Source organism: Ahaetulla prasina, chromosome 2 (assembly GCF_028640845.1).
Source record: "Ahaetulla prasina isolate Xishuangbanna chromosome 2, ASM2864084v1, whole genome shotgun sequence".
Lineage (NCBI taxonomy): Eukaryota > Metazoa > Chordata > Lepidosauria > Squamata > Colubridae > Ahaetulla > Ahaetulla prasina.
Window position 1 is genome coordinate 99,766,291 of NC_080540.1, and position 131,120 is coordinate 99,897,410.

Below are 131,120 nucleotides of genomic sequence, written 5' to 3' on the forward strand. Positions count from 1 at the left end.
CCAGGAGGGTTGCACTTGGCTCCCCGGACTCTGTTTTTGCTGGCAGAGTGTTTGTTGCAGGACATCGAGCTGGCCACGCCCACCTTGGCTACGCCCACTAGTCCCCCCACAGTCAAACACAACCTTGATGTGGCCCTCAATGAAATCGAGTTTGACACCCCTGTGCTAGATGCTCTCCTCATAACCTCCAGTAACAATTTCAAAAGTTCAGTAGTACATTTCCTTTTGTATTGCTCAGCATTCATCATTGATTCTATGAGAGAAGCAGGAAAAGAAAAACCTTCCAAATCATTCTTCTACATACCACTTGTAATTTTTCAGCCTTTTCTCAATGCCTTCTGTTCCTAAAATGGATTCCTAAATTTAAAAATCCTGAAATGTTGCAAAGTTTCCTCATTGCACAGCTGCTGCAGCCCCTTTGCTTGGATGCCTTCGCCCATACCTTCTTGAGGATTACAATAAGGAAATATATAATCAAAAAAAATCATTCTTTAAATAATATTTTGACAATCTGCTATATCACTCATGCCTATGACATATCTGACATTATAGTTCATAACCAAGTAGTAATGTAATGCAATACTGATTCTAAAGCAGGGGTCCCCAACCTTTTGGATCTCAGGGACCACTTAATTCATAATTTTAAATCCCATGGACCACTAATACGATCTGCCTAAAGACCGACTGGGTGGGTGTGGCTAGGTGGGCATAGACAACTCAATGTCACTCATGCCGAGGGGTGCCTCACCGGCCTTTACTTGCCCCTCTCCTCCTAGCCACTCCTTGCCTGCCCACCCGGGCTCTTTAGGGTCCCAACAGGAAGCAGTTGTTGGAACTAAGCAGCCACCACGAGAAAGAATTGCCAAAACAGCTCAGTTCAAATTGTATCTGGCTAAGAAGGAGGCTCAGCAGAAGCACCTCACTGAGGACTAGGAGCATAGGCTTTCCAAGCAGAGGGAAGACCTGCGGGAGTGCAAGGCCAGGTAGTGGTGCCTGGAGGCTCAGCGGGCTGAGATGGTCAGCCAGTTCCAATCCATGAGGCAGTCCCATTGGAACACGGCCCTCCAGCTCTTCGCCACCAGAGGCACTTCCCTCCAGCCTTCGCCCAAAGCCCCGCACCAGGAGGCTGAAGCAGAACCCAGGTCAGAATTTCTTCCCCCTCGACCCGCACAAGGAGACCCCAAAGTGGGAGACTCTCTGCAGCAACACAAATATTCATTGCACATATCTGGCCCAGGGGCCGTAGTTTGAGGACCCCTGATTTAGTGCAATGTAAAAAATGCAAATATTTTTTCTGTGGACCACCAAAATTTTCTTGCGGACCACCAGTGGTCCACGGACCACCAGCTGTTCTAAAGTATGATCAGCTGAGTTCAGTAGAATTCCCTCTAGCTAAATCTAGTTAAAATTGGAGCTTAAATTCCCCCACCCCATTGAAAAAATTTGAAGTAATTTTTATTTGCATTTTTAAAACTTTTCTTGAAGAAAGCCAGATCATGTAGACTTTGACTAAAAACAAGAAAATAATGTCCTGCTTTTTTTCTCTTTTAAATGTTGAATGGAAATTATGTCAGAATTGGGATATATAAAATTCCTCTGAACTTTTTTTTACCAGAGAAGGGAAGTGATCTGAAGGTGAGCTACTTTAAATATGAAATCATTTGTTATAACAAAAGTACATGCTGGCATACATACATACATAGTAAGCACGACTCACATAAATGTGTCCAGTCATGGGTAAGTCAATGGATGTTGTTGAATAAAGCAGAAGCCAATTACAGGTAGTCCTCGACTTACAATCACAATTAAGCCCAAAATGTATGTTACTAAGTGAAACATTAGTTAAGTGAATTTTACCCCATTTTACATCTTTTCTTGCCACTGTTGTTAAGTGAATCATCGCAGTTGTTAAGTTAATAACACGGTTGTTAAGTGAATCTGGCTTCCCCGTTGATTTTGCTTGTCAGAAGGTTGCAAAAAGTTGATCACGTGACAGTGCAAAGGTCATAAATATGAACCAGTTTCCAAACATCTGAATTTTGAACATGTGACCAGGCTGCAACGGTTTTTAAGTGTGGGAAAAAAAAGGCAATTTTTTCAGTGCTGTTGTAACTTTGAACCACCACTCAAATAACTGCTGTAAGTTGATGACTACCTGAATTACTGGTATTTCTTTGCCACTTAGAACTGTTCAGGAATTGAATGGCAAAGCACAGTCGAAATCATTTGCTTGTACATTATTAAATATTTATTTGTACATTATAAATATTTGTACATTATTAAACATTTGCTAGACCAATTCTAGAATACAGCTCGCCAGTTTGGAACCCTCACCACATCTCTGACATCAATACAATTGAACGTGTCCAGAAATATTTTACAAGAAGAGTTCTCCATTCCTCTGAAAACAATAGAATACCTTATCCCACCAGACTTGAAATCCTGGGTTTAGAAAACTTGGAACTCCGTCACCTTCGACAAGACCTAAGCTTAACTCACAGAATCATCTATTGTAATGTCCTTCCTGTTAAAGACTACTTCAGCTTTAATTGCAATAATACTAGAGCAATTAATAGATTTAAACTTAATGTCAACCGCTTTAATCTAGATTGCAGAAAATATGACTTCTGTAACAGAATCATCAGTGCTTGGAATACTTTACCTGACTCTGTGGTCTCTTCCCATAATCCTAAAAGTTTTATCCAAAAACTTTCTACTATTGACCTCACCCCATTCCTAAGAGGACCATAAGGGGCGTGCATAAGCGCACAAACGTGCCTACCGTTCCTGTCCTATTGTTTTTTTTTTCTTTTCTCCTTCCTATATATATGCTTATACCTCCTTATATTTACCCATATATGTGTTTATTTACTATATAATCTTTTTGTATGATACCTACATATATTGTTGTGACAAAATAAATAAATAAATGAAATAAATAAATAAATATGGAGCATCTTCCATTGACTTAACCAAATTTGCACTCATTCCTTTGAGTGCAAACTTGAAACATTTCAAGTTTCAGCTAAGTACAAACTGTTTTGCAGATCTATTTATCAGGAATCCAAGTAATAAAAAGCATTCAGAAGTAGTTGCCAAAATGCCTCTGATTATTTTTATGAAAAACATTTTTCTTCTGTTCCTTCCGCATTGTGGGTTTTCAGATAATGGCATGAATCCTAGTAAAACAAAGCATACATTTTTATTTTTCTGAAAGGAACCTCCTCCTCCTCCTCCTCCTCCGCCATACAATTGGATTTTCTGTTTTGATTTTGGTAAAGAAGACTTTTTAGTTTTCACCTCCTCTCCCAAAGATAATTGTAAATAATTGGACATTGAGTTGGACATTAATTCAGCATATTTCAGCACTTATTTTAAAACACACATTACTGGCTCAATTTTGCCATCTCAACCAGCTCCATCCACTTTATCATCCATTCTTCCATTGAAGGTAATTTCAAATCTTTTCACAGGAAATGAAAGTGAGAAATATGCCACTTGTCTTCTGGTTCATCCTATACCACCACCAAGACAAAAATTAAGAAGAGGAAACTTCTCTTGATCTATACGAAATCTTGCTTCATTATTTGATGACCGCCAGTCAGATCCTGGCTCAAGCATAGAAATTTTTTCTGTCTCTATCTAGCTTACAATATTCATGTGATAACATGTAGTGTGTTGATTTTTATAGAGTTTACTTCTCATTAAATTTGCATAAAGCTTTTACGCTTTTTTGTAGGCTTTTTCAGAGCAATATCGTGCACAATATGTATATGTGTGCTGGACAGCTACACAATAAATGAATCAATGGAATCTAGTGTATTCAAAATAAATCAATTTTTTCCAGTGTGATATGCTCCAGATGTGTGGAAATTGTACCTTTTAGATTTCCAGAGTGTGGTCACGCTGGCTAGGATCCTTGGATCTTTGGCTGCGGCCTAAAAGATGTTGAAAAAGGTGGATTAAATTCCTGGAATTAGAAATTTCAGCCCTTCTAGAAGGTACTGTAACATCAGATTTTTATCTTAGAAAACTCTGGAACAAGCATCTGTATTGTCAAAACCATACTGGGATGATCAACCTTTCCATTTCCTGTCACTTCTGAATCCATTTTAAAAGGCACTAAGACCTAGATTGTTCGACTACTTCCTGACTGGATTCCTTTTTGAGGAACAGAAAGAGGGCTGAGAAAATACCTACAGACCCCTCACATCCTGGACATAAACTGTTTCAACTCCTCCCCTCAGGACACCTCTATAGGGCATTGCATGCCAAAACAACCAGACACAAGGACAGTTTTTCCCCCTTGCCATCACTCTGCTGAACAACTAATTCCCACAGCACTGTCTTACGCCTAAGGTTATTTACTCATGTAGTAGGGCTGTATTGCTATTATCCTTCCAAATTTTCCTATTATCTTCTCCTATTGGTATCTTAAATTATATCACTTTGTTGTTTGTTTCTTATGATTTATGATTGTAGCTTATGATTTATGAATTAACACTTTGTTGTTTGTATGTACCAGGGGTGAAATCCAGCAGGTTCTGACAGGTTCTGGAGAACCGGTAGTGGAAATTTTGAGTAGTTCAGAGAACCGGTAGCAAAAATTTTGAGCAGTTCGGAGAACTGGTAGAGGAAATTTTGAGTAGTTCGGAGAACCGGCAAATACCACCTCTGGCTGGTCCCAGAGTGGGGTGGGAATGGAGATTTTGCAATATCCTTCTCCTGCCATGCCCACCAAGCCACACCCACCAAGCCACACACCCACCAAGCCACGCCCCCAGAACCAGTAGTAAAAAAAAATTGGATTTCACCACTGGTATGTACACAGAGAGTTTATGCACCAGAGACAAATGCCTTGTGTGTCCAATTACACTTTGTCAAAAGGATATTCTATTTTGGATCTAAGGGTCCTGGTAGGGAAACCTGGTAGGGCTGAGTCCAAATGAGTCCAAATACTGCTGCTGTGAATGGAGCAATAACGTGACCTCCCTCCCCTCCACTGCTTAGAAGAAGAAAAATGGCTCAGAGCTGATGACTGCAAAAAACGAGGCAAACAATTTTAAGAGGTTCTATCTCTTCCCTGGATACCTTCCTTATGCTTGTGAACAATAGGGGTGTATATTCCCAGCCTTCTTTTTCTTAACCCCCTTCCCTCAAACATCTCTAATCTGCAAGCTGTTTTGGGAGCATTTTAGATATCCCCAAGAACGGTGTCCCTGGCTGCAGACACTTCTTTAATCCTGCAACAAGTCTGAGCATTTTTCTCCCTTCTTTTGGAAGCTAAAACATATGACGAACGGTTCCTGGAACTGGGTATGTCTAGTTTAATGAAAAGAAGGATTGGGGTGACATGATAGCAGTGTTCCAATATCTCAGGGGCTGCCACAAAGAAGAGGGAGTCAAGTTATTATCCAAAGCACCTGAGGGTAGAACAAGAAGCAATGGGTCAAAACTAATCAAGGAGAGAAGCAATTTAGAACTAAGGAGAAATTTCCTGACACTTAGAACAATTAATCAGTGGAACAACTTGTCTGCAGAAGTTGTGAATGCTCCAACACTGGAAGTTTTTAAGAAGAGATTAGATAACCATTTGTCTGAAGTGGTGTAGGGTTTCCTGCCTAAGCAGGGGGTTGGACTAGAAGACCTCCAAGGTCCCTTCCAACTCTGTTATTCTATTCTATTCTTCTGTTGACTTTAAACAGTATTTCTTTAACATACACAATGGCAAGTCCCCATTACAGCATGATTCGATCACCAAGATGTTGATCTCATGTTGAAAACAGGATTTGCAGCCCCCCGCCCAAGCAGTGTATATACTCAAGGAAAGCAAGGCTAGTTTTGAAGCAAGTAGCATTTTTTCATCTCCTTCATGTTATGCTTTAATGTACGGAAAAGAAGAAAACAGCACAAAAACACAAACAGGACAAAAAAGATATAAAAATTCCAAAACATATTAGGATACATATAATAATTCAATTACATTTTTCTATCTCATTAAACTTTAACCACATTAGATAATATTCATCAGTCTTTCCAATACAGTGGTAAAGAGCCAGTTCATAGATAGAAAGTAAACACATATCCAAAATTATGCGTTGAGAACACATACTGTTCAGGTTATAAGTCTGGGATGCCTCTATCTTTCTGACATTGAACAGTTTGCTGTTCTCCATATTGGATCAATTCACTCCATGTTGGATCAATTACTACCTCATAGAGTAGTAATGTTCCAAATTTCTGGAATGCCAAAAGCTACATTCCTATATTTAAACTGTAATGAACTTTGTAACAATTTAATGTTATGGATCTTATGGATTTCAAACCAATCTTATGGTTTTTGAACCAAGCCCATAATTATGGGTATTAAGTGTCCCCTTATCCATTTTACTCTTCCATCTGAATGAAGCTGATAAGCAACCTTCTGAAATGCTTGAGAAAAAAACATGAAAAATTAATAAAAACATTTTCATAATTTTATAATAAAATCGATTTCATTAATTCATCGTAAAATCACAATACATACTGTATCTTGATATGTTTAAAAACCCTTTGTTATTGAGGTTCTAACACAGGACAATCCCAGCTTGTTCTTTTAGAGTTCTTGAAAATAATTAAAATCCACCTTAGCTACAATTGCTTCAAAACAAAATAGCCTAAATATAGGATGATCTAATGTAAAGCCCATTTCAATAATGCTAATAATTTAGGAATATTATCAGGGGTGAAATGCTCCCGATTCGGACCGGGTCAGCCAATTTGGTAGCAATGGCGGCGGATGGTTCAGAGAACCAGTAGCAAAAATCCCTGCCCTCTCTGCCCATGCCCATCCAATGCCCAGTCGCCCGCTTCTCCGCTTGCTGCTTCTTTTAAAAAATGCTTTTAAAGATTAAAAAAAAGGCTCTGACAATCCCAGCTGAGCCGCACGATTGTCAGAGCCTTTTTTTACTTTTAAAAGCAGTTTTTTTACAACCTATTTGGCCTAATAGGTTGTAAAACAATGCTTTTAAAGTAAAAAAAAAAGATTGCGTGCCACAGCTGATCACACACGTGCCCTGCGCTGTTCTACTTACCCCATGCCTCCTTTTGGCGTGCACTGTGCGCATCTGTGCACATGTGTGCGTGCAGCGTGCATGCGCAGCCAGCAAACCAGTAGTAAACCGGTTCAGATTTCACCGCTGAATTTTATATATTGTTAATACATTTGGGCTTCCTGGTTTTGCCCAAAATCTGCAAAACCAAGGGGCGTTTTTAAACTGCCATTTCAGCAAAACTTAAATGCCTATGTCACAATGACTTATATGCCTACATAATCAGGCAACGTCGTTATGACTGCACTAAAAGAAGTAATATACATGGAGATTGTATTCGCATGCAGGCAAAATAGTTTCAGTGAACATACAAACTGCACATTATCATTCACCTCTTCCACCAGGATTGTAGCAATTTGCTATTATTCTTTCATTGAGAAATAAATTCTACCATTCTCCTAAATATAGTCACCTTTATTTGTCATGCTACCTTCCTGAAAGACTAAACTAGCAGGAGGCCTATGTTTCCTTTCACTATTGTGGCTCCTGTCCTGATAATTTGCCAATCTGATCTATTTGTGTCATGCTATGTCTAAGACAGCTGGAAAGGTGAGTTTATGCTCCTCTTGTCATGTGGATTCTTTTACCATACAATGAGCCTTCTCTTTATTTTTATGGCCCTTCGGACTTTCTCCACTCTCTAGTCTTTGTTTCCTGTGTAGCTATGTGAAGATATTATGTGGGCTGGTGAGCAGCCATACATGAAATGTAACCTCAGAGGCCAGAAAATTGCTTTCCTCTGATTAATATTAACTAATATTGTGTTAGAATATTGATACTGAGTTTTAGAAAGAGATTACTAAGATAGCCTGCACTCTGCACTGAGCTTGAAATAAGAGGACGGGGACTGTTTAAAAATGCACATCTTTCGTTCTTTTGCATACTCATTCCCAATCCTGCGTCTTCCACATTTATTAAACTAAAGTTTCAGTTTTCCTGGCAGGCCTTACCATTGGCCAGGTTGACTGCTCCGGATATTCTTCTGGTCATTCTTTCAAGAGGAGTTTTCTAAAATTAGTGGTCAGTGGACTAGAACTTACCAGTACATTGTCCAACTGAGGACAGATACCTTGTTTATTATGTCAGCACAAACATTTGTTTTTCCTGATAAACAAAACACTTGTTTACGTTTCTAACGTATCTCATCCTCCTGAAGAATCAACATTCTTAGGAGAGACTTACAAACAGCAGGAAGAAAATTGGGACAGGCTGTTCCCAGTAAGACCATTGGTTCATCTGCCCCAGTATGGCTTACACTGGCTAGGATGCACTGACTAAGGCATATTGGCTGGCTTCCCATTTTCCATTAAGCCACTTGCATATACTGTATCTATCAAAGCAATTGGTGGATTCCTCTGGCTTTGCTGCCCTTGCTCTTCAATGGATCATCAGCTGATCTGGCACAATAAGGCAGGTTTGACTTCAGGATTTGACCCATTGCCTCTCACAGTCTCTTGCCATCGCCCACTGTGATGGAGACTTAACCTCCCCAAATGGGTTTTGTAAGCAGGCATACTTTTGGCAAACACCAAGAAGATAGTAATTAATAGCCAGAGGCATAGTGTGTGAAATGTTTCAGATTCTTTTAAAAGGATCAATATTCTAGGGTTGCTATGTAAATATAACTTGATAAGGTCTTATTATGCAGACAGGAATGTAGCAAGCTTAAGCCTGATGCATCATTATACATTTCTCAACTGAATGAATATATATTCAGTGATGATTGTTTATGCTAAGGAGATCACGGGGTCTGTGAAAGACCTACTTTCTGGAAATGAAGTAAGATGATCCATGATAGTTTTGCCATTGACAATGATGGTTTATTTAAGCTATTGAAATAGACTGCCTGCCTGTGATTCACCATTCTCCTCCTTGTCCAGATATTTGCACCGAGGCAACCTCATATGTGCTGGCCCAGGTAAGGTTTGGCCACTTCAGAACATGTTGTTTAAGATTTGCTTTGCATCTGGACTAGCAGCCACTAGCAGGCTGAAAAACAGATAAATATTAAGTTATGTGCCTTTGCATGACTGTCTTCGTCTACCCATCCACCTATCTACACCAGCAGAAAACTATATTAAAATGCATTTTGCTGTCCTGACTGATGATTCCTATCCTGCCTGTATTGTGTTGGTTCCTAATTCTTGCCAATCATCAGACTCCCCAAAGGTTATGGGTGACAAAGCCAAAAGGATTTTATAAATCTTGAAGTTACTATTGGGCAAAATTGGAATAAGGAGCATGGATACAGCTAAGGACAATTAAAACCTATGTCACTTATGAGATGGGGGCAGGATTAAGACATGTTAGGGGGAACGAAGGAGAAAAAAATATGTGACTATAGCATATTTGCTCAGCGATTTGGCCCAACCTCTTTCTTGCCTCCCTACCACCTTGGGCAGCTTTATTTCTCTTGAGTAAAACACGTTCTTTGAATAAGAAAAACAAGTGACTGAAGAGCTGGGAGGAAGCAATTCTTCAATTCTTCAAAATATTTGAAGACAACTTGAAGACAAGCCGCAGTGGTGCCACTGGGCTAATGCCTAAGACCCCCATTAGAACAAGGAGCAGAAAGACTTAAAATTATGCCTCGATCTGAATATTATCAAATTGTATTTTTCAACATTGGGTGATGCCCATCACACACAAGGAGCAAGAAGGCTCATTAGTTAGAAGAGAAGAATGCACCAAACTTTCCTTGTGAGCTCATGGTCCCCTCTTAATTTTTTATTATTTTAAAATAAAGGTTTTTTTTTAATAATCCATGTATCTGGAGGGATGTGATTCTTTAATGGACTAAAATTAATTTTCTTCCCTAGACAGCAGAGGATACCCGTCTTCAGTGCTCAATCTGGGCTCAGCTGCATTCCAGTTTTATGTTTGTCAGAGAATCGCCTCCCTTAATCCGACTTATCCTGTATCTCCCGGCTGCCCTCCCGATTAGTAATGCATTATACTGGGGCAGACATTAAGAAAACATCCTCTTAATAAAGACAGATTGTCTACTTTGCATATGAATGAGAAAAAAGTAAATAAATTAAACATTAAGTATTAAACTCCAGAACCACATGTTCAGTTCTCCCATGATCAATTTTTTTTATTTCCTGTAAAATAGATCTTGAGGTTTTGTCCCTGAGCTTTTGCAGATGATAATTCAATTACAAGAGAAAGTGCAGCTACGGCTGGAAACATGCCCATCTTTATTTTATAGCAAGCATAATTGTTGTGGTGAATATGTATTTTACTAGAGCTCAAAGTGCATAGGACGAAAATCCAACTTCCTCTTTCCTTGGCAAGCATTTCTGTTGTTGCAATACAGTTAGCAAATTTTGTGTCCAAGATGGTGAAATTACTATAGCTGAATAGGCCCAAGTAATGGTTAATGAGTGCAGCAATAATTAGGCCAAAATAGATATTGTTCAACTTCAGTTCTCATTATGTCCAATTCAGCATAGCCAAATCGCCATGGGAGATGTACCCTAATTTCTGGAAGGTTATAACAAACTAGATCCAGGTCTAAATGCATTTAGAACATACCATCTACTTGCCCAGAAAAGCCCACAGTAAAGCAGAATTGACTCGACTAAGAAGCATCTATTCTTATTAATTCATGATCAGACATGGGGATCCTATGGCTCTTCAGTGTTTCGGTTTCCGACTTTATTTAATCCTGCCCAGAAGCTATGCTTACTGAGACTGGTATTAGACAGAGGTGCCCCAGTTCCATAATTCCACTGTAAAACAAAATGCAGAGTGTATTTGCTTGAATGAAGTATGAAACATCACAAAAATCCTATTAATACATTAGCTTAGAATGACACGAGTGACAATAATAGTTTTGTCCCTTGTTAAAGACTTTTAAATATAACTCCAAAGTGAGGGCACTCGTGTTTGTAATATTACTCTATCAGCAGTGAAATCCACTTACCTTCGCTACTGGTTCAGGAACAGGAGTGTGCTATGTGTGCGTGCCTCTTCTGCACATGTGCAGAGCCTTCTGCACATGCACAGAGGATCAAAACGGGACATAATGACATCCCAGCAAGTGGGTGAAGCCTCCCACCACTGGCGCTACCGGTTCGTGCGAGTCGGATAGATCCAGCCAGATTTCACCGCTGTACTCTATTAAACATACATATTTCAGCCTTCAGGATGACAAGATGATACAACTGGATATAAAAATGACATTTTCACAACCCGCATTTCATCATGGAAAGTTTTGCAGGGACAGGATTTCTGACCTGAACCTGCTCTGAAAATTTCTGATCCCAGTTAAGGGTGTACATGTTACTGGTCCAAAATCTGCCAATCCTTCTAAACTCGCAGCTCCTGCTTGAGGAGCAGATGGCAGCTATGGCTAGGAGGTCTTTGTATGGTTGTAGCATATAAACCAATTATACTTTTCTAGATTTGGAACCATACTCATAGTCACTTGTGTCTTGTCAACTTTCAGTTGGTCTGTTGTAATGCCCATGGGGCTGCCCTTGATTAGCATTCAGAATCTGCAATCTATCGAGAATGTCCAAGTTCAAGTTGCTACATATATTAATTGGTTTACTTGTGTAATATCACTGTGTTGATAGCTGCATTGGTTATTTGAACACTTATGAATATAATTCATATAATGTCATATTTTAAAACTTTTAAGGTTTCTGATGTGGGTATTTTGGGGACTGCCTTCTTCCTATGCCCTCTACCCCTCCAATGAAACTTTAATTTGGGGGGGCTTCCTTCAAGTTCTTACAGTTAGAGAATGTATTTAACCTCAGAGGCAGGTCTTCTCTATTGCTATCCTCGTTTTTGGAACAGTTTGTCCCTCTCCCTGGAGCTCAAGTGATCCCTCAGGCTTTTGGCATTCTGCAAGGCCATTAACACCAACCTGTTTCAGCAAGCTGGGATGGTTCCTCCTGAGAAGGAATATTTGTTGATTCTGAAAGTTTAAGGCACTGTGTTTTTTTGTTCTGCATTAATTGCCATTGTGGTTGGCAATGTTATCAGTTTCTGACCTTTTTAAATTCACCATTACAAGAACTGGGTGAGCCACTCAGAGTCACTTGTTGATTGAATATAAATCTAGTAAGCAAGCTAGCAAATAAATAAATAAAAAATTCACCTCCTTGTATTTTCACTTGCTTTGTTAAAGATTTTAAAGTCTATGGATGTATCCTTCTGCTACATGCCAGGGCGAATGCATCCTTCAGCAGCACCTTTTCCTAGACGTCTGCTCTCCATTGGGACATTGAATGAGAGATGCTCGATTTGCACTTCAACACATCTGGAGGACACAAAATTATGAAAGGTGGTGCTGTGTATTAGTGTCAGTTAAAATATGTGACAGGAAATAAAGAGAGACTATAAGCATGGATGTTATACCAGTTTAACTGGTGTAACTTCTGCCAAAGAGTCAAATGAAAATGTAAATCGGGATTTATCAGTCAATCTTCCAGGATAGTCTTGTCTCACAACCGATGTTGTGGGCTATTGAGCAGAGTACCCTTTAAGTTTACGTATGAAAACAACTGAGAATGATTGTGGACAATAAGAATTAACATACAAACAAACTGGGTTTTGATGATATTTTATTTTTTTACTACAAATATAAAGTCTTCTTACCAGTTGTAGAAAAATACAATAAAACAGATCTTTAGTTTCATTTAGGAACAAAGTTCAATATAAAAACAGTCAATAAATATTAAAGAAGCAATAAATAGCCATGATCAAGCAATGATCATGCATAGAGATCAAATACAGAGTTACAGCATATCAGCAGGTAAATTGGTTTAGTGTTCACACAAACCATAATTCAGCTTTCCTTAAGTACATTGGCTACAGAGCTCAGCCAATCAGGATGCATGATGATGCAACAAAGTTTTTTAAAGCTACATAATACAAACACACAATGTTGGTTTATATATTTCCTGACCAACCAGCTGGGCAATAACAATTTCCTAACAGTCTATCTTCAAGATTTCCAACTCCTTCTTCTTTAATAACAAAAAAACAAACAAAAGGAACTGTCACCTTTCCCTAGGCACATTTCAGGGGTGGCGGAAGAAATGACCAGAGCCAGGTTCCTGCAATCCATGTGCTATTCAGAAAACAGTGTTGATGAAGCTAGGAGGGAGAAGCTAGGAGGTTCAACTTCATTAAACATTTGGTAGCTAGAGATAAAAGCAAATTTGGTTTAAGTGAGTTAAAGTATCTGCTCATAGTTTGACATGGCTTCTTTTCTATTTAAAATATGGGAATATATAATGAATTGGAAACCATGGAACAGTTGGGGCGTGCGTGCATAGGTCGAATAAAATCTTAATTGGGTGTTGCCTCTAAAATAATACAGATGTCTATCAAATTCCAACCTCCCAGGTCATAATTACTCAATTGCACTTAAGAGGAAAAACAAGACTATTTCTGGGTATGAATTCATTTTTTACTAAAATATTTTTATTTAAACATGTAATCCACCGGTTGTACCAAAGCAACTTATAGAAACCAAAAGAACACAAAGGCATAATAACAAAGGAGAAGGAAAACACAACTCAGGTGAGAATGTGACCTAGCATTGCATATCAAGATTGAAAATACCTATAGAAAGGTCCTGCGGACTTGGAATAACATGAATGGTGAAAATATGTGGCTTATGATAAAAAGGTAAGTCAACCGAGGGAATAACCTGCAGGAATCAGTTACAAATTAACATAACTACAAGAGACAAACGAAGGATAAAGTAGATAACTGAAGCTTCAGACAACCATGGAGCATTGCGAGGGATTTCAGCTATTCCACCCAACTGTTGGAAGTCCAAGGTCATGTCAGACCCCAAGATCCAAGAAAGATATGTGGAGTTATTTCTGAGCAGTTTCCCTTACCTATAGAGAGAAATCTTGCCAAACTAAAGCAACTATATCACTACAGCTATATTCTGGAAATGGGTAGGAAAAAACCTCTTTAACTTTCTTCTGATTAAACTTTGCTTCCTGTTTGCCCTCTGGAATGCAGCCCCTCCCTCTTGGGAATCCAGACTACATTGCACTGCAGGCCAGGTCTATCCTTTCTCCTTGCTTCACTCTCCATTGTTGACTTACCAATTGTTTCTTGAGTGCAGGAATGCCAGCCCGTATGCAAGGCACCCTCAACTTAGGTTTTGGAGCTCTGCTTTCCATCTGGAGCCTTCTAAGTCTTCTTTATCAGTCCTCTGTGTCTTTTACTCTAGTCTAGTGACATCCCCAGCTCCAATGGCCTACAATATGTCACATGTCCCCTTCCCTCCAGCAGATAATCACCATCCTGTATGGCCATTTCAGGGTTTTAGAAAGAGCCTGGGTGGCACAGTTGTTAGAATGCAATATTGCAAGCAAACTTTGCCACAGTCTGGAGTTCGATCCTGGTAGGGCTCAAGGTTGATTCAGCCTTCCAGCCTTCTGAGGTCAGTAAAAGGAGGACCCATATTGTTGGGGGCAATATGCTGACATTGTAAACGGCCCAGGGACTACTGTAAGTCCAAGTAGTATTGCTATTGCTGTTATGCTGGGCTGCTATGTTCTTGGCTTCCTTTCTCTTTTCTTCCGCTTGATCTAACAAAGACTATGAAGTCCATGTTTTCCCCATCTTTACTGCCAGCATGTCTCTCTTTCACCCTTCCAGAGGAAACCTCTGCCCTTGGTAGGTGAAGTATATTCCTGTGGCCATTTGTACTGGAATTGTTTCCTTTCCTTAAAAAAAAACAACCTACATCACAACTTAGGCACCTCGGAACACCACCACAAACTTTTAATAAATGCATCTTTAATCAGTTCTTCATTGTCACACATTTTCTATGGACTCTCAGGTGAATGAAAGAATGAACAACATTCCTTTTATTTTTCATGGGGTAGCATTGAAGCGTGTCTTCTTTGCACAGACAAAATGGGCTCTTTATAAGAATTTGGAAGCCAGTGGCATGATTGCTAAGAGCTTCTATAAGCAACAAATCCTATTTCCTTCTTTGACAGGTATTACTGTAATAGATAAGCTGCAGATATAGTATAAAATAAATACAAAAGCTTTTGAGAGGGTTTCATATGACATTCTTATTGACAACCTATTAAAGTATGCTTTGGGTGGTACTACAATGAGATGGATCCATAACTGGCTATCTAACTCACAGATTCAGCACTGATGGCTTGAACTGAAAAGTACTAGGTGGGAGCTGTCTTTAAAAAGGTAAAGGTTCCCTGGCACATATGTGCTAGTCGTTCCCGACTCTAGTGGGCAATGCTCGTCTCTGTTTCAAAGCCGAAGAGCCAGCGCTGTCCAAAGACGTCTCCATGGTCACGTGGCCAGCATGACTAAACACCAAAGGCGCACGGAACACTGTTACCTTCCCAGCAAAGGTGGTCCCTGTTTTTCTACTTGCATTTTTCACGTGCTTTCGAACTGCTAGGTAGGCAGAAGATGGGACAAGTAACAGGAGCTCACCCCATTACGCGGCACTAGGGATTCGAACCGCTGAACTGCCAATCTTTAGACCAACAAGCTCAGTGTCTTAGCCACTGAGATACCACATCTTAGAACCTGCATTATTTAACATTTTTATTAATGAGTTGATATGATTCTTTAAAACTGGGAGGCCTGGACACAAAACTGGAAGAAGATTGGCTTACAATCAGAATGACCAAATGAGATTGCTGTCTAATCTAGATAGCTTGGTAGACTGAGCTGAGAGCAAATGGAGACTCTTCAACCAGGATAAATGTAAGGTATTATATTTAGGGGGAAAAAAACACCATACAGCATCCATACAAGATGGGAGATCCCTGGCTTGGAAATACTTCATCAGACAAGGATTTGGTGTGCTTGTTGTGAACAAACTGTACATGAGCTACTAGTATGAGTGACTTCACAGAAGGGTAAGTGTAGTTCTGCATTGCATTAGAAGAAGTTCTGCATCCAAGAAGTATGAAGTCTTTTTTCCTCTTCTCCTCTACATGAGTGAGATCATACAATTCTTGTATTATAGTTCTAGAAAGATATTGACAGATCAGAACATAGCAAGAGGAAAATGATCAAAGATATAGTGACTTCAGGAAGTCCTGGGGGGCGCAGTAGTTAGAATGCAGTACTGCAGGCTAATTCTGCTGACTGCTGACTTTCGGCAGTTTGATCCTGACCAGCTCAAGGTTGACTCACCCTTCCATTCTTCCCAGATCAATAAAATGAGGACCTAGATTGTTGGGGGCAGTGTGCTGACTCTATAAACTGCTTAGGGAGGGCTGTAAAGTACTGTGAAGCAGTATATAAATCTAAGCACTATTGCTATTGCTATTGCCCTATAACATGGGCATCAAGCTTGCTGCGTCACGTTGCCAACACATGATGTTTTTCCCCTTTGTGGAGTTGGGGTGGGCATGGCCTACATGTGACACATCTGGCCTGTGGGCCTCCAGTTTGACACCCCTGCCTGCTGTAATGTATTTGAATTTTAGGAGGGAAATTTGGGCGGGAAAATGCACATTGCTGATTGGCTGATGCCTCAGCCAAAATACTATTTAAAGAGGGGTTTTTGCCTGTTGGCTTTTGCTGGGATCACAATAAACCAAAGAGCTGTTGTCACTTGTATCGTCTCCTGCCTCTTCATTGCCCAAACATAACATTGGCGATGAAGGTGGGATCTTGAAGGCAGTGAGACTAGGAAAAGAGCTGAAGGAGCAACGTAATTTCAAACCCAGCCAGTATCAAGGGCGGATACATAGCGATGTCTAGCTATACGCCGCCAGCGCCATTCGACCCAGCCAAGGAGAAATGGGGGTCGTACATGGCTCGTTTCGAGTGTTTCCTCGAAGCTAACGAACTGCAAGGAGTATCGGATAATCGGAAGCGCGCTTACTTCCTGAGCCACTGTGGGCCAGAAGTCTTCGATACCGCCGAATCGCTGTCGGAACCAACGCCACTACAGACGACGCTACGAGCACACTACGCGCCGGTGCCATCGAAGTTTGTACAACGTTTTGAGTTGAGGCAAAGAGTTCAGCGAGAGGGCGAATTGATAAGCGTGTACATGGCCGCATTAAGGAAAACCGCAAACCACTGTGAGTATAGAGACTTGTAGGACTCTTTATTAGAACAACTCATTTGTGGGGTCAGGGACATCTGACTACAGAGGCGGCTGCTGTCGAAAAGCAACCTAACCCTGGCGATAGCCCTGGATGAGGCCAGGGCACACGAGATGTCCACCAAAGCGGCGGAAACCTTACAAAAGCCGAACACACCAAATGCCACAGCGAAAGCAACGCCAGTCCACAGCGAAGAAATCCAGGCTGAATCGGACGGTGAAGAAGAGGAAGAGGTTTTCCACACCGGGAGGCCGGAGAGATGCGACCAGGACGAGTGCGTGAGTTGCGGAGGCCAACACCAACGACAGAATTGCAGCTTCAAAGACGCAATTTGTCGGCGGTGTGAAAAGAAAGGACATATAGCTCAGGCCTGCCGAGCCTCTCAACCTTCCCACCCAAAATTCAAACTGGCCAATCAACAGGGCGCCAGATCCGTGAAGCGGCCAGGGATTGGTCAGTTCAAAAAAGGCACAAAGTTGAATCAGACCACTGTGAGAGTGGGCCATGCATCGACACGGCTAGAAAAGAAAATATTCACCAAGACATACATCGAAGGAGTGCAGTGTAAAATGGAGGTGGATACTGGATCGTCAATCACAATTATGTCTTGGGACACAATCGCAAGGGACCTGCCAGACGTCGCGAAATGCCAGCTGCAACCCCAAAAGCTGAGAGTGCAAGACTACCAGGGGAACCGAATCCCTGTTCGAGAAGTCACGTCCATCAGACAATTCAAGAAAACCCTGCCGATCACCATCGTAGATGGAAACCTGCCCAGTTTGCTAGGTCTGGACTGGTTCAGAGCCTTGGGCATGGAAGTAACCGGGGTTCACAGAAGCGGAGTCAACCTGAAGGACGAATTGTTGAGAGAATTCGAGGACGTTTTCCAAGACTGCCTAGGCAAGTACGTGGGGACCCCCATTTCATTCAATTTGGACCCCCAGGTGGCTCCCATTAGATTAAAAGCTAGGAGGGTCCCGTTTGCCCTCAAACCCAAGATTGACAGGGAACTAGACAAATTAGTAAGCCAGGGAATACTAGTCCCCTTCGACCATGCAAAATGGGAGACACCAATAGTGATCCCAGTCAAACCGGACGGATCAGTCTGGATTTGCACTGACTATAAGGCAACGCTTAACAAAGCATTGCAAAAGAGTGCTTACCCCATTCCCGTAGTGCAACATTTGTTGCACTCGGACAGGGACAGGTTTTTGCCAAACTCGATCTGGCTCAAGCCTACACTACCAACAATTACCAGTTGACGATGAAATGGCCGAAGCGCAGACGATTGTCACACATCGGGGCACTTTTAAATGCACTCGACTTCAGTTCGGAGTTAGTGTAGCCCCCGGGTTATTCCAAAACCTAATGGAACGACTCCTACAAGTTCTACCGGGAGTAGTTCCATATTTCGACGATGTACTGGTATCAGCAGAAAACTTGGAAGAATTAGGGGTCAAATTGCGGAAGGTTTTGGGCATTTTCAGGTCTGCGGGGCTTAAGGTTAAACTTAACAAATGCCAGATAGGAGTTGAATCTGTAGAATTCTTGGGTTACCGGATAGATAAGGAAGGCATCCACCCAACTGAGAGCAAAGTGCGAGCCATTAGAAAGGCTCCAACCCCAAAAAACAAAACAGAATTACAAGCATTTTTGGGGCTTGTAAACTTCTATGCGGTATTTTTAAAAAATAAGGCAACGGTAGCCGAACCGCTACATAAACTGCTAGCGAAAAAATCTGTTTGGACTTGGGGCAGGGTTGAGGCTAAGGCATTTGAAGGCGTTAAGAATCTCTTGTCCAGCGATAGCCTTCTAATTCAGTACAATGGGACGTTGCCACTAGTACTAGTTTGTGATGCATCACCCTACGGGGTAGGGGCTGTCCTCAGCCACAGGTTACCGAACGGTTCAGAAGCCCCTATCGCATATTTTTCCCGCACGATGTCCGCAGCAGAAAGGAACTATAGCCAACTAGACCTGGAAGCCCTGGGGTTAAAAAATTCCATGAGTACCTGTTTTGGCGGCAATTTGAAATAGTCACAGACCACAGACCTTTATTGGGACTCTTGGCGGGGGACTGTCCAACACCAGTTGCATTATCACCCAGGCTGACCCGTTGGACTATTTTCCTGGCAGCATATTTGTACAAACTGTCTCACCGACCAGGCAAGGATTTGGGACATGCGGACGCTTTAAGTAGATGCCCGTTGCCAGAGACTATTGAAGATCCGACCCCAGGGATGCCTGTCTTGTTAATTGACTCTTTGGACTCTGGCCCAGTCACATCTACGGAAGTGACTAGGGCATCTTACAAAGACATTGTCGTAAGGACTGTGATCGGTTGGGTGCAGAGGGGATGGCCCACTGCACCGGGGGATCGTTTCAAAGAATTTACAAAAAAGCGTTCGGAACTGTCGGTACAAGGGGATTGTCTGTTATGGAGGGATAGAGTGGTTATTCCGGAGAAATTACGAGGGCATGTGTTGGAACTATTGCATGTGGGCCACCCGGGGATTGTAAGGATGAAAAGCCTAGCGAGAAGTTACGTGTGGTGGCCACAAATGGATAAAGACATTAGCGACCGGGTAGGGAAATGCCAAGCATGTCAAGAATCAAGGCCACTACCCCCAACAGCCCCCATAAGGGATTGGGAGAAACCCCAGGGTCCTTGGTCCAGGATCCACATAGATTTTGCCGGGCCGTTCCATGGGCAGACCTTCTTAATTGTGGTAGATGCCTACTCGAAGTGGTTAGAAATTTTACTCATGAAAACCACAACAGCGGAAGCTGTAATCACAGTATTGAGACATCTATTTGTGACACACGGGTTGCCCGACACTCTAGTGTCCGATAATGGCCAACAATTCATGGCCACCCAGTTTGAGGGGTACTTGGCAGAAGAGGGCATCCGACATGTCCTCTCGGCGCCTTTCCACCCGGCGACGAACGGACTTGCAGAAGGCAGTGCCAAGGAATGCAGTGCCAAGGAAGCGCTATCTAGAATTAGCCCAGAAGATTGGCAATCCAAAATTAATACCTTCCTGTCAGTCCAACATAGAACGCCCTGTGTGACCACCGGCCGCAGCCCATCGGAGTTATTAATGGGTAGAAGACTCCGGTGCCCCCTAGATCGGTTAAACCCAACATATTCCCCTGATGGGTACCAAAGCACAAAGGGAAGAACCAGAACAATGACAACAGGTGACCCAGTATGGGCACATAACTATAGTGAGGGCCCAGCGTGACTTAAGGGAACAATTGTAGGAGTGATGGGCCCGAAGTCATACATAGTGGACATGGGGGATGGCCGAGTGTGGAGACGCCACATAGATCAATTACGAAAAAGAATACAAAACAATCCAGAAACCAAACAGCCAGACCCTGACTACCCAATATTTGAACCAACAGCTAACTCAACCCTGAGGCGATCGGAGGACTTAGCTGAGTCTGAAGAAGTCCAGCGACGCCAACCGGCTCCTCCAGAGGACAGCAGGGACAACTCTGCCAATAATCCAGGGCCGGATGGCCCAGAGGAGGAGCTGGGAGGAACAAATAGTCCCTCCGACCAGCTCGACTCACTCCCAGCGAATGAATTGCGCAGGTCAGAAAGAGTTAGGAGATGCCCTGTCTACCTGCGTGACTACGTGGAAAAATAACATGCAAATGTTATGCAAAAAACTATGTAAATATAGTACAATGTGTTCTGGGAGGGGAGGAGTGTAATGTATTTGAATTTTAGGAGGGAAATTTGGGTGGGAAAATGCACGTTGCTGATTGGCTGATGCCTCAGCCAAAATACTATTTAAAGAGGGGTTTTTGCCTGTTGGCTTTTGCTGGGATCACAATAAACCAAAGAGCTGTTGTCACTTGCATCATCTCCTGCCTCTTCATTGCCCGAACATAACACCTGCCCTATAAGGACAGGCTGAAGAAATGAAATTTAATCAAGAAAATAGAAGACTGAGGTGAAATATTATTCCAGTGTTCAGATACATACAAGGATGCATAATTTTCTATTGCCACAGAAACGAGGACCCAGAAATCATGGTCACAAATTGTAGCTACCTAGGTTTCATTTCAGAAAAAGACTCCAGGTGGTAAAAGTTGTGGAACAGCCTGCTTGTGGAAGTTGTCGGTTTGCCGTTTTGAACTGCCATAGTAAATGTGTCATGAGAACATAATTAATTTGTTCCAAACTGAACTGAATTCAAAGTTAGATCTGTTTTTATCTAAAGCATAGAAAGCATCAAGTAAAATAATATGTACAATACTTGTCTTATGGTGCATCTGCACTAACTGGTTAAATGGTCTTATGACTTGATTCTAAACCAGCTTAAGAAAATCCTTTCTTACTGACAGGATTGGCAACAGCTTGCAAGGTGTTCAGTCTGGATTGCAGACCATTATACTCCCATAGGATAATCTCCCTGCTGTGATGCCGCTCCTATTTTTCTTCTCCAGTAAAGTGACTGACAGTTCCTTCCTGTGGGTGGGTCACCTTGGAGAGTGGAATGGGGAGAGATAAATCTGCATGCACACAGGCAGACATAGATACGCAGACAATTCAATTTATATATACAAATTTAAGGCATTAAATGCACGTAGTGGTTTGCACAGCAACTACAAAAACCTTTACTTTTAAAAAATACTTTTCGGTATTTGTTTCTAATGGTCTTTTAAAAACTTATATTTTACATGACTGTTGCAAGTTTACAGTAAGTATACTGTATAAATCTGTCACTAAGTAACACGGTAATAAAATGAAACATCAGATGAATGCAACTTTCAATGTCAATTCGGGTTACGGTCATTAATTGAGTCACCTGCAGTCATTAAGCACAAAGTCAAGTGATTACAGGTTGCAAATTCCTGCTGGTTTCCTCATTGATCTTGCATGTCAGAAGCCGGAAAATGGTGATCAGATATCTGTGGAACACAGCGATCATTGTAAATGTGCACAGATTGCCAAGTATTCAAATTGTGATCACACGATCATGGAGATCTTATGGCACGGGTGTCAAACTCGATCGCGTCACGGGCCGCACCATGACGTATTGTGACTTTTTTGCTTTTGTGGAGCCATGGTGGGCATGGCCTGCACGTAATGTATCCAGCCCAGTTTGAAAGACCTGTATGGTGACCACAAGTTTAAGGACTGGTTGCAATTTATGTGAAATGGAGTTATTGTGTACCTATATTGTGGAAGAAGAAGAATGATCTTAGGGGTAGTTGATTGCACCCTTGATAACTTTTTATTTGTAGAACAAGGAAAATTGTAACCTAAAATGTTTTGGATTGCTGTGTAAAATTGTTTCATATCTAATCTGAGGTGACTAGTCCCAGATTTTAAAATAGAAACTGTATATCTCACCTTGACACAACTTTGTCTGGTTCGGTTCTGCAACCCAACAAGAAAGACACAGACTTCAGAGGATAATTAGAACTGCAGAAAAAATAATTGCTACCAACCTGCCTTCCATTGAGGACCTGTATACTGCACGAATCAAGAAGAGGGCCGTGAAAATATTTACAGATCCCTCACATCCAGGACATAAACTGTTTCAACTCCTACCCTCAAAACGACGCTATAGAGCACTGCACAACAGAACAACTAGACACAAGAACAGTTTTTTCTTGAAGGCCATCACTCTGCTAAACAAATAATTCCTTCAACACTGTCAAACTCTTTACTAAATCTGCACTACTATTAATCTTCTCATCGTTCCCATCACCAATCTCTTTCCACTTATGACTGTATGACTGTAACTTTGTTGCTGGCAATCCTTATGATTTATATTGATATATTGACCATCATTTGTGTTGTAAATGTTGTACCTTGATGAACGTATCTTTTCTTTTATGTACACTGAGAGCATATGCACCAAGACAAATTCCTTGTGTGTCCAATCACACTTGGCCAATAAAAAATTCTATTCTATTCTATTCTATTCTACTATTGTAATCACACAAATATTATTAAATGCACTATAAATTGTACAATAATAAAGAAAAATATCTGGACTGGAGAGGCCACAGAGAATTGCTGCCTATTATTATTATTAGTGCTTGGTATTCATTGGCGTTATCTAGCAGTGGTCCAGATTATGACAAGTCACATCCATTTAAATTTCAAACTACTTTATTATATTAATCAAGTCATTAATTACATTAATCAGAGAATATTGCTGGGCTAAATTGTTGTGTAATATTTCTGTGCCTGATCTTCGGACTTTTCACCGTGAGCTGAAAACGCACCTATTTATTCAAGCGGGACTGGCTTAAAAGTTTTATTAAATTTTAATTGGGGTTCTTTATATTTTAAGGTTTGTTAAATTGTTTTAAATTTCGGCCACCCTATAATATGTTTTGTTTTAATCTTGTTTTAATGTGTATATTGTGGATTTTTATGTGGCTGTACACCACCCTGAGTCCTTCGGGAGAAGGGCGGTATAAAAATCGAATAAAATAAATAAATAAATAAAATAAATTTCAAATATTTGTGTTTGAAAGCTTAAAATGCTTTCTTTTTGAAGAGATCAGAAATGCAAGTGAAGCTAAAGCTAATTCCCATGTCATACGTGCCCACTGTTTCAGATTTTATCTTCTGCACTTAAAAATGTAAAAAAATTTCCACAGAGCGGCAATAAGATATTGTGAAGTCTGGCTGGCCATATTACCAAACCACAGTTTTGGCTTTAAAATATTTTTGTTTTCATTTCAAAAGGTTATGAGATTCTATAGAAGTGCAGTACAGGCAATAAAGTGCTTTCCAGGTTTTGGACTATAATACCATCATCGCTTATCATTGTTTATGTCATGGGTCTCCAACCTTGGGAACTTTAAGTCTGGTGGACTTCAATTCCCAGAATTCTGGGATTCTGGGAGTTGAAGTCCACCAGGCTTAAAGTTCCCAAGGTTGGAGACCCCTGGTCTATGTTGACCCAGATAATGAAAGTAGGAGCCTGCAGAGTTGAAGTTTAGTCTTCTATATGTGAAAGATTTTTTTTTCCATAAATGATAGTTACATGATAAGCCGAGGAAATGATTTTGTTTGACTTTTCTTCATATTTCATGCCCTTTTCATCTGTGTATTTAAAACAAACAAATGCTTTCAAACAACATAATAAGTGGACAAAGAATATTAAGTAAAGTTATGCCATTAATGCTGTATTCCCTGCTCTGTGAATTTTCTTCTTTTTGTGCGTCCTTTCCAGCGTGAAATCTTTGTTGTTGGAAAACTATGCTGGGTCTGGGTTAGAACACAGTGAGCTTATCCACCAAGCTCGCAAAGCCAGTGCTATTTACGTGCTGTGCAGTGTTTTGACCTTCTGAATTGGTTTCCCATTTTAGGAAAGGAAAAGGCAGAGACGGAAAGAAAGAGACGGGCAGCTTTTTTTAACCCGCTCCACAAAATGACTCGATTCCCATCCATTACGCTTTTATTACTTGATCTGGGAACAAAATAGCACCTCAGTGGTTTAAGAGGATGTACCAGTGTGGACTCCCACAATTTATAAGATGAGACCGGAAGATCCTGATGATTTATAAACACTAAAGGAGTCTCTTTTTGTTGTTTATAATCCTTAATTCCATGGTTTTCCTTCTTTCAGTCATGTTTGTGTATTTTAGACCATGCTTTCATTTTGTCAGGACAACGTTGTGTGTGGTTCCCACACATGAGAAATGTTGTTGACTGGCTTGAGGCAGTTCCCTTATAGAAAGTCAGAAATGATAGAGATTTCTGACTGCACCACATCCTGACTGAATATGAATGTGGGTCATTTTTCCAGCACATGTATGACTGTAGCTGTAGCTGTCTTCTTTAAACTGATGCCCTCAAGATGTGTTGGGTTACAATTCCCTTTAATGTCGAGCAAGTCATGGCTATGCTGGTTAGGAATGATGGGAGATGAAGTCCCACACCAAGTGGGGAAGTTATGCATTCTTCCCAGGGGTGAAATCCAGCAGGTTCTGACAGGTTCTGGCAACGGAATTTTTGAGTAGTTCGGAGAACTGGCAAATAACACCTCTGGTTGGTTTCAGAGTGGGATGGGAATGGAGTTTTTGTAATATCCTTCCACCAGGAGTGGGGAGAGAATGAGGATTTTGCAGTATCCTTCCCCTGGAATGGGGTGGGAATCGAGATTTTGGAATATCCTTCCCCTTCTATGGCCACCAAGCCACACCACGCCCACCAAGCCACGCCTACAGAACCCGTAGTAAAAAAAATTGGATTTCACCACTGACTCTTCACCTAAAAATAGATCCATGGCATGAGGCTAACATACTCCTGTCTCTGAATCACATTTCTTTATATTTGTATCTCTCAGCTTAGTTACTGGACCTTTCAACAAAATATTTAATATCTGAAGAAGAGCAAGCATTTTCAGAAAAGATTTTAGGTTTAAAGTAAGCCTGTTGAGTTAAGCAAGTTTTAGTATCTAGTAAAATTTAAAGTCCTTTGATAAAAGGTTCAGTTATTTAAAAAGCACAGTTTTGCATATTCATCAAGTATCTGCAGCAATACTGCAATCATCAGAGATAGTAGCAAACTGTCTCATAGATGAGACATAGTAAAAACAAACAAACAAACAAGCAAACAAGACCCAGGAGCATCTATAGGGTGGCTCCAAAAAGTGAAGCTGGCAGCTGTGTCTGGATAACTGAAGTGGCCATTTTGACTTTTTTGACAACCCCCCCCCCAATCCTTGCAGACACCCTTGGATAGAAATAAAATGGCAAATGAGGTACAGAAAACTAGGTTTCAAGAACTGCAGTACGGGTGGAAGAAATGAAACAAATCTATCCCTCATGTCTGTCCAAGAAGACTCAAAAGGACATAAATTCAATCTAACCGGGACCACAGTTGTAACCCAGGTGAAGTCAAGGAGAGAAAGGGAATTCATGGAAGTCTGGTTTTCCACCAATAAATCAATAAAAAGACATATTGACATCGACCCAATCTACCCAACCACTTAGAACAAAAGAACAATACCAACTACGATCCCGAAGGCAGCATTTAAAGACCAACAAACAGCCACGCTGCGAACAAAGTTGTAACTTACAGATCACAAGAAATCAGACCATATCACATGCAGCTGATCAAATCAACCCAAAACCAGACCATGACATCATCAGAAGACATCCAAACAACAAAACCAGCACTAATTTACATCACATAGATGGTAATTAAAACCAAGGACTATTGATGCAGCAACTACAGCCAGCCAATTACACAACCTGAATCAGACCAGGATTCAGAAAGGTATTTAAAAGCCAGGGCTCCCCTAGGCAAGCACAATCCAAAGCGCACTGAAGATGTCTCCGCGAATGGGGATGAAACGGTTGCAACCGAACTCAAACCAACAATATAATTTAAAAACAGCTATAGCTGTTTCTATCGCCTCCTTTCATTCACCCATTATTTTGTACCTATTTCTGATTAATTGATCTGGAAGTATTTCATAACATAGAGTGGATCCCTCAATGCCAAATCTGCCTGTTTCTGCTGACAAAAAGCAACAGATAATTTGAACAAAGTGCAATCTTGTAAAAAGGATGTCAAGAAACTAAACTGTCACCAAGATCCTTCCATGATTGTTCTGATGTTCAAGAACTAAAGTTTAAAACTTCCAGGACTTTTAAATTTCTAGATTAAAACGTATTATGTGGCTCAAGGCTAAAATCAGGGATGTTATTGTCCATCCAAATAATCAACTCATTTGGGTTTTACTCACTATAACGGAGCTAAAGATGGTGTGTAAATTGAATTCTGTTACTTTTGTTTTGGTTAAAACCTAGGCAGATGGATTTTGGGTTGGTATCAATCATGCATTACCATCATGCATAAGACTTTGCCTTCAATGAAGTTCTGGGCCAGAAGACTTAATGAGAATATCTTGATTCAATCCATCCCCAGGCTTGGTGACAACAAAAGGCTCCCACTTGCTCCATGCCACTTTGCCCCAGTTCACAAATACCTTCTAAATGTTTCTTCTAGCCGCCTACCCTCTCAGAGCAGGAGGTCCCTAAATTTCCTAACTGAATGAGCAACTTTTTCTCAGAAGGCAATTTGTCCAATTACCAGCACATTTGCAACATGCAGAAGTCTAAAGACCCATTCATTTTTAGAAAGGCCACATTTCCTCTTGAAAGTCATTAGGCTGCTATTTCTTGTCCATTTCCTCTCGGGGCAGACGGGTTGGAGGAGTTCAAAGTTGCGCTTCCTAAGGAATGCACCGGATCTTGCTGTTGTCATGTTCCTATAATTGTTTGCATCTAGAGTCCTATTGGAAATGTACAGCTCCCAGCCAAAATCTATTTTTGAACAGAGAGGGACCACACTTTGTAGAAATCATCCTATACTGCTGCTCCAGCTCTCCCAATTTAGTATCCTCCCAATGCTCTGGACCAATATTGGAGAGATTGGAGAAGTCGAACAGTAACCACTTTCACATCGTTAGCACAATGCAAATAGAACAAGTTGATATTATACAGCTATGGTGTATTCTCTAATATTAGACAAGCAACAGCAATCCAGTGGGGGAGGCTACCAGGCAAGCAAAAGAATAGCTTTGATATGAGATCTCTTCTTCCCTCCAATCTTGAGAGGTGGAAAAAATTGCTATTACTCAATGCCATCCACTTAGACCCTTATCCCTTTTAAAGTTCATTAGAAATTGGTTGTTCCTTGTTAGAGTGTTTACTAAACCCCCCCCCCCAAATCTCTTGGAGCTCAAGTTTTTTGTTTGTTTATTTATTTATTGCATTTAGAAGTTGCCAAATCTTGCCAAGAGCACAGCAATTTACAGCAGTAAATGTACATAATAACAATATTGCAGGCTGGAGCAATACTGTCAATTATTTTCTACACCTCTATCATCTCTGATATTTGCAAATGTCCTGCTAGTTAAAAGAAAATGCCAAGAATGCAATTGTGTGGTCTCTGCAAGGATATTCTGTGGAATTAAAATGATGCAGAACTTCTCTCCCATGGATGGATGGATAACTCAGTTTGCCCATAGAAAAAGAAGAGGAAGGCTTTCCCATTTTCATAGAGATGGAGGCCAAAAGGGGTTGATTCAGCAGAGCATCAACACAGCTGGTGACTTAAAGGATCAAAGGCTCCAAAATTCCTCTAAAATGCTGTAAATAGGAACTATGGAAGTCCAAAAGTTCCCCTGGCCAGTTTCCTTTTATTGGAGGCTAGAAAGAGAGAATACAACTGCCATTTTGCCTCTTGCACAGTGAGGAGTGATAAAAGTTCTGGAAGGAACAGCAGTTCTGCAGTACAGAGATTCACCTACTAAATCGCCCACCTAGTCGTTCAACAAATTTACTTGGCAGATCCTGCAACAGGGCCTTTTTGGTAGTGGTATGTAATCCCCACGCCCAACAGATGCATGACTGAGTCCTTCTTGCTCCACGCCCACATTTTCTCTTTTTCTTTTCTTCCTGTTTTAAGAAGCGGCATAAAGGAATACGATGGAATGAGATGATTGATTCAGGGTAAGAGTTCCATTTAGATTAACTTGGGGATGGCCTAGATTTTTCTGTTTTGCAAAAATATATGCCTACCCCTGACTTTTGAAACATACGTGCACGTGCACCCCCCACCACATTGACTTTAGAAGAAGCATTTGCTATTTTACTCAGTGATTAGTACGTGTCTTCAGCTCTAGCTGTTACTTGAGAGTCTCTGAGTTAAATCTATAACATTTATGATTCCTCTGAGGCCGAAGGGCCTTGGCAAATCATTGGCTCGTTCAAGAGGTTATTATCTTTAGAAGTAAAGCAAAATCCAGAGAGAGTCGCTTTCTCTGACAGCTGTTTGGTTGATGCTTTTCGGAGATCTTTTTACTGGAGGTGACAGATATTGCTCTAGCATTGTCCGGGAGAAGTCATCATCCCCACCCGGCCAAAGGAATCCCTCATTGACATAACTCCCTGCATTAAGACTGCACCCTTTTTCTATTCTCTGCCATAATTCTGCCATTTGCTCTTTCTGTTATAAATTATTTATAGAGGAAATGCTGAGTCAGGCTGCTGAGGCTGTAAGTGGGGCCATGAAACTCAATCCATGCTAATTGAAAGCTTCCTGTGCTGCAGTTTTGCCCACACAGGCTATGCTTGAGTCTGGCTTGTCATGCAGTACCTGACACATTAGGGGTGGGCATGCAGAGGGAGTGAAAGCTTTGAGCGGCAAGAGGTCATCTCTGAAATCGCTCAATCGAGCTCATAATGGGATCAAGCCTAGAATGTCCATCCAATTTCAATAAAGCCAGGGAGGAAATACAGGCACTGGGAGAAGTTGTGGCAAAGGGAGGCTGTTTTTACATATGCCTACATTTAAATTTTACACTTTCTCCCTAACTCATTGAGCAAGGCCATGCCTACATGCAACATTAACATCTATAAATGCAGGAAAAAGCATCTGGAAGTAGCTAACTGAAATGACAATTTTGATTAAAACTGAAAAAGTGGTAACTTTTGAAAAGCCAAGTCACTTCCACACACAAAAGGGTTGTGTTGTTTTGTGGGTCAATGTCCAGAGGTGGGATTCAGTCGGTTCTATCTGGTTCGGGCAAACCAGTAGCAGCGAGTGCAGTAGGCCCCGCCCACCTGGCCAGATGTAATGCCGTCCTATTTAGCCACGTTTTCGAGGCCGGATGTATGCGTGGAAGGTGCGCACACTCACAAAGTGCATGCACGGAAGGCTGAACATACGCGGAAGGTGGCACGTCTGAGTGAAGTGTGCGCATGCATGCGCACGATCACATTTGCGAACCAGTTGGGAAGGAAGTGAATCCCACCTCTGTCAATGTCCTTGTGTGCCTGCAAAATCACCCAACGTTTGGTGATCTGAGTGGGCTGAGTTGATGGTTTTGAAGCAACACTATGGTGATAGGTTTGCAATGTTTTCTATAAAAAGCAAGGAATTCTTACCGTTTTTCTTAGATTATCCTGCCCTCTGTCCAATCAGGATTCCGTAGAACCTTGCTGCTGATTGGGGAACCTAGGAAGCAACGAATCTGTAGAAGGTGTAGCAGAACCTGGGGTCAGAGTTAAAAGAGGGATCAACCTAGAATCCTTACATAGCGACAAGTGAACAAAGCCCAATTCTGTTGACCTTTTCTAATTCCATGCAGGTGTTAACTCAGGGGTGAAATCCAGCAGGTTCTGACAGGTTTTGGAGAATGGGCAGTGGAAATTTTGAGTAGTTCGAAGAACCGGAAAATACCACCTCTGGCTGGCCCCAGAGTGGGGTGGGAATGGAGATTTTGCAGTATCCTTCCCTTGCCACACCCACCAAGCCACGCCCACAGAACCGGTAGTAAAAAAATTTGGATTTCACCACTGTGTTAACTGTCAGTTGAGAAGATTCTTGTGCATAGACATGATTAACAAAATATCAGTTGGACCTTTATATGTGGACCCGATCTTTCCCGCCTGATAGAATCTTTACCAAAGGAGGCAGAACAAGAATAATCTTCAGAGAGGTTATTTTTGTTACTTTTCAAGAATAGCCGCAGGGTTCAGGAAAAACAAAAAAGGCAGGATGGTGGCTGCTATAATGTGATTTAAGCTCTTCCTGTTTTTATATGCATCCATGTGGGACATACATAAAAACAGACAGAGATTCAATCTCACTATTATGGCCATTGTCTCACCTTTTTTGACCCTAAATTGCAGACACCTCTGCCCTATTGATACCAATCAGTTATGACAATTATAGTCTGATAAATCTAACCTACTAGCTTAGGAATTAAATCGCATGCATACTATTTTCCTGAACAAAACTTGTCCTAAAACATTCCTTTTGTTTTTCTAACAGACAATATTTCTATCTTACAGACAACAGAAGATTCTTGTTAGTAGCTGATTAAACACAATCTATTTGGAAAAAAGCGAGTTTATTAGTTTTGGAAATTTCAAACGCAAAGAATTCTAGGAGTTAGGCCATCTCAAAGGTTTACAAAGCTATGAAAACTTTAGAACTCTTCACCTAACCATTGAACTTTTCCAAGTCAAATTGTTCTGACCTATAAAAGCTGACAGTTCTTGTCTTTCTATCGGATTTGGATTTGCAAATGCACATTTCATCGATAGTATTGATTTCAGGAGAAAAAGCTGCAATCCTAGGGGTGTGTGTGTGTGTGTGTGTGTGTGTGTGTGTGTGTGAATGAAACCTCATATCCAAATTGCTTCTGGGAATCATACATCAATGTGACTGTGCACCAGTTTCCACAGTCACTTCAGAGCTCAATTAATAGTGCTTTGATAGAGTTCAGCTTGCCCCCAGACAAGCACATCCCTTTGATATGGGGAAAAAAAGCTCTGCGGTACATAGAGAGTGGGTTGCTAGAGTGCCTTGGATTTTCTGGAATGGATTCACAGGGCTATTTCAGGAAAGGGAGACAAATGTTAAAAGAAGATTATGGACGAACCCAAGAAAGCTTGCTTTAAGCCTGTAGTTGTTACATGCTAATATAGGTGTCAATAAAGGAAGTTGCTTCTAATGACAAGGGGAAACGAGGAGACGCTTTCATTCATCTCCTGCTTAGCACATACAGATGTATTCATAATTATGCCTTGCCTGAGGGGAAGCAGGCCCAGGTGGGATCCGAAGCAGCTTGTATGCCTGCCAGAGAGCCCAGCAAGGAAGAATGATCCCTCGACAACTGGAATGTCATTTAGTGAACAAGCACAATAAACCTCAGAGCTTTCTTCCTGTCTCCAAGACCCATAAATTACAAACATTGCACCTGCCTCAGGCCACGTTGATATTGTTTCATTAAACTTGGGGAAGAATCAACTTTTCAGCTGCGGGCGAGGGGGAGGGGGGGAAGAAGTAGGAAAAAAGGGAACAAGATGTCCTAGATGTCCCCTGCCCTCCCTCCCTCCCTCCCCTCCCCCTTCCTGGCTCCTGGGACAAAGCTGTGGGCTTACCTTAATGCCGTTTGTCATGACTGAACATTTCAAGTGGATTTGTAATGGTTTTGTTATGAAGGCACAATGGAAGAAAGAGGCGGGGAGAAGCCATGCAATGCAAGGAACCCTTTGAACAAAACCTTCCCGAAAATATGTCTGAGCTTCAACTTCAGATGTTGGTCTTTTGTTATGGTCAGAGCTTTATTTTCATTGTGGCATAGAACCAAGGCTAACTTTTAACACACTTAGCATATAGGTCAGTGGTGAAATCCCTCCCCCCCCCGTTTCTATCTGGCTCACTGAACCGGTAGCGTGGCAGCGGGAGGCTCTGACCACCTGCCAGGACGTCATTACATCTTTTTTTAACCATCTGCACATGTGCAGAAGAGGCACGTGTGCACTCCCGCGAACTTCCGTTCCCGAACTGGTAGTGAAGATAAGTGGATTTCACCACTGATATAGGTGAATCTGGCTTCCTCGTTGACTTTGCTTGTCAGAAGATTGCAAAAAGTTGATCAGGTAACTCCAGGCCAGTGCAGCCATCATAAATATGAACCATTTGTCAAGCATCGGTATGTAAACTACGTGGCCATGGGAGGGGGGGGGGGAAGCTGCAATGGTCATAAGTGTGAAAAATTGTCATAAGTTCCTTTTTTCTGTTGTAACTTCAAACGGTCACTAAATGAGCTGTTGTAAGTTGTAAGCTGTTGTAAATTGTAAATTGAGTAAACTGTTGAGGATTAAATAGGAAACCTAATAGGCCAAGCCATAGTTAGGCTGATCATGATTTGCTGAACTGAATTCACACTTGCTAAACCAAACCAAGCACTCTTCTTATAGCTTTGTGTAATTTTTCAAACAGGACTCTAAAATGAAGGGTTTTTCAACTTTTTCAGGCCACAGAACTCGTTAGTTAAAAAAATAAATCCTAAAATCCAGATCAAGAGGAAAGTTCTAGTGATAGGAAACCTGGTTTCATTTTTCTTCATTAGTCTTTCATGGAACCACATCACATTCACAAGAGAACTCAGTTTGGAAAACCTTGGCATGTAACATTAGACTTCCCATCTGAAAAGCCAAGTATCAAAGAAGCTACCTTCATGAGAAGTCATGGTAGAAGGCTTTGAGTGTGTATAAAAAGGGCAGGCTTTGATTGTGTGCTTGTGGCTGGTATCTTGGCTATTTTGACCAACCACCTCCATGCAGACACCTCCCCTCTCCCCTGGAGATTGGTTAAATCACCATTGCTAAACTCCAAAAAGAAACCATGAAAAAATGATCCCCTTTCTGTGCCAACAATCTTGATCTGAATCAGAGGTGTCAAACTCAAGGCCTGTGGGCTGCATCCAGCCCATGGATTGCTTAAATCTGGCTCAAGGGCCACTCAGGAAATAGCAAAGGACTAGCCTGCAGCGCCTCTGCCAGGAAAAACTGAGCCTGGGAGGGCCCTACGTGCTCCTCCCAAGGTAATTTTCGGCTGCGTCGGCCTCCTGCAGCTCTCTGCCAGTGAAAACAGAGCTCCATTTTCACTGGCAGAGCACTCAGGCCCCCACAGGCGCCCCCTACACATCGAGCTGGCCACGTCCACCCTGGCCATGCCCACGCGGCCCCCTGAGGTCAAACACAACCCTGATGCGGCCCTCAATGAAATCGAGTTTGACACCCCTGATTTAAATCAAGAAGGCTGCAACGGGGGATTTTTGTGATAGGAGGCCTGTGGAAGAACAAGGGCTGCAATGAGTTGGGTGTGATATAAAATACTATGACACATATGGGAAAACCAAGGTTTTTCTGGGGTTGCCTTTGAATTTTGGTAGAAGGTTGGATTTTTTAAAAACACATTTCATCTATTTTAAGGCCTATACTTGGTTTTGGTTTATATTTTTAAATGTCTAACCCCTGAACGGTGGTAAATGGTGTTTCCTAATTTTGACATTTGTGGGCTAGTGCTAGAGAACCACAAACCAGGAGTTTGAAATTGCCTAAAATCCTAGGGCCTCAAGGGGTCCAGCCCAGTTCTAGATAGACCAAAAACCTGACTCAGAAGACTGCAGCTTCCTATCCGGGTGGGAAGCGATGCGATCAGAGATGTATATACCATATTTTTCGGCGTATAAGACGCACTAGAGTATAAGACGTGCCTTAGTTTTTGGGGAAGAAAATAAGAAAAAGGCTGATTGGCAGGTGGATTGGCCTCCCGGAATTCCCCCAATTAGCTGTTTCCAGAGGTGAATTTTAGCAATAGGTTCCTTAGTTGTGAGCTCTGTACCTTGCTTTTTTTTGCTTTTTTTTCTGCCTCTGAAACTTCTGAAACTCCATTTCAGAAAAAACTTTTTTCTGCCTTTGAAAGCCTCCAAAATAGCTTCAGAAAAAAAAGCCTCTGAAGCTCTGTTTGGGGCTTTTTTTCTGAAGCTCTGTTTGGGACTTTTTTTCCTGAAGCTCTGTTTGGGGGCTTCTTTTCTGAAGCTTCATTTCTGATACTTTTTTCAGCCTCTGAAACCTCCATTTGAGAAGCTGGGTGGGGCTACATTCGGAATATAAGATGCACCCAGATTTTCACCCTCTTTTTTTGAGGAAAAAGATGCGTTTTATACTCCGAAAAATATGGTATATATCTTAGTGTGCTTATGTAAAGATGCTTGTACATAGATATCAGGGGTGGGTTCTACTTACCTTTACTAACGGTTTGCAACGGGATTGCTCGAGCAGATGGCCTATGACGACATACGGGTGGGTGGGCGGAGCCCGCCCCGGTTTTACTACCGGTTCGCAAGAACCGGACTGAACTAGGGGCAACCCACCACTGATAGGCGCACTCAGAAGCCCACAGTCACAAGTACCAACAGAAGATAAGTCATCATGGGCTGTGGCTTCTCTCTGCCTCACAAGTCAATTACCTCAGAAAAAGGCCTTGTTCGTGGAGTTAGCAGAGATGGCTAAATTGAACTGCTTTGATTAAAGAAAGGAATACAATTAATGTTGTTGCTACTTGGAACCTGCTTCTGGACTTTGTGGTGGAAACAAAAGAAAACGTTGATTTTGGGTTTTGCTGATTGGATAGGTTTGTTGTTATAGGAATGGCTAGTATATATTATTGTGTAAAAGTAAAAAGTCGATGCTTTTCTTTTTCTTTTCTCTTTTACCCTACACGTTTTCTCCTTCCCCTTTCCTCCCCTATTTTCCCATTGTTTTTTCTTTCATTTTTCTTTGCATTTTTGTATTTGATATTTTGATAAACTAATAGATACTTAAATCAAGACAATAAAAAAATAAGTAAATGCCTTGTATACTTGTGATCATTGTAAATGCTAATAACGTTTTAATGCATGGGATAGATGGGTGGGGGGTTGGTTGATATGCAGAGAGTGATGAGGATCAGGGTCACCTAGCAAGAGCTGAATGAAGCATTGCTTATTCCAGTTCAAGAGAAAAGCAGAAATTCATGCTGGAATGATTCCAGTTTCAGAAAGAGGTTTTAGTGCCATAATATTGCTTAGGGCAGGTGTTTCCAACCTGGGCAACTTTCAGCCTGGCGGACTTCAACTCACAGAATTCCCCAGCCAGCTTTGCTGAAGTCCGCCAGGCTGAAAGTTGCCCAAGTTGGAGACCTCTGGCTTAGGGGGATCAAGGTTTCAGAGATACTTAGAAGTAGAATCTGTATATAGAGGTTAAATAGAATAAGAGATATCGATGTAGGAAAAGCTGTTATGAGTAATGTAATTCTGATGCATTTATCTTTATGTGTTTTACATACATATATACATATACATATACATATATATATTTGTTTATTGTGCCTTTTTTTGTATTGTGTATTTTAACTTTTGGAAATTCCAAAAATATTATTTTTTTCAAAGCTGATTAAAACGAGAAGAAATCCTAAAGGTGGGCGGATGGGTGTGGGGGGGAGACAAATTAATTAATTAAATTAAGGGGCGTGCATAAGAGCACAATCATGCCTACCGTTCCTGTCCTATTGTTTCCTTTTGTTATATCCAATTAATATAGTTATTACATACTTATGCTCATATATATGCTTATATATTGTATAATTATTTCATGCTTATGCTTATATATGCTGTGTAACAAAATAAATAAATAAATAAATAAATAAATAAATAAAATGGAGGAGATAGGAAGGAGGGAGGCTGGTACATAGCTTATGGACTTTGGGAACATTTAAAAAGCTATCTCTAGCTCTTTATCAGCAGACTGTGTTGGGACGGGATCTCTCACAATCCTGCAATAGATTTCTTGAGGTTGAAAAATGGACAGATGACAAGGTGACCATTAAAAAAAAAAAGCCTGTGTCTTTTTGGTGATTTGGAACACAGTGTACCCTTCCATAGAGGTACAGTATGAAAGTCTTTATATGACAAACTACAATGTTCCCTTGGAAAAAAGAATACTCTAGGTCAGGCTTTTCCAATGTTTGGGGCTTGGTGAACAACCTGAAAGTCCTTGAATGGATTTGATGCGCTGAAGAGTTTGAGTCCTGCTCTAAGTGGGTTGTATTTATGTGATAGATACTGGTCAATACAGGAATGTATATAAAGTCTGGTGCTCCTTGAGCAGAGTTTGTCTTCTAGTGATGTAAGTAACACATCTAGGTAGTTTTTCTTAGTAGCCATACAGATGTGATTTGCCACTTTCTTTCTAGTTCCATCTATAGTACGGGTGTCAAACTCATGTTGCCATCACGTGATGTATCATGACATTATTCCCCTTCACAGAGCTGGGGTGGGCATGACGCATCTGACCCATGGGCCACCAGTTTGACACCCCTCATCTATACCCTTGGGATTTTTTGATGGTCTCCCATTTTTCCAAGTGTTCTTCCAAGATCAGCCATGCTGGATGACAGTGCCACAAGTAACAAAAATATTTTTCAAGAACAAAACCACAAGATTGCCACATATTTAACAATATATATTTAATATATAATTTCTAGATCAGTACATTCAGTTTAATGTGTTTTTCTTCACAAACAGAAGAACTCTTACAATAGTAAATTTCTAAAATAAATACTATTAAAATAGAGCTTCGAAATAAATATTCTATACAAAGGAAAACTTCTGTGGTAATTTTTTTCAGTCGAGGAAAGAAGTAAAGAAGAGGGAAAACCTGGATTGCTCCCTGTAAAGATTAATAAAAACAACCTAACCATGCACAGAGCTCAGGACAGCAACTTGAAAAAGCAGCTATTTTACTTTGCAACAAGAGACAGAAATAGCAAGTGCTGTGCCATTGTGTTGCCCACTTTCCGTCTCCTTGCTTTGTATAGAATTATGCTGCGGGGCATGTCTTGGGAGAAATAATGTTTGCTCAGAACAAGGGATGGAACTATGTCCCTTACTTGGCGTGCATTTTTCTTGTTTGTCCTGTTGAAAGATGAAGGTGCTACTACCCATGTAAGGAGAGCTCTCAGGAATCACCCAGGGAAGGTAAGGGAGAAAGAGGAAGATCAAGGAGAAGAAATCTTTAGCATTTTCTACCACTGGCCATTCAGAAACTGGTAGCCAGCTGTCAGGAAGACCACGGGGTACTTGCTTTTCCCATGGGTTTAACTATGTAGATCACGGGCGTCAAACCCAATCACATCACATGATGTCACGTGATATATATTTTTTTTGCTGTTGCGGAGCCAGGGTGGGTGTAGCCTGCGTGTGATGCATTCAGCCCGTGGGCTGCCAGTTTGACATCCCTGATGTAGATTGCACATGCAGATGCTCCTAAACAATTTCCTTGTGAATCAGCCGGGAGAGTGTAAGAAGTTCCCTGGATTAGCCAGTCAGATCTTAATTTCACATAGATGTGGCGGTTCTGTCTTTATAACCCTTTGAGAGGGTGAGGTGGTCGGAAGGGTGAGTGGGAGAGAGGAGAAGAGGATCAGCTGTAGAACGGAAAGGGCAAAAGGGTTGAGGGTGGCAGGGGAGGAACTTTTCAGGCAGAGCATTCAAGAAGACCATCTCAAAGAAATAGCGTAAGCCTTTCAGGGTCTTCTTGGGCTGGACTAACCCAGAAAGTTTTCAATGCTCAGCAAAAACGTTGTCAGTGGTGTTGCTAGGTCTCGAGGAAAGAGCCGTAGAAACATGCGGACTGACTGCTACACAAGAGGGCTAGTCAGGAGGAGGGGGAAGCTGTGGAGGCTGACAGCTGAATTCTGCTTGCATTTTCAGAGTCTTCCCTTTCCATGGTTTTTTTCACACATAACCCATCTCCAGTACGTTGATACCAATAGATTAAAAACAAGCTTCAAAAACCCACGCGGTAATTTAAGTGGTTTTCAGCTATGTACAGTAACAATAAAAGCCCCAAGTTTTCTTTCTTAAAAAGTCTAAGAAATAATAAGACAAATGTAAAAGGTCAAAATGTTGAACCACCAGTTTGGATGTTCTGCTTCTTTGTCTGACTTAAGAGTGCTAGAATTTACTTTTTTAACTTGTGTGTGTGTGTATATATATATATATATATATATTGCTTGATCAGTACTGCTGCACAATAATAGGAACAAAAGAGACAAATCAGACAGCATTTTCAACTTAGCGACCTCCAGATGTTTTTCACATTAGTTCCCCTGCTGTCAGGAGGATATGGAGATGAAGTTTTAATCAATCTAGAGGACACTACTTTGAGGAATGCTGTAACAAAGCATTTATGGTTGGGTAGCGCTACTTCTTTACCACGGATATTGACAGGGATGAATATATTCAACAATATGTTGGCTAAGGTTCTTTTTCCCCCCCCTCACTCTGCCCCCACCCCCATGCCCCTGTGATTCTCTCAAGTATTTGTAAGAACATTCATAACACCCACTGAGCAGAATCCAGCAGGAACTTGTAATCTCCACTGAAATGAATGGAAGAAGAAAACTCTTGCAGATTTCTCCCACCATTCATTTCAATGGACAAAGATTTCCAATGTCCCCAGTGTCTCCTTGGTAAGGCTAATCTCAGACATCAAGGACTCGTAAAACAAATTCTCTTTCCTCTAAAATAGAACAGAAACATATAAAAATATTAAAAATACTTTCCAGCCAAATCTACCATTCTAATCAAATCTTCCTTCATGGAAAAAAAGTGAGCGTATTCTTCTACCTGCTTATCCCTAAAATAATAATAAAACTGGCCTCCTTTCTCTCTACATAGTAGATTAATTTTGGATCAGAAATCCTATTCAGTTGGAAAGGTGCCATGGATTTTTTCTAAGAAATACATTTCACTTTTACGGACCAGCTTTTTTTTTACATGCCTGTCTTTTCCATTTGTTGTGTAGTGTCAGTGACTTCCTGTTTAGCATCTTGTAATAAGGTTAATCCACTGGCCTTGAGCAGGGATCCTTCCTCCTAACAGCCTTTGTTGCTGTCCAAGTACAGAGATTAACCTTCCCAACCTTCAGCCCTTCAAATATATTCCACTCCCGTTTTCTCTATTCCCTCCCAGTCAGCAGTGGAGCTATAGAACTTGAAATCCAACCTACCCAGGGGGCACCAGTTTCAGGAAGTTTGATATTGATAGATGATATCTAGAAAGGGGTGGCTGACAAAAACTGTAGGCACTTTGTTAGAAATATGCCCCTCAAGCTTATTTCCCCCCCAACACTAAAAAAAAATGTTAGCAACCCTCCTGTACGAACAGCAGCATATTGCTTTATAGAAAAAGAATTAAGCAGCTTTTTTGTTTTGTCAAAAACAATTCCATTTCAAAGAGAGTTTGGGGTTGTGCTGATCCATTTCTAATTGTCCCAAGATACTCAGATATATTGTGCTTGGTTTGGGTTAATCGTTAATCCTTCAGATGCAGAGTAGAGGCTAATTCTTAAGTTTCAGCTCAAGCGTCGCTATCATCTGATTTAATAAAATATAAATTTATTTCAGGAGAATTGAGCTGCTTATATTTATCCTGAAAGTACTGTTGAGATTAGTTCCTTTGAAACTTACGCTCAGTTTTACTTCTTTTTCTTCTTCTTTTGCGTAGCAGGATCTTATTTGTGCAATAAAAATGTGCAATAATGATCAAGCAACATAATACACTATTTCAAATGTATGCTCAGAAGTTTGTGCATCTGAAATATAAAAATGGGCTTAAAAGTCCTAGAAACTCTTTTGGCTGGGCATTCTCTGACCAAGTTGGGTCATAGCTTTCAAACTTGTTCCAGCATTGAAACATCAAAAGCCTTATATTACCATTTGCTCCTACTTGACCTGAATGGATAGAGTTCAGCCTCATGGCTGCTGGTATGAATTCTTTGTGGAACTTGCAAAAGGGAATGAATTCCTCCCCCCCCCCATTTTTGTTACAATAGATCAAGAAACACTTAATAAGGAAGTAATCAATCAGAATATATTCTTTGTGATGATCATGAGAGAGAGAGAGAGAGAGAGACAGAGACAGAGACAGAGAGAGAGACAGAAAGATGATTTAGGAAAAGAATTGGGATATTTCAGGGGTGAAATCCAGCAGGTTCTGACAGAATCTGGAGAACCGGTAGCGGAAATTTTAAGTAGTTCAGAGAACCGGCAAATACCACCTCTGGCTGGCCTCAGAGTGGGGTGGGAATGGAGATTTTGCAATATCCTTTCCCTGCCACACCCACCAAGCCACACTCACCAACCACACTACGCCCACAGAACCTGTAGTAAAAAAATTTGGATTTCACCACTGGGATATTTGCTCATTATTCAGACTTTCAAGACTGTGCCTTAATGGCAGTAAAATCAACAGGAGTTAAAGGTAGCGCTAATCCAGGTGTTAAGCTCACCCAGGGCATTTAAACCTCTATAGGGAGGGCGCAGCATGCCCAATCCCTGAATCTTATCAGTCTTGAACCCTTTATTCAAATTTGAATACTCTGTTGAAGCTTAATACCTGAGAAGAGCTACTGATTTCTACATATTCAGAAAGATTATTTTTAAAAGGAGTACTCTCACAAGGTACAGACACAACAATGACAACAACAAAACGAGGCGGTAAGGAACATTCTTGTTAAAGCCTTGAGGAAAACTTAGCCCTTACTGCCCATAACCTATAAATATGTTAATTGGATGGTGGCCCTGAACTGAAGTCCTGCTTCCAACTGCTGATGTACATGCCAAGCCTACTTCTGGATTATTCTTGCAATCTCTAGATTGATCAAACGCCAGGACTAAGGACTAGGAGAGGAGATGTCTTCAAATTGCTCTATGTAGTCTGTTTTGGCCCTTGAACAGCAAAATATCCATATCCCTATCCATTTCTCTCCCACCGTCTCTCCCTCCCTCCCTCCTTCCTTGCTTCCTTCCTTTCTTTCCTTCCCTCCCTCCCTACAGAAGGGTTGACATATGTTATACTTTGACACAGGTGACAAAATACCCTTCCTGTTTTCTTTTCCCATCCTGCACTTCCCAACTTCTCTCCAGCAATCAAAACGATTTCTCCGGTCGGCTGTCAGCTTTCCCATCCGGGGACGCTTTACAAATCACGCTGTTTGTGTTTTTGCACCGGCATCCAGGCCGACTCACTCGGTCATAGCACCGCTGCGATAGCTTCACACAGCCGGTGGCTGGCAGGTAGCACAGCAAGCAGGGGAAAACCAGGGAGAGGGCGCTCATAAAGGACCAACGGGCACAGCAGTTCGAGTGGGAGCAAGAGCAGGGATGGTCTGCGCAGGAGCCCTCGTCATCCTCGTTGGTGCAGTGGTAGAATATGCCCTTCACCAAGCACATGCAGGTTGAGTAATTGACCAGGTTCTGGGCCGAGCACAGACATTCCTGATTGCACACCCAACATGAGGGCAAAGTCATAGGCAGGGCACATTCCTTACACTTGCATTTCCCACAGGCTTCACACAGCAAAAAGTGCTTGTCCAGCTTCAGAGAGGGGAGTCCTTTCAGATCCAAGGGCTTGCAGTGAACTGCCTTGGGCTGAAGCCGAACTGCTCTTGGGGAGGACTGGTCAGCCACGGGAGCTGGGACCATGTGGTCCAAAAGCCTTTGATCTGAAGACGTGCTGCTGCTACTACTGATGGAGCTGGGTCGCCCACTGAAGGAGATCCACGGATGGGTGACATCTTGTTCACACCGTGGTGGAAGGGTGGGCTCGTGGTGGCTCCGGGGAGGCTTCTGAGCCACCAGTTGAGCCAGTGTGGGATTGTCAATGTAGTCGTTCTCCATATGTGTGGTCTTCATCTGGTCGATAGGCAGAATAGTCAAGGGATGTTGCAGTCTGCCATAAGGGATCCGGCTTTCTAGAAGAGGCTGTACCATGGTAGAACTGGGCACCACAGTCATGTTGTGAGGCATTCGAGACTCCATTTTATTTTTCAGGCTGCTTTTAAGTGTCCTGAAAAAAAAGGAGAATAAAGAAAAAGAGGCTGAGATATTATCTATTGCTGTCACAGAGTTCCAACAAAGAGCTGAGCTCTTCCTCTGCCAGGGTTGTCCCAGGATCAATCTTGGCAGTTTACAGGTTAACTCTTTGGAGCAGGGGTCTCCAACCTTGGTCCCTTTAAGACTTGTCTTAAAGGGACCAAGGTTGGAGACCCCTGCTTTGGAGTGTTGTCAGTCCCACAGAAGAGAAGTGGAAGTGTGGTTGTGCAAGTGGAGTTGGGATAGCTCTACACTATGGTGGCATCCCAAAATACTTGGAACTGCAATCCCACCTCTATGGGATTTTTTTTTTAATATTGGGGGAGAGGGGGAAAAAAAAGCATATCTATTGTTGTTAAGAAGAAAAAAGATAGAATAACTAGTATGGCGTAAGAGAGTTTGAACCAGTCAACCACTCTCTCACAGTATCTCACAGGACTGCTTTTGTGGTTAAAAAAATGGGACAATGGAGTACTAACAATAAGTAGCTAGGGCAAATGACTTCTGAGGGTAGCACTAGGAGCTGTCCACCTAGAAATCCACCTTCTGTGAAAACTTCAAGCCAATGTGGCTTCAGTGTGCAGGGTTTCCTATATTTTTTGAGCCATGGGGACAATTTCTTAATGACCTCTGCAGGAATTCTTTTTTTTTAAAAAAATATTTCTGGATGGCCAAAATTGTGGGAGCCAGTATCTAAATTTAATCAATAAATGCATTGCACAGGTTGCTTCTCTAGGGAACCTCTGTAGACACACATATATGCACACATACTGAAATTAAAAGGGATCTTCTGCAATTAACCTGATTTTATTGAGTCTCTTCAAATATGACTTAGCTCGGAGGTCGGCAATCTTAAACACTCAAAGAGCCATTTGGACCCGTTTTCCAAAGAAAAGAAAACACCGGGAGCCACAAAACCCTTCATGACTATTTCCTGAACTAGCATATATACTTGAATTAAACATTCTGTTTTCTTCTGAAACTTTTCTTTTCTTGGATTTATCCATGATTGGCCTACTGGCAGTCAAAAAGCTCAATAAATTGCGTGCTGGTGGGTGTCACACATTGGCGGTTATGACGCATATTTTGAGTGACAGGGAGCCGCAGCAGAGGGATGAAAGAGCCACATGCGGCTCCAGAGCCGCAGGTTGCAGTTCCCTGTTCTAGCAGAAGAGGGAACTTAAATGAAAATTACATGTTCTTTAGGGATTAGTTGAAATAAAAGAGGTGTACAATCACAGACATTGCCAATAGTTTTCTGTGGAGTGCAATAAAATGAGTAGAATAGAATAGGACTAGCTTGTCCTATGGGCCTGGAGCGCAGAATTGGAATCAAGAATCTTAAATTATGGAACTGTACTATTGAGTTAATGACATTGATTCTTGCCACAGAAATTCTGGGCCTGCTGCCGACAGTGCCATCTGTCAGCCTCAGTTTTCTAGTCTCTAAATAAGCAAACTAGTTATGATGACTCATTTGTTGAATCCGTACCCAGTTTCTGAAGGTCCAAAAGTAAAAGATGATAAATTAAGAGGAAATGTTAAAATGCATACATAAATATCGCCTAAAATCCAGCCAAAAACAAGCACTGCCAACTTATTCAGAAATATCTGTGAACGGAAGAGGGGAGTAGTAATGTCATCGCTCATCACTCTTAACTCATTTACAGGTTTTGTTTTTTTTTAAAAAGGCCATGAATGTATGCTAGTCAACTGGATGCCCTCCAGATATGTTAAGATTATAACTCTCAGAATTTCCAGATAGCGATCATGTAAGATTGGATCGTGTAATCACTGCACATCTTGAGGGCACCACTTTGAGAAAGGTCCCCTGCATAAATCAGGGTACAGATGCTCTGATTCTAGAAGACATGGAAAACACAGAGAAGGAGAGTTTCAATTTTTACATCAACGGTATCCAATATGTGATCCCGAGCCTCGGTTTTATACCTCCAAATGTCAATTCATTCTAAATGACTGATTTCATAGAATTAAAGAACTGGAATGACCTCAGATGTCGTCTGCTCCAAGGGTCTCCAACCTTGGCAACTTTAAGACTTGAGGACTTCAACTCCCAGAATTCCTCAGCCAGCAAAGCTGGCTGAGGAACTCTAGGAGTTGAAATCCACAAGTCTTAAAGTTGCCAAGGTTGGAGAGCCCTGTTCTACTCCATTCTCTTGCTCAGGACAGGATCTGCTAAAGTATTTTGGATAGATGGCTATCCGGTTTCAATTTGAAATCTTCTGGTGAAGGGAAACATACCACTTCATGAGGTTATTTATTCCACTGGTTAAGAACCCTTACTGTCAGTCAGTTCTTCTTAATATCTAACCTGAACCTAGTTCCCTGAGATGTTAACTCACGGATTTCTAGTTCCTGCCCTCTGAGGAAACAGAGAATAAGTCCACTCCTTCTTCCATATAATAACACTTAAAATCTCCTAATAGTGGAATCTGATAGTGAAATCTTAATATAATATAATATAACAACAGAGTTGGAAGGGACCTTCGAGGCCTTCTAGTCCAACCCTCTGCCCCCCCCTCAACTAACTCTAGTTCAGGGATTTCAATTTTTTATTTATTTATTTATTTATTTATCAACAAGAACTAGGAAACAAGGAACAGTATAGACATGGACATGGACACATGAAAAAAAGTGGCACAAAAAAAGTATATAAATAGGCAAAACATAGCCATAAACACATAGAATGATTACGTATAATTGGGAACAGTATAGACTACTATTTCAGACTATGATGCCGAGTATTAGACATTACATTCCAAGCAAGGCAAGATTCCAGCTGAGAAGAGTGAAATAGTTATTCCACCTGATCTGGATTCCATGCTCCTCTTTACGTATCTGAAAATAACAATGCCAGTGTACCAAAATCCTCCAATAAAACCTTTCTCTGCATCTTACTATCAGGAGATATTCATGCTAAAACATACAGGAGAGCCCTCTCCAGATGGAGGATCTGGTTTTGGAAGGAGCTCACTGGACAGGTTCATTTGACATCAGTGTTGATTCTGACATTAAGCCAACACTAAGCCTGCCCCGAAATCTTTGGATTTCATGGCCTTCAACTTTATAATGTCCAAATGCCATCGCTCTCCATTTTGATGAAGACTGAATGGATTATAGATAAGGACTGTTTTGATTTTTTAAAGACATTTGTGCCAAGCTCAGATTTTACTGCTCTAGGGTCGGCTGGAAGTCATTCATTCACTCAATCAATCAATAAGCCAAAAGAATAGCCATTTTCTAAATCAGCTTTTATACATACAGTCTCATGTATACTTTGGAATTAGAATGGTACTGATATCTGGAGCAGCAGGACAATGGTTTCTTTCCCTCCCCTTTACCTCAACTTTTTATCAGCCAATCGTTGCACAGTACATGGTGACTATATTTGCATGTAACTTCAGACCTTCAGTTATTTCTAACATTTAAGAGTGCAAAGTTTTTCAGCCTTGGTCACTTGAAACATAGCTGGTTGGGGAATTCTGGCAGTTGAAGTCCATATATCTTCAAATGGCATGGTTGAGAAACACTGTTTTAGTGTGTTCCTCAAGAATTCCCTGAATCCTCAGAACACAGGTCAGGAACGTATCACGATTATGTTGCAGGTAGTTCTAGATTTACAAACATTCATTTAATTTCAATTACAATGGCACTGGGGAAAAAAATAACTCATGACAAGTCCTTGCAGTGTCCCTGGGGTCATGTGATTAAAATTTGGACCCTGGGGCACCAACATGTATCGACACCAGTTGGAGCATCTGGGAGTCACATGATCACCATCTGTGTCATGTTCCAAAACAGCAATACCAATAGCATTGCTATTATATATACTGCTTCATGGTACTTTACAGCCCTCCCTAAGTGGTTTACAGAGTCAGCATATTGCCCCCAACAATCTGGGTTCTCATTTTACTGACCTTGGAAGGATGGAAGGCTGAATCAACCATTGTGCCTGGTGAGATTCGAACTGCCAAACTGCAGGCAACAGAAGTAGCCTGCAGTACTGCATTCTAACCACTGCACCACCATGGCTGTTACCAAGAAATACAGTGAGTGTCTTCTAAGTAGTTTCCTTTATTGTTTCATTTAATGTGCTTGTTTGTTTTATTTGTATCCTGTCTTTATTATTTTTACAAATAACTCAATCTGGTGAACAAATGCAACATACCTTCCCCCTCCTATTTTCCCCACAATAACAACTGTGAGGTAGGTTGGGCTGAGAGTGTGTGCCTGGCCCAAAGCCACCCAGTCATGGTGAAGGCTGCACTTTCTCACCTACAGACAGCAATCTAGCCAAACTAAAGCCAGTCCTTGCTTCATTAAAGATATACTTTGAGAACTCCTAGGGAGAAGATATCTTGACCCCAGGGGTGAAATCCAGTAGGTTCCGACAGGTCCTCGAAACCAGTAGCGGAAATTTTGAGTAGTTTGGAAAACTGGCAAATACCACCTCTGGCTGGCCCCAGAGTGGGGAGGGAATGGGGATTTTGTAGTATCCTTTCCCTGGAGTGGGGTGGAAATGGAGATTTTGCAATATCCTTCCCTGCCCCGCCACCAAGCCATGCCCACCAAGCCATGCCCACAGAACCGGTAGTAGAAAAAATTGGATTTCACCACTGCTTGACCCTCTACCTCGCAACTGAACTATCTTTTTTTTTATTAAGTTTTTTATTTTTTTATTTTCTTATACACACGTTGTAAACTGAATTATCTTAACTTTGCTGTTTCTTGCTCCTCTGGAATGCAGCCCATCCCTCCTGGGAATCCATTCTACATTCCCACCTCATTTTGCCACTTCCCCATTTCTTCCAACAGGCAAAATTAATGGGTGAAACTGGATGTGCTTAATGACCCTCTGATTTGCCAAGGCAATTCGCTTAACAGTCATGGCAAAAAAAGTTCATAAATGCATGGCTCACTTAATGACCACATTGTTTAGCAGTGGACATTCCAGTCCTAATTGCGGTCATAAAGTCAAGAATTTCTTGCATAACCTAATAATGAACCCATAGTGTGAAGTTCAATCATACCAAGCTTTGAGCTCTTTCGCTCTTTACTCCAGCGTGGCCAAGATCAGATTGGAAAGTCACTTTTTAGAATAAGCCACAGATTAACAATATACATAAACTAACCTCTCAGCAACATTAACTATGTATTTTTAAACCCTTCGCTTATGAAATTGGCTTAACACCCGCAACTCTGAGTATCCAGAGTTTATAGTATGGAAAGTACATTCAGATGTGATTAATATACAGTGGAAAATTCCAAGTTCTCTGCTATGCTTGCATCAGAGGAAATGCAGTGCGCAGCCCTAACATGAGCTGCAACATGTTCTCGCAATGCTAAACCAGGATAGGAGAAACTGTGGTTATGGTCCAACTTTCATCAGCCCCACCCAACTGGCCCAGCTAATGGTGAAGGTGGAAAATGGGACCTGGAAGGCCACAGGTTGCTGAATTGGGGGAGGGGGCCATATTTTATTTTTTAATTGCAAACAAAGGCAAAAAAATGTCCTCTTCCCAGTAAAAACAAGCCAAATATAAATTCCTTAAAAGCATATTCCTTAGGCATCAACACGACTGTTTTGCAAAAAGGGAGCATAATGATTGCAAATCAGAGCAGAGGACACAAAATCCTTGAAAATATTCAGACTATTTTTTCATCCAAACACCAAACACCACATAATATTTGGTTTAAATGCTGTTTACTAGCCAATCCCTTTATTGCTAGTCTCTAATTTCATTGGAAGAGTGCAATTTATACTGGAGCCCATCCAGAGATTCAACTGTAGGGGAGGACATGAAACCACAGGAAGCAACTAAACTTAAATCAAAGAACGGAAATGGCTTGGTTCAAATTTAGAGAGTACACATTGTTTTCTGGTGGAGTTGCCACTTCCTTGCAGTGACCTTTAGATTCTTTATTAATTATGTAAAAAAAAAAAAAAGAGGCAAGCAACCCCAAGCATTCCAGACTGAAGAGAAGCTGTTGAAATCTGTGAGCCGAAAAAGAGAACTGGAGGGAAACACCAGTTCAGGGACAGAATGAGTAAACATGAGAAGTCATGGGGAGAGAGAGAGAAAGAGCAAGAACTCCATTCAACATCCAGTGAGACTTAAAAATGCCTCATTTGGGCTACATCTTGATTTTCATCCCATTAAATCCAAACTCAAGTTTCAAAGCATGCTGTGAATCAGACTTCTTCTCCCTTGCTTTGTGTAAATCAGGCACACTTATCAGCAATTCAAATGCCATTTCCAGCCTTTGGCCTTGCGTCTTTGCTGGAATTTCAGCTAGACTACCTTTGTTGTTGTTGTTGTTCTTAAAAACCAGAATGGTTGAAACCCTTGTTTTGGCTCTTCCTAACACTCCCCCAGTTTAGAAAAAGAAACATGTATTTTTGATGAGCTGCACAAGTGGGTGGGTTTGTGATGTTGTAAACTCCAGCCAATTGGAGCGCAGGATAGCCGATTTCTGCTGCAAACTGGCAGAACTGGTTTCTCCTCTGCTGGAACTCCAGAGAGGGAGTCTTATCCCAAGAGACAGAATGGCAGGATCTGCTTTTTCAGTGACACTGACCGGGAAGAATATCTGCATTTAGGTTGAGTTGAACCTGAAAACCTTCAGCTCACTCTACTCACTGAAGGGTGGAGACAAAGGAGGCAGAGGGTAAATCAATGTTAGCTGACTGCGAAGACAATAACAACATTTGTGTTGAAATTGTTTGGCACTCTTTGACTCATTTTCTAGAGCTCGGGGCACTTCCAGTATGAGCTAGGAAGGAGCCAAAGGTAGGGCATTAAACTGGTCTTGCAGATATTATGTATTCATTTTCAGGATTACTTGGCTGGATAATGAGAACCTGATAACAACAAGCCTTGCGCAATGGGAGGAACAAGACAGAAGTTATTTCAAATCAACAGTGAAGAAATTGCCAGTGGCATTGCCCTTTATGACAATGTCAGATTTTAAACAATAGTTTGACTTTTTCTGTCATTCAAAATAAATCCCTAAAGTATTTGCAATTGACTGATCACTTAAAGTTATGGATTTCAAAAGCCTGTTTTCACCAGGAATGCTGCTAAGCTCTTAAAGCAACCAAAAGCTTGTTAGGAGTTTAAAGATTAAATTTGCATTTACTTTTTGCTGCAAGTTCCAATCTCAAAAATATATTTAAGATAATTGTATTGTTTTCAGCATTTATTTCAGTTTTGTGTAGGCCTTCAACTTGAACGACTCTAGTCAGCTTACAACCTGTTAACACAAAACCATCTATGGAGGCAATACAAATTTTTCAAGTCTTGCATTCATAACTCATTGCCAAATGCCCAAAGGAAGAAGATGATTTTGACCTGCTTTCTAAAGGATACAAGAAAGGGGGGGGGCGCTTAGAGTAGGCTAATTGCTTGCTTGGGTCAACAAAGGAGACCTTTTAAGATTTTTTTTTTTTTATTCAAAAAGTTTTTATTAGTCAAAAAAAAGGTTTATACAAATACATATCAGGTATGGTAAATTTTCATTTTTCTTATCTAAAATAAGAATTTTACTCAAATTTTTTAACACATACAACAGCCATATGGCAAGCAGGTAACACGAAGTAGCTAAGTTTACAAATTTTAAATACGTAATAAAGAAGGGTCAAGAATAAACAGAATATCGTACTAAAGAGAATAAGGAAAACCAACACAATCCCAAATATCTTTATCACTTCCTAGTTTTGGATCTCAGAACTCTGGGTTCAGCCTGACCCAACTCCAGGGCCGCAACAGCGGCAGCCGCCTCCGCCCCATGATCTATAACCTATAACCTCCCCTTCTTCAATTCCTGGGTCATCTGATTCCAGGAGGGCTTTGTGTTCCTCCACATAGGCCGTAGCCTCCGCAATTGTACTGATTTTTTTCGTAATGCCCTCCCGGAAAATCATCAATCCCTCTGGCATCAGCCATCTGAAGCCCACTCCCTTCTGGTACAATTTGCTTGACAAAAAATAATATTTCTTTCTTTTTTCACGTACCTGTCTGGGAATCTGCCTCAGAATGGCTATCTCCCTGCCCCTGTAAATCAGTGCCCCACTCCTATGTTTTCTAAGAATTTCATCTCTCGTCTCTCTTCTCACAAATTTGACATGAACCTCTCTGGGAACTGCATGCGTGCGTGCATATTGCGAATTAACTCTATAAACTCGATCCACATCCCAATTCATGAAATCAACACCTCTCCCAAGAAATTCTCCCAACAATTTAGTCACAACATCTCTCAAGTCTTCTTGGTCCACTTCTTCCAAATTTTGAAACCTAAGGAAATAAGACATTTTATCCATCTGTAGTCCAAGCACAGCATTGCCTGTCGTCTCCTCTCTTTTCTGCACTGCCGCATCTCACCCTCCAAACCTTCCACTTTCTGCTTGTTTTCTGCTGAAACTTGTTGAGTATCCTTTAAATCCTTTTGGATAGTCACAATTTCTGCTCTTATTTCATCAATTTCTTGTCCATATTAGATAACTTTTCCAAAGGATTCCCCATATGTCCAGCAGTTGGTCTCTGACCTTTTGCCATTAAGGAAAAAAACATACAAAATCCTCAGGCAGGCACAGTATCCTTGTAATTTCCTCCGGATCCACCAGGGGGCACTCACAGGAGCAACGAGTCCAGAGTACAGTTAGTCAACCAGGAAGCCGAAGGGAAGTGATGTCATCAAAATTCTCATAGTGAAGGCGGAAGCTGGACGCCACCACTGTTCCCCAGAAGGAGGGGGGGCCTCAAACCTTCCCTCCTAAATTTCTCCATCACCTCTTCTCTCCAGAGCTCCACAAAACCGGTAATCTTCTTATTTTAAGTTCTCCTCTCTCCAGAATAACTCGTGCTCCTTCCAACGACTTCCGGTGTCCAGCGGCAACGGACGTCTGGAAGGCTTCTCCTGCCTCCAGCGCCCGAATCCGGCCGCCGCCGAGGCCCTCAGGGGCCAGGTGTTCCGAAAAGGACACCTGCCACACGGACGGCTCGCCAGGGGTCTCCCAGCCGACATACAGGACTGTGGGGACCGATGCTGGCGCGTCCTAGGCTTGGCGGGGTTTGGAGGCCACAGGCCGCGGCCATTATTTTGGTCGTCGCCTGGGCCGCTGTGCCCGGTGACACCGGGGCATTGGATTTATAACTGCAGCAGCCTGGTGGTGAACAGGGAACGGAGAAGAATTGAGGAGGAGAAGGGAAGGGAATATCGGTAAACGTGAGTGGAGTGCTCCGGAGTGCGGGGGGGTTTTTTCTCCCCTGCGGTTGGAGACCTTTTAAGATTGAAAGCTTAAAAATGTGTATTGTATTTGTGGACAGCTGGTTTTCATCCTTGATTACTGATGGCAGAAATGTTGATTGAGGTTGAATAAAAAAACCTGAAATTAAGGTGGATAGTTATTTGAATCAATAAATCAAGCTTTTGATTTATTGATCAAAAGCTTGATTTATTGATCAGAATTTATTGATCAGAATTTTTTTTATTTGCATTTATATCCCGCCCTTCTCCGAAGACTCAGGGCGGCTTACACTATGTCAAGCAATAGTCTTCATCCATTTGTATATTATATACAAAGTCAACTTATTGCCCCCAACAATCTTGGGTCCTCATTTTACCTACCTTATAAAGGCTGGAAGGCTGAGTCAACCTTGGGCCTGGTGGGACTTGAACCTGCAGTAATTGCAAGCAGCTGCTGTTAATAACAGACTGCATTAGTCTGTTGAGCCACCACCAGAGGATCAGAATCAATAAATCAAGCTTTAAAAGAAAAGATTGAGTGTGTAACTGTAACACGCATCTTATATTTTAACAGGATAGGGTTTGAAATGCATACATTGACAGTAATAATAATTACTTAATTACTAAACTTATTATCACCAGCATGAACTGGACACTAAAAAATCATAGCCACGGAAGAAGGGGATTAAACACCATGACTGTATTTTCTCTTGTCTTACACTTATTTTAAAAGAGAAGTGGGAGAAAGTGAATTTGAATATCATCTTAGTTTTTAAAGGTAGGATCATCTGGGAGTAGCTATGCATCATGCTGTCTCTGAACCTCTGAAATAGATCTGAAGCAGCATATGCCACATGATGCATTCCATCTTTTTTGAGACAAGGCAGGCTTTTCTACTTATACAGTGGCTTTCAAGCAAAGATGTTTCTAAGCCGTCCTTGCACCTCAGTTACAGGGATTATGGTACACATTATTTGGTACCTCTGAATTCCATCCTTGCCTTCAAACAACTAAGACAGAGGTGGGCTTGTTCAGGCCTGCTTAGCCTCAGAGATGAAACCATATCAGGAACCTTCAGGTCATTCAGAAAAGTGTAAGGTGGTCACAATAATCAGCATTGGAAGGAGAGGGAGGCGTCAAGAACACAAGGAACAGGTGACAGACAAGTTATGCATGATAAGTTGTGCTTTAAAGAATAAGACTTTATTATACAGGAGATGGAGTAAATCACCCATATGAACACAATCTTGTTGCAATTACCGTATATACTCGAATATAAGCCGATCCGAGTATAAGCCGAGGTCCCCAATTTTACCCCAAAAACTGGGGTAAACTGGGGACTCGAGTATAAGCCGAGGGTGGGAAATGAGGCACCTACCGGTTGGGGAAACCCTCCCTCCCTCAGCTGAGAAGGCTGGCGGCCCCCGCCCGCCTCTCACTGCACCGCAGGGCTTCCGTCCGTAAAATGTGAAAAAGAAAAAAAACTCGAGTATAAGCCGTATATACTCGAGTATAAGCCGAGGGGCTTAAAAAAAAAAAACTCGAGTATAAGCCGTATAGACCCGAGTATAAGCCGAGGGGACGTTTTTCAGCACAAAAAATGTGCTGAAAAACTCGGCTTATACTCGAGTATATACGGTAGCTTGTTTCAGCTCTGGTAAAGTTGGGCTCAGGTAGGAATAATATTGTGAAATATATTACTTCTAAGTGAATATTAGTTTGCTGAAGTCAGAGGAAGCTGATGTTCAAATGAATAAATCAGATCCTCCTAGAACTGTTCTGATGTTGTTCTGACCATTCTCATGATGCTTTCACCTCAAAACAACTCTTCTGAGTTTGAAACGGATGTTTTGTACTTTCAAGGGCAAAACACATTTGGAATGGTAGGAATAAATAATGGTAGGCATTCAGAACACAGTGCACTTCAAATTTCAAACATTTCAAATGCAAAGTCATTTGTACATCCTTAATTAACAGCATTAGCAGAATCTGAATATTCAGAAAAAATTGCAAGATTCCAATGAAGATATGGAGCTCTCGTTCACAGAAGAGAAAAATAAGGTATAGAATTGAATCAAGAATTATCAATATTTTGAGAAGAACAATAAATAACGGGGTTCAAGAAACGTACTTTAAAAAATTTATTGGCCACCCAACTCCAGTGGACTAGAGGTGGTCAACTCTAGAATGTCTCTTAGTAGCTTAGAATTTTTTTAAAAATAGAAAACAATAAAAAGAAAATTATGCATCTGGACAAACCACATTTTCTATGCCAGAATTGACCCATTGAGTCAATAGTAGAGTGAGAGCCTTTGGGAACTCCATTCTCTCTCCCTCCTTCTCCTCCCTCTCTCTGTGTTGTGTGGAAGCTTATTTCTGAACTGCATCCAATGGACAATAAGAAAAGAAAACCAAAATACTTGAAATAAGTTCAGTAGATCATATAATACAATGGTATAGGGATTGGCCAGGACTGCTGTGGATATATAAAGGCAGAGTGCATTTTTTGTTGTTAGTTGCAAAGTCGTGTCCGACCCATTATGACCTCATGGACAACGTTCCTCCAGGCCTTCCTGTCCTCTACCATCCTCTGGAGTCCATTTAAACTCATGCCTACTGCTTCAGTAGCTCCATCCAGCCACCTCATTCTCTGTCGTCCCTTTCTTCTTTTGTCCTCAATCTTTCCCAGCATTAGGCTCTTCTCCAGTGAGTCCTTCTTTCTCATTAGGTGGCCAAAGTTTTTCAGTTTCATTTTCAGGATCTGGCCTTCTAAAGAGCAGTCAGGGTTGATCTCCCCTTGGACTGACTTGTTTGTTCGCCTTGCAGTCCAAGGGACTCGCAGGAGTCTTCTCCAGCACCAGAGTTCAAAGGCCTCAATTCTTTGGCGCTCAGCCTTTCTTATGGTCCAGCCTTCACAGCCATACATTGCAACCGGGAAAACCATGGCCTTGACTATACACACTTTTGTTGGCAGGGTGATGTGTCTGCTTTTTAGTACGCTGTCTAGATTTGCCATAGCTTTCCTCCCCAGGAGCAAGCGTCTTTTAATTTCTTGGCTGCAGTCCCCATCTGCAGTGATCTTGGAACCCAGGAAAATAAAATCTGTCACTACCTCCATTTCTTCCCCATCTATCTGCCAGGAATTGAGAAGGCCAGATGCCATGATTTTGTTTTCTTAATGTTGAGTTTCAAGCCAACTTTTGCACTCTCCTCCTTCACCCTAAAGTCATTTTTATTATGACTGATGGGGATTAAGAGCAGGCAACAACTCTTTACCTTACTTGTACAACAACTGATTCCCAAACAAAAAAGGAATTTTAAAAATTAAAATAAAAGGTATTCTTCAAGATAGGTAGCAAAGTATGTTGAAGGTAGGTAGAATCTTAAAACAGAAGTTAATGCTTCTGTGACTAAACGCAACATGACTAAGATGCCCCAAACATTAAACAGAGATTATTTACACCTGAAAGCACACAATAGCACCAAACCTCACATGATCTCATGAAAGTTAGCATAGGTGTTCATACAAAGTTGTGAGATTGCAGTTGGAACTAACCAACTTGTGATCCCACAATCACTTTCAGCTTTAAAAGTTCACCACCAGGATTTTTCAACAGTATGACAAAGCAACTCTCATGTAACCATGGATGTTTGATTGATAACGTTTGGATCCCGTAATTTAATCATCCCCTGAGCCTTCTCAGTAGAGTACCTGCACTGTGCGGCAAAGAAGAAAAGCAGCTGGATATTAAATTAGATGATAGAGATTTGACATATAATTCAATAGCTTATTTTATATGCCCATGCTCCCCAAATATAATCTTTCACATTACTGTTTGATCCAAAATGCTTCCAATTGCAAATTAATTAGCACTCAAGGTCAAGCCCAGAGAAAATATGAGAAATGTAGCTTGCAAAAATCGGAGGGATGTCAGATTTCCTGTCATAAGAATCTACTTTCAGGATGCATTCTGAAAAGAATTCTATTATTATTATTACTATTACTATTACTATTATTATTATTATTATTATTATTATTATTATTATTATTATTATTATTATTATTATTATTATGAACAATATAAGCAACATAAACAACGTGGCCTATGAAACTTAAATCGGTACAACTGCACTAGAGACGACTCTATATAAAACAACTGAACAAAGCGGTTGGAACAGACACACAGATAAATTATGGATTGGAAATGGAGCCATTTTATTTTTTGAGCAAAGTCAAATCATGAAGAAGGAATATTTCATTGCAGGCAATCTTCCAGGAAATTAAGGTAATTGTTTTGTTTTGTTTTTTACTTTTCTCTCTTTCCCCCCCAACTGAACATGTTCGCAACATCCATTTGGCTAGCCTTTTCATATGTAACTCATATGTAACGACAGAAGCAAGGTTACCATTCTACATGAGCCTTACCCATTGACCTCCCATGTTGAGTCTGGAGAGCAGGACAGGAAATGGTAGTTGTGAGCAATCACTTGGATAATTAAGCACTGGAGGGACTTAAGGTCTCATTTCACCCTTTATGAAACTCAAATCTTCCCAGTAGTTGGGAAGCTGACTCTACCCATTTTGGGGGACACAGTCCTTATTATGATGATGATGATGACAGTATACACAGCAAACGAGATAACTATGCTGGATTTCATATCACAGATCACTAGTCGAACACTTCCCAAGCATTTAGGACTGCGTGATGTATTGGCGAATTATGCGAGCAGATCCCAGTAAGGTGGCCTTCTGCAGCTGACCAATGGTGATCTTATCAGTGCCAATTGCTTTTAAGTGCTTGCCTAGGTCTTTAGGCATAGCTCCCAGTGTGCCGAGTACAACTGGAACCACCTGCACTGGTTTATGCCAGAGTCTCTGCAATTCGATTCTCAAATCTTGATATCTGGTGACTTTTTCAAGTTGTTTCTCATCAATTCTGCTGTCACCAGGTATAGCAATGTCGACTATCTACACTTCTTTCTTTTCCACAATTGTGATATCCATGGTATTCTGTTCCAAAACTTTATCAGTCTGTATTCGGAAATCCCACAGCAGTAGTAGTAAGTAGTAGTAGTAGTAGTAGTAGTAGTAGTAATAATAATAATAATAATAATAATAGTTGTTTTGTTGTTGCTGTTTGTTGTTGTTGTTGTTGCTGTTGTTGTTGTTGTTGTTATTATTATTATTATTATTATTATTATTATTATTAATAATTATTATTATTATTATACACAAAGTCTGCTGTGGCCCTTGAATCAGTGGACATTGTATGCTCCCTTTCTGAACTCTAAATTAGGATTTAGAGGACAATCCTGTGTTTTCAATTCCCAGCAGGCACTGTCATCAAAGCCAAGAGGCTCAGGATCATGGCAAGTAAAGGCTCAAACAGTCTATTCATTCCTATGCTAAAAGATATTGCACGTTAAAGTAACAATGTCTGTTATGTCATGTATGAATCTGAAAACACCAAAATTCAAAAATAACAAAATAATTCAGGAAGAGACACCTTTAAAAGATGCCATATTAACAAAATCCTCAACAGAATATTTACTAAGCATGATTCTAATGGTTGATTTAGGCCATAGGAGACTCGGATTCAGAGTTCTTGCCTGAATCCCAAAAAAGGCAGGCTTGAACTAAGAGAATAAAGCTATAGATATTTGGACTACTAGACCAATCCGTCTCAAAGGTGGGGGGCTGGAAGAAGGCACTTCAGTTAATAATTAGCCTCATTTTTTTAATTGCAAATTTTATCAAGGTGCAATCTAGCCACCATCCTACAAAACAGAAGATAGCTATGGAGTATAACTTTCTTCAAAATAACCATGGTGAATATATTAAGGCCGTGTTTCTAAGGATGCTTATTTGGAAATGTGTCGTACCAAGTACATTGGGATTCATCCCCAAGTAGAACATTAATTGTAGCCCAACTTCATAGCAGAAGAAATGAGATATGTATGACTTAAAAGGATTTTCAGTTCATTTAGAGTGAAGGTTAGATATAATCTTAAAACATAAATCAATTTCATTGTCTCATTTATTTGATGTATTTAATCAAAGGTAATCCAGTAATCACAGGGCCTCCTATCAGTTGGGCAGTTACTGCCCAACTGATCAGATCTGAACATTGAAGTTGTTCTTGGCTTTGGTGAGGGTGGGAGAAGCCTCCTCGGATTGTGTGAATTTGTTTCTTCCCTGTCCCCACTCCCGCCCCGCCAAAGTTCATGTCTGATTCTTATCACCTTTGTCATTTTTTTATTCTTTATTTTTGTTTTTATTGTATTTTTTAAACTGTTTTTATTTGTGAGCTGCCCAAAGTCACTAGGGCTTCGGCAGCATGCTAGCTAAATAAATAAAATAAATAAACCCACATGCTAAATAAATAAATAAATTTGTAGAATTTCTACAACTATGCCATTTCTTATTTTATAAATTTACTATGTGCATACTCAATGTAAAGATAAAGAGCAATAGTTCACTAGAGATTTCCAAGTCCTGTTGCTTTCAGTTGCTGAGTTAAACATACCCCTTAGGTGTACCTGGGCGATTATTGTAGAACAGATCAAAGCATTTAGACCCATCTCTAAACTTAAGTGCAGAGTTAGCAGTGGAAAACAGAAGGGAGCAGCACCAATAGGACACAATTTGGAGTCTCATCTTCGCTCCCATTGAAGAATGTAAATGGCTACAAATCTGGCTCAAATACAAGCTGATGTTTTTCTCTTTGTTTTCCTCCCCTCGCTTCTGGGTCTTGGTTTTTAATCATCTTGAGGGAGAAAACAAATGTCTACCCTTGGAAACCTGGAAGATCATTATCATTTGATAAATCTTACAAAAGGGATAGTTTTAATACAGGTTTTGATTTTTCTCACAAACCGAACAAAACCTTCTTTTAAGGAAAACTTTACTCTTCCCCCCCCCCCCACTCCCCGAAAGAGCTGTTCAAGAAAGAGCAGAGCCTACTGAATTGAGTAAACATGCAATGGCTGTGGAACTTTCAACTGCTCTTGTTGAATGTTCCAGAGAATCCTGGCATGAATTGAGAGAGAATAAGAAAGTATTCATTCCTCTCGGACAAAAGACTTCTAGAAGCAGGCAAGGCAACAGTGAAAGAATCTGAGGAGAAACTTACTTTGGGGTCAACCGTTTGGGGGGTTAGAAATTGGGCAGATTATCTGTCGTATGTAGACAGTGATCCAGAGGATCGAGCAATTCTCAATTTGCATGGAGAAATATGAAAGTGGGTACAGCAGCTTGATGTACACAAAACCACAAGACAAAGTACCATCCCCAGTAAGACATAACACTGGGCTTCCCATACATTCCTGAGCAGTAAACCTTCTGAAGGAAATTCCGTTGGAATTCCAATAAAATAGCCTGACCAAATGCCAGGCCTCATCTATAGCTGCTCTATATTCTGGGTGCTCATTTGTACATCTGTAAACAGTCAATCTGGTAAGGGTGAATGTAAATATCTCAATTATGAAGATCGCCCTGCTGTATTAGAATGAAAGATCTCAAAAAAGATCTCCAACAAAAAAAAGGGGGGTGGAGGTCGGGGGGTGGGGGGAATCTGTGGCCATTCCGATCTTGACTCCAAGCCAATTCCAGCCAGCAGGACCAATAGTGAGGGATGATGAAATTTCTGATGAACTGTGGGTTTTCTGACTCCTAATCTAGAAATATTTTCTGCTACACAAATGCTTGAAAAAATGACAGTACTACTTGAAAACTAAAGTTTCAGGAAAGATAGAGAGGACAGAAGACAACGGAACATTCAAAAGAATTTCCCAGTATGCAAATCAAGGGAAAAGTCTCCCTTGCATTGACCAAACTGACAGGAGAACAGGAATGCCAGTTAATGAGGATTAAATTACTTGTAATCCCCATGGAACTTGTAGTGTTTAACACTGAATAGCATCAAAAGACTTCAAACTATACTAAAGGGAACACTTGACACAAATCAGGAGCATCCAGTTTCACACAAGCGATATCTTTCTAGGTTTAAATGATACCTCATGTACTTCAGGAAATTTGCTTCCAATTCCTTCCTCAACTATTTTCAAGCTCTACTTAATCAAGTAGATGAATGGAATGGAATTAGTCTACCTGGAATAAATCCTTGGTATAAAAGGAGCCACACTCGGATATAAGAAAATGAATAAAATGGAATGAAGTGGCAAATCGATGACATTTCTAAAATCGAGGTGGTAAAACTGTGATGTTTTAGGAGAATTATAATCAAATGTTTCAAGTGCTTCAAATTTTTCACTTTAAACACCAAACTTTCTTTTTTACAGGAAAACCATCCAGCACCTTGTGAATTTATCTGTGTTCTACACATCAACAGTATTGCTTGATTTCTAAGCAAAAAATAAATAAATTAGCCAAGGTTTTTTTTTTTTAAGACATCGATTATAATTCTTGAGCCGCCATTACCCAGACCAGAGAAAGACACTTACCAGGCACACTGAATTCAGTGAATCTTACTTCTGAGTGAACATGCTTAGGATCAGGCTTCAGGTCTTTTATGACTGCGACAACCACCACAACTCCATCTGTCAAAAGGGAAAGGCAACTGTTGCTTTCAAAAGGTCTAACAAACATTATACTCAATAGGTGCCCGACATGGGAACATGAAGGTAAATGGAAAGTAAACTTCCCATAACCTGGACCTTTGTAGATGTGTTGGACTGCAATTCCCAATGGACTCTGGTGGCTGGGAACCGTGAGAGTTGTAGTCCAACCTGCCTGGAAAGCACCAGGTAGGGAAAGTTGCTGCTAAGGGAAAGCTTCTTGCTGCAGCCATTTTACAAAGCCCAGTCACACAAAACCATGGCTTTGCATAGGTAGAGTTAGAAGTGGCGCAGTATAAACCTTTTCATTTTATTCAGTATAAACCTTTTTCAATTTTTTTGCAGGTGAAAAGTTCATTTGCAGAAGGGGACGGCAGCTGTTAAAAAGAGGTGGTTGAATACAGGAACAACCGATAGGTTGTAGGAAGCAGCCTTTATCAAATGGAGACGTTATCAACAGTATTCCAATATCCTGAAAATGTTTTAATGTTTTCCTTAATTCCTCTATTGTTCACCTTTATATAATGGGAACTTGGGAGGGTCAGTGGAAGAGATCCTGGTCATTCAACACCCAATTTACAAGACTTCTTTTAAAACAATTCCAGAGCAAGGAAACTAGGTTACACGTTGAACATACTACAGTAATTAGTAATATTAGTGGGAGAGAGGAAAGATAGAAAAGAACAATACTGGAGTGACAGCAAGCGTGTTTGTGTGTGTGAGGGAGAGCTTTTAACACCAGAACTGAAATAGTCTGTCCTGTTTCCTTGTGAATTTGATGACGTTTTTATTTATTTATTTTTAAAAAGAGGGGTGTCAAGAAGAGCAGAAGCTCAATATTTAGACTGCCAGGCGTTTTTAAATAAAATAAGCCAAACGTGTTGGAAGATAGGAAAGAGCCTGGGCAGCTCACCTGTCTTCCCACCTTTTCTAAATTCGATAAAAGGAAGAAAAAAAAATGACACTGACATTTCAGGGGCTGCACTGAGAGAAGCGGCAGGCTGCAACGCCCCCCTCTCTAAGGCTGCCCTTCCGAGGCTGGGGATCTTCCGAAGCGGCCACAGGTCAGGCCCCTTTCTCTCCCCCACCCCGGTCAGATATCGAGACCCCTCCTTGGCGGCCTCCTCGCCTGGCTCGGCCTCTGGGCTTTTTCGGCGCCTTCCATTTTCTGCCCTGGACCTGCAACCAGGCCACACCGAGTGTGTGTGTGTGTGGGTTTCTAGCTCTCCTCTCTTGTGCGACGTTGGTAAGGCCCGGCCGGTCGGTTCGAGCCTCGGCCTAGATCTCCACGACGCAATATGTGGAGAAGGCCCCGAAGTGATCAGCGCTTCCCACCACCCCCTTCCCCTTCCTCTCCGGCTCTTTTTCTCTCGCTCTTCTGCTGCGCACAGGTACACACACACAAAAAAAGAGCCCTTGGCACACCCAGCTGGCGCCGTTTCCTTCTAGCGCAGCGCGATCCTCCCAGCTAATCTCGTAGTTCAAAGTCACAAGCCGCTGGGGGAGTGGGGGAGGGGGAGAGAGAGAGAGAGAGAGAGAAGGAAAAAGGGGGAGCAGGCGACGCGAAGCAAATACGGGGTGGGTTTGGGGAGGCGGGGGGAGAACGAGACCGCACCGCAGGATCGCTACCCGAAATAAAAGGCAAGCGGAAAAGAGCAAAGGTCACGGCAGCGAGCAAGCAGTTTGGCTGGGCGACTGCCCCGATCCCACGCGTCGGAACCGCAAGAAGCTTAAAGAGGTAGGAAGGAGAGAAAGAGATGCCAAAGGCAAGTGGGGGGGGGGAGTTCTACGTTCCCCCGCACCCGGGCTGCAAGCCGGAGAGTCCAGTCCCTTTGGCTGTATGGGCTGATCCCGAGCGACAAGCGGGGCAGACGCAGCTATAGGATGCGACCGACAGACCGATCTTTAATCCCAGCGAACGCCCAGGTGCCTGCGACTAACATAGTGTTTTAATAAGGCGGGTGTGTAGGGAGAAGGGACGAGTCTCTATAGCCGGGCTTAATTACAGTCCATGCCGAAGAGACAATTCGTGAAAAAAAAAGAATAGAGCTTGGTCTTGAGTTTTAAGTTTAAGGGCACACGCCTTTCCCGCAGAAGATCAGACGAGGAAGTAGAGCGATTCCCCCTTCTTTCAACCCCTTTCCTTTCCCTCCCTCAATCCCGCGATGATTTTTTTCCTACTTACTTTCAACAATCCAATCCAGATCATATCTCAACAGGCGGGTTAATCCTAAATCCGAGAAAAATCCCGGCTGTACTTGCACGTGGGTGGTGAAGAATGAAGTTAAAATCGACACGAAACACAGCCGGGGCTCGACGAGCAACCTGAACAAGTGGTGCGCTGTCAGGAGCGGCGGCAGCCGTCGCTTCGCTGTTGCAACAACTGCTGCCTGGGAAAATGGCTATTTTATGAATGGGAGGGAAAGGGCCTCTACTACGCATGCTTGTCCTCCCAATTCTATGAATGGGTGGGCACTGGAGTTCCAAGGCGCATGCTCTGCTCTCATTTTATGAATGGGGGGCCGGAAGGAACTCATTGAGAGTTAAGGATGACTATAGACTGGTGTTTTTCCTCTTTTTTTTTATGAATGAAACGCGGTAGCTGCAGGCAGTTGCGCATGCACCACAGTACACACCCCCAGCCTCGGGCTGATGGTAAAGCGAAGTACAGTAGAGGCAGGGAGTGGATGTGCGGTTAAGAGTGTAATAAAGGAAATAGGTCGTAGTGGAAAAATATCCTTTGTCTTTGCGATCGAGGGCGGCTGATGGGATTTCTCATGAGTAATTAAGGAAGGCGGGCGGAGAGGGCGTAAGAGAAAGTGCGGCTGAACGTTGTTTCGGATCCTTTTGCGAGTATTTCTCCTGGCTGGTGCTGGGCTTTCATTTCTCGAGGTCTGTAATGAGCATCTGGACGTCCCGCGGGATCGCGATACAATGCCGACGCCTGCTCTTTTGGTTTATTTAAGTTGAAGTCCAGGTGTTTCGGAGATCTGTTAAAAAATGAAGACGACACTGGGAGGGTGGGAGAACATATCCCCTCCCCCAATCCCTTCACAAATCTGAAATTTTGTAGGGCTTTACTCCGATCTTATTCATTTCCCACGTCAACGGCTCAGAAGAATTCTGGAATTCCCTGTATTGGATATTGCATTATTGTTCATTGAAAAGACACGGTCTGCAGTCCTGTCAGCCTTGAGGACAGCAGGAAGGAAGGGATGTGTTTTGAGAAAAGGCCTCCGAATCGATGGAAAACGGCCGAGCTGGAAATCAATACTCATTCCTTAATCCTCCACCCCATCAGCTTCCTCTCTTCTTTCCCCCCAGGGCAGGGTCGTATTTCTAGGGCGTGTCAAATTTTTCAGCTTTCAGTTTCCAAACATTAGGGGTGTTCAATGTCTTGGGGAATTGTAATAATTTAGATGCGCTTGGTAAGTAACTATATAAATATCATAACTTTTTAACATTTTGTTTGTTTCGTTTGTTACATAATAGCTGCATTGGTGCATCTGAAAACCCTGAGTTAACAACAACCATGCCAGGGTAAAGAATAAAGAATTAGCCTGACTAGGTGGCTCAGTGGCTAAGACACTGAGTTTGCCGATCAGAAAAGTCGGCAGGTCGGCAGTTCAGATCCCTAGTACAGGTCTCCTGCGTGAGCAGAGGGGTTGGACTAGATGACCCCCAAGGTCCCTTCCAACTCTGTTACTGCAAGTTTAACATGGAGCATTTGATGTTCCAGAATATCTTTCCAAGCAAGAGCAGAGCCTGGATCATCCAGAAAAGCTGGGCAAAACCATGCCAGTTGACTTCTTCAAACTCAGTGACCTCCAGTTGTGTGGGACTACAATGATCTCCACCCCCAAGCGGTGGAGGGTAATGGAAGATGTTAATCCATCACATTTAGTCTCATCCATCATCACTGAACTTTAGAAGCAGTCAAATAAACCTGAAATGGAGAGAAGGGCAGAATGGGGCAGAAATGCAAACGAGTCTGAAGCAAAACAGTTTATCCAAGTAATGCAATCCAAATCTATGGCAACACCTTCATGGGTGTTCTGGCACAATGAACATTTGTATCTGTTACTTTCACTCAGTGGAAAGGCTCAAAGAATATTTTCAGATGACCTGCAGTCTTGATATTTTTCATTTTGCATGAATCATGGGCAATAGAGAAAGAAAGAAATGGAAGATCCCTTTATTTCAGTAAATGTTCCCAGCTAAAGGGGCTCTTTGTGCTGTCAATCAAAAGACATGGCATTGCTACTCTGTCTCTGTATAACCATATTTGGTAATAGCAATGTTTGATAAATGTTAATAGGTATTTGGTATTAAAAATAAAATATGGGAAAAACAACAACAGCAGGAGGGAAGAATGGAAGATAAAATTGTTACATTGCCTCTACAATTCTATAAAGGAAGCAGGGTAATAGTCACTAAAAGCCTTGAATATATTTTTCTAGCTAAACACTTGCATTGTAAATTAGATATGAAGTTATATGATGCTGTTTAACTGAACTCATTGCAATTCTAGTCAGTATGTTTTGTATGTGGAACTCTCTCTTTAGAATTTGTAGTGCATTTGATCCTTTTAAAGAGTACTGGGATTTACAGCAGCATAGCCTTCTATGTAGGAATGGAACCTCCTGTTCAAGTCAGATTTTCATCTTCATATTGTTTCAGAAATATCTCTCTCTTAAGTGCCAAGAAAATTTCCAGGAAATTGGAATATAATTAAATTTACATTCAGACATGATTCAAGAAACAATGAATGAGAATTTCTGAGGACTTAACTTGGTGTGTTCAATAATCTCATAACGTTCGAATGTTCCTGTAACCTTGTTAAATATTAATTGCAAGTGCCTCTCGTTCACTTTAATAGAGGAAGTAAACACGAAGAGAGATTCAGAAGCATTTTTTTTCCTCCACAAAGACTTCGTATTATTCTGGATTGCAGAATAAATTGAAAATGGCCCTTGAATATTCCAAATGAGGTAGAAATACAGATTACTATTCGATATATAAAAGATACTGATAGAATATAATAGAATCAGATGGAGCCTGGTAGCACTTTTTCAGATTAACACATTTTATTAAAAGATATAATGCATTAGAGTTTACCTCATAGAATAGGAACCATTTTGTTAACTGGTAGCAAATGCCTGTATATTTGTGTGAGTTAAGGGAATTGCTGCATGTTTGTATGCAAAAGGGAATTGCTTCCTTCTCGGTTTATGGAGACCTTTTTCACGTGAAAGTTCAGGGAAGGAAAAAAAGCCAAACCAAACCTGAGTATACACTTTGTAATTTTTTAAAATTCACATCAACTTCACCTCTAATGTTTAAGATAAACATTATTTTAAAAGACTTACTGATAACATTAGAATTGCTTGAATTTCTAGAACAGAAAAGTAAATCACACAGTAAATATCTCCTGAGAAGGGAAGAAGCTTGAGAACAACTGTATAACAACAACTACAACAACAACAATTTATTTAAAGAGCTCTCATTTTCTTGCATAGCCAGCTACGTCCATAGGCAAAGTGAGTGCCTCTTAGGCAGTGGGTGCTAAAGAGCAGAATATTGAACAGAGCTAGAAGGGAACTTGGAGGTCTTCTAGTCCAACCACTGCTCAAGCAGCAGACCCTATACCTATGATGGCGAAGCTATGGTACGCATAGCCATATTGGTGGGCATGCGAGCTCAGCTCCAGTGCACAGCTGATTTTCGGCCCTTCGGGGCCCACTAGAAGTAGGGAAACAGGCTGTTTCCTGCCTCCAGAGGCTGGAAACGGCCCATTTGCCAACTTTCACTGGGACCGGAAGGCCTGTTTTTTGCTGTCTCCAGCCTCCAGAGCCTTTCTAGGAGTCTGGGAAGGGTGAAAATGGCCTCCCCCCACCAAGGCCCTTTAAGGCTATTTCCAGAGGCTGAAAATAGCCCGTTTGCCAGCTTCCGCTCCCACCTGAAGATGGCAAACAGGCCATTTCTGGCCTCCAGAGGGCCGGGGAGGGGAGGTGGTTTTTGCCCTCCCCAGGCTCCTAGAAAGGCTCTGGAGGCTGGGGAGAGCAAAAAACAGGCCTACCATGCCATCACATGCCAGGAGCGGGAGGAGTGGAGCGGTCATGGGCACATGGTTGGGGGCAGGGCACATAGAATTACGGGTGTTGGCACGCTTGTGTGTGACACCACCACCACCACTCCTGGCACGCGATGGCAAAAAGTTTAGTAATCACTGCCCTATACCATTCCAGACAAGTGTCTGTCCAATCTCTTCATAAGAATCCAGTGATGGAGTACCCACAACTTCTGAAGGAAATCTGTTCCATTGAATAATTGCTTTCACTGTCAGAAAATTTCTCCTTAGTTCTAGGTTACTTTTTTCCTTGATTAATTTCCATCCAATGCTTCTTCTCTTGCCTTTTGGTGCTTTGGAGAATAGTTGCCCCCCTTCTTTTGTGGCAGCCCCTCAAATATTGGAATACTGCTATCATGTCACCCATAGTCCTTCTTTTAGCAAAGAAGGTTTAAGTAGTTGGATGATCCACAGTGCTAACCCTTCAGCTTTTTAAGGCTATCGTATTTTATACAGTCAAATCACCTGAAGTAAAATAATCATCTAACAAAGGAGAATATTTGTAGCTCAAGGTTCACCTGAGGGGTCCTTGGTGCTCTCTGAGCTTGCTTGTTTCCTTGCAGATGTTTCATTACCCAAACTAGGTAGCATCAGTGCTAGATGTTACCTACTTTGGGTAATGAAGTATCTGCAAGAAAACAAGCAAGCTCAGAGAGCACCAAGGACCCCTCAAATAATAATCTGTTGCACCTTCATTAGCTTCAAATGTGATATTTGGGGAGGAAAACAGTTGGTGTTGGCATTGCTTTCCTGAATCAGTTTTAGTATGCAGCAGCTTCTTGCTACAAAAGGTAGTAATCCCATCAATTGAATTGTTTAAATTTATGAATCAGCCTCAAGACCTTAAAATAAAACCTGAAAAAGAACAACATAGCGATTTCCTTCCTCTTTCAGCATGGTAGATAGTGCTATCTCAGCAGGCTACCTTCTTTTGTCCCTTAAATTGGGAGGTTGAATCCCAGCTTAATTGTTTGTCAACTTTGCAAATCCAAGGTTGGTAGAAGGGATAGGGTTCAGCGTAGGATGTGACATTCTCTTCATAAAAGATTAAAAAGGGCACCAGATGAAAATGTGCAAGTGAAGCTACAACATCTGGAGTTCCCATTCTCTGGCCTAATGTGCAGGTACATGATCTATGTCTTCAACGTCTGAAGAAAAACATGCCCTTAATCTGTAGAGCCAATAATCTAACTAGGTAGACAGTAGTTTCAGATCAGAAGTGGTATTCAGCAGGTTCTGACCAGTTCTGGAGAACCGGTAGCGGAAATTTTGAGTAGTTTGGAAAACCGATAAATACCACCTCTGACTGGCCCCACCCCCATCTATTCTCTGCCTCCCGAGTCCCAGCTGATCGGGAAGGAATGGAGATTTTACAGTATCCTTCCCCTGCCATGCCCACCATTCCACGCCCACCAAGCCATGCCACGCCCACCAAGCCACGCCCACAGAACCGGTAATAAATTTTTTTGAATCCCACTACTGTTTCAGATATATTGAGTTTGGACTATAAAAATCCATTTCTTCCCTAATTCTGGAAACATGAATTTAAGGTGACCTCAGCAATGTGTATAATTCAACAATCTGGGCAGGTATTTCAACAATGCTGAAGTTCGGTCAAGGCAAACTATATTCCCAAATCCTTATTTGTAGAGCAAACGAGAGAAGTCTAAAGGAACATTTCTTCCTCCCCTTTGACTCTTTCTAGTCACCCAGATATGATTTATCCTAAGTTAAGGTAACATAAAAAATGGAGGATTCAGACTGCGCATGAAAAATATTCATCTCATGCATATTGATCTACATTTCTTCACTGTCAAGGCCAAGTAATTAAAAACTAGTGCTAACAATGGAATTGCTTTCTCTTTCATCTGTGGTCATCTGTGAACCTAACTTTTTTTGGCTCCACGAGGTGACATTTGTTTCAATTTCCCAAGTTTGGGTTAAAACCAGAGAGTGGAACAAATGCTGTCATGTACATAGATGAAACTCTGGCTTTTCCTCCTGCCTCATTAATACCTGGTACTTATATCCTCCATGAATTACTTGTGGCTGATCCTTATTTTGGGGCGGTGGTGGTGGAGGTTACATAGCCAAGTCCAGCCCCTTGTGAATTCCATAGACCCTTATCTAGCACAAATTTAATTTTGATCATTAGTTGACTAGATTCTTGTGTATAGGTAGCAATAAGAAACTCTTCTGTACTTTGAACTCAATTAATGCTCCTGGTTATCTGTACCTGACAGAGAGCTAGTGTCTTGAATCGCACCTAGAAAGAAACTGGAAGTCACTGTAGCTCACACAGCATGGACAAACAGAGCTCCGAATTATACAGGCTGCCACATTCTGAACCAGCTGTAATTTCTTGATGGACTCAAGGGAAGTCCCATGTAGAGTACATTGTAGTCATCCAGATGAGAAATTACCAGGTCGTGCATGGCTGTGAACTAGGTTTTCCAATCTAGGAATGGATGGGCACACAAGATATATCTATGCAAGTCCTCCCCCCTCCCCAGCAATAGCTGCTACCTGCTCCTTGGGGACCTCAAATTGCACACAAGCTCTTTCAGGGAGTGTGCAACCATAACAAGAGTTAAAGATGATATTAACCAGAACCAGGGAGACAAAAAAACCTAGATCACTTTTGCCTTGCTGTGGTTGAGTCCAAGTTGATTTCTCCCCCATGGTTTGTGCCTAAAGGCCTTTGGCATTATGCCCAGGAGCTCATGACCTAAGGGGCTGTATGCTATGAAGATATTTGAGCACTCTGAATCCAGGAACTGACTGAATGACATTTCCTCCCCTTCATATCTTATTTTCCATACTTTCTTGTCTGCAAAGACTTCTTGTGAGTCTGATGAAAGTCTAAGAAAAGGTTGCCAGTCAGTATGTCCCATTGAGAAATTATAGCCGTTACTGCATTGAATTATCTTCACCATTATCTTCACCAATTCAATTCTATACCAAGGAAATTCAGATTCTGAATGATTTAATTAAATCACCTGCTTATTGTTTTCTAATGATCTGGATTCACCGTTTTTATTTTTGTGCAATCAAACTGGCAAATGTACTGAGTGAGACTGTCTGACAACAATTGATAACCAGAATGTGTATGGGTAGCTTTCGATGGGTGGAGCTGATGCCTTCCTGTGTATTATTGTCATATCATTTGTAGCTACCATCTCTCTTTCTACAGTCAGGAGAAGAAATTATTTTCTTTAGCTGAGCACATGACAAGGCCCACAACTAAAACTCATATTTAAGCAGACAGTGATAGTTAGTTTGGAATATTTTCCAAGCTGATTTGTACTGGAGCCAATGATTAAATCAATGCTTTATAGGTAAATGGACATTTCCTGGACAGGATTTCAAAGTTCAGCAGATCAAATGTATCCTTTTTGATTAGAGTGAAAATAAGAGTGCAGAGTATGGCTTACAAAAGAAATGATTTGCAGACAAAGCCAGAGTCATCTTTATCTATAAACAGATGTATCGCTAGTTCATTCTAGTAAATTAATAATTTTATTTTGGCTCTGTGGACTGGAGGAAAGCATCCTGATTTTTGAATGAGCAGTTGGCATCATGCATTGCAACCAGTGAGATAAGGTAGTGGCATTTTATTGCTTGATAAATGGTCCAGAAATTGGACTGGGGGCTTAGCTATTATAATCTGTAGTTGAAACTGAGTCTATGATAAGTATTTCTTGTTCTGTTTTCTGAGAACCTACCTAGTTCCCACAAATACCATGTTATTTCTTTTATTCAGTACTTCCTTCTAAAGAATCAAAAGCCTTTCTCCAACAAAAATTCACAGCAAGTTATTTTTGACTTCTTCCTATACATCTCCTGAATATGCACCTAATTTGAATTATTATTATTATTATTATTTATTTAATTTTTATACCGCCCTTCTCCCGAAGGACTCAGAATAGAAGCCAAATGATGCTCCTGCCATGGGTTCAACCTTATTAATTAATTTTATATTTCAGCATTCTTAATATGGCTCAGGGAATGATCTTTTCATATTTTGTTGTCATAGCACCTAGCTGGTGAAATAGGCTATGCCAGGAGAAGATGATAAACTCAAAACCATTCAGTGAGCTCCTTAACCAAATGGGATCTTAAATCTCTATTGCTTCAATTAGTTAGCTTGATTGTGGTAGAAACAGACAAATATAAGCACAGAAAAAGGCAGTATGTTGGTACAGCTTCTATGTCTCAAAGGTGCTTTTTTTCAGGGACTTTCTGGTTTTTCTCTGAAGTCATTTTGCTTCTCATCCAAGAAGCTTCTTCAGCTCTCTTGGATGAGAAGCAAAATGTCTTAAAGAAAGTCCAGTTGCCTCTTGAAAAAAGCACCTTTGCGACAACCATGACCTGGATGGCTGAGAATCTCTATAGACAAGTAGTTTCTATGCTAAAGAGAATGTCTACGCTTTCTAGAGTAGATCCATCTTCCATTTCATTGTCTGGAGTAGATCAAAGAGGGTTATATATGATCCAAAATGGATGTATACCAACTTAGGTGGTCCATGGACTGAATAGCATTTTATAGCATGGGCAAGATACTTATTTGCCAAAACTTAATCTGGAACAAATCAGTTCTCTTCCTTGAGTTCTTAACTCTTTGAATCCAATGGTAAACTGACTACTTTCTCTGGACTTACAGGTAGCAGAAAATACGTTTTTTAAAACAAGAGGTAAAACGTATGTTACTGCCAAATATTTTTCTTACAGATTTCTGAATGGTCCACCCTTCTGTTGAATGCTTGAGACAATTTACAAGGAATCGACAAAATTAAGAAAGGGAGAAGCTAAGAGAATCCATATAACCAGCATTCATTTTTTTTGTTTGTATTTTTTAAAATAGTGACGGAGAAAAACCCTTTTGTTTGCAGCAGCAAGCTTAGTTTAGCCCATGACAGCTGACATCATAATACAATATATTAATTTTCAAGATACCATAAAACTCTTTGCTGCTTTTTTTTTTTTTTTGCAACTGGTTAATATACCTGCCCTTTTTAAAAATGAGAAACAGGAACCTTTTCAAATCGGAGATAAATCTACCGGGGTGTTTCTGCTGACTGAAGTGCTTCCTCTTGTGGGACTCTTCAACTGCTGATTTATGGCTGTAGCTGCAAAACTAGATACTAGGAATGTACCGTGTAGGTGTCTGCCAACTCTAGTAGCTCCTTCCTGTGCTCACCTGGAACTAGCTCCTACTGGATTCAGGGTGTTTGTACTGTGGCTAGGCAGAGATATGCTTATTCTGGTGATATCTTCAAAAACCTCCTCCCTGGATCTATGGTCATCTTTCAAAGTCCTCAGTCATTGTTGGATTGTAGCACCAGGGGTACCCCTGGTAAATTATTTCCTTAGGGCTGATTGAAGTCTCCCCCTCTTCTTGGCATTTCTGTTGTTTATTTTAATTATTATTTGCATTTATATCCCGCCCTTCTCCGAAGACTCAGGGCGGCTTACACTATGTCAAGCAATAGTCTTCATCCATTTGTATATTATATACAAAGTCAACTTATTGCCCCCAACAATCTGGGTCCTCATTTTACCTACCTTATAAAGGATGGAAGGCTGAGTCAACCTTGGGCCTGGTGGGACTTGAACCTGCGGTAATTGCAAGCAGTTGTGTTAATAACAGACTGTCTTAGCAGTCTGAGCCACCAGAGGCCCCTGGTTTATTTTTTTCAGTGCCCATTCCACAGTGGAATAACGTTTCATATTTTTCATGTGCATTTTATTTATTTTACTATTTTTCTTCCGTTTTCTAAAGCCTGTCTTTGGGTTGCAAGTACCATTCTAATCTGCTTGGAATGCAGCCCCTTCAGCTAGTCGGCAGATTAGAAATAATATCATCATAGGATCAGGTCCAACAAGCCACTGATATCTTTTTTTCTTCTTCTCCTATGATTACCAGTGTTGTACCTTTCTCTAGAGAAATCAGCAATTACTTTGATATTTATGATGAATGCCCAAAGCAAAGCAAAGAGACAGAGAAAAAAAAATGACTGTACTGTAAACAAATACATCCCGGATGTGCTAGTATTAAATGTGGAGGAGACGTCATTTAATTACTGCAATTGAGATCTAAGCAGACCAAAACAGCAAAGATGAGGATAACAAATTGCCTCGGGTGAAAAGGATGGGGTCGTAAATGGGACTTCCATCTTCCTATGCAGATTTAGGGGATGTTTAACCTCATTAATTTATTTTTTTGAAATAAACCTATTTAAATCAGTGAGCGAAGCTGTAGCTAACTTTGCATAGCAGCCATCGGTTAGAGGGATAGTGATATCGACTTTTGTCAGTATTTAAGGTGCTATACTAACGACATTTAAATAACTACTTTAGCAATAGTTTTGGACACTTGGAAGAATTTTTTTCTTCAAGGATTTTTTTTTTTTTGCATGAAAGTTTGCTTTCAAGTCACATAGCAAATTGCTTTTGGAAATCTTTTAATTTCAGAAGCATGCATCTACAATAGAAAGCTGCTCTTTGAAAACAAGCTTTCAGAGTAGTGCATGATTACAGTATGGCTGTAGTGGACTCCTTAGATCCTAGCCACTGTATCGTTTACAAATACAATAGATCAAGTAGTAGAAATACTGCAGCTCATCTTTCCATAATGATTAAAATATCCCCTGAGAGAGAAACAACACAGTCAGCACTTCGTATATTATTTGGAACTGGTGTCTAATAATCTGCTACTTGATTAGAGAATGGAAATCTCTTAAGAATTGTTACTTTAATATTTTAGCAGGATTTTCTACTAACTCTTGACTGCAAGACCATAGAAACAGATTTCTGAAATATTTTCCAGGTTTATTGTGAATTTTCATAAGGCTTAGAGCAGGGATGTCAAACTTGATTTCATTGAGGGCCGCATCAGACTTATGTTTGTCCTCGGGAGAGCGCGGGGGGGGGGGGGGCGCGCGTGGCCAGCTTGACATCACTTATGTCAGGGAGCACCTGTGGTGGCCCAAACACTGCCAGCGAGAACAGACTTGCAAGCTCCATTTTTAGCTGCCATGGCCTCCTGCAACCCTCTGCCAGTTAAAATGGAGCTCTGTTTTCACTGGCAGAGGGTTACAGGAGGCTGTGGCAGCCGAAAACGGAACTCGGGAGCCTATTTTCACTGGCAGAAACACCGTGGGCTGGTCCTTTGCTGTTTCCAGGGCAGCCCCACGGGCTAGATCTAAGTACCCCATGGGCTGGATCCAGGCCCTGGGCCTCGAGTTTGACACCTCTGGCTTAGAGGTACTGTCTTAAGAGTTATTGTTGTATAGAAAGTGGTTGGATGAATCTTTCCTCAGAAGCTGCTCATAGATTACAGCTACGACATCTATTACAGTAGTACAGCTCCCATAATTTCCAACCACCTTAAGCCAGCCAGAAACTCAGCATTTCCAACTCCTACAGGTTAAAAATAAAATATACTAGGTGCTATTAATGGCTGAGATATAAATACAAATGCTGAATTTTTTAAACAATAGAGTCTTATGGCCTGAGAGGAGTTCTATTTCTCACTCCCGAGTTTCTGGAAAGATGAGTCAGACAATTGCTTTTCAGAAACTGGCCTGATTCTACTTCTGAGCCTCAAATCCCATTAAGCCTGAAGTCTAGGAGCCACCGATAGCTGTTCCTCCCAAAAAGTATTTCTTTCTTTTTTAAAGAGGGTTAGCAGTCATTTCCATATTGTAGGATGGCAATTCTGTAAATGCAGTATTCCAGGAGGGCATTTTGCCTAAGATTCCACTGCCATTCAGTTTCATTGGGCCAAGTACAATGCTAGAATTACATGAGATGGAAAAGTTTAGTCTGCTACTTGTATTTCCCTTGGACTCTTGTTCTTCAATTTCCAGGCCTGTTGAGTTGCGTTCTTTTTGATCTCCCATGTTTTCCCTGGTTCCTATAATTAAGAAATGTGGAAGTGGAATCCATTTCACTACAAACAAAATTCTGGAAAGAACTCAGTACATTTTAACTTAGAATTTATCCTTTAGGCTTTTATCAGAAATGTTCGTCTGTGGTATACAATTAGCCAAGTGGATATAGAGAAGTCCAAAAATATTAAAAGCTTTTTAAAAAAAAACAAGAACACTACCATAAAAACAGCTTTAATCTTTCCTTCCCGGCTGTTTTAGATTCAATATTGTAAAATAAAGCTGAGAGTAAAATGGGAAACAACAGGCATTTTATTTCTAAGTAAACATGATTAGGACTGGGCAATAAAACCGCAATTCAGATAGCATTTCTTTGGAAGTTAGTTCCACAAAAGATTGGCAAATGGGGGACCAACATTAACCCAGAAACAAAACAATTAAATCTGTAATTAGAAAACTAGCATTAAAATTTGTTCTGTCTGCATGTGTTTTATATAGCACAGCTTTTTCATGCTCTGAAACTGTGAAGTTAAAAAAAATTTAAAGCCTGAAGGGATAATTTTGGTTATCCATTCCAGCCGCCTATTTAATTCAGGACTTCAGATTGAAATATCTTCAGCATCTAGCTACAACCCCCTCCCTTTATTTAAAGTTAGGATTTTAAAATGGATCCTGACTCCTGCTTCTAAATGTTGCCGTATCAAAGGTTTCCGATCAGGGTCCCAAAAAGCTATAGGTGCTGGATCTAATATTCCATTGTATTGTATTTCTGATTGACATATTGTAACATCATCTCAGTCTCCAGCTTTGCTATCCCTTGCTTTCTTCTTATTTTTCCATGTTTTCTTTTCCCCCCCAGAATTTCAGGGACATTAAACAGGCCATTCATTGGCCATTTGGGGGGAAGTTCCTTCTATTTAATCTACAGCTAGCATTTTTTGTTATTTTTGCTGAATAATCTTTATTGATGCAGACCATGCCATTAGAATTCAAAGCCAGATAAGGGATTTCTAAATAATAGCTGGTTTTTTTCCCAAATGGCCCTAATTGGATTATAGGCAGGTTTACTAAAAAAGAACAACCCAAACCAGACATGGATTTCAAACGGATTTAATCAGTCCAAGCTTAAAAATACAAAACGTGTTATGGACAAGCTCTGTTTAACAGATGAGTTTATTTCTGAATGCTAAATGGGGGCTAAATAAGATCTTATCGCCGCCGGGTTAGTTGTTCTGCACCCAGTTTGGAGCTGATCCGCCACTAGGAGTTTACTCTCCTTGCAGCCCCGTTTATTCAGAATTGCTTCGCCGTTGCCTGGCGGAGTAGGGAATGGGATCAGCGCCCACCGCTTCCCCATCTCTTTACCCGGGATAAGCTTCCTTCAACCCAGCGGAGCTTCCCTCCTTGTCAATGTTGTCCTTGCTCCCGAAGCAAGCCCGTCTTTACGCAGGGTTGCCCGGGAGAGGCTTACTCAAGAGAAGTAAAGCCAACGTAAAAAGCAAAAAGCGATGTCAAGCCGCCGCCAGCTAAAGGCTGCAAAAGAGCTGCAGCTCCGCAATACGGCTCGGGCGTGCACCCCGAAGGAGCCAGGGGAGAGCGGGTCGCTCCCTTTCCTAAACAGATCTTTGGATCCTCTTTCTCGACCGACTGTCAACCGGTGCATAGGGAAAAGCCCCGCGCGGGCTCCGGGGGTGCCTTTCGCCGCCGCCCCTCCTCCACCCAGCCCAGCCGGCTTCAGCGCTGTTGCTGCTGCCGCTGCTGCAGCTTTAAGGGACTGCAGCCATCCGCCTGGCAGACGCCGCCGAGCCTCACAAAAGAACAGGATGTTGTTGATTTGTAACCAAACCACAGAGAGGAAATGAGTGTCAATTTCCTCTAAACATCCCAACCGTCTGCCTCCTTCGCTTCCGCCTCTGCCACCCCCGCAGCCCTGGAGCGTCTGCGCCTGCGCCGGATTCAGCCCAGGGAATTTCGCTGAGCCGATGGCTTCCTTACGCCTCGGCAGCTCCGCGCTCGCTTCTCCGCTGTTCGAACCTCAAGTCCAGTTCCGTGCCCCCTCCTCCCCTCCTTCTATTTTTCATGGGTGTTTGCTGGGCTGGGGGTGCGGACCGTTTTGCATTTTGTAAGCAAACGGGTAGCACGTTTTCCGACTACTGTAAAATAGCACATTTTATTTTTTATTAAAGAAAAGAATAAATTCATGATATTTGGTAGTTGGAGAAGCGGTTTCCAGACTCTCGATTTCTGGCTGCCGTAGGTTAAAACGACCATCCTACGACCCCTTTTTAAGATCTGTCACAACGCACTTGGGGGATGGAGGGCAGAGGGTGGATGGGAGAGTCGTTCGCTATGTGAGTCTCTCTGCAGGGAAGGAAGGAATCCATTAGTTTTAGTCTTTTTTTTTTTGTAGTTGAGATCTCACAGAATAGCAGAGTTGGTCCTGCAGGAAATCCCTGAAATCCAGTGAACCTTTCCAATAATTCAGTTAGAGAACCCTGTTAAGTGCCACTTTCTAACTAGTGCCAGGGTATCAAGGGATGATGGCCCTCTTTTTATTTTTAAAGAATCAACCTTGATTAATCTACAGCCACAAAAACGAAAGATTCACTTTTTTCACTCATAATGTGCAGTCCCCTTGATTCCTTGTATCTGCACCTCTATAACTGTCTGGTTTGGTTCTGCAACCCAACAAGACGGACACAGACTTCAGAGGATAATTAGAACTGCAGAAAAAACAATGGCTACCAACCTGCCTTCCATTGAGGACCTGTATATTGCACAAATCAAAAAGAGGGCTGTGAAAATATTTACAGACCCCTCACATCCTGGACATAAACTGTTTCAACTCCTACCCTCAAAATGACGCTATAGAGCATTGCACACCAGAACAACTAGACACAAGAACAGTTTTTCCCCGAACGCCATCACTCTGCTAAACAAATAATTCCCTCAACACTGTCAAACTATTTACTAAGTCTGCACTATTATTAATCTCATTGTTCCAACCACCATCTCCTTCCACTTATGACTGTAACTTTGTTGCTTGTATCCTTACGATATATACTGATATTGTTTCCTGATTGCTTATTTGTACCCTATGACTATCATTAAGTGTTGTACCTTATGATTCTTGATGAACATAACTTTTCTTTTATGTACACTGAGAGCATATGCACCAAGACAAATTCCTTGTGTGTCCAATCACACTTGGCCAATAAAAAATTCTATTCTATTCTATTCTATTCTATTCTATTCTATTCTATTCTATTCTATTCTATTCTATTCTATTCTATTCTATTCTATTCTATTCTAAACAGATAATGGGTTTGGATTCATCATATAACAGAAAATACCAGTATTTGAGGGGTCTTTGATGCTCTCTCAGCTTGGTCGTTTTCCGTAGACATTTCATTACCCAAACTAGGTAACGTAATCAATGCTAGACATCAGTGCTAGTGTTAATATTAGAGTCATTATTGAATAATTTGAGATTAACAAATTACTCAATAATTAAAATTAACAAATTAACAAAAACAAAAAGTCTAATACCACAATATCCCCACTGATTTTGTGTGGGAGATGAAAATAAGTTCTGTTTATGCTATTAGGAAGAAGCCTGTAGAACAGATTGGGAGTATGTCGTGTTGGCTGATTTATTTCTGACAGAAGCATAGAAAATAGCTTTGGATGCCTGTTGATAAATGGGGAAGGAAAATCCGCTACATAAAGTCAGGGAAACAAGATAACTGCCAAGACAAGGGAAAAAATCCAAAAAAATAAAATATTTAGAGGAACTGGATATTTAATCTATTATTGGACTCAGTCTTGACCATAGGATTTAATACCAATGGATTCTTGGAGAAGCATTTGCAATGATTAGTGCCCAATGCAACTGACTGATTTTGTTGGAATTTGAGTGATTTATGTATATATTATGATTGTTTTTAATAAAAAAGATGGCAAATACCAAATATGATCTTATTGTCCTGCAGATGTACAACAGATGTCCTTGTTATGTAGTTCAAATAAGTTAAGCCAGAGAGGAATCAAGGGTATTATGAAAAGCCCTTTGTATTCACTTGCCCACATAGAGATATACAAGCCTGGCTGATAGCAATAGCACTTGGCTTATATACCGCTTTACAGCCCTAAGTGGTTAACAGAGTCAGCATATTGCCCCCAACAATTTGGGTCCTCATTTTACCGACCTCAGAGGGATAGAAGGCTGAGTCAACCTTGAGCTGGTCAGGATCAAACTGCTGGCAGTTGGCAGAATTAGGTTTTTTTTTTATAACGTTGGATTTCATAAAAGCATGTTTAGATTGCTGAATGGAAGACAGTCTGCTGTCCAGTCCCATGCATATTTACTCAAAATCAAGGCATATAGTATGTATATTTTGCTAGAAATAAGTCCCACTGAACGCAGTAGGACTTCTGAATATGTAGGCAAAGGGTTGCCTGTAAATTCTTTTATGCCTGCAAATGTATTCTGGGATTATAGTTGTGTGGTACATATAACATGGTCTCCTTCAAGCCTTGACTCTGGGTTACTTCAGGGATATGTCTCTATAGTTTTTCTGGCAACAGTATGGGACTACTTTGCCACTGATTTCTTCCAGTTTCCCCCCCCCCCCAAAATCCCAGCTGAGTCTCCAATTCTGGCATTTCCTGATGCTAATCTATCCAAGTAATTACCAAGCCTGGACCTGCTTATATTTTGGAGATAATTCCTACATTTGAAGAAGGGATTGCAAGTTTGATTTTTCATCCCAACAGTGATGCTAAACCATAGGCAGGAAATTGAATTGCAACATAGGATTAAAGGGTGACAATCTGTTAATTGGTTATGGATATATCCCCGTAGTAGTTGGATACCTCCTTTCTCAAAATAACTGATATGTAACTCCAAGATAACTTCCATACTTAACTAGATTTATTCAGTCATTGAGATTAGCATTTTTAAACACAAACACACCCAAAAAACCCAAATGTAGTAACAAAATGCTATTTTGGGGGTTCCAGAGGAAGCTTAATTTGTCTCCTCTCCCCAAGATGTGTTCTAGTTCTTTTAGTTGCTGTTAACATGTAAGTCTTTAAAATTTTAGGGTTTGGCTGTGATTTTTAGGACATTTTCAACCCTTCCCCTGGAAAGGCAAATGTCTATTATTGAAAGTATTTTTTTCTTTATCTCTATATTTTGATCCAAAACTTGTAAGAGATTGCAGTGTTTCAAGCTGCAAATCCAAGCAGATGGAAGGGCTATAATTCATAAAATACGCTTAGGAACTTAAGGCAGCAATTCTATTCCTTCTGATACTGTGAGTCAATTCCAATTGACCACGGGTGTCAAACTGGTTGCATCACGTTGGTATCACTTGACATATCGCAACATTTTTTGCCTTTGCGGAGCTGGGGTGGGCTGGCCTGCGCATGACGCATCCGGTCTGTGGGCTGCCAGTTTGACACCCCTGCAGTAGACCCAATAGGATTTACTTTTGTGAAGATATAGCTCCATAATGCAAAGTGGAAACAAATTTATTTCTACTCCAGTTTCTTTCCTCATGGAGGGAGCATGGTTTTATATGCAATAAAGGTAGGGATTGTATAATCTTCCAGATGTTGCTGAACTACAAGGCCTATAATCCCACTGAGAATGGCAAATATGCTGGGGACTATAGATAGACACCACAGGATGATCCTTCTTCTGTTATTCAAAGGATTCCCAGGAAAGATCTCGTGCACCATCAAGGGTTACTGCTTTAGGTGCCTTCAAACATAACATGTGCAAACTATTTTAAGCATTATTCTCACAAAAAGCTAATCAGGATATAAACCCAGACTTCAGAGTACATGTCTGGATTTACATGATTTATTGATTGCTATTCAATCAATAAATCAGTATCCAACATTGAAATTGGACCCTGGGGATTAAACTGAGTTTGAGTTCTTCAGTGTCGTGTGTGTGTGTGTGTGTGTGTGTGTGTGTGTGTGTGTGTGTGTGTGTAAGAATACAGGTTTTCTTTTTTTAGGACCACAATTGGAACCTGTACTTGATCGTTAAATTTTAAGGGGCGTGCGTAAGAGCACAGATGTGCCTGCCGTTCCTGTCTTATTGTTCCCTTCATTATATCCAATTACTATAGTTGATGCATAATTTTAATTATATATATATATATATATATTCTTCAAGATATGCTGTTTTATCTATGACATTTGTTTGTGTATACTGTTGTGACAAAAATAAATAAAATAAAATAAAATAAAATTAAAATAAATGAAGCCATCACTAATTGAAACTGTGACTGTGTTTATGATTTTACTTCCGATTTTCTTTAGTTTACAGACCTGGTAAAGATTGGAAATACAAGGCTTGGTTGCAATATTACTTTTTCATTTAACTATGAATGGTTATTAAACAAGACTGTAGCTCACTGAAGATTACCTGAACCTAAAAGTTCAACATGGTATAAAGAGGAAGCATGTTTAGCATGCCAGCGTTTGTTTCTGAGGTCACACTTGTATACATTATTCAAGTCACAGGAGTAAGCTTTTTCTAAATAAGGGTTTAAGGTATTTAATTTCAGAATGCCAGACTACGATGGAGAGACAGCAAAATGCTTGCACTATACACTGTGTGTTTTTTTTCCTAACACAAAAAGGAGTGCGAGGTCACAGACTATTCTAACAAACAAATAGCAGAGTTTTTGGAATTGCATGGAGTGACATTTGCTCAGAGTAACCAATATGAGGATGAATGGAAATGGTAGTCCAATTGTTTTAAGATTGTAAATGGCTCATATGGATTTGTCACTAGAGCCCTCTTTCCACTTTTTCTTTCTTGCATACACATAAACCTGAGTTTACTGGAAGGAATATATGCATATGCATATTCAAAAATAATTCAGATGTATTTGAATTCAAAACCTTCTTTGCTACTAAATAATTCACACTAGTCTGAAAAAAGATGAAAAAGTTGACTTAAAAAGCTGGTTTTTTTGGAAAATCCAAGGATGCAGCAATGACAGGATTATCTCTATCCATGTTCATATGATACTCTAAAAACTCCATCGGCAAAGCTGGAATTGCTTCGGTAGAATCCATGCAAATCTTGTTTTCCTTTGTGCCTGGTTATTTCTTTTCAGATGTATATATATGCTCCCAGCTGATGGAAATGAGAACCCTAATTAACCAGGGCTTCAGTCTCTAGAAGGGGTATTTATAGGTCTAAATTCATATTTCCATTTTTGCACATCCTCCGTTCACATTAATATTAAAATACCTTAAGAGGTGGGAGTTGCATGTAATGATTACAGAGAAAGGCTCATTGATTGCAGTCATGGCACAAAAAGGTGGGATCAAATGAGGCTCATAGTAGAGCTTGGACTTTCTCTTTTTCCCCAATGTGTCTGTGTATGTGTAGTTTACACATTTGGTAACATGTTATTAACTTATCTGTTAAGTGTCTATGGAGATTCTCAGCCATCCAGGTCATGGTTGTCCCAAAGATGCTTCTTCAAAAAGCAATTGGCAGCTACCTTTTGAAGAAGCACCTTTCAGTTATCTATTAAGTGTAGTGTGCTATTAATCATATGTTTAGTAACAATAAATCATAATAAGCTATGACAGTGTTTCTCAACCTTGACCATTTTAAGATAGGTGGACTTTAACTCAAAGAATTCCCCGGCCAGCATGCTAGCCATGGAATTCTGGGAGTTGAAGTCCACAAATCTAAAATGGCCAAGGTTGAGAAACACTGACCTAGGAAAAAGCATCTATATTCACTTGTTTTTAACCTAGAAATCTAAGCAGAGAAAGATCTAGATGGGAAACATCAGAAAATACTAGGGCAAAAGGCTACAAAGGGCAAAAAACACCATGGAAGAAAATCATAGAAACTCCCTTGCCCAAACTTGTGGTGCAACCAAAACAATCTGGAACTGAACACACTCAAAACCGTAGAAATGGTGGTAGACTTTAGGAAAAACCCTTCCATACTTCCACCTCTCACAATACTTGACAACACAGTATCAACAGTAGAAACCTTCAAATTTCTGGGTTCTATCATATCGCAAGATCTCAAATGGACAGCTAACATCAAAAACATCATTAAAAAAGGACAACAAAGAATGTTCTTTCTGCGCCAACTCAGTAAGCTCAAACTGCCCAAGGAGCTGCTGATCCAATTCTACAGAGGAATTATTGAGTCTGTCATTTGCACCTCTATAACTGTCTGGTTCGGTTCTGCAACCCAACAAGAAAAACACAGACTTCAGAGGATAATTAGAACTGCAGAAAAAATAATTGCTACCAACTTGCCTTCCATTGAGGACCTGTATACTGCACGAATCAAGAAGAGGGCCGTGAAAATATTTGCAGATCCCTCGCATCCTGGACATAAACTGTTTCAACTCCTACCCTCAAAACGACGCTATAGAGCACTGCACACCAGAACAACTAGACACAAGAACAGTTTTTTCCCGAAGGCCATCACTCTGCTAAACAAATAATTCCCTCAACACTGTCAGACTATTTACTGAATCTGCACTACTATTAATCGTTTCATAGTTCCCATCACCAATCTCTTTCCACTTATGACTGTATGACTGTAACTTGTTGCTGGCAATCCTTATGATTTATATTGATATATTGATCATCAATTGTGTTGTAAATGTTGTACCTTGATGAACGTATCTTTTCTTTTATGTACACTGAGAGCATATGCACCAAGACAAATTCCTTGTGTGTCCAATCACACTTGGCCAATAAAATTCTATTCTATTCTATTCTATTCTAAAAAAACAATATGGACATGTGCATGGAATGGAATCACCAGGAATTGAGTTCAACTTGACAGATTTCCGTTTTAAGGGCCTACTTTACATTCGTCACATTTTTCATTTCTTTCTTGCCTCAAAATAATGTCCTTATAATGTTATAATGTCCTTCCTGCCAATGACTACTTCAGTTTCAACTACAATAACACAAGAGCTACCAACAGATTTAAACTTAATGTCAACCGCACCAATTTAGATTGCAGAAAACAGAATTATCTATGCTTGGAATGCATTACCTGACTTTGTGGTCTCTTCTCATAACCCCAAAAGTTTTATTAAAAATATATCCACTGTTGACCTCACCACATTCCTAAGGGGCATGCATAAAAGCACAAATGTGCACAAATGTGCCTACCGTTCCTGTCCTATTGTTTCTTCCCCTATATATATATATGCTTATACTACCTTGTTTCTTCTCATATATATGTTTATATATTATATAATCTTTTGTGTTATGCTTGTTATGCTTGTGTATATTGTTATGACAAAATTAATTAATTAAATAAATAAATAAAATAGAAATAAAGAGGATTTCCAGAACTGCAAATAAGGGGTTGGGCCCATTCCTGGCCAGCAAAATAAAAGGAGGGTGAATTTTCTCCATGAGCTCTTCCTGAGTCCCAAGATTCATTCATATCACCAGAAGGCTGTTTGAGATGCAGGAATCCCAAGTGACAGTTTTTGCACTTGAGCATTCCTGTCCTGTTTGTTGGAAAAGGGCCCTCCTTGTGGGAATGAAGAATCTAGCGAGAGAAAAGTGGTTCTGCAGGTTCCATTTTGTCTCTTCCTCCCCCTCTATTTCTTAGTCACATCTTTGGTTGTATTTAAGTTATCAAATAACAGCATCTCCCAAGTCTTGCCTTCAGCAGCTATGAGCATATTCACACCAGATCCTGCTCTTGCCTCACTAGGAAAGGGGGAAACCTGCATTTTATCACAGCTGTTTCTAGCAGCTGTGCTTTAGGCAGGGGGTGTTAATTGATAATTTATGTCTTTCCTGTCACAAAGTGTTACTTTGAGGTACTAGCAGCTTCTGCTAACACCCGGTCCTTGGATAAAAGCAATAAAATTAAAGGGTGAGGGGGGTTGTATCCAACTGCCCCTTTTAAAGAAAAATAGACACATTTGTTCCATTTTTTGAAAAAAAAAATAGGAACTTCATTTTATAAAAATATATCTTCATAAAGGGCGTGCATAAGAGCACAAAAGTGCCTACCGTTCCTGTCCTATTGTTCCCTTCATTATATCAAATTAATATAGCTGATGCATATTCTTTACTTATATATATATATATATATTTTCTTCATGATGCGGTTTTTTTATGATAATGTTTGTGTATACTGTTGTGACAAAATGAAAATAAAAAAATAAAAATAAAATTTATTCATTTGAGGTTAGTCTAGATAAAAGAAGGACGACGGGTGACATGATAGCGGTATTGCAGTATTTGAGGGGCTACCACAAAGAAGAGGGGGGGGTCAACTTATTTTCCAAAGCAACAGAAAGCAAGACAAGAAACAATGGATGGAAACTCTGGAATTAAGGAGAAATTTCCTAACAGTGAGAACAATTAACCAGTGGAACAGCCTGCCTTCAGAAGTTGTGGGTGCTTCATCACTGGAGGTTTTTAAGAAGAGACTGGGCAGCTACCTATCTGAAATGATATAGGGTCTCCTGCTTGAATAAGGGGTTGGACTAGGGGACCTCCAAGATCCTTCCAGTTCCATTCTATTGATTCTCCTTATGAGCATGAGATATTTGTCTGCATCTACATACATACATACAGGCCCACACTTTTATTGGGTTGGTATTCAGTTTGAAAACAGGAGTGAGAAGTTTACGTGTATATACTGAGACCCGAAATGGCAATTGGTGCAGCTAATGAGTAGAAAAGGTGCTATTTTGGTCCTTATGTGGCACATTGCATCATTCAATGAAGTCAAGCATCTGTAACAGAAAAATCTATGCAGGAAAAGTAATTCAATATGATTGCTTCACAGAGGCATACACTCTGGGCCCATTAGGAAAATAAAAGGAGACAAGGTAAGCGGAAATTAAACAGGCTAAGGGAAAGAATGGGGAGAGGAAAGCAAGTTCAGGTAGGATTACTGGAAATGATTTTTTTACAATCAAACGTTATTGCTTTTTTCCAGACTGTAGAGGTAAAGCCGCCTATCTAAATCTCTCATACCAGAAATTCATTTATCTAGGAAATGAACATATCAAGGCAAAAGGATCAGCCTCCCTTTCTACTTGGCCTGCCACTTTATGTATGTGTTAGGGTTCAAGAGCCCATATGCATGTGGACTGCAAACCATTCTTTCCTGATTTGATAATTTACTACAATCATGAAATTATATCATTTAATTCTGCTGATCATAGAAATTCAAATCCAGGCATATGCAAGAATATCTTAGCATAGGTAGTCCTTGACTTATGACCCCGGATTTTATGATGCTAAGTGAGAAATCTGTTGAGTTTTGCCCCATCTTATAACTTTTCTTGCCACAGTTGTTAAGTGAAACACTGCAGTTGTTAAGTCAGTAACCCCATTGTTAAATGAATCTGGCTTCCCCATTGACTTTGCTTGTGAGAAGGTCACAAAAGATGACCACAGGTCACTGCCACTGTCATAAATATGAACCAGTTGTCGAGCATCGAAATGTAAATCATGTGACCATGAGGAGGCTACAACAGTCGTAAGTGCGAAAAATGGTCGTAAGTCACTTTTTTCAGTGCCATTGTAACTGAATGGTCCCTAAATGAACTGTTAGGGCAGGGTCTCCAACCTTGGCAACTTTAAGACTTGTGGACTTCAACTCCCAGAATTCCTCAGCCAGCAAAGCTGAGGAGTTGAAGTCCACAAGTCTTAAAGTTGCCAAGGTTGGAGACCCCTGGTTTAGGACTACCTGTACTTTAAAGCTTATCTCTATCTTTTCCTTTGTTGGAAAAGACTATCTGGAGTATTGAACTCTAAAACTTGTGGGTGACTTTCCTAGGCATCTGTACCTGGGAGCAGCTTGAATGAGTGTGGTGGAATTTATTTCTGAGCAAACGTGCAGTGTTGTCATGTCAATTAATTTGCCTGACTTCTGGTGTGATATTTAGGGTAACTGATACAGAAAGGCAGCTGTCTGAATGTAAACAAAGCCACATAACCACAAGTAGGCTCTTTACTTTCCTTTTGTCTTGAGTAAACTGGTTTAGTTTATAAAGAAAATAATGGGGTTGAAGAAGGATTTATTTAGCAACAATGCTTCAGGACATCCTATCTCAACTACTGTGAATCATAGCCTTCTTATCCACTGTTTCCTCTTCATATGAGTCACGGTATTTCAAAACTCGTATTTCAAAACTATTTCCCCGTTTCACCTATGTTAGGTGTTTTAGTTTCTTTTTTAATTTTTTTTATTTTCTTATACACATGTTGTAAATGTACATTATCTTGTCCATAAATAATCACACATATTTTCTCTGAAGAAAGCACAAAGATAAAATATTTTAAATTCATTTGGAGTTGCTCTTCTACGCTTTCTTTCCCTTCATTTCACAACAAACCTTCTTCTCTTTTCCCTCCCTCCCTCCTCGCCTCTCCTACCTTCCTCCTCCTCTCCCTCCTCCTTCCTCCTTCCCCTTCTTCTCCACCACTCCTCTCCTCTTTCTCTTCTTTCTCACTTTCTCTCCTACTCTTATCCCCTATTCTATCTTCCTCTCCTTCACCTCCTCTATCTTACCCTCTATTCCTCTCTTCTTTCTTTCTTCTTTGTTGTATAATATTTCCCTTGTTTGGTAACCGAGCAACTCCAATTTTCTAGTATTCTAGTATTTCTTTTCAGTTTCTTTTCTATTTTAACCAATCTATCATTTCAAAATTGTACATTTATATATATAATCTTCTTTCCTTCTCCCCCATCCCCCTTTTCCGTTTACTCTGGTGATATCTGGATTTCTATTTCTTATTTGTCATTTCCCTCATTTAATTTTCCATTATTAACATTGTTTATCTATCTATCATCTTTTATTCATATCTCTTTTCTAACCATACATAGAATCTTTCCCATATCTTGAAATACATGGATTCCTCTTTATCTTTTATTCTTAGAGTTAATCTATTCATTTAGGTGTTTTAGTTTCAAAGGAGCGATTCCTGAAAAATACACATTTGGCTGTTGGAACACATTTGAGCATTGACACCCTAATGATTGGCCCTGGATCTATATGCCACTAACATACAGAAGGGGAAAAAACCAGGTTTTTTCCCTCTCCTCATCCCTGCTGGGTGGGAAATAAGAAGCTGGCATTTCCTCTTTTAAACTATTCAAAAGCTGGTTTTAAATAGGATTAACATCTTAACAGATGCTTCATGGTGTGCTCTCTGCAGGGAGGATCAAAGAGCAAAGAAGGTCCTCTGACTGTTTGCTGTTCCTTTATGTAGCAATTTTACAGGGGGGAGGGGGGAGGGCCAGCCCTTTTTGCCTTTTATTTTAAAAATAATGAAACAGGACCACAAAATTGCAAATTGAATTGCAAATTCCACTGGACATTTTGGGGTTCCCCCCCCCTCTAGTGTAATCAAGAGATGCTATTAGTGGAAGTGTGGATCAGCCAGATATGTATGTATGTATGTATGTATGTATGTATATATTTTCCTTGGTCCAGATTAGTACCATTAATCCCAGGGATGAAAAGAACTACAACAGGCTACATACAGTGTAAATCACTCAGTCCCTGGAAACTGGAAAAGAGATTTCCATTCTCTGCCATGTGTGTTTAGCATCATTCTTCAAATTATAACTTTTAGATATTTTTGGTATATGCATGGTGGTTATCCTGTTGTCCTTTGGCCTCAATTACATCCTTAACATAGAAGCCATGATCCAAATATATGTGGTGTGATATGCATTTATACTACGCAAAAAAAGCAATAAATAAATACATAATTTTTTAAATAAATTGCAGACACTTTTTTTAAAATTATTCTTGGGCCAATTGTCCTGAATTCAATTTTCAAAGAATGGTGGTGAAGGTGCCTAGAAACCAGGAGACTGTGAATTCTAGTCCCATTTTAGGCATGAATACCGGCTGGGTGACTTTGGGTCAGTATCTCTCCCTCTCCCTCTCTCTCTCAGCTCAACCCACCACACAGGGTTGCTGCTTGTGGGAAAAAAGAGGAGGAAGGAATATTAAACTCATCACACTGAGTTACTTATAAAGTAATAAAGATGGGATAAAATTAAATAAATTCCATTCCTCCTCTATGGTTGTAGAAAAGTATATTCTAATGTAATTAGATATATATATAATGTAATTAGATAATGTAATGTCAAAGACCTTGGAGTCTTCATATCCAATGACTTAAGTGCCAAAGCCCACTGCAACTACATCGCAAAAAAGGCTTTAAGAGTTGTAAACCTAATCTTATGTAGCTTCTTCTCCAGAAACACTACACTACTAACCAGAGCTTACAAAACATTTGCTAGACCAATTCTAGAATACAGCTCGCCTGTCTGGAACCCATACCACATTTCAGACATCAATACAATTGAACGTGTCCAGAAATATTTTACAAGAAGCGTTCTCCACTCCTCTGAATACAACAAAATACCTTATGCCACCAGACTTGAAATCCTGGGTTTAGAAAACTTAAGAACTCGGCCGCCTCCGACAGGACCTGTGTTTAACTCATAGAATCATCTATTGCAATGTCCTTCCTGTTGAAGACTACTTCAGCTTCAATCACAACAATACAAGAGCAAACAATAGATTTAAACTTAATGTTAACTGCTTCAATCTTGATTGCAGAAAATATGACTTCAGTAACAGAGTTGTTAATGCTTGGAACACACTACCTGACTCTGTGGTCTCTTCTCAAAATCCCCAAAGCTTTAACCAAAAACTGTCTACTATTGACCTCACCCTTTCCTAAGAGGTCTGTAAGGGGCGTGCATAAGAGCACAAATGTGCCTACCTGAATCTGCACTACTATTAATCGTTTCATAGTTCCCATCACCAATCTCTTTCCACTTATGACTGTATGACTATAACTTGTTGCTGGCAATCCTTATGATTTATATTGATATATTGATCATCAATTGTGTTGTAAATGTTGTACCTTGATGAACGTATCTTTTCTTTTATGTACACTGAGAGCATATGCACCAAGACAAATTCCTTGTGTGTCTAATCACACTTGGCCAATAAAATTCTATTCTATTCTATTCTATTCTATTCTATTCTATTCTATTCTATTCTATTCTATTCTATTCTATTCTATTCTATTCTATTCCTGTCCTACTGTTTCCTTTCATTATATCCAATTTATATAGTTATTACATGCTTATACTCATATATATGCTTATATGTTGTATAGTTGCTTCATGCTTATGCTTATATATGCTGTTATGACAAATAAAAAAATAAAATAAAATAAAAATTAGCATGCCTAGAGAGTTAGCAACATCCCCAAATCTGGGTCATCCCAGTTGTTTTAATCTTCAATTCCCTTCATTCCTGATTATTAAACTATGCTGGTTGAGGGCTAATGGGAAACAACTGAAAGGACTCAAGTTGACAGGGCCAGCTCTAGACATTTAGGCGACCTAAGAAAAGTCATATTCTGGTATCCTTATGGTTTGGTGCATCTTCTGATTCTGTTAGTAATTTCAAAAAGGCACTCTCTTGTTTCTTAATTATGTTTAACACTCAAGTTGACAAATTGGCTCAAGGAGTGTGCTGTTACTGCTTTTCACTATTTTACTGTATTTTTCCAGAAGTCTTCAATTTTAGTGCTCCCCCACAAGTCATGGCACTCCTAGGCTGCTGCCCACTTGGTCTTGCTGGCCCTGTGGGGATGCTAATACTTTTGGCAGGTTCTTCTGCTCTGTGTTTGTCTGAACACCTGGAAGGAGTATGGAATAGAAGGTGTGCAATTGCCAAATTGTGCTTTAGAATCAAATAAAGCTTCTGCACAATGGATTTGTTTCTATTTTCTGATAATATAATGATGAGCACTTGGCATTGGTTTCGTTTGTGGCAAAATATGCCCAAACTAACATGTATTGTTCTTGATGCTACTAGGGAATGAAGCATATAATATAAACGTGACTAAGGCTGCAAGTTAATTTACATTTTATTTAATATGTGAATAAAATACGAACGACTGTGGTTTGGAGAGAAAAAATAAATAGTAAATAGAGCATTAATTAACTGAAATGAAAGAAAACGTATCCGGAAGAGAGGAGATAAAGGAAAGCTGTTAGATATCTTAATGAAGGTCTCATCCTGTGGATCACTGCTGATAAATATGTATAGGGAAGTGAAGGGACAGGCTTAATTATAAACAAAAGGGCTAAAAGGTTTGTGAGAAACTGTATGTGATACTCTTACGAAAATAGCTGGTTATCTTTGTATATTATGCTCCCATGAATAGGAAGAGCCATTTTGGGAACAGGAAGAGACTTTTGGGAAAAATTGTGTAACATTTTGAATGAATGTGATCCAGATGTAAAAGAATATTTTGGTGAGTGAGTTAGATAAATAGGTACGAACAGAATGAGATACCACATAAAAAAAGGGTTAGACTAATTGGAGACCCCAAACTGAGAATGACAGTTAAATGAATAATTACTTAGAAAAAGTTCTGTTTGTTTCAAATACGTGATTCTGGAATAAATGATACGTATATACGGAAAAAGAATGAATATAAATCTTAAAATTGTAATCAATTTGTTCACTAATGATGAGATATTGACATAATTAGTGAAATATATGGTGATCATGAGAAATTCTGAACCTGAGGCAAAATATTTTTTATTTTATTAATCTCATTTTAATATTGTGCAAGAAGTAGACATTAAATAAGATAAAGAAATGGAGTGCAGATTGGGCTGCAAAAAAATATTTCATATGAAAAAATCCCAAAAGAATAAAATAAAAGTGGACGTAATGGAAGAAAATGTAAATGATGAAGGTAACATGGTAAAAAGTACTATATCTATATAGAATAACAGAATTGGAAGGGACCTTGGAGGTCTTCTAGTCCAACCCCTGTTTAGGCAAACCCTACACTATGGTTATCTAATCTCTTCTTAAAAACTCCCAGTGTTGGAGCATTTACAACTTCTGGAGGCAAGTTGTTCCACTGATTAATTGTTCTAACTGTCAGGAAATTTCTCCTTAGTTCTAAGTTGCTTCTCTCCTTGATTAGTTTCCACCCATTGCTTCTTGTCCTAACCTCAGGTGCTTCGGAGAATAGCTTGACTCCCTCTTCTTTGTGGTAGCCCCTGAGGTATTGGAACATGTCACCCCTAGTCCTTCTTTTCATAAGAGTAGACATATCTAGTTCCAGCAACCGTTCTTTATATGTTTTAGCCTCCAGTCCCCTTGTCATCTTTGTTGCTCTTCTCTGCACACTTTCTAGAGTTTCAACATCTTGACAAACAAAACTGGATGCAATATTCCAAGGGTGGCCTTACCAAAGCATTATAAAGTGGTATTAACACTTCACATGATCTTAATTTTATCCCTCTGTTTATGCAGCCTAGAATTGTGTTGGCTTTTTATTATTATTATTATTTAGATTTTTTAGATTTTTTGGCAGCTGGAGCACACTGCTGGCTCATATTTAAGTGATTATCCACTAGGACTCCAAAATCCCTCTCACAGTTACCACTATTGAGCAAGATACCACATATACTGTACCTGTGTAGTTTTTCTTGCCTAAATGTAGAACCTTACTTTTTTCACTGTTGAATTTCATTTTGTTAGATAGCGCCCAATGTTCAAGTCTGTCAAGATCCTTCTGTATCTTGAGCCTATATTATACAGTGCTTCAGAAATTTGTGGATTTACTGTACTGCAATGAAAAGGATTAAAAAGGAAGATGAAGTGAAAGAAGCTGTGGATGAAATATATAGAACATTATTGCTGAAAAATATGAGGCTAAGAGAAAGATTTTCTCTGAGTACAGAGAAAAAAAAGAAGTTGGAAATATGGGCAAAGAAAATTAAAAAATACTCATAGTAAAACAGGCAGAGAAATTAGAGACCATTTTTAATGGAAACAAAAGAAAATACTTTGGAAGTTGGGGAAGTAAAGGAAGAGGCCCAACCAAGATGCCTCTATTGGAAGAAATTGAACTAAAAAGGAAATTGATGAAATTATTAGGATTTAAACTGAAGTAAGGGAATGACAGAAAGAGAATTTTAGAGATCTTTATGAGAATAGTTGTGGTATGTTGAAGTGTGGAATTGAAAGCAGCACTATAAATATTAGTGACAAAAATGCAATGAGAATATTGAAAAAATGGTAAGGCAATAATTGGAGATTGTAAAATATGAATATGACTTACTTATGCATTAACTTGACAAGTTGGTTACTATGCATGAGAATATTTATTTAAGAATTATATGGTTTGGTTAGTGAATTATTTAGTAACGAGAAGCAATTGTTGCTGAAAATTAGAATTCAACCGATGTGTTGGAGTGGAATGTTCTGATATTTTCTTAATGGAAGTTTAGCAATAGGTATTATCCCAAATGACTATTCTATGTTCTTTTACCATTTTAGTGCCTAATGGTAGTACTTTAAGAGCCAGCTGAATAATCCTGAGTGATATTACCTGTAATAGGAATGTTGTTTACAGGAACCCAGTAAAATGTGACTCCTTATCTGAGCAGTTGGATGTAAATGAAAACATCTGCGAAAGGCATATGATTCCATCCTAAAATGATTCGGAAGATAGTGGGCTGGTTAATTAATAATTAATGGACTGCATGACCTGAAGCCAACTAGCACAGATGGTAGGTCTGAATAAGGAGCTTGGCCAGTATGCCCGTCAATACTCCAAGCGACAAACAAGAATGACTTCGACTATGTTGGAATAGCTGAAAAACAAAATCAAAGCAAGGCACCCTTGGATGGAAAACAAGTAGGCAGAAAGAAATATTGCTGGAGATGTACAGTACCTTTATTCCTTTTCCTTATTTGGACAGTTTGCATCTGAACCTCAAGAGACTGTCAATTTTATACTTCCCCTGCTTTCTTGAACTCGGTGAATGTCCTGATGCTACCGCAACAGCTTTTCACTTGGAACCCAGTCTCTGTCCCCAGAGAAAGCAGAAAAGACCTGGAAAACTTCATTGTGAAGATGTGGAATAGAAGGGGGTTGGGAGGGAGAAACAGCACTTCTCCTTTAACTGCTTATTTAATCAGATACAGACCCATCAAGCAATCGGTTCATTTTATGGCCTGTTTGATGACTGCTAAACTTGGGGCAGTACCTTTTAAGGGAAAGGCTAGATTATCTGGCCTGCTTTGTTAAGGGCACCTTGAATGAAAGCCACAGCTTGAAAAGTCAAGGGAGCAGCTTTGTGTGTCATGGGTTCCTCTCTGCCAAACCACTTTCCAGACCCATGTTCTGTTGCCTTTGGGATGGGATTAGTTAGCCTTGATCTCTCTTGGTGTTTACTGCCCATCTACTGTCCTCAAGGACAATTTTCATCCTGTCTCCAACTTTCTTTTTCTGGTTGTTGAGGTTGTTGAGAAGGCAATTGTGCTGCAATTCCAGAGGATCCTGGATGAAATGAGTTTATCTGGACCCCTTTCAGGCAGAATCTAGGTTTGCAAATGTCACTGGCTGCACTTTTCGATGATCTTTGGCAGGAGCAGCACAAGGGTAATGTATCCATCCTTCTCTCCACGGTTTTCAATACCATCAACCATGGAACGGCTCCAGGGATTGGGAATGGAGGGGGGCACTATGTTGACCTGCTTCACTTCTTTCCTCTGAGGGTGTTTTCAGTAGGTGTTGATAAGGAGTGTGCGGTCTGACCCTCTGTCCCTGCTCTGTGTGGTTCCACAGGGATCAGTGCTCTCGCTGCTCCTTTTGAACAGCTATATGAAACTACTGGATCAGATCATCTGTCACCATGGATGATATGCTAATGATACCAAGATAAATGAGATAATTGATGCTGGGACCACCCTTTCTTGATGCCTGGAAGCTGTTGAGGCTGGATGGGGAGCAATAGGCTAAAACTGAGCCCTGGCAAAATGGAATGATTTTGGATTCGGGCTTCCTTGGTTTTGGCGAATGTTGATCATGGATGGAGATGCACTCCCTAGACAGACAGGATATGTAAGCTGGGAAGTCTTCTGGACTTTTGACATCTGCTCAAAGAACAGGTGGCACTTGTGGTCAGGAGAGCCTTTGTGCAACTGCAGGTTGTGTACTGGTTACATCCATTCCTGGACTAACCTTCCTTCTTCACAGTCATTCACGCCCTAGTCACCTCCTTTCTGGACTACTCTAATGCACTGTACATGGCCCTTGAAGAGTGTCCGGAAGCTTCAGTTGGTCAAAAATACAGTGGCCCACATAGTTCTGTGTAAAGTTGAGATCAGTGCACGTATCATCACTTTTGCAAAACCTGCATTGGTTACTGATTTGCTTCTGGTGAAATTCAAGGTGCTTTTTATCATCTTTAAAGCCCTACATGAGCCAAGTTATTTGAAGGACCGTCTCTCCCCAGTTACATCTATCTGGCCCACCACAGAAGGAATGCACGGTATGTTGCAGGTTCCATCTACAGTATTAGGAAAGTACATCTAATGAGCCCGAGGAAAAGGGCTTTCTCTGTGGAATACCATTGCCCTGGACATAAGATTGGTCCCCACCATCAGTGGTGACTACTGGTGTTACTACTGGTTCTGTGGGCGTGGCTTGATGAGGGGGGGTAATGTGACTGGGTGGGTGTGGCCAACTTTTTTTTTTCTTTTAAAAGCATTTTTTTACAACCTCTTTGACGGAAGAGGTTGTAAAAAATGCTTTTAAAAGGCTCTGACGATCCCAGCTGAGCCGTACGATCATCAGAGGCTTTTTTTTTTTAACGTTTAAAAGCATTTTTTCGGCCGAAGAAAAAATGCTTTTAAAAGGCTCTGACGATCCCAGCTGAGCCGTACGATCATCAGAGGCTTTTTTTTTTTAACGTTTAAAAGCATTTTTTCGGCCGAAGAAAAAATGCTTTTAAAAGTAAAAAAAAACCTCTGATGATCACGCGGCTCAACTGGGCATGGAGGTGCCAGGGATTTTTGCTACCGGTTCTCCGAACCGCCGCCATTGCTACCGTATCGGACGATCCGATCCAAACCAGGAGCATTTCACCCCTGCCCACCATGATACTTTTCTGGAAGGCTCTGAACACGTGGTTCTGTCAGCAGGCCTAGGCATCCAGGTAGAGACAGAGCCAATCAAATAGCTGGTGTGATCGCATGACTGCTGCCTGAAATGTTAATATTCTGAGGTGCCCAAAGTCACTGTGTATGTACAGGTAGTCCTCAATTTATGACCACAATTGAGCCCAAAATTTATGTTGTTAAGTGGGACATTTGTTAAGTGAGTTTTGACCCATTTTACCACCCTTCTTGCCCCAGTTCTTAAGTGAATCACTGTTGTGGATAAGTTAGTAACCCGGTTGTTAAGGGAATCTGGCTTCCCCATTGACTTTGCTTGTCAGAAGGTCGTAAAAGGGGATCACGTGACCCCAAGACACATCAACGGCCATAAGTATGAACCAGTTGCCAAGCATCTGAATTTTGATCACACAACCATGTGGGTGCTGCAAAGGTTGTAACTGCGAAACACAGTCATAAGTCACATTTTTCGGTGCCATTGTAACTTTGAACGGTCATTAAATGAACTGTTGTAAGTGGAGGACTACCTGTATTGGACAGCCATATAACAGCAACAAAATTCTTCCATCTCCACGGCCTACCACAGCCAAATTATACAGCTGTAATAAAAGAAAATCTTGGGGTAACTACAGTACATTTTACATGGAAAGAGCATGAACTCACTAAGATCTTCCAGTGTGCAAAAAATGAATTTTTTGAAGTCTAATTACTTTTTTCAGGCTGCCCTCCCTCACCCTAGACATCAGTTAACACCAGGTTTGACTAAGAAAAAGAAAATCCTGTCTGTTAACAAGGATTTAATTAGTTGGCTTCATTTCTTCTGTTTAGACATCCACCCACACATACACACACTGGTTTGAAAGGTTACGCATGTGCTAAACTAACTAGTGCGTCACTTTCTTAAGTATGTCAGTAACTGACATTAATTTCAGTAAAACAATTTAATCTTTGGTACTTACCCTGTAAACTGTTACAATTTGCGTTAGATTTCCAAAAGAAGAAAACACATCCAAAGTTTATATGAGGAGAGAATTTCCTTGCATAGGTCTAGGACACTGAGAGGATAGGTAGGTAGTTCCAAATATTTGGTCACACTAAGTTTGAAATGAAGAAATCACTGGAAGATGTTTGGAATAAGAGAAGATGCTGGGGTTCTTGATCATAAACAATTCTTTTGAAATGGTAGCCTCAGTGTATTCTTTTTAAAAGTGTTTACAAATCACCTAGGACATTTTTTTTGTTACAGATTACATGGAAGAATATGTATATTCATTACAATAGCAACAAGATTACAGACATGGAGGCATTTGAGATTTCTTAAGATGCTACAAAAATAGACACTAAGTACATATATCCCTTCTTTGATATATGTCGGGAGATGTGAAATGAGACATCAGCTGTTAACCATGATGGAGAAAAAATGATGACATGCGCAACAACTTGTTACATTGAGTACCTGGTCTCTTGTGTTTATGTTCTCCTAAGCCAGACCTGAGTATCTGAGTCACAAGCTTGACATTTTGACATCACAACGTGAGTTTTGTCACTTGCTGCCTCTCCCCACCGACCCAATCCCATGGATGTCTATGCAAATGAGGATTTTTTTTTTGAAAAAAAGTTTTTTTTGAGGATATTATGACATATTGATTTGCCAAATATATTTAGGCCAATTCTGCATTGCAGCCTAAGCTGCTTGTTTCCCATGCTGTTTCCATCCATTTCTGGAGCCAATATCAGATATTTCAGTGAGGATTGCAAAGGGTTGCCAAATGGGCTGGGTTGGTGCTCATTTTGAGCTACAGAAGGTTTGATGGGTCATTCTTCTGTTGTAAGCCCTTTGAGGCAGTCCAGACAAAAAAACACAACTATGAGTGCCATGATTATTGTAAGGTTAAATTAATGGGATTGGAAGACTGAAAGTATTTCTCCCCTCCCCACCTTTTACTCTCTGATAAATAAAGGAGGGTCCCTTTTGAAATGCTTCCCATACCTTCCCTCCATCTGTGGGCTGAGAAATCTTTTTTAGGCCAGTTGTCCAGTCTGTAGCTCTTTCTCCTGTCTCCCAAGGCCATTCTCACATACCATTACACCTGCTTTTTGATCTTCCCATTCATACAGAGAAGACAATCCTTCCTGGCTGACTCCTCTGTAGATCAGTCTACCTGTGCTTGCAATTTCTCTTAGGGGCGTTCTCTCTTTGATTGACCCTGTGCCTTTCTTATGCTTTCCCAGATTTGCATACATGGAAAGCATAACATTCCCTTCCCATTATTATGCTTTTTGATACTAACACAGGCCCTGCTTCCTTGACAGCAAGAACTGAAAATTCAGCTTCACAAAAACAGATTAGCAAAGTTTCTATGTTGCAAGTTAAATATATTTTTAAAAATGAAGGGGAGGGAAGCTTTGTAATGTTGTGTCCAGGGGATAGGAAAGCAAGAAAAACATGCTACAACTTGCCTGGAAGGGAAATATAAAAATTCAATGAGCCCGAGCTTCCAATTTGAAGATTGTTCAGTGATTTGACAGAGCACCATTGGTTTGACTGTAGGATCATAAAAACAAGCAATTAGGACGTGGTGGCTCAGGGGCTAGAACGTTGAGCTTGTCGATCAAAAGGTCAGCAGCTCAGCGGTTCGAATCCCTAATGCTGCCGTGTAACGGGGTGAGCTCCTGTTACTTGTCCCAGCTTCTCCCAACCTAGCAGTTCGAAAGCACGTAAAAATGCAAGTAGAAAAAATAGGGACCACCTTTGGTGGGAAGGTAACAGCGTTCCGTGCGCCTTTGGTGTTGAGTCATACCGGCCACATGACCACGGAGACATCTTCAGGCAGCGCTGGCTCTTCGGCTTTGAAACGGAGATGAGCACCGCCTCCTAGAGTCGTCAATGACTAGCACATATGTGCGAGGGGAACCTTTACCTTTAACCCAGGATGAAGTGGCAACCTTGGGGTAGCAACCAGTTTCTGGAAGGGAGGGGTCCTGCTGGGACTAGCCAATCAGAGCTGGGGCTGCTATGGAATGGATTGAAGCACTGGAGACTTTCTGCTCTGAAAGGCTCAAGATAGCTTGGGTTGGAAAACAAGAATTGAACTGAAGCCGGAGAACATAGGCGTGGGGTGCATTTGCAATGGGCTGGGAGTAAGTGTAGGATGATGTCATCTGTGCTCAGGAAGTGGTGAGTAGCCTATGTTGGCAATGGGCCAGGCAAAAAGTGCACAAATGCCCTTAGGCTTGAGCTTCTTGGTGGCCCTGAAGAAATACAAGGGAAGAGAATAGGAGTAAACACAAATGCTTTCTTTCTTCCTCTCTTTGCAGAAAGACCAACAATCTCTAAGAAGAAGTCTCCCCTGTTCACGGAGACCTTCCATACAGTTTTTAATCTATCTGGAATAAAAGGCTAAAGAAAGCTGTAGGTGTGGAGAGACATAGTGTTTTGGAGGTCTGGAGAACATGGTGAGAACCAACTCAGTGAGTTCATGTTCAGTTAAACTGGTGCTTTGCACATGTAGCACATCTGGGTTGCCAAAATGTGGACCACCACTAGAGTCTAACTCTTTGCAGTGACAGTCTGGAGTTTTGCAGTTCTGGTAACCCAAGTATTTTGTGATTAACCTTATGTACCTTGACGATCTTAAGGGAATCACTGGTCAAATATGCTCAGTTGCTTCAACAAGTTGGGGCCTCTTACAGTAATAAGGGAATCAGTGTTTCTGATCTTTGTGGATGTAGAGGCTCACAGCCTTTAAATTTAAATTTAATTTAAATTTAAATTTAAATTTAAAATAGGGCTTTCCTTCTTCTGGATGGGAAACAACAGTAAGTTGGTTTCTTTCAAACATCGTTGGTGACATCTGACCCTTGAAGTAGCTCTCTGACATATTTTCCTCAAGGTTTTGTACACAGAGCTACAGGAGTGCTATTCCAAGCTGACAGATATATGTTTTCACTCACAGCTCTTTGCTTGGGATCTTCAGAGGTTTGTGCCACTTGTAATGTGACCTAATGTCCTTTGCCAGTATGGAAGCCTTTTGAACACTAACTCACTCTGGGCTGGGCCCACAGCTGAGACACTCCAAAGCAGTTGTACCTGGCTATCAGAGGGGAGAGACAGGTGACTTCTTGGGGTGTGAAATGAAACAGCTGCACAAAGTGCAAAGGAGGGAAATCAGGAATCTAAGTAGGCTGTAAATTCCAAAGATTAGCTCGCTTAATATTCCTGTCCATCAATGTATTCTGCTTTGGTTGAACTGTGTCCTCAACAATTCATGAGGTAGAATGACTTTAAATAAACGAAACCTTGTCAAATGTCCGAGCCTGAGATGAGCAGATTCCTCTCTCCTTCCTTTCTAGTCCTTCCTAGGACATTTTTCTCATTAGGAAAAGAAATATCCTAAAACCCAGATTCACAGTGGCAACTATCTGTGCAAAGCACGTGTAGTTGTTGGTAGGCTGGCTGGATTCGTGAGAAATAGCAATGGGAACTAAATCTCTTTCTCTGTGTTTGTGCTACATGCTTAATCGATTAATTCCGTTTTCTGGGTTTGCACAAGGCACTGGATTTAAATGTGAGTTGACTAGCTTGTGATTCAGTGCGTCATGCAAACAGCCATTTTCTCGCTCTCCATAACACCATACACAGTCAAGGGCAATTCCTTTCCATCACTTCCCATTCAAAGTGGGATGGGTAATTATCAGCATATTCTTGATTACTGACCTTTCAGATGTGGTAAAACTCAAATCCCCCAGTTTGTTTTCATGATAGCCAGGAGATAAAATGCAATATATGATCCCTTTACAGTGCCAAGATAGAGTGAGATAGGGAGAGACGGAGAGAGAGAGAGGGAGGGAGGGAGGGAGAGATGGTTTCATGCAATCTCTTGGCACTGTAAAGCAGGGGTGTCAGACTAGATTTCTTCAAGCATGGGATCAGCATTGTAGTTCTCCTTCTCTGGCCGTTGGGGTGGCAGAGATGAGACGGACACTCCTTCAGCACCCTGCTGGTCAAAATGGGGCGAAGAAGAGACATATGTGGCCCTCCCATGCCCATTTTGGCTGACAGGGTCTGGAGGCCGTCCAGGCTGAAAATGGGGTGCAGAGGGATGCGTGAGGCCCTCCCGCACCCCATTTTGCCTGCAGAGGCACTGCAGGCCAGTCCTTTGCTATTTCCAGGTGTGCCAGATTTAAGCACCCCGTGAGATCCAGCCTGAGGTCCTTGAGTTTGACACTCTTGCTGTAAAGGGATCAGATAGCTTCTCTGATTTCTGGAAGGGTTGGTACCTAATTATTAAATTCAGTACTGCAATACTAAACTTCTTAGGTTCTCTTGCAAATTTCAGAGAGTTGTATCTGAGATGGCATTTTGTTATATGGGCGCTCCATCTCCAAGAGTTAGAAAAAACTCTGGGGAGGGTGTTCATATGAATAGCACTGGTTGGGAATTCCTTAGACCATATCAATTCTCCCACTATTGGGTTTGCAGATAATTCCAGAAAGAGCTTAAAAATAAACAAGAGGATTTTTGTACATGAATGAGTGTTTCTCTCCCATCCAAGATCTGGTTGATATTTCATTTGCATTTTTAATTTGACTATGTTGCATATAATTCCCATTAATCTCCATTTTTCATTTCAAAAATCTTGCAAGCGCAGTGGCCTGGTTCATGCTTGCAAATGATCTTAAATTCAGTCTCTCTGAGATATCTATGTTGAGATGGGAGAGATATCTGTCTGAAATCCTGGAGACCTATTCCTACAGAGTCACGTCCTGCTAACCCCAACATAAAGGTGCTTGTCCTGATTACACCACACCATATCATTTTCACCTAAATTTGTTCTTAACTGTCCCAGTTGTGAAATTGTGTTTTCCTGTTTTCGTGACACAAATCCTGCTGTAAAATCTCTCTGATGAGGCGCCGGGGGCTAGGACCTTCTTGGGCCCCTAAAGATTACTTTTAGCTGTTGAATAAGGGTCTTTACTCCAGTCCCTACTATTAGTACTGCTACTATTCCTAGTACTACTCCTGCTAATCATTTTTTTCCCTCCCTGAACACCAACCAGTTCTACAAACAAACTGTTTTTCAAATCTGTTTGAATCTGTTTGACAGGACCTTGTGACTTTTCCTTTAAAGCAGGGTCTCCAAGCTTGGCAACTTTAAGACGTGTGGACTTCAACTCCCAGAGTTCCTCAGCCGGCAAAGCTTTCTTTGACCTTTCTTGCCAGAGTTGTTAAGTTGTTAAGCAAAGCTGGGTGAGGAACTCTGGGAGTTGAAGTCCACAAGTCTTAAAGTTGTCAAGGTTGGAGACCCCTGCTTTAAAGCTTGCAACTCCCACAACCTTTTCCCTCACCTCCAAGCCACCCAGAGCTGTTGAGAGTTGAAAGTTATATTATTATTATTTTTATATTGATAGGAAATACCTTTAAAAGGCAGTGAGGGTTGTGGTAGGATAAGGGTGCCTAGGTTTTAAATTTCCAGGAAAGCATTCATTAAAGGGTGGGAAAAAGCATTTCTTCTCAAAAGTACCATTTATACCACTGATTTACTACTGTACTTTCATAACAGCTGCATTGCATAATAACAGCACGGGAAGGTGGGTGTTGCTTGGCCCCCTAGGAGAGTTCCCCCATCGTTACTGAGCTCCTTCTAAAATAGATTTCACACTTTTCCTTAGTGTGGCATTCATTGGGTCAAACCAGAGCATACTTAGACAGATGATGAAACTCTGTCAGTACTCTTCCCCTGTCTCCTGGTCCATGTTACCTAGCAATTATAGGTAGTCCTCGACTTACGGCCACACTTGAGCCCAAAATTTCTGTTGCTAAGTGAGACATTTGTTAAATGAGTTTTGCGCCCTTTTATGACCTTTCTTGCCAGAGTTGTTAAGTGTGTCATTGCAGCTGTTAAGTTAGTCACAGGACTGTTAAGTGAATCTGGCTTTCCCCATTGACTTTGCTTGTCAGAAGGTCGCAAAAGACAATCATATTGTCAGGGCTCCAGGTAAACACCCCCAACGATGGCCTCCAGGGCTGACACACATAACCCCAGGACACTGCAACCATCATAAATATGAACCAGTTGCCAAGCATCTGAATTTTGACTGCTTGACCATGGGCATGGCTGCAATGGCCGTTAAGTGTGAAAAATAGCAATAGCTATTATACCCTGTATATTGCTCTGGGAAGTCTGGGGGGTGGGGGGACTGGGTGAAGTGGGAGGGGGGAGGGGGGAGGGTGTGGGTTGGTGGGAGAAAGAGGGGATGTATGGGTAAAATTTTTTATAAAACTTTTTAATAAAAAAAAAATAGCAATAGCACTTAGACTTATATACCACTTCATAGTGCTTTTACAGCCCTCTCTAAGCAGTTTACAGAGTCAGCATATTGCTCCCAACAATCTGGGTCCTCAGATTTTTGGTCCTCAGACCAAAATAGGTCACTTTTTTCAGTGCTGTTGTAACTTTGGTCACAAAAGGAACTGTTTAAGTTGAGGACAACCCGTAGTGGATGATTTTCCCACTGGCAGTGTCACTGTGTGGGAGGGAAGCACAGCAAAGCCAAAGAACTCGCCCAACTGCTTTCCTTAACTTGTCCCTTTTTAACTCTGTAAGGGCAGCACCAGCCTCCCGCCTCAGGGCCATGTTTGGGCTCTGTGGCAGTGCAATTTATGCTTTTCATTTGGCTCAAGGATTAGTGGAAGGCACATTAACATGGCTGTGAAGAAGAAATTCCTTCCTGTATGGCTTCAGCCAAAGAATAGTGAATGACCTCTGGCAGTTTAGGGGCTGATAGACTTTGATGAGACAAAGCAGATTGAAAAGGCGGAAGGATTAGAACTCTTATCAATGTGAGGAGTGTAGCTGCTATGATTACACAGAATATTTGCTTTTTTGAAATGGGGACTGCATTTTAACTAAGCAGATTTTGTTAAAACTGCTGCACAGCTTGGATATGGTACAATGCAAAGTTTAGAAGTATTTCCAAAAATAGACATCTGTTGTCAATCAGGCTAGGTTTTTAAATCTGTCTTCAATTGTGTGGGGTCACAATTGTGTGAGCACCTAATTTGCATTTCTTCATTCGCAGATGAGGTATTTAGATTTTGGAACTTTTGGACTGGTTTCTATTGCTAAAAATAAAGTAAAATGGAATCTCCACGCCACAGGGCTTAAATGAAATGATTCGGGCTATATGCTGGGATTACACTTCCATAATGCCATGCAATATGCTAAGGGATAATGCCAATTGTTGTCCAATACTTTGGGCAACTTTCTCATACTAAGTCTATTTTAGGAGACTGTGGTAAAATTAAAATGGAAGAAGCTAGAAGGAATCTGCATGTCACCTTGATATCCTTGGAGTAGAGGTGGAATATAAATAAAATGGATCTAGAGAGCACTGTGTCTCTAAGCTACCATATTCAGGTCACCTTTAGCTGTATTTGAAGCTTTATGATTTTATTTTATTTTTTTGGTAATGAATAACCAGGAACCAAATCTATTGATCACGGAGTAGATGCAGATAATGTTAAACTTTAGCCATACTAGGCAGCTAGTCAGATAGCTATCCTTGTTTCTTTCCAAATCCTGTCAGTTCCTGAAGGAAAGATAACAATAGATGTCTGGAGGTCTGTGCTGTGTACTCATTGTTGAGGAGGAATCACTCTTTTCCAAGAGCATATTAAATTGGTGGGCATGTGGGCATTTGCAGAAAGCCTTCTTTTGTATGACTTTACATCAAATTTACAGGTTTACTGGTTTAGGCAACTATTTCGCAAGGACAATATACCAAGAAACAAAAATGTGTGTGGTGAGTGGGAGCTACGTGTTTTTGGTGTTCACATGAAAGGAATTAAAATTATATTACTACATAGCAATACTACTGATTTTTTATATGAATAATTATTTTTTGGTCGTCTGCACATCTGCAGTTTTATCATTCTTTCTTTTGTCAGGCATTAAAATCAGGTTACCTTTTCAATAGAACCAACCTTCCTTCCTTCCTTCCTTCCTTCTTTCCTTCCTTCCTTCCTTCCTTCCTTCCTTCCTTCCTTCCTTCCTTCCTTCCTTCCTCCCTCCCTCCCTCCCTCCCTCCCTCCCTCCCTCCCTCCCTTCTTTATTTTGTCCAGTTCAAAGAAGCTTCTCAAATAAAGCCTTATCTTGTTCCACATTTAGCAGCCAGGCACATTCAGAGTCATAACAGCTGGGATTAGGATGGGCTAGGATGGGAAAGTAACTAAACCACAATCCACTGATCACAGGAACTATTTAACTGATCCTTTGATATCACAATACTAGAGGACAAAGCAGTGTGACATGGGACACTTCCTCTCCCCAATGGGAGCTATGATATAGGACACCTGAAACAACAAGTACACAAAAGATTCACAGTGTCTGTCCTGGAATGTCTTATTTGGGTTGAAGTTGCTTGTCCCGGAACTGCATTAAAGACACAAGACCAGCATATGTATGCAAGATATTCTTTTCTAAACAAAAAAGAATCAACACAGCTCTAATTGGTGTACTCGCATCACAGAGGAATGTTGAAGTCAAGGGTAGGCTGGATTTTTGGCTCATAGAAACGAAGGATATTTTATCCTCCCAAAACCTCAGAGAAATAGAATGAAAATATACCAAGCTAGTAGATAAAAGTTTGACTTCTTATATCTAATTTCTTGCAGGCTTCCCAGACAGCCATACCAAAGCGCGATTCACTAGTCTTTGGAGAAAAAAACAGCCGTTCATTCAGCGACCATTTGAAATTACAACAATGCTGAACAAATGGTAGTCACAACTGGTCCTCACCATTGCAGCCACTGCAGTGTCCCTGTGGTCACATGGTCAAAATTCAGGTGCTTGGAAGTCTGCCTGCATTTTATTTATTTTTTACCGTATGGCCCGTGTTAGCCAGGGATCACTGAAGTGGCTACCTGTGAAAGGAATTTTTTTGGGCAGTGTTATCTTACCCACAGATGCCTGAATGCCAGTAGGCAATTGGGGGAGGCTCCTTTCCTGTCTCTACATGGTTTATTCGCTCACGGGAATCGAGCCACCGAGCTGTTGACCTCAGCGGAGTGCAGGCTCAGCATCTTCCACGTGAGCCACCGCGGCCCCCTACCCGCATTCATGTCCATGGATACACTTCATCTCCCACCCACCTTGCCCCACCTCTGCCCTTTTGACTGTCCTGCACTTCTCTGGCTACCCTTACCACCCCCAAGACACCTTTGCTGCCTTCTTCCTCTCACTGCTGCAAGGCATGCCTGGTCAAGTCAGCTGCCAGCCCTGCATGAGTCCTCTTTGAGGCCTTGGGGAACCTTGCAGGGACTTGCAAAGGGCCAGCAGCTGCCTTGACTAGACACACCTCGTCAGCAGTGGAAGGAAGAGGATGGTGAAGGTCAATTGGAGGGACTGAGGCAGTAGGGTTGGTGAAGAGCAGAGTGGTCAAAAGGGCAGAGATGAGGAGAGGGGATGAATTTGTAACTTTGAATGGTTGCTGTATGAATGATTGTTAAGCGAGAATTACCTGAAATGAAAGAAAGCTTGGGCCAAGGAATCTTTCTTCATCTCTGTGTGTTATATTATATTGTTATCTGATTGATGATTGTAAATTTTCTTGATTTGATATCCTATGTCATTTGATAAATAAATCTCTTTTTGACCAGATCAACATGTGAAACCCCCCCCCCCCAAAGTCAAAATGCACTCAAGGTCAGTGCAACTCAGGAAGAGTTTGTAGGCTTTCCCTTTAGAACAGGGGTGTCAAACTGGCAGCTTGTGAGCCAGATGCGTCATGCATAGGCCATGCCCACCCCAGCTCCATGAAGGGAAAAAACCTCGCGAAACATCACATGACGGCAATGTGGCAACTGCGAGTTTGATACCCGTGCTTTAGAAGATAATCCACAGCCTCCTTGATGTGGAGCAACCTTGCCATAGAATTCTGAGAGACATGCTTGGACTGCCACAGATCAAAGAAACCTGAGAATCACTTTTAAGATTATGAAGGGTGTGTTGGTGAGTCCCAATGAGAGTCCCAATGGTGACTATCTTCCAACTTTATATGAGACTGCCGGAGGTCCATTGTTTTCCAGATAAAACATCTAAACCATTATGCCCACAGTTAAAACAATACATCCAAGTAATAAAAGCAGCATTACCAGCAGAACTCACCTAACCTCCTGGCCCAAGTGCCTAAGGGAAGAGCCAGGTCCAACTGGATCTTCCCAGGAGTGTGGTGATTAGCCAAACACATTCAATAAGGTTTTCATCCCCCAACACTTTCTCTTTGCAGCAACCTAACTTTATTTCAGGATCCAATCTGGGTCGGTCACTGGGACCAGAGATTTCGTCTTTTGAGCTTTCAGACTTGTGCTGGAGTCTATCTTCAGGGGACTTTGCAGATTCCAGCAGAACTGAAAGGTTTCAGAAGAGGAGATTGTCCCTACCTTTGAAAAGGGGAAGAAGGAGGGACCAGAAAACTATGGTCCTGTCAACTTGATATCTAGACCAGGTTAGGTGGTTACTGCCGATTATTATTATTATTTTTTGTAGACTTGCATTTCTAATTTTCTATCATTTCTTTTATTGATGAGGATATCCAGAAAGGATAGTGCATTGTTTTCTTCTTCACCTATGAATTTTATTCCTTTGAAGATGTTGTTAAGAGTTTCACGTGTTGTTCTCTCGTTGTTCCTTTTTTATTATGAGAAAGGTATCACCTACATATTGAATCCATATAGTTGTGATTGAACGCATGAGAGTGCTATAGTTTCTAGAGGCTTCATTAGAGTCACTGCTATGAGTCCTTAGAGTGATGATCCTATTGGTGTTCCTCTGATTTGTTGCTCTATCTGTCTAGGTAGTGAAGAAGAGATTGATGCGGTTCATACATCTGATTATTTTGAACTTAGTGTATTTGGTTAGGTCAGGTGTGTCATGTAGTACTGGTGTCATGGATTATTTTGCTAGTTTTGGAATTATGAATGTGTAGAGTGCTGTGGGATCAAATGTTGTAAGGCATATCCCCAGGCAAGAACTGGTATGGGAAGAGTTACATATCATAAAATACTCCTTTCCTCAAAGGCAAACTGATGAGGTTGCTCACCATAACCAATCAACTCCCCAGGTTACTATCTAACTCTCCCTCATTTACCTTTGTCTCTTCCTTGGCAGGTGGGTATACAGAGCAGTGGGCTGCATAGCCCTGCAATTTTTATTTTGCAATCATCCTTACAATGCTCAGAATTGTTATTTAGCTTTGAAGCAAGCTTTTAATTCCTACTGCTAAAGTAACAATGTCCATCCATCCATCCATTGATCCATCCATCCATCCATCCACACAGGCATCTGTCAATCATCTGTCAATCATTCAGTCCGGTGTAGTAGGGATAATGTCTTTTGGTGCATTGGTACTGATGGGCATCTCAATGTACATTCAAGAGTTTGATGTATATTGATGACGTCATTATGTAGTCCTGAATAACCACCCAGCCCCTTAGTTAGGAAGCAAGCTTAAGATAATAATTGAATCGGTCCAGTGCTTCAGAACATATATGGTAGAGTAAAGTCTTTTCATCTCACTTTCTTTTTACCCTCTGGATTTCTTTCCCAGGAACTATAATGCCTTCAGGAAGTACAAGGGGATCGAGATGAAATGTCATAGAGGTGCTTTTTCTGTTGACATGCTTTTCTGACGAACACGTGTCATTTCCAGATTCTAAGAAAGCAGCTTCCCAGGAAGACACCTGAAACAACAACTGCCTTCACTTCACTCTATATCTTTGGTGAAAGCCACAAATCCACTCCTCTCCTTTTATATCCCTCTCATTTATCAAGTCGGTTTTGTGTTTTGCTTTGTTTTCATTCCTCTACGCCAGAACAAATCTCAGCCAGAGGCAGGTGCCAGGAAGTGCTGTAATCAGAGGAATGTGTTTCTATCTTTAGTTCTTTTAACTGCAAGGAGAATTGCTGTGTTATTTTATTTAAATAAACACAACCTTTTATTGGAAATGTGAATTAGCTTCTGTATAAAGGGGTGTGCCCTAGAGACTTGTTGCTGAGCAGTGTTTTTACTATAGAACAGTTTCCCCAATCTGGAATCTTCCAGAAATTATTTCAACTTTTCAGCCAGAAAGGTGGCAATTGAAGAGTTTTGATGCTAATGCTTTTGGAGGTACCAGATTGGAAACCCCATAGGGAAGAATACTCTTCAGTTCCTATTTACACTGCATCACCTCTAAGTATCTCAGGCACAAGATCGCCTCATAGTTCTTGGCATTAATTAAACAGCAATACCTGCCATCCTTTAAGATCTAGTTAGAACTGCTAGGGCATACATCTTGTGAGTCCCATCAATGTGCATAAAAAAGATGGGAGGTCATGAGAAAAATCTCATTGCATTATCTTGGTCAGGTATTTGGGATGGAGTTTACCAAGAAAGTCAACAGTTAAACAGAAGGCCTTTTGATTATGGGAGAGAAAGTAAACGTTCTTCTTTTTTTTTTTTAAAAAAAAAGGAGGAAGCAGGTCAAGATGGGAAGTCTCAAAAACATTCCAGAAGGAAAAAGAAAGTGGCAAAGTGTTTCTGTACAGTTGCATGAAAAACTTCAAAGACAGCTCTCCATGAAGACAGCAAGAGATTAACTTGATTCAAAGGAGACTTGGACAAAAATTTTTATCTTCACAACTGAAAAGAATAAAAGGTAGAACCAAAGAAGGTAGATTATGTTGAATTGGAATGTTTTTAAAAGATTAATTGCTGAATAAGCTGGTAATTTCCTAATGGATGCTCTGTGTGCATCTTTAAGTCAGTTCTTAACTCCTGGCAACTTGTAGTTTTCTTGGTAAAACTTTTAGAAGTGGTTTGCCATGGCCTTCTTCCTAGATCTGACAGAGAATGACTGGCTCAAGGTTGCCCAGCTGATTTTGTGCACCTAAACTGGGACTAGAACTCCCCAGTCTCCCAGCCTGGTGCCCTAACCTGTACACCAAATTGCAATGGGTGTTAGGCCTGCAATCTTTTTTTCTCCTTCTTTCAACATCAGGATCCCAAGCAGAAATCTAGGTTTTTCTTAGCACGAAAAGGTATTTATAGCAGGACATTAGTCTGTTAATTTCTGCGTATCTCATATAAGCTTTGGAGCCCTTGTTCTGGAAATGTCACTTAATATAGTAACATTCTGGAGACTTAACGGGAATATAACATTATTTCCAGCACCACACAAACAGATTGCCTTCATTGTTGCTGCCAACATCTTCAACGTTGTGCTGTTAACATACTTATTTTTCAAAGAGCCTCACAGAGTTTCTGTGCCTTTGATATCTGAACTTCGAGGAGACACTAAGATATTGATCAAATAAACACAACTAACTTATAATTAAGACTAAATAAGTTATTGTCTTCCTTATTTAAGCTTATGTTTAAACTACTTAATACAAAGAGAAGGTTGCAGTTGTGCATTCACTGGACTTCAGTTCCACTGGGGGGGGGGGGGACGACTTACTTCTGTGTAACCAAGGATTAGACAGAGCTTCCATGTGTTGGCACACTGAAGATAAACCCAATAGGAATGGGGTTCAACTTGCATGCCGGCCAAATATCTTCTAACCAAGATATTGAGAATATTATTCAATCCTGCCAGCATTCTGCATTTTCATTAGTTGCCAGGAAACAATATAATGTGAAGTGCTCAGTCATTCCAGATGTTGCTGGGAAAGCTTTCCTGTAATTATTATCTAATTTCCCACCTCATTCTTGCAGCCTTTTCAAAAACATTCCACTGTCACTTCCTCTTCATGACTATTTTATCTCTTACTTCTGTTGCACCTTTTTATTGAGCTTGGAAACAGAGGACAGGAGTTAAAATGCAAGAGGAAGGATCCCTACTGTGAGATGTTTTCAATCTAAATTAGTCTGACAATACTCCTCTGACAACAGTAGCTGGATGACAGGTCGAGAGGATTGGGAAAGGCTGCAACAGAAACCAGAACAAAAGGGACCAGTTAAAGTTGATTTTAGATTTGGAAGAAGAGTTCATATATATTTTGTATCAACAAACCGGACAAAGTAAATCATGTCAAATTGGTGTAAGCCGCAAAATAATTAAGAGTCACAATGGCAATTTTATTCCTGGAGTAGGTGTCCTTAATACTGTTCTGCTAGATTGGATGGCAATATAAAATGAGGGCAGGGCTGTCTGTCTGCCAACAGATAACCATCAGCACAAAGACAGATTGGTATGGAGTAGACTTCTTTTGATAGCTTTGCTCTAAGCTGCCAGCGCTTTGAAGGGTCCTCAGAGATGGATGGGAAGGCAATGAAATTCTTTCAATACATGCAGGACATGTCACTTCTGGTATAAGGGGCAATAGGACACTAAACTAATTGCTAGGGATCATTAGCTGGACTGGAACAGAGGAGGTGGCTTTAGGTCCCATCCAGATAATTTAAGTTTCTGTCTTCTTTTCAAAAACAGCTTCATCTATTGATTGTTTTGTAAGTAGAAAAGTGGAATAAATATTCTTTAGATGATAATTCAATCAGCATAGGACACTAGATAAATAAGCAGTCATTTTAACAAAGCAGGGAACTGTGGCCAGGGTCACTTCTCTCTACATATAGCATGTTAGCCTGAGTTGTTATTAGGTATTCCTTGGTAGACACCTTTTTGGATCTCCTTAGATGCAGAAGTAACCTAGAATAGAGTGGTTGTGATCATTTGGAGCAAATTCAATTCCATCTGGTCATGTTTTTTTCCCTTTTTTTTAATTTTATAAATAAACAAACATTTAATACATCAATCATTCCTTCCGTGTGACATCTCGGTGTTTTCTTCATGGCTCCATCTTTTTGTTGTTACTTCTTTCTTCATTTCAATTTAATCTATTACAATTTTTTCACAAATACAATATTCTAATTCTACCATTTTCTTACATAACTATCAGTTTGCTTATCTATCTCTTTTTTTTTTTTAATTTACATTTATATCCCGCCCTTCTCCGAAGACTCAGGGCGGCTTACAGTGTGTAAGGCAATAGTCTCATTCTATTTGTATATTTATATACAAAGTCAACTTATTGCCCCCCCAACAATCTGGGTCCTCATTTTACCTACCTTATAAAGGATGGAAGGCTGAGTCAACCTTGGGCCTGGTGGGGCTTGAACCCGCAGTAATTGCAGGCTACTGTGTTTTAATAACAGGCTCCTTACAGCCTGAGCCACCACGGCCCTTTTTCTAACCAATGGTAAAATTGATCCCATATCTTAAAATATTCTGAATCTTCTCCTTCTTTAATCATCAAAGTTAATCTATTCATTTCTGCACAAAACTGGAAAACAGAGAAAATACCCCTGGAAGGAGTATTTTCTCTGTTTTCCAGTTTTGTGCAAAAACAATTCTTGCTGCTGTTATTACAGGAGGAAGGTATGTTGGATACGTGTGCCACCTTGAGTTATTTGTAAAAATAATAAAGGCGGAATAAAATTAAATAAATAAAATTATGTTTTAATTTACTGGTCATGTTTAACCCCATCTTGAATCTACCTGTTCAGAAATTCCATTGCCTCAGCTGGAACTGTGATAGAGGTACACAGTTAGTACAATGTATTGACATTAGCACATCATAAATCTCTAAATGACTTCTTCCAAGGGTGTTATGTAAATGTTGAAAAACTTTGAAATGAGCATAGAATCCAATGATACTACACAGTATAAATTTATAGTATAAATTTTGAAAAAAACATTTTCCTGTTTGTAGTTCCCAAGATGCTCTTTATAGTAGTGGAAAATCATCTCCCCAGCAGCAACGCTTTATGGCAACCAGCTGCTCAATTTGAATAGCCAGAGAAATGAAGTTCCCTCTGATTTACAGTGTATTTGGCAATGGAAGACTTGGCACCAATGAATTAATCCATTTTCTCCCTTTCACTTTCCATTAGATTAAACCATAAACCATAATCCAGACCACATCATGGAGCAGAATGGAAGGAACATTGTCTATTGGGTCATATGAAAATTCAGTTGAGACTACATGTTAAAATGTATTTATATTATTCTTTAATATGAGTAAGATAGTTTGCACAGCAAAAGAAAAACAAAACAGCTTTCTACTGCTCTACCTAAAACTACAGTGAATGATCTAATGTCGTGAGTGCAAGGCAAGAATATACTTTAGTCTTTGTAATATAATGTCTTTCAGTTGCATTAGGATCACAAGACTCAGAATTGATAGCCAGCATGATATTCTATAATCCTAACTCATTTGAAAAATATCAGGTTGGGGTAGAAGAATGGATATTGAAGGTTGCCAATTTGGCTGAGATGGCGAAGATATCAGCCTTTTTGAAAGACAATACGCAAGAAAGATACTTAAAGGAATGGAAAAAATGGATTGACTATATTCAACATAGATATCAGACTAAGAGTTATCAGACTGTTTTTGAATGATTATGATGTATTATTTTTGATTGTTTTCGGGGGAAGTTAGGAATTGATGATTGTAGGGGTATAATTAAGTTGGGATGAAATTTTTTTAGCATGTTTGTTTTATTTTTAACTATACCTTGTGTTCGTTCCGGGAAGTCGGGGGGGGGGGAGGGGGGTTGTGAAGGGAGGGGGAGAGGGGGGGGAAGGGGGAAAAATTTTGTAAAACTTTTTGAATAAAAAAAAAAAAGAAAAACATCAGGTTGGGGAAGGGATTAATGTAATTGGAATTGTGGTGCTCATATACTACCCTCAAATGTTACATTTACATTAAGCCTATTTCACACAAGTGCTTAACTCTAACCAGATCAATAATCAATAAGATAACAGAGAAAGCTGCCTGTTGATAGCAGGACTTTTAGTGTTTCCAAGCAAAAGGAATTGGTCGGTTATTCCATTTTCTTGGGTAAGCATAGGAGGATAAGTAACTAATAGCAGCAGTTTTTGGGGTTATTTATAAAAATTCTTCTAAATTAGGTGATGAATGTAACAAACATTTTGCACTGAAATATTATTTACCACTATTTACATGCTAGTGATACTTATAATTTTATTTTTATATATATTCCGCCTTTATTATTTTTACAAGTAATAAAGTGAACCTATCCAATGTACTCTTCTCTTCCTATTTTCCCCACAACAGCCTTGTGAGGTATGTTGGGCTGAAAGTGAGAGACTGGCCCAATATCATCCAGCTGACTTTCATGGCTAAGATGGCTAAGATGGGACTAGAACAGGGGTGTCAAACACAAGGCCCATGGGATACTTAGATCTGGACCACAGGCCCACACTGGAAACAGGGAAGGATTGGCCTGTGGTGTCTCTGCCAATGAAAATGGAGCTTGGGACTCAGCTCCGTTTTCAGCCATGACAGATTCCTGCAGCCCTCTGCCAGCAAAAACGGAGGTCAGGGAGGCCGTGTGCGGCACGCCCAGGCTCTGTTTTCAGCCACGATGGCCTCCTGCAGCTCTCCATTTTCTGTTTTTGCTGGCAGAGGGTTGCAGGAGATCATCACTGCCAAAAACAGAGCCTGGGCAGGCCTTCACACCTGAAAACAGATTCTTGATGAGTGATGTCAATCTGGCCATGCCCCCCAGCCACGCCCTCCCTGGCCCCCAAAGGTCAAACACAACCCTGATGCAGCCCTCAATGAAAACAAGTTTGACACCCCTGGACTAGAACTCACCTGGTGCCTTAACCACCAGACCAAACTGACTCTCAATTATTTTATATTGAATTTATTATATATATATATATATATTATTTATTATATTGCATAAATAATTTATATTTATTGAAATATTCTTTAATAATAATTGAAATACCCTATCTATTATTAAAAGTTTATTTCCCTTGGGTGAATTAAATAAATCTTATATTTTTCTTAGCCAGATACTATGCTTAACATGGGTCATGCAGCAGAAAAACATCTGTGGGAACCGACTGAAGAAAGGTAACCAATCAGTAGTGGGTTTCAAATCCCATTGCTACCGGTTTGCTCATGCACGCATGCGACACTTCTGCGCAAGCACAGAGATGAGTGGATGGGTGGAGCCTCTTGCCGCCGCCGCTACTGGTTCGCTCGATCTGGGGCAAACCAGTAGCAACTCACCACTGTAACTAATGATCCTGAATTATATTATCAGTTTTGTTACTTGTTTTGTGAACAGGAAGACTTACATAGTGGACATACAATATGAGGAGCAAGGGAACTTGATAGGAAGAGGCATAAACCTCATAGCTTGGTAAAAGCATGGTCAATCTTTTCTGACTTCCATGGAATTCCATTTGAAACTAGACACTTTTAAAACTGCTGCTACCCAGCCAAAATCTACATGATTTTTAATTTCAAGCTGGCATCAACATCCGACTTCTTCCTACCTCTTTAGAGTTTCAATTTCCAAAGAAACCAAGGAATGTTCCTATTGTCTGACAATAAAACTAATATTTTTTCTCCTGGTCTTGGCTGTGTGGACTTTTTTTCATTCTGAGAGACCCACAAGAACACAAAGTTCACTAAGTGTTTCATTCTGAGGGACCCACAAGAACACTAAAATTAGAATCCCAGACTAAGTGCAATCATTTTGGCATCACATTTATGTAAATTATTGATGTATAATACAGAATAACTATCAATAATAAAACAAATTGAAGAAATATAGTCCAGTGTAAATGCAAACAACTGAATGGTCTGGAAAAATAAAAGAACAAAACTCACCTAGCGCTGAAAATAACACAAGAAAACCTCTTTGAAAAAGTAGTTTCAAAGATAGGTAGTCATAACAGACAAGGGGTATAGCTGATTTTCATCCATGTTACTTCTGAATGTGGGGGATCTTAGCACCTTTTTTGAGACACTCTTTTACAATAAATTTTAAAGCACAACTGTAGGACACCATGTATTTTTTTTTTCCAGGAAAAGTAATGCAATTCACTTTTGTGAGGTATAATGAGGTCCACATCCACCAAATTAGTGAATAAATCTTACTTTTATTGCATTTGTTTTTACTTTCCATTAAAATTAAACCTAACCTTGTAATTATTTTTCACAATTTGCAATATTGCAAATACATGCAATTTTTTTTCTTTTCACACATCAATGTTGGCCATTGGGTAGGAACCTTTGAAGTTCTTGAAAGTTCCACTAAATCTTTCATAGATTACAGTTCTCTGGGACAAAGTCAAGACATTAACTGGCTGAAAGATGCCCGGCTATTGTACAGAACGCTTCAGAATATGTGATCGTTATTTATATTCATGATGATTGAAACATAAGGCATGTGAAATGGGTGCTGCACATTTAGCTGCCAGTATTTGAGGCTAGATACAACTTGGTAGCACAATGAAATGATTTTTGTCATTCTACTTTGGTCAAAGGTCAGAAAAATAGAAGTTGTGAAGTATTCTGGGCTCTTTGCAGGAAAGGCAAGGGAAGAGAGAAAAACAAACCATAATTGATTATTGGCTATAGCTCAGCAACCGGTCATACAATTTACATATCTTATAGTGGCAGTTGCTTTATTGGCTATGATTAGGATTGAGTGACGAGGTCAGACTTGAACATGAAAATTATAAGAAAAAATGTATGCACAACTTTTAACTTCTGGAAAACAGCAAGGGAGTCAGTGGAAGCATATAAAGTTGTAACAGCATTATTCTTGTGAGGTTAGAGAAAGGAGATGAAGTGGGTGAGGAGAGAGATTAACCTAAACTCTGAACAGCACCAACTTTAGTTATTTCTATTAAGCTGCTGAATGCAATACATTCAAAGGAACACGTAGTACGTTTCCTCACTCTACATTTTGCACAGTATTTACCATTCTACTACTGCAATGAATTTAGACTGCAAAAGCAAACAAGCAGAGAAGTGGCAAACAGTGCTAATCTCCCCCAATAAATGTTACAAATACATTGTGTTTGCAGCATCAAGAGGCATTGTGGAGCACTGTGTGGTAAATAATTAAGACAATGAAGCTGATGTGCAAAAGCCCATTCCTGTGCTTTTAGGACTCTCTCTTATCACATACCCAGTCCATCCACATGGATCTTGAAGGTAGATCACACCTTTGGGTCAAATTTATCACAGCCCTGATCAGCATTATCTACTTTTATAGCTTATTTCAGGCTGAGGTCCGTATGCTAACTTTCAACTTGCCTTGTTGTCCTTTAGCTTTATTGGTACCTCAGTGAAGGACTAAGGAGGGATTCTATTTTCCATCTATTTTACCCTTGTAGTTAAGATAATTACATCACCACCTCTTTAGCTGGCTAAAAAAAAAAACACAAAAAAAAACTCCCAAACCTCCCCAAACCTTTTCAACAGACCGGGTCCTCTGCTTCTCCACTCATTCAGTCCTCCCACACTATCGCATTACTCCGATGGCATAAAGAGTTTGAATGATTTCCGCTGGGAGACACATAATGGAGGTATCTCTTTACAATGCCCCTCCTTCAGGCCAGCTGAATGCCTGAACAGCGTCTCAGAAATGCTGCCGCCCTAATCTTTTTAGCAACAAAGATCTGTTTCTTTGCTTAGCATGAAGTAGGCCTCAGAGGCTTGTGTGTGCCTTGGCCTGTAGGCCAAAAGCCTCCTGTTTACAATTTCCTTATTCCTGTTTTTAATGTTGTTCCGAGAGGAGCCACAAAGGACTGGTTTTATCCACAAGGAACAAGGGAGCTATTAGAGAAGGCCGGAGGAAGGAAGCGAGGGAGGAAGGAAGGAAGGAAGGCAGATCCAAAAGAGGCAGCCCAGGAGGGATTAGCAGACACAGCTGTTCCCTTCGGGAGCCGAGCTTTCTGCCTTTTATCGTTTTCCCTGCATTTCATTTTATTATCTTACTTCCCTGTTTCTATCTGGGCCATGTATTGGGCTGAATTTCACTGCAGCCACTGGAGATTAGAGACTTGCAGTTATGTAAATTCTGCCTCTTTTGATCTTTTCTTTCAATGCACACCCAGCTCACGTTTACCAAGGTAGCATAAGCCTTGCTTAATCAATAGGCTACTCAGCCACTTAGATCATTCCTAAACTTGAATTAGGGAATCAAAATGCTCTGGTTTTGCCTGCTCGCAGTAAATAAGTCAGACATGAAATCATATTGCGTAGTGACGGAACAATTCTTCAGATGTTACTTTGCGATAGATTGAAACCTTTGCACTGCCACTCAAACACTTTCAGTTAAGGAAAACAACAAGAAATGAGGTATTCAAATTTATCATTAACTAAGTTGTTACACTCTCATTTCCCCACCCCCACCCCCATTTGAGAGTTTATGATCCTTTCATCTGGTGAGTTCCATTAATAGCTAGAGGAGGATGCAAAAACAAAATCACTGACATTGTACTGTATGCATAAACTGGCTTCAGATGTAACACCAACCTGAGCCACTGGCAACTTCAGACTCAAAGAATCCCTTCTGCTTGTATTTCCTGAATGAGGGGAAGGGAACAAAACCCTGCACCCTTTCAATGTGCAACAAACCGCTTTCTCTTCTGAATGTGGGAAACAAGAGCTTTGTGTAAACTCTGGTCAGCATTTTTCTTAGATTTTTAAAACCCTGTCTTTATTATTTGTATAAGTCACTTAAGGTGGCAAACATATCTAATACTTCTTCCAAAATACCCATGGGATGAGTTAGAAGAAGAAAGAGTGACTGGCCCAAGGTAACCCAGCTTGCTTTCATACCTAAGGCAGAACAGGCATTTTTATTTATTTATTAAACTTTTATTCTGCCCATTTCACCAGAGGCTACTCTAGGTGGCTTACAGACGCACAAAGTTAATCCTTAGGATCACAACTGAGATCAGGTGACCAAAAACTCAGTTGAAGGGGTCATTAAGTGAGACATCCACATGATTGCTTTGCTCATAACCACAATCTTGGTACTCCCAGTTGTGGTTGTTAAGTAATCTCATCTTAAGTGGTTATTAAGCAGCCAGAGCAAAAGAGCTGCGTGGCGAGTTTAGCACCTATCTGTGTATGGAAGAAAATTTCTCTGAAGGGCTGCCTGCAAGGGTGGGGAAAATCTCAGTTCCATGTGGACCTGAGATTCCCTTCCAGCTGAGATTCCATCCCTGCAGGCAGCCCTTTCACTCTCAAAGAGTTGCCTGCCGGAGCTAAGGAATGTCTGCAAGCTGCAACCATCCATGTTGGCTTCCCCAGTGACTTTCTGGGGAAACCAGCAGAGAAGATTGCAAATAACAATCACATTTGTTTGCACTGGCTACCTGTGGTCTTTCGGGTGCGCTTCAAGGTGTTGGTTACCACCTTTAAAGCGCTCCATGGCTTAGGGCCCGGGTACTTACGGGACCGCCTGCTGTTACTCTATGCCTCCCACCGACCCGTACGCTCACACAGAGAGGGTCTTCTCAGGGTACCGTCCGCCAAGCAATGCCGGCTGGCGGCCCCCAGGGGAAGGGCCTTCTCTGTAGGAGCACCTACCCTCTGGAATGAACTTCCCCCTGGTTTGCGTCAATTACCTGACCTTCGGACCTTTCGCCGTGAATTGAAAACGTATTTGTTCATCCAAGCGGGACTGGCTTAATTCTTAATTTTTAAATTTTGAATGTTTTGAATTTTAATAATTTTAAATTGGGTATTCTGTTTTATTGGGTCAAATTTGATGGTTTTTAAATTTTTTGGCCATTATAGAATATGTTATTTTAATCTGTTGTTTTAAAATTGTATATTGTATTGTTTTAATCTGGCTGTACACCGGGAGTCTTTCGGGAGAAGGGCGGTATAAAAATCTAAATAATAAATAAATAAATAAATAAATAAATACATGATTGTGGGGCACTTGGCAATCAATTATACATGTGAACAGGGTGCCAACACCCAGATCATGATCAGGTGACTGCATAGGTGGTGGCGTAACATTTTGCAATGACTAGAATGCTTTATAGGTCGGAAAGCACTCATTCTGTGGTTGTCATTAGTCATAAATTGAGGACTACTTATAGAACTCACCTCTCCTCTTTTTAGCTTGGTGCCTTCCCAGTAGATCAAACTGTTTTCAAGCTAAGAGATTTATCAGAGCCACATATCTGACCAATATTTAGACCAAGTTAAATCATGCCTTATTGCAAATCACTAATAAAACTGTTTTGCATAAAAAATAATTGTAGCCCAGCCCATTGTACCTAATGAATATGACAGATCCTGACTACTGCCTAGTAATTAAGGAAAACATGCTTCCTCTAGCTATTATAAATATATATTCTGACATGAATTGTTGAAATTGTTATTTACCAAGCAGGGTAAACTAAGCTTTTATAACATAGGTCTGATACAGAAAAATCCTTAAATTGAATTGTAATGCTGTTGCCAAAACTGAAAATTGACATATGTTCAATACAATGCAGGGGTTCGTTTTTTTTTTTAATTTTTTTTTTTAAATGCAGGGATTAATACAGGGCACAGAGACAAACATTTATATAAATATTTTGATGTCTTGTTCTAGTTTTAATTATAAAAGCTTCATTGGATCCATTCACTTACTAAACAACTTTAACATTGGAACTATAATTTAAAATAGTGAGAAAAAGTTGTGTGAGGTAATATTTGCAACTTCAGAATATTTCAATATAACTAAAATATTGGTTTTAAAAGAACTCACCACAGTATGCATTGGCTTTGCATCGCCCCACATACTATTTGCCAAAAAACAATCATCCAAAGTTATCTGAGATTTATAAATGAAGCATTCTTCTGCAGAAATATTCTTAAGTGTCCTTGTGGAATTTGAGTCTCCCAAAAGGAACTCAGATTGTAAACTGGTCTTGAGTAACAGAAAACTCTGTGATTAACATTCTCCTGATTCACTCAGGGACACAAATCTAAACTTTTCCTTCCTGCCTAAAGTGGAATTATCATTAACTTATAACTAGTTTTCAAGAGGAATGATTAGTTCGTTTGGGTTTTGTTTTTCTTTGTTTTAAACAAAGGAATTCTTCCAGGTAAGTTTTTTCCCTTCCGTTTTTAAAAATGTAAATGGAAATTTTAAGCCAGATGCCAACAAAAATGCAATCACCATTTACCAGCTAACTAAGGCAACCAACCACAAGTAAGTGACATAGTCCCTGAAATATATTTTTAGTGCTGGTTGGTAAAAGCACAATCTAAATCCACAGTTGCAGTTATGGTAATTACTCATAATTTCCTTTATAAAGAGAATCATAATTTAGGGAACATAAGCTCAAACAACTCCCCCAGCAGTCTTCAGTTTTCGGTGGTATGATGTAGTTTCATTTTGCAGGATTATAGACTAAGAAACTGTGATTACAGTGTTGACAGAGTCTGCTTTCTATATCTCTGTACTGTACTGCCTGCAGGTTCCCCGCCCCCCAACGAGTTAAAGAGAACGGCAGATTTTTCTTGTCCACATATATTGCCAAATTGATATTGGGAATAAGATAGGGTGAAGTTAGATGGTCCTGAGAGTCAGCTTTGAGTTGCTTTCTCAGCAGTTTAAAAAAGACATTTGAACTGCTACAAGAGTTTGTAATCTGAAGTCTAAGGACCACATTCAGCTCCTTGTAAAACTGCTCCATGAATTATTATCAATCAGTAAGGAGTGTGTGTAGTAGTATGACAATGAGCAGTAATTATATTAACATATTTAATCAACTTAATTTGATTTTTCGTTAAAACTATTTAATTGTGAGGGAACATGTTGCATTACTGCTTTCCTTTAGAGGTTTGAGGTATGTATTTCTCCCCACTCCTCCAGTTCTGTTGTGTTTTCTGAATAATCCTATAAGGTAAGTTGGGCCAAGAGATCATGAATTAGCCCAAATTAATTCAATTACTTTTATGGTTCAAGTGGGAATCTTCTCACCAATATACCTAGGGCCAGCTCAAGGGCCAGCTCATCGTACATGGCACTCCTAGGCCAGATTGACAGATGGCGCCACCTCCTGCCAATGTAAAGATTTGCATTTTAGAATGATAGATGGAGGGGTGGCATTGGCACCCCCTAAACTTTGGCATTTTCATTTATACAAACCAAATGCTAATAACTTCTTATTAGGCATATATAAGGTTGCACTATTTAGTTATTTTCATAAACATGATCTGCAATTTATCTTGAAATTTTGGTTACATTTGAATCTGTATTCGGAATATTACCCAGCACAGTGTGGCATTATTGAATCCTTAACTAAAATAAGAAAACTGCTGTAATAGCAATCATTGGGAATATGAATCCCAACTATGTTTTTAAACTAGCCTTCTTGAATCTTGTACCTTCATACGTATCTGTTCAGATTGTAGTTTGGATACCACACCAGTGTATCGGAGAAACCTTAGGACAGGCAAAAATAGTATCTAAACAATGATTCTGACAAAATTGCACACAAAGTGTAACTGAAAAAAAAAATATCGAGACATATATTTTGCTGAGAAATTTGTAATTTAAATATATTGGCGATTTTCAGCAATGACCATGACATGTTTTTGTTTTAAACCATGGCTTTGCTATCAAAGTACACAAGGGTTCTGCATCAGTTCAAAAGCATTATTGGACTGCAATACCAGTTTTATTTAAGAGCTGAGCTGATTCGTTTCTGGATTATTTGAGCTATATTTGAAGTCATAAAAGAACAGGACTTTGCTGGGTGGACCATTGGCCAGGACAATTTCTTCATCACACTTTTTAGCTGGTTTGATAGTTTCCCAGCTTTATTTTATTTTATTTTATTTTAATTTATTATTTTATTTTTTATATCCCACTTTTATTATTTTGATAAATAACTTAAGATGGTGAACATACTTCCTTCTATTTTCCCTAAAATATTAAGAGGTGGGTTGGGCTGAGAGAATGACTGGCCCAAAATCACCCAGCTGGTTTTCATACCTAAGGTGAGATGAGAACTTATGAACTCCTGGTGTGTGGTCTGGTGTCTTAACCCTCAGACTTATCTACTTGAATAAGTAACTAGATGAATGCAAAAAATATGAGGTAAAACAGGGGTGAAATGTAAAATTTGTTACTATCGGCTTGGTGGGCGTGGCTCGGTGGTGATGAGTAATGTGACTGGATGGGCGTGGCCAACTTTTTTTTTTTACTTTTAAAAGCATTTTTTCTACAAACTCTTCAGCCAAAGAGGTTGTAAAAATGCTTTTAAAAGCCTGTGATGATCAGGCAACTCAGCTGGGATCGCCAGAAGAAAAAAAGCTTTTAAAGAGTTCTGACGACCCCAGCTGAGTTGCACGTTCATCAGAGGCTTTTTTTTAACTTTTAAAAGCATTTTTTCGGCAGAAGAAAAAACATTTTTAAAAGTTAAAAAAAAACCTCTGATGATCGTGCGGCTCAGCTGGGGCGGGGGGGGGGGGAGGGATTTTTGCTACCAGTTCTCCAAACCACCTGCCGCCATCACTACCAGATCTGGGTGTTCTGGTCCGAACCGGGAGCATTTCACCCCTGAGGTAAAGGCATGATGCTAGGATGCAAGATCCTTCTTTAAATTTTCTTTTTCAATGGACAAAATTGTAAAATACAAAGACCTGAAAATAGAAGTAGAACAACTGTGCCAAAAAAAGCAAGGATAGTATCAATTTTGATAGGTGCCTTGAACCATCCCTTTTCACAGGATTATCCAGTTCTCATGAAACTTGCATCAAATGAATAATTTGCTAACTTGGCTTTTTTCCTCACTGTCCAGTAGTTTTACCCTGTGGGAATGGTTGCCCTCAGTAACTGAACAAACCCTTTGGCTGAATCTTCTTCCTTGTGGGTTTTAGGTAAGCAGGCTTAGAACAGGAACCTAAAGGAAATTTTTACTAGCTGTAAAATGTATCTCATGTAAAATAATACTTAGCAGGCTTTTTTAAAAAACAAAAAGAAGGAAAAACAGAAATTCTAATGAGTTCCACATAGTTTAAGCATATGGTTTTGGCAATGCTGACTTGAGTGAACTGTAAGGAAAGAAAATAACTTATAAGAAGCATCTGCCTGACACAGGTTAAGATGATTTCTAAAGATATATAAGCAAAGTGTTTTTTGAAAGTCAGAAGATAACTTAGTGGAAAGAGCTATTAAGTTAAGAAAATATTTGTTTATCATTCATTCATTCATTCATTCATTCATTCATTCATTCATTCATTCATTCATTCATTCATTCATTCCACAATCTGCTAGGACTCCCATGGTTAACAATATATAGTTATTTAAAACATTTACCGTAAGAAAAATATAAATAAAACATGCATGGTAAACTCATAACTTTCATCATCATCAATAAATAACTTTTAAAAACAAAGCCTAAATGCACTAGTAGTATACAGCACCCAGAGGATGCTTAATCCACCAATGGGAAAACTGATTTTAGCATTTTCCAAAAAAGAGGTCACAAAAGTCTGATCATATCCAGAAAGCTATTCAAAGGGCAGATGCTGAAAAAAGGACCATCTCTGAGCCTCAGACCCCTTCACTTGAGGTACCACCAACAGTTTCTCCTGTAAACAGTCAATTGTGATTCTAATAGGAGAGCCTGGTCTTGAATGTATGTATGCCAGAAAAATCAATCCGGTTATTTAAAATATATGAAAGCTTGTTCTCATTCTTAAATAAAAAAAGGATAAGAATGATAGATAACCTGCTCCTCTCTCTTTCAGTATAGTAATTTGTGTGCTAAAGATATCCACAGTCTGCATCCCTTATATTTGAATTTGTGTCCCTTTGTTATATCTTTAATTGCACCCCCCCCCATCTGTCATTGAAAATAACTTGCTGAAATTTGGAGAATAGCCTGCAAGCATCTTTGGAAATATTTGAGAAGCATTCCATAAAGTGACCTACATGGTTGCTATATGCAGATGGGCCTATATCTGTATTCCCACTTTGTGCCTCAACTGACTGAAGCCTGAGGAGACACTTTTAAGTGCCTCATGCTTTCACAGCACTTAATTTGCCTTGTCCTTTGGTCATTTGTCTGCTCCTTTTCCTTCTCTGCTGCTTCCTGCCTCGTAAAATGATAGCCAGCTGCCTCTTCAAGGGAATGATGGAAATCTCCTGGGAACAACTGAGAGGAAGGGAGAGTTGAAGGAAACATGTCTCCCCCACCCCACCCCCACGGATGGTCAGCTAAATGCTATCATGAGCTGTTTATCAGTCCAGATGGCTGATTGGCCACCATGGTTGTACAGAAGGAAAAAAGTCAATGTTTTCGAAAGAAGAAGCAAGGAAAAAAATCATGAGATTTCTTTTAAAACAGAACAGGAAATGATTCATATATTTTCTCAATGATAATTTTTTTAAAAAAAAAATAATTAAATTAATCCCATCTTAATTGCTTAACAATTGATGAGAGAAGGACTGATATAGACGTAGTCATATTTACAATATATATACTTAACCATTAAAGTCAATGGTAGTCCAGTTATTTATGATTAAATAAATCATATCACATCCAGGACATAAACTGTTTCAACTCCTACCCTCAAAACGACGCTATAGAGCACTGCACAACAGAACAACTAGACACAAGAACAGTTTTTCCCCGAAGGCCATCACTCTGATAAACAAATAATTCCCTCAACACTGTCAAACTATTTACTAAATCTGCACTACTATTAATCTTCTCATCGTTCCCATCACCAATCTCTTTCCACTTATGACTGTATGACTGTAACTTTGTTGCTGGCAATCCTTATGATTTATATTGATATATTGACCATCATTTGTGTTGTAAATGTTGTACCTTGATGAACGTATCTTTTCTTTTATGTACACTGAGAGCATATGCACCAAGATAAATTCCTTGTGTGTCCAATCACACTTGGCCAATAAAAAATTCTATTCTATTCTATTCTATTCTATTCTATTCTATTCTATTCTATTCTATTCTATTCTATTCTAAATTCTTAGTGACTGCCATGATTCTTACATCAGTTCTTAAAGAAGGGAGCCATTTCTTTGTAGATATCAGGCATGAAGCAAATTATAACGGTCTCCAGCCACAATTACATCCAGTGCTTCTGTCTGTGATGACTTCATTTTAGCCAATATTCTCATTTCGTGGTTTTTTTCTTCCCCACTTTATATTTATTATTTAAGTTTATTCCACATGTATTCCTTTTACAAGCAATCCAAGGTGGTGAACATATCCAACACACATTCCTCTTCCTGTTTTCCTCACAACTTTGTGAGGTAGGTTGTGCTGAGAGAGACACACGTTCAATTGTATTGATGTCAGAAATGTGATATGGGTTCCAAACAGTCAAGCTGTATTCAAGAATTGGTCTAGCAAATGTTTTATATACTCTGGTTAGTAGTGTAGTGTTTTTGGAGAAGAAGTTACGCAAGATTAGGTTTACAACTTTTAAGGCCTTTTTTGCGATGTAGTTACAGTAGGTTTTGGCACTTAGATCATTTGATATGAAAACTCCAAGATCTTTAACAGAGTGGGGGTCATCAGTAAGGTAATGTCCATCAAACTTGCACTTAGTGTTTAGGTTCTTTTTTCCAATATGTAAGACTGAGCATTTGCGAGTTGAGATTTTGAGTTGCCAAGTTTTAGATAAAAAGTCAAGGTCTTTTTGGAGGATAGCTGTATTGTTGGTGGTGTTAAATAGTTTGACATTGTCAGCAAAGAGAACACAATTACTTGTAATATGGTCCCAGAGATCATTAATGTATAATATGAAGAGTGTTGGTCCAAGAACGCTGCCATGGGGAACGCCACTTTTAACAGGAACAGGATTTGATAGAGCATTGCCAATTTTGACCGCTTGTTGCCTGTTTGATAAAAAAGCTGTTATCCAATTTTGGAGGGGTCCTGAGATGCCGTAGGATTTTAGTTTTAGGAGAAGTTTATCATGTACTACTGAGTCGAAAGCTTTACAGAAGTCTATGTAGATTGCATCTATTGCTTTGCCCTGATCAAGATTTGTAGTCCATATGTTTTTGCAGTGAAGAAGTTGTAAATTACATGATAATTTTTTTCTGAAACCAAATTGTTTATTAGAGAGTAGGTTGTTTGTTTCTAAGTGTAAGGTAATGGATTGGTTGATGATAGATTCCATTACTTTGCAGGTGATGCAGCATAGAGATATTGCTCTGTAATTTTCAACTAGGCTGGGGTCTCCTTTTTTGAAGATAGGGATGACAGTGGCAAGTGACCAAAGTTTGGGAAGGGAACTGGTTGTGAAAGCTTTTTCAAAAATTATTCTTAGGGGTTCTGCTATATTAGTGGAAATCTTTTTTAAGAAGTATGCACATAGTCCATCTGGTCCAATAGATAGGGATCGTTTAAGTTTGCGAAGAGCTTTTTCAACATTATCTTCTGTGAAATCTATGTGCGTTAGGTCGTTGCACTCATTGTTGGTATGATTGGGGAATGTCAGGTACAAGTCATTACTGTTAACAATACATGTAAAAGGTTTCTAGCCAGCATTACTGGCTTCTGTTAGCCAGCTGGCTATATGAACTCAGCACACCCTGGCATGCCCCGGCCTCCTGTTCCCGGTTCCTCCCAGCTGGCTCCAGCAAGTACCCTTTAGGCCTGGATGGCTTCGAGCTGGACGTCTTGGACATTGACACATGTCTTACTAACATTCAAATGTTATTTAATTTACATGATTGCACTCAATTGATTAGAAGGGATGCCTAGGTGCATTTCTCCTTTTGACTCGTTTTCTGATCTGGGAATTCTGTGTGAGAATTGTTTGAGCATTTCAGGCTTATAGTGATAAACCCTCCACATGCAGTTGCTTAATCTATACTTTTGATAAAATCAGTATGCAAAGCTACATGTGCTGTTAAGAGTCATCAGTGATGGGGAAGGATGTGACCATGATCTAGTCAGTCCTGGGAAATCTCTCTCATCTTCAAGTAATTCAGCATTGATTGACAGACTCAATTTGCTGTTATTTCAAACATCTCTGAAAGGGCCTTGGTTAAAAACAAACAATCTGCTTTAGTCAGTTTATCTACTACATGCAGTTCACTAAAGGGTTAGGTTGGTGCACAGACCTATTTGAAAGCTTTAGGTTAATCCATGGATGGGGCTGAGAATAAATCAGACTTTACCATATACCGGTATGTTTCGGCAAACTTTTGGAATATCATACAAGCATTGGTTGCCCACATTCCTCTGAACAGTTTCCATTAAAAAATTAGGGCCAAATTAAACAGGACATTCCCTATGTGTACCCTATTTTGTGTGTGCTTTTAAGAACATAAAGAACATTTCTACCCTGTTTCCCCTCAAAATAAGACACCCCATGATAATAAGCCCAATTGGGACTTTTGAGCGCATGGCAATAAGGCCAAGTGCTTATTTCAGGGTTCAAAAAAAATATAAGACAGGGTCTTATTTTCAGGGTATGTGTATGCACGCAGGTTGATGACAAGAAGCACTAATACTCATTAAGCTAGTTAGATGGCAACTTTGAGTCTGTCTAAGCAAGATCAGGTTAATTTAGTACTGTACTTGGATGGATATCTACCAGAAAATACGAAGAGTAAGTTAGAGTGGCAAATTGTAAAATGTCCTGGAAGAAGACAATGGCAAATCACAGCTATCTTATTTCATGTCCCATCTACAGTACAGAGCAATGTCATCTTTCAGGGTGAGAAGGCTCTTCTCTCAGAAGTTCCAATGGCCCTGGTTTGATATGTTTTCCTCAAACCTTTAAACATCTGGCTCTTCCACAGGCCCTCAGACAATGTGGATTATGTTCCACCAGCTGAAATGTCATTGACTGTTACTGGGTTTTGTTACGTGTTGGTGTCCTGTTGGTTGTTATTATGTGTCTTTCCCCCTCCCCCACCCCAGTTGTGGTTTTCAATTCTCATATGTAAATTGCTACAGGGGGCCTTCGTGATAGAAGCAGATACAAGTGGGTTAATTAAAATAAAAATATGGTTGCTAAAAAAAATAGCTTGGATATATTAATATACTAATGAAGACAAGAGAAGTGGGGTTCAACTTGAAGGAATTTATACATTTTTTTTACCCTTTGCAGTCTTGCTGCAGACCTGACAGAAATACTAACTTTTTTTCTTGGCCAATAGCTCTTTGGAGTGGGGGATCCTGTTGGTATTTTTTGCTTTATTATTTTTAATATAATGTTTTAATGTTTGTAACAGTAGTGGGTTTCACTTACCTTCGCTACTGGTTTGGAAATGTGAGCACACATGTGCATGCGCTTGCTTCGCTCGCGTGTGGTGCTTCTGTGCATGCGCAGAGCATCTGTGATGACATCTGGGCGGTTGGGCGGAGCCTGCTGCCACTACTACCAGTTTGCCTGAACTGGTAGAAACCCACCACTGGTTTGTAAGCCACCCAAAGTCATCTCTGATGGGTGGTACATACATTTAAGAAAGAAACAAGTAAATAAATACAGTATGCCACTACTACCGGTATGTGCCCTAACTTGGTTAGTATTTTATTTATGAACTAAAAACATAACTTAAGCAAATTCAGAGCTATTTTTCCATTGAAGGGAAATAGAGAAGACGGAAAACCTGAATGTGTGAATTTGTTGCTCAAAACACAAAAGCTGGTGAAATGCTACTGATTAATTTCTGTATGTATATATCTGCTTTTCTGTTTTGAGCAACGAAGTTATGTACATATATACTGTACTGTACATGAATAAACCACAGCTGATGTATTTTGAGTCAGTTCCAATGGGATGTAACAGTTTAGAGGAAAATGCACGTTAACATTTTTTAAAATGAAGTGTATGGAAGATAAACACGCGAGATAAATATAGTGTGGAGCAGGAAGCAATTGTTTATAAAGTGGTGTTCAAGAACAACGCAAGTGATGTCAGAGCATAAGATTCTTCCTTCCCTCATCCCCCATTTCAATCCATCTCCTTTTCGAGTTTATTTGTGCTCCTCAGAACTTCCAAGCTAAATGGTTGTTTTCTTTTGCAATTTCCCCAGCTCAAATAAGCGATGGGCCCTTGCACTTGCGTGCGAAGCTCCACTCACACGAGTAGAGGGTACTTACTGTTATTTTGAAGCCAACTGAGAAACCCCTTGGTACTTTGCTAGATACTCTAACTATCTGTTACCCCACACATGTTTTGTCCTCTGCTTGGGATGCCCTGAATCTCAACAGATTTTGGTGTGGCTGGACTAATAGTGAAATTAGTATTCAGATCATTCAAAATAAATGTACACAATAAAGCAACTGCAATAGATTGTGAAAAAGTAATAAAAGTGGCTGAAAAACAAATCCAGAAAAAGTAAGGATGGAAATACTGTAGTATGAAAGTAATGTTTTGAGGGTTTGCTATGTGCCATATAAGTGATCCAGACATCTACTACCTTCAGTGTAGATTATCCCACAGAGGAACTTCAAAGTTGAAGAACTTCAAAGTTCATGCTCACACTTCTTTATTTCTAAGCTGGACAGGCTTTCAGGAGCTTTGATGGAGAGTGAACAATTTATGCATTTATATTTGCGTTTGTTTTGTCCTCATACTTGGTTGAACTGCTTGTGATGTATTCAAGAAAGCAATAGACAAATAAAATAATCATGAATTCTTCAGCTTGTGGTCAAAAGGCATCACAGTTCAGGAAGCTCAATTTATTTACCATTTAAAATGAAATATATGAACTCTATATGGACAGCTGTGGATTTCCCAGTATTTGAACAAGCAAATGCCTCAAAGAGTAGTTTAAAAACTTGATGGGTGAAAGCCATGCCAAGTTCTTCATACAATCAAGGGAGCACAGGTCTAACAAGTGTCAGGATGAGAGGAGTCAGTACACTAGAAAAAAATCCAAAATTTCAGATTTTCCTTTCCTATAACCTTTTGCTTCCCTCTTATATTATGCCTGACAAGAATTTTCCTAGCTCTTTGAATAGACCGGGGAGTGGAAAAGGAAATCCATCCTATTTCGTACTGGAAATCCCCATTAGTAAATTCCATTATTCTTTGAAATGACTGTTGACTTTTTCTTGAAGGTGGTGGATAGAAATGATATTATTGTCATTTCTGAGTAACCAAATCCATCTTTCACCGGTTCCTGCTGAGTCTCAAGATTGTGAAGCAACCTTCAGAAGGACCTATGACATTCAATAAGAACTTTCCTGACTGTGGAGATTTTCAGTCATCCAGATCATAGGTGCTTTTTCAAAAGGCAAATGGACTGTTTTTTCCTTGAGGGAGAAGAAGAAAATATTTTACTTCTTATCCAATAAGCTCCATCAGTTCTGATGGTGGGAGAAAGGAAAGAGACAACTTTCCTGACCATAATTTGAAATTCAGCTCATAATTGTAGATCTGTGGAAACTGATTTTTCATGAGTTACAGTATTTATTACATATTGCATCAGTAGGACAGAAAAAAATTAGAAATACGATCTTATTTAAGTTTACATAGAGATAAATTCCACTGTTTAGCAGAGATTATTCTCTGTTAAACATGCTTACAAGTGCAACCTGAATATCTTCCCAGATTCAAAATTGTACCTAAAATTGTTTCAGTTCAACATTTCTTTCTACTAATACCATCAAACTATAACTTTTACAAACTAATGATTACAAGAGATTATTCCATATTGTGAGTATCTGAAAATAATGAACTTCCCCTTTTATCTCTTGTGCCATACAAATTGCAAATGCATTTTAATTGTTAGAATATTTAATTTAGTAGCTGGAAAGTTAAGTATACAATGGATCAGAACACACAGTTGTAGTTGATTGGTTGGAGAGTTCTGGTTCCTGCATGAGGCAATCTGTGCTATGATTGGTTGCTGTGGGTATAAAGGGGGAATTTCCCTCCCCCCGCTGCCTTTTTCTTCAGTGTGTTCTGTATGCTGTTTGTGA

General features: G+C 40.3%; 1 protein-coding gene and 1 long non-coding RNA gene across 4 annotated transcripts; one reads left to right on the forward strand and one right to left on the reverse strand.

Moving 5' to 3' along the window:
• Positions 1–39,726: 39,726 nt before the first annotated feature.
• On the reverse strand, positions 39,727–62,820 carry SPRY4 (sprouty RTK signaling antagonist 4). The gene is made up of 3 exons (XM_058173371.1): positions 62,488–62,820; positions 60,189–60,284; positions 39,727–42,432 (listed from the first exon to the last, which is right to left on the reverse strand). Exon 3 carries the CDS (start codon positions 42,402–42,404, stop codon positions 41,514–41,516), a length of 891 nt encoding a protein of 296 aa, XP_058029354.1. The 5' UTR covers positions 42,405–42,432; positions 60,189–60,284; positions 62,488–62,820; the 3' UTR covers positions 39,727–41,513.
• LOC131193326 (uncharacterized) lies at positions 61,857–114,761 on the forward strand. 3 transcript variants are annotated; one of them, XR_009153884.1, is made up of 5 exons: positions 61,857–62,040; positions 98,669–98,806; positions 108,864–109,049; positions 112,286–112,622; positions 113,032–114,207. It is a non-coding gene; the product is annotated as an uncharacterized LOC131193326 (long non-coding RNA). The 3 variants fall into 3 exon arrangements; XR_009153882.1 differs by lacking the exons at positions 112,286–112,622; positions 113,032–114,207 and adding an exon at positions 114,218–114,761; XR_009153883.1 differs by lacking the exon at positions 113,032–114,207 and having other exon boundaries at positions 112,286–112,918.
• The last annotated feature ends 16,359 nt before the right edge of the window (positions 114,762–131,120 follow it).

What these genes read in the sequence shown, in the direction of transcription:
- SPRY4 (XM_058173371.1), bottom strand. Translation starts at nt 42,404, where the DNA reads ATGGAGTCTCGAATGCCTCACAACATGACTGTGGTGCCCAGTTCTACC.